This window comes from Equus caballus, chromosome 16, assembly GCF_041296265.1.
Source record: "Equus caballus isolate H_3958 breed thoroughbred chromosome 16, TB-T2T, whole genome shotgun sequence".
Classification (NCBI taxonomy): Eukaryota; Metazoa; Chordata; class Mammalia; order Perissodactyla; family Equidae; genus Equus; species Equus caballus.
The window spans coordinates 22,144,960-22,280,331 of NC_091699.1; the positions used below are offsets into that span (position 1 = coordinate 22,144,960).

The 135,372-nt window shown below is 41.9% G+C and overlaps 1 long non-coding RNA gene across 1 annotated transcript; it reads left to right on the forward strand.

The window, feature by feature from the left end:
* The first annotated feature begins 16,827 nt into the window (after positions 1 to 16,827).
* LOC138918198 (uncharacterized) lies at positions 16,828 to 67,929 on the forward strand. The gene is made up of 5 exons (XR_011427219.1): positions 16,828 to 17,159; positions 21,287 to 21,420; positions 25,248 to 25,321; positions 49,414 to 49,512; positions 67,711 to 67,929. It is a non-coding gene; the product is annotated as an uncharacterized lncRNA (long non-coding RNA).
* The last annotated feature ends 67,443 nt before the right edge of the window (positions 67,930 to 135,372 follow it).

A 135,372-nucleotide genomic window follows, 5' to 3' on the forward strand; every position in this document is an offset into this window, starting at 1 on the left:
GAAGCCTAAGGAGACATGACAACTAAATGCAATGTGGTACCCTGGGTGGGATCCTGGGACAGACAAAAGACATCAGGTAAAAACTAAACAAATATTTTAAAAAGTGTGTACTTTAGTTAATAATACTTAACAAAAATGTTTCATTAATTGTGACTAATACTAAGAGGTTAAAACAGGGGAAACTGATGTGGGAGGTATGGGAACTCTGTATTTCCTGCATGATTTTTCTGTACATATAAAATTAAGTTTATTTTTTAAAAAATAATTAAGAGGACAAAAAATAGCACCTACCTTTCTACATTTCAGCTCATAGGAGGATCTGATCTGGAAGACATTTCTTTTCCCTGTGTGGTTTACATACTGTAATTATTTCTAATTTTGTCTGGAAGATGCAAAACTCAGATTTTAAAATCATTCCCACATAAATAATTCAGGCTGTGATTAGTGCCAAAACAGAATAAATTAAACCTGGTGTAGATTACCAAGTAACTCTGAGCAAAATTCTGAAGGGTGATAAGAAAAACAACACTTTTGGGATGCAGGAAACCTTGCTTCATGACATCCTAGAAGATACAACTCAGGCTGCAACAGAGTACACAACTCTGCCTTCTTCGCTTGGGTTTTGGATGAACACAAATAGCGCTAGTGTATCCATTGTTCTTTGAAAATTGATCCTCCTTCTCAGAGAGGAAAACTCTCCAGGAAAGAATACATTCAAACCTACAGACCTTACTGTCTTCTCACTGCTAGAGTGTCTACAGATTTCTCTACAGGTCGCTGGCAAGAGGCATATGACAAACTCTGTTAAGAAAATATGTGACCAGCTCCCCTCTCTCCCAGCCACAATGAATTTCTCTCCATTGATTGAATGGGTTAAATTCCCATAACATACTCTTCTCATCTTTTTATATCACTTAACAAAATTGTAACAAAACGTTTGCCTGTCATTATTCATTGAATGCCCATCTCCCACATTCAACTGAAAGCCTATGAGAACCATGTCTACCTTGCTCACTGCTGTGTTCCTAGAATTCTGTGTACCCAAGTCCTGGCAGATATTAAGTGCTCAATAAATATCTGCCGAATAAATGAAGGGACTTATCTATCACTGGTTACCAGGGTACAGCTCAAGTCTACAGATAACCCCAAATAATTTCAAATCCATGTGCTTCCCCCTGCAGTTCGTTTAATGTGTCTGCTGTGAGGAACATCAAAATCCTGTCTTTGGCTCGTTAGCTAAAGTCAGTGCTAAGTCAGTGTTATAGGTTCAAACAACCCGGTAACGGAAGATAGAAGTGATTAGCATTATCTTCATGTTCAGAGTGTCAGAGAGAAAACATAGAAAGCAAAGCGTTGTACGTGAGCTTCCAACTGCATTACTGATTTCCATTAACAATCTTCCTTGTCCAGAGGCAAATTTCTCCTGGGCCTGGGCTAATTTTTTCAGCCTATGTTACTGCAAGACTATGCTAATTTACATAGCTGTTTAAACCATGATCTTATGTTTTAAATATCTATCTCCCAAATAACACTGTGGCCAGCCTAGAAATGTTTATAAATTATAGAAAACTCAGATTAAGTATGGTGTCATGGAAAAGGTAAGGCTCAGAAGAGCTAATTGGCCTTACCTCTAGCCATTCATCAGCAAACTTTTACTGAATACCTTTAACAGACACTATTCCAGGCACATAGTGCAGTTATAGTCAAATCATTTAAGCAATCTAAACCTCATCGCTAAATTTACATGAAGATGTTAGGTCAGATGTAGAATAAACATATGCGTCCTCTGTCCTGCCTACTCAAAATTCCAGAAAATAACATAAAAGTTACTGGAAAACAAAATAAATCTGTAGCATAGTTTGTTGTTTGGGTACTATTTGCTGGATAAGAAGTTCTGCATTTCAGAAATTCCAGGACTCCTTGAATATAGGATCACATCTAAAGAGATCCAAACCCAGAGAAAAACCACAGATGACAATGTGATGTGCAAGAAGACCGACCAGGAAGTGTATGTGGTTCAGAGGAGGTCTAAATCCAGAGGGAATTAATATAAGGAGGTGCTCACAGAAGACGTTTAAGGCAGAAAGGAATCAGAGGGGTAAATAGATGCTCTCTTATTTTACTCTATCTACTTAGGTATTTCTTAAGTTGATTACAAGGAGAATATGTTTGAGTTATTTTTGTAAATAATACTGAAATGAGCATATTAATAGAACTAAAGGATGACTCATCTCCGCTCTAACTTTCTCTTCTTCTAAAGGTAGAATCACAAGAAAAGTAGAAGTCAATTTCCCAGCACTATTCACCCATCACCCAGAAAAGAGGCAGCAGAGAAAGGGACAATATTCAGGAAGGTTATAAAATACCACCTTTTATAATCAGAATAAGAGACCCTCAGTCCCCCAGTTCAACACACTCCTCTGTTGTTGCTTCTTTACAATTAAAGATCCCCTTTACAATCTGGGCAGGAGAATGTGCAGACTTGCCTCTCTTGCTCCGAGTTTAATTAACCTAAGGAGGGGTCATGGGAATTTTCCCAGGAGAGAGCTGGTTCAGGGCAAAGCATGAAAACATTTCCTGGTCCTCTTCCCATTTCAGAGCACTGCTTTCCAAAGCCTGGCTACACTCAGCCCAGGCAAGCCTCATTTCAATTAACCTCTTTCTCCGATTACAGGTCATCCCCCTCTGTGCATCGCAGATAGCACAGCAGAGGCACACAAGCAAAAGAAAGCTGCTATATGGTAGGAAAATAGAAACTACAGAGAAGGCAGGTGGCAGAGTTATTACCCAAAGTATGAATTTATCCATGGAATATCAAAAGGTCACTTTTCCTAATCTCAGTTCACCAGAGCGTTATAGAACTCCCATCCACTACTGAACCGTTTCAAGTTCACACCCTAAAATAGGCTGGAAGAAGGCTGAGCATAACTGTCTCCAGAATGTCTTTGGTTTTCTGTTAAAGGGCAAGACAATCAAGAATTAAGGCTGGGACAGTTGGTACCTTGTCCCTTTTACCTTCGCATCGTGACTGCAGCTATATTTCAACAACATGGCACAGCTCCTGGGAAATCAAAAATAAAAGGCAGGATTATGAATATAAAACAGGTCTCTACTTTACAATGATAGACCAGGGAGACAGGTGGGGAATGAGGTCGAAGTATTGGTGCCTGAGAGACAGGAAAGTGGAAGTTGAAAGTGCAGGAAAGGCAAAGAAAAGAGACTGAAAAGGCCAAAGAGTGAGATGAGTTTATTGTGTCTTCACTAGCTTGCTCTTGGGGTGAGGGGGGGGCTCAAAGCCCCCAAATAAAACCCTCCTTTGAAGGTGCTGCACACTCAGTCCACATAGGTAATACAAAGATGAGGTCTTTGACTCCTCCCTCCTGAGACACTCTCCTTCCCAGTAAGACTTAGGAACCAGTTATACCCTGCATTCAGTGACCATATAGAAGTATCTCCTGTGTACTCACTTCCTCCAAATAAATGCAAATTCTGAGCCCGGGGATCATATCTCCCTACACAGCACCTACCAAAGAGCTTGGCTCACAGTGTCCATGCAGATGTATATGCATATGTGCATATATATGTATATGCAACAAAATAATGATTGTTGGGTCCCTGTTCTATTCCTCTCTCTGAGTAGGTCCATCTTTCACAGAGAAAGGTAAGGATGAAGGAAAAACACTAAGGAACAGTCTTCTGAAATTGCCCTGAACCCTGCTAACCCATGCCCCCATGCACCAGAAGAACACCCTTTAACCTTTTCTCATTCCATGTCTCCTTAATAGCAACAATGTCAATAAGCAGAACAGGAAGATACAGACACCTACCTGCGCCGACTTAAGTGGAGTCAGTAGGTCAAGGAAGAAGCTACCAGTATCCAGGGGTTTAAAACAACAGTCTTGACACAACCCTTTTGTTTATAACTCAAACGATTTCCTGCAAGAGCTCATTCTTGGTTTTGCATTATTTACTCTACCCCAGACCTTTCCCACAAGGTAGGGCTAATTAAACCATGCTTAGCTCCTCTTGCAAGTTTGATTTTCTCATTTGGGTGTCATCTTTCTCAATATAATGTCATTATCATTTGGTGGGGTTCTTGCTGACAGGGCAGCCAACAGAGCAACACTGTGCCCAGTGCAGCCTGGACGGAAATCTTTAACTCTGCTTGGTCACATTCCTACTACATCCTTGTCCCTCCCTCTCTCTGCTCTTGTGGTTGGTTCTGTTCTACATCTTTCTCTCCTTGCCTCGTCCTTGCTTCTGTACTCTATGTGGCTGACCAATACAGTGGCTCTTGAATTTACTAATTTTGTTTGTGCTAATTTTTATTTCTACCATCTCACTTTGATTCTTCCCCTCCCACACAAAAGATCCCCCTCTAAGCAATATTTTCCAAAATGATAATAAGTATTACAATTAGCATATTGTTAGAACAACTACAGTTTATTGAGTACTTCCTTTGTATCTGGCACCATACTAGATGGTTTATTTGCCTTCCTTATACTATTTAATCTTCAAAACAGCCACATGAGGAGAGCCTTATTATTGTCTCCATTGGAAAGAAGAGAAAAGTGGAGTTCAGAAAGATCACTTTCCCATCATCTGTCTGACTCCAAGACCAGAGTTCTTAACCAATACTACACTGCCCATAGCAACCATAGGTCCAGCATTTTGTATATTTTTCTTCCTTTTCAACAAAAGCATTTCATCAAATGTATATATTATGGACTGCATGTTTGTGTTCCTCCAAAATTCACATGTTGAAACCCTAAACCCCAGTTGGATGGTATTTGGAGATGGAGCTATGGGAGGTAATTAAGTCATGAGGGTGGGGCCCTCATTATGGGATTAGTGCCCTTCTAAGAAGAGATAAGAGAGAGCTTGCATCCTCTCTTTGCTCTTCACCTTGTGAGGGCACAGCAAGAAGACAGCCATTTGCTAACCAAGAAGAGGGCTCTCACCAGGAACCTAATCAGTTGGCATCTTGATCTCAGACTTCCTACCTCCAGAACTGTGAAAATAAATGCTTGCTGTTTAAGCCACTCAGTCTATGGTATTTTTGTTATAGCATCACATACTGACTAAGACAGTATATGTAGAAGAAAATGTAGAAGAAATTTAACTTTAAAACCTTTGGAAGACTGTTTATATAAACATACAAAAATATGAGAATGATTTTTTAACATATCTTGACCTATGGTTTTAAAAATGTAGTTACCATAGGCTAGGATGGGCAGAAAAATTGCAGTATATAGGAGGACTTCAAGAATTATTTGTTTGTTCATTTATGCATGGCTTCAACCTAGAGTAGCTCATGTTCCATAGTTTCTGAGATTCATAGTAATTGTTTTTTTAAGATTGGCACCTCAGCTAACATCTGTTGACAACCATCTTTTATTCTTTTGCTTTTTCTTCTTCTTCTCCCTAAAGCCCCCCAGTACAGTTGTATATCCTAGTTGTAGGTCCTTCTGGTTGTGCTATGTGGGGCACCACCTCAGCATGGCTTGATGAACAGTACCATGTCTGCATCCAGGATCTGAACTAGTGAAACCCCGGGCCACCAAAGCTGAGCACATCAGCTTAACCACTCAGCCACAGGGCTGGCCCCCATACTAATTTTTTCCTACCAACAGGATTAGCTTTATTTATGGACACATATCACCTAGCAGTATTCACAGAATGGGGACAGGAAGGCTTCCAATACACAAATACCAAAATTCCTCCCCATTTTAACACCTAAGATTCCACCATTTGGGGTTAATTCTTTTGGGCTAAGTTGTGTTCTCTTGCTAGATCCTCTTTTAAAATAAGTTTATTCACTGGGGAAAATAACATTAAGTCACTAATAGCTTAAAGTGAATAAATATTCCAAATGCTTCCTGACAAAATGATCTAGAACAAAAGAAATGAGCAGTGTTAATTCCTTGGGAAGAGAGGGAGAGCCTTGAAATGGAGGAGGTCACCCAAAGAGGATGGCAGATCAGTCGAGACAAATATTTCCTCATTGTCTCAGCCTGGATCAGTCCTGCTTTCTAGTGTGAAACAGCTCAGCTGTGCTTTGTAGGAGGGGGTTTCATATACTGAAAGAAAACTGGTCACGATCCTAGCCATTGAGGCCTACTTGGCCCTGTTGTAATAAATCAAAGAAATAAAATGGAAAGATTGTACAGAAAAATGGTATGTTTGATCAATTCCAGCTGGCCAAGTGAGAGCCACAACTGTAATAAACTTGATTTAAAGGCAGAAGCATCCAAGTATCATTTTTGTTGAGTCAAAATGATGAGCTGCTTTTGTCTTAATTGAAATTATACATGCTTTTTTATTCATAAAACTCCAGTAACAATTCTAATGGCCAAAGTCTTTAATCATGAAATTATTTGCCTTTCAGAATTGACAATTAGACCGTTATATTAAAAATGCCACCTCTTTTCTCCATCAGAGTTGAGTGCTGCTATTTAACCTCAATCTTTTACAAAATATACCGAGTATTTTGTAAGTTTGAAAGGAGGGAGAAAACTTTGAGAAGTCTTTTTTTTCTCCTTAGCTTCTTAAAATCAGTTTATTTTTTAAAGACACCTCAAGACCGTATTTCACTAAATTATTTCTGAGCGTAATGTTCAAAAATATTAGATACCCAAAGGGCTCAGAAAATCAAATGTGTTCTTTCCTGTTCTAGAGCTAACATCCATCAACTAAAGTTATCACTATTGTTTGAACTAAAGTCATTGAAACTGAAAATTAAAGTTAAATATCAACAAATTCCATTAGTCAGGACCGTTCAATCTTTAGTAGCTCAACAATTTAAATTCCTCCCTAAACATAAACAATACTTCTGGACAAGGCATTACACCTTAACGAAAATCAGAATCCTGCTTTTTAAAAATGTCTTGATTATCTGCCATGCGCACTTCTTACATCTTTGGGAGAGGAAGTTAATTGAAGTGACATATGAAAAAACTACTTTGAAAATGCTACCCAAACATATGGTAATGCTACTTTTTATAAAATTCACCATAAATTCTTTTACTTCTACTTTTTAAAATATCCAATTACAGTGTCTGAAATGCCTTGATATTATTGAATAGTAGACTGCTACACATTCTACAATCACATAGTGGCGTCAACATATCTTCACTGATCCCTGAAAAACGTTTCTAGGAATTAATGTATTTCCTGACCCTGTATTGAAATCTATTATAGTTTTTGACGTAATTATCTTTCTTCATTAAAATCTTAACTGTCAGGAAACAGAGCTGAAAAGTGTAAGGAGAGGCCAGAAAGTTTTTTTAAAAAATTCATAGAAGACAGGAAACGGCTAATATTATTAAGTGATCATTATGTTCTGAGCCCTTTACACATTAAGACCCACAAATTAAAGATAAGGAAACTGAGGCATAACGAGGATAAGTAACTTCCACAAGTTCATACAGCTAGTAAATGGACACAGGCATGTTATTAACAGGTGATATAGGACAATTAAGTAATATTAACTATATTTGCAATTAACAAAGACAACCATATTTCCCCCTTGATTCCTCTGGCAATAGACAATATACTTATTCACAGTAAGTCATAGAATGGCATTAATTCTGTTGAAACTGGCAGAGAGGATATAACTTTGTGAGATCCTCGATGAGATAAACATTTCTGAGCTGAACAAAGGAGAAACAAATGTTTCCCCCAAAACACAAAGTTCCACGGAATCTCTAAACTAAAGTCTCAGGACATAATGTTGAAACATCATCCTCAATGATCAAGGATGACAACTGACACAGCTTGGATATTCTGAAAGAAATTAATTACACATTACATGAGTTATTTTGTTTTATTCTGAGGTGGCCAAGATGGAGCAATAAAGACCAGGTCTAACTTCCCACCTAAAACAACTAGAAAACTGGACAAAATATATAAAACAACAGTTTTCAGACAGTGGATAATAGGAATGCAGAACTGTGATCCCTGAGAGAAGGGAAACAAATGAGGTGGTCTTATGATTGCCCTCGCTTTCTGACAAGAGGCAGATTACTGTCCACAGTAACTGAGCAGTTACAGGGGATCCCAATGAGACACAGAGGTCTCACTGAATTGATGAAACAAAGGTTGTAGTTCAGGGTATTTGAAGGGGCTGTAGGTTGCCGGGACGAGTTCTAGAGAAGAGTGTTACACAGAAAAATAGAGCTTCAGGAGTGTGCATAGAGATAACCTGGAATCTCTACAGATCATGCATATATGTAGAGTAAAACTCCATGAGATAAGGTCATGAGCAATGAGAGGTCTATGAGCCAATTTTTTTCCAGGTTCACACAGATCTGGGAACCATTCAAATTCCCAACAACCAGTGTGGAGAATTCTCATTGATCACTTGGAGCATTCAGAAGGGGCCCCAAAAAGGGCCACAGTAGTGGAACTAAAAGTAGTGGAACTAACCACAAGAAATAGTAGAAGTAAATTATCACTAAGTAAAGACTTCACTACTCCAACCTAACAAATCTTTGAAATAAGACTTGGAAAGATCAAACTGATCCACAGGCAACTTAACTCTCTCTCAGAATAAAGCCCAACACTTAAATGAAGACAACAAAATCCAGACTCTCAACAACTCAAACATGCAATGTCTGGCAGTCAATGAAAATTACTAGACAGTCAAGAAGTAGGCAAATGTGACTCATAAATTAATCAATCGAAACAGACACAGAAATTATAAACATTATAATATTAGAAGACAAGGATGTGAAAACAGGAATTATATCTGTGTTCAAGTATTTAAGGGAAAACATGAACATAGCGAGAAGAGAAATGAGAGACATTTTTTAAATCCAGAAAACTAACTTCTAGAGTGGAAAATATGTTAGCGAAAGAAAAATTCACTGGGTAACATGAACAGCAGATAAGACACTGCTAAAGCAATGCTTGGTGAGATTGAAAACAAAGCAAAACAAACCAGCCACAAATGAAGCACAGAGGGAAAAAAAAAGACTGAAAATAATGAATAGAGCATCAGTGACCTGTGGGACAGTATCAAGCAGCCTTATATATGTGTAACTGGAGTCTCAGACTGGGGACGGAGCAGATGTAATATTTAAAACAATAATGACCCAAAATTTCCAAATTTGAATATTATAAATTCAGAGAGCCAAGAAACTCAAACTCCATATGGATAAATATAAAGAAAAACACACCAAGACCCATCATCACCAAATAGCTGAAAACCAGTGATAGAGAGGAAACCTTAAAATTAGTCAGAGGGAAAAAATACAGAACATACAGAAGAACAAAGATACGAATAAGCAAGACTCTTCATCAGAAAATGCATCCGCTAGAAGAAAACAGACCAACATCTTTGAAGTGCTGAGAGAAACTGTCAACTTGGAGTTCTATACTCAATTAAAATATCTTTCAAAAATGAAGGGGAAATATAGTCCTTTTAAGACAAACCAAAGCTGAGAGAATTCATTATTAGCCAACCTACTCTCCAAAAAATATTGAAGTTCTTTGAGTGGATATAAAATCATACCAGATAGAAACTTGGATCTACACAATGAAATGAAGAGTTCCAGACATGGTAAATACATTAATAAGTGTAAAAGGCTGAATATGTTTGTCATAAATATGTGAAAATAAAGAGTGAGAGCAAGAGTCTTGCTCTGTTTTTGTGCGGAGAGGCCCAATAGACAGAAGCTTCTTTCTTAAATGAAAAGCACTCCTTGAAAAGATTGAAGTGAGTTATTTACATGCCAGAGGGAATTATTTACTAAGTCATCTTAATATCAAACTTTTACAATCTACTGAGAAAGCTACAGTTTTATTTGGATTACTGAAAGAGGAAACAGTAAGGCTTTCTGTCGAGAAGAGCAAATGGCGGGTGAGTTTGTAGGCATGCGCACATATGTATGTACAAGGCTCAGGGAAGGGTCTTAAATAATCACAGGTCAGTAGGAAGGCTTTGGGTTAGAGTAATTGAGTGACAGGAACAAGAGGGACCCAGGAAAGTAATGAGAAAAGATGACAAATGCAGTTACTTTATAATTTAGTCATGGCCACTGGTGATAGCTGAACTAACCCAGTCAGACACAGATGAATTATATAGTGTGTGGGAACTCTGCACTCTATAACCAAGAAGTGTGAAAGGAAAGCCCAAGAGGGTCAAAACGACACGGATTTTATCAGAATGTTTTACAAAGCCTACTCAGAGTTAGTCAAACTGTGAGGTTTGAGGGCCCAGTCCTCCAGACTGCCAAGTAAGCCTAAGATTTCCGACACGAACCACAGAGAGTTAGGGTTCAATTACAAAGTTAGAGGGAAGAGTCCACACAAGACCCTTACTTCCGACACTAACTGTACATTCAAGGGGTTCGTGAAAATCACCCTGAGGTTCAATAATTGGGTAGGACTCACAGAACCCACTGAAAGCTATTATACTCATGGCTATGTATTTATTATAGGGAAAGGATACAAATTAAAACGAGCGAAAGGGAAAGGCTCATAGGGTGGAGTCTGGGAAGGTACCAAATATGACGCTTCCACTATCCTCGGGATGTGTTGCCCTCTAGGCATCAGTAGGTGACAATATGCATGAAGTGTTGCCAAACTAGGGAAGCTCACCTGGATCTTAGTATTCAAAGTTTTATTGGGGCTTGTATAGATTCCTAGGGCTGCCCTAACAAAATACCACAAATATTGTTGTATTGTAAGCCATTTTAGGTGGCTCAAAATGACAGAAACTTATTCTCTCACTGTTCTGGAGGCTGGAAGTCTGACATCAAGGTGTTAACAGGGCCAGGCTCCCTCTGAGTCCTGTAGGGATAATCCTTCCTTGCCTCTTCTAGCTGCTGGCATTTTCAGGCATTCCTTGGCTTATGGATAGATGCATCATTCCGGTCTCTGTCATCACACAGCTATCACCCCTTTGTGTCTCCCTCTTGTTCATATAATGATACCAGTCACGTCACACACTAAATGACCTCATCTTAACTGATTACATTGGCCATGACCTTATTTCCAAATAAGGCCACATTCTGTGGTACTAGGGGATAGAACTTCAACATCTCTTTTTTGGAGGCACACAGTTCAATCCATAACAGGGCTCCACTATACAGGCCTGAATGATTGATTGATTGCCCATGTGGTTAATCTCCGCTTCCAGGTTGACAGTGACCCAAAGCCCTCATCCTAAATCCCATGGTTAGCCTTTCTGGTGTGGTGAGTCCTTACCTCATGACTATTGGGTGTGGTCATCCTCTGCTCTAAACAAAGACGCTCCTACCATGCATGACATAGATTACCTCCCAGAAGGATGAAAGCCAGAGGTCTCTTTGGGCAAAGGCCAAATTCTTTACTACATAAAACCTTAAAGATTTGCCAGTGATCTGTGTTAAATCACTAAATAAAGAGATAAGAGATCTAGTTTTATGGAATACCAGAAGTCGAGAAGAACACAATAGATATGTACAGATAATTAAGATACAATATTACTTAGAGTAGACCTGGCAACACAGAAATGATACACCAGCTTACTCAGTCAAGTAAGCTTAAAAATCAGTGAATCTGTAACCAAAATTTGTAATGGTTAATTAGAATTATTTTGAGAAATGCATGCTAGAAATAATTTCGTTGTTTAAAAAGTACCAAGAAGATAGCAGCAAAGTCAGAGTGAAAAAAAATTATTCCTGCATATTCTGTTTGAGGAAAACTTTTCTAGTTATTTTTCTAGCAATTACTGTGACATTCATACAACAAAATAAATATTTTTTACAAACATCTTACATTCACATTTCACAATCATCAGTATCACAAATTGGTTTGGGACCCTAAGAAGCCATCCTGAACTCAACATCTCTGAAAAACAAAACTACTCTGAATTTGGGGTACAATCTCCTGATTCAAAGAGAGGGGGCAGGTGTTGATAGTATTGGCACTTATGACTGTGTCCCAAATATAATCAGGAAATTGTTCAAGTATTTTAAAGGAAAGAAAAAAGCAGAATAGTACCTTCAGAATTTGGGATCCAAAACAAATAGTTGTCTATTTGAAGGAATCTGTACAGAATTTTCCTTGAGAATGAAGAATACATTGTTAAATTTACATGAGGTCAACCATATTCCAGCAGAATCCACAGAAATTCAATTAAATAGGTGAGGTGATGAGTTATGTCTTTAACTTTGGCAATGCAAATTTGACCAGGAAAATCACTGTCCAGAAATTAGGTTTGAGATTTCCTTCAGAAAGGCAAATGGATCTAGAAATACTCCAAATCTCTATTCTGCCCTATTCCCACATCCTGAATCTTACTGAGTTCTCTGAATACTATTAAACCTGCCCACTCATCCCTTAATAACAAGCAATTCTGTACTGCCCAGTTACATGAGAAGAAACACACATCTAACATTAAATGAATATGACCTATTTCCAGTTCAGCAAATTTGGGGATCTCAAGCCACAAGCAAGCTGAATCCTTTAAGAATAGAGTAAAAAAATCAGAAAAATTAAGAGCTTTTGTCTGTCTTTAACTTGCCTACTCTTACTAGATGTCTAAATGCCCTTTGCCCGGCAACTTCCTTTTCATCTCTTAGGTCACAACCAAGAAGTCACTCCCTCCAGGTACCTTCTCTGATTCATGTGTCAAACCTCACTCCTCACAGCATCCTGTGCTCCCCTCCTCCCCACAGCACTCCTTCCATAGGGCTGCCTATCTGCATTGTAATTGCCTGTGTTCTTATCTCCCCATTGGACACGAAGCTGGGTAAGGCAGAGGATAGGCTAAGCTGATCCCCATGCGTCTTCAGTACCTAACACTTGCCTTAGTTCATTGGGGCTGGTTTAGAAGAATATAGACTGAGGGCTTATAAACAACAGAAATTTACTTCTCACAGTCCTGGAGGCTGGGAAGTGCAAAATCAAGGCACAAGCAGAGTCAGTGTCTGGTGAGAGCCCGCTTCCTGGTTCATAGACAGTTGTCTTCTCACTGTGTCCCCCATGACTGAAGGGTTGAGGGAACTCTCTGAGGTCTCTTTTGTAAGGACATTAATCCTATTTATGAGGTCTCTACCTTTATGACAATTACATCTCAAAAGCCCTCCCTCCTAATACCATCACGTTGGGGGTTAGGATTTCAACGTATGAATTTGGGCGAGACATAAACATTCAGTCCATCTCAGTACTCAAGATTTGTTTGTAGAATTAGATAGAAGAGTATGAAAGAAGTGGAATGGAATGGCATAGCAAGGCATGGCAAGTCGTGGAGTAGAATGGGATGACTATAGTCCCACAGGTACTCCTCTTAGCAATTTTACTCCCCAGAACTGAACACCTTAACCTATGAAGAGTGACTTGGGCAAAGAAGTGGTTGCATCAGAACCAGCTAACAATAGGTAAGATGTCTGATTACATCAGATGTGAAGTAATGATGTCATCAACCACGCAACATGGAAAACAAACAAGTTCAAGAACGATATTGCTCCTGCCAGACATGGTTGACTGGGAGCAGGACTCAGATAAACAATTCCTTTGGTTTACTCAGGTAATCGGGCATTCGTTTCCTTTACATCAAAAGCATGTCTCAGACCCTCTTACTGTCTACCTACTTCCCAAGATTATACGGTTTAGCACCTTCATGCATTTTTACCTTCCCCGAAGTACATCAGCTCGTCACACAACCTAGACAGAGAATCACTCATCCAGTCTACAATTACTGAATTTGTACAGTGTGAGAGGTCCCTTCCTATTGTGAGATATAATTTCACTACTCAGAGCACAGACTCTTGAGTTTGAAGGAAATGGGTTTGAATGCTTTTTCCAGCACTGACTAGCTCAGTATCCCTAAAGCAATTACTGCAACTCTCTGCACCTCAGTTTTCTCATCTATAACATGGGACTAAAAACACCTCATGGACAGGGCAACAATGCATTTTTGGGCATATTGCGCAAAGCTGTCATAGAGGAATGGGGAAGAACAAATGAAATGCCAAGTGCCTGATGTCAAGTTAGCACTCTCAAGTGTTGCTGATATGATCATGCCAAGATGAGTCAGAAATGGATCCCGCCCTCCAGGAGCTTCCTGTCTAGAATGGGAAATGATGCACGTGTAGATAGAAAGTAAAGCACAGAAGACAATTGTTCAGGGCAGACAAAGGATAACTGAACTGGGGAAGAAGATGACTGCTCCAGCTAGGAAGAGCGCATGGCAACTTCTCATTCGCCACGTGAAACATTCTGAAACATGTCGTATTAAAAGAAGGTAAGTGTCAGCTTGATTTAAAATCAAAGGTCAAAATCTAAGAAGCCAAAATTAATCATTGTGAATCTCCACATTCAGCACAAAGTTCTTCATAATGCAGATGCGTGAGTACTGTAAGTCACGTTCTGATGTCCATGAAACAGCTACATATGCAGCAAAAGCGGTTCAGAACTGTATTCAGATACGGTTTGGTTAAAACTTAATTCATTCTTTTCAAGGCCCATCATGTGCCTGACTTGCTGTGTAAACTCTTCACCGATCAGAACTGGTAATCTCATAATCAACTTTTCCCCAGTAGAGGATTGTGAGGACACAAGAAGTCAGGATGGTCAGCTTAGAAATGTCACTGCGTAATCCAGCTTTGGAACAACATTCTCAACTCCCCTCAGAGAAGAATTCTGATTAATAACAGCAGGGCACACTGTGAACCCAAGGACAAAGTGTGGCTTTAAGCTCTAGCCCAAGGAGTAAGGCTCCTTAGGGTTTTTATACATGGGTTTAAGACTTATTTCAGCAGAAGATGGAAGGATATTGCTCTATTTTCATTCTCCTCAGCATGTAGCTTCTTATGCATTACTAAAATATATGTAACAGTTCTAATTCCATGACAAAAATATTCCATACAGCAACTGCTCTTAATAATACGCTTATGGTTGACTGTTTCTTTACCTGATAATTACCAGATCATTAGAGCAAATAATATATCCTTGTGGGATAAACTTATGGCAGTAATTTCAGAGAAAAGAATAGGAATGTGCTCTTAAAGTCACCAGTAGGCAATATGTAGAATTAGCGATCGAAGGAAATGAATATAAATGTACTTTTAAAAAGCAAACAGCAGTACAATAACATATCTAGCTAATTCTGGATCATGAAATCAGAAGGGAAATGGCTAGAAAGAACTGGTCCAACCCCATTCTTTCACAGGTGCAGACGAGGAGGCCAGCAGATTCAAAGGCGCACAACAGGCCGACAGAACTAACGTAAGCAGCGTCAGCACTAGAAGCGGTTTCTCCCCCCTCATGGCAAAGCTTTTCCTTTTTATCACAGAAACCTCTAAATGCAACACAGATTTGATTTGTAATATATTGATTAACTGAAATATTTAGGAAATTCAGAGAGCTAGTTAATTAGGTTTTCTATTAAGCTGGGTTTGGACCAAAAACTAATCTTTCTGACTCACAATATTACAGTGGCTAGAGAGTCCGGATCTAGCACACCAAGTCTCTCTTACCCTGGTTCCAGGCAGTGACCTCAGCCACCACTCCACCTGGTTCATTCCTCCTCATCCTTCAGATGGCAATTTAAACACCCTTCCTCGGCCAGGCCTTTCCTGCATTCCAGGGTAGGCAAGCTCTCCCAACTGTGTGGGAGCTCTCCTAGAGCTCTCTCTACCTGCCATGGTGAAATCGCATCACATTTATAATTATTCATTTAATACTTGGTTTTCCCCTCTAGATCAGTTCTCAAACCTGAGCATGCATCAGAATACCCTGGAGGGCTTGTTAAAATACAGATTGCTGGGCCCCACCTCTAGAGTTTCTGATTCCAGTGTGGGACGTGTCCTGAGAATTTGCATTTCTTTTATTTTCTTTTTTTTTGAGGAAGGTTAGCCCTGAGCTAACATCTGCTGCCAATCCTCCTCTTTTTTTGCTGAGGAAGACTGGCCCTCAGCTAACATCCCTGCCCACCTTCCTCTACTTTTATATGTAGGAGGCGTACCAAAGTATGGCTTGCCAAGTGGTGCCATGTCCGCACCCGGGATCCCACCTGGTGAACTCCAGGCCACTGAAGCAGAACGTGCGAACTTAACCGCTGCGCCACCAGGCCCACCCAGAGAATTTGCATTTCTAACAAGTTCCCGCATGATACTGATGGTACAGAGACCACACTTTAAGCTAGACTATAAGATCCATGGAGGCAGGAGCTGGGTTTGTCTTATTCATTGTTCTATTCCCAGTGCTAGCACAGTGCCTGGCACAGTAGGAAAAAAGATTTGGGAAGTGAACAATTTTCTTCTCTAGGGCAAAAAGTTATCACTTCAAAAATCGAGGGTGTAACATCAGGGGAAGCCTGATGAAGGTAGACAGGAACTCTCTGGAGCATTGTTGCAATTTTTCTGTAAGTCTAAAATTATTTCTAAATAAAACTTTATATATATATATATGTATTCTAAATAAAACTTTATATATATATATGTATACACACACACACATATTCATACACACACGCACGTCAATGAGCAACAACAATAACCACCTTAGGGTGAATCAGGCATGACCTTGTCTGGTGAGGGCCTGGATGTTTCCTTTTTCATTCAGTTTCCATTAGAAATTGATAGCTTTTCTTAGGCTTCTCCTCTCGCTGGAGAAAGCAGCCCACAGTCAAGGGCTGGATAATGAAGCATTTAGGGTTGGCTGGCTTCTGGTAAACAGCTGCATCAGTCCTTTACCTGTAACTGTGGCAGATCCCTCTGACTTCAACTCCCCTGGACCAAATGAAGAGCAGATGTGCACCTGGATGATGCTTTCCATTATTCAATGGAAGTGTCATAATCACCAGCAAATGACTTCCCAAGTGCCCTTTCTGAGCATGCAGGACCTATCCTTATGCAAAAGCTGAGACAGCAACCACCTGTTGGATGATTTACAGGCTCTAAGAAGGCCCCTCAGCCCTCAAATATTCCCACCCCAACCTGCCACTGGGCTGGGATTTCCACCAAGAGAGAAATAACCCTCAGCTTTCAAGCCTTGCCTCTCCACAAGACCTCTGTGAAAATGTCAACATGGCAGCACGTTCAAACATTATCCATCATTTTGGCTCCAGATGGAATTAATTTATCAGACTACTTTCTACTATGACAGCCAGCCTCAGGAGCCATGAAGAAGCTGTGTTTGGAAAAGGGGACTGCAAGAAGCAGATTGGGGTATGAACCTCAGGGCAGGGGATGCATGGGGACTGAGTTCCTGAGGGAGAAGCCTGCAAAGTTCCTAAAAGGGAGGAAACAGCTAAATGATGGACACGTGGTTGATGGCCAGCCTGGGACTCACCACTATTTTCGGTGGATCTCATACAAAAAACAAATATGATCCTTGCTATCTCAGTCCATTTGGGTTGCTCTAACAAAATACCACAGACTGGGTGGCTTGCACACAACATAAATTTATTTCTTACAGTTCTAAAGGCTGGAAGTCTGAGATCAGGCTTCCAGCATGGTCGGGTTCCTTGTCCCATACACCACCTTCTGTTCTTTGCTACTCTACCCAGAATGAAATGGGTCAGTATTGACAATGCTAAAAGCGCGATCTGTCCAAACCTAATTGTCTCCCCGTGGCTGTAGGTCCTTTGGAGAGTCACTAACCCTTGCTAAGCCTTGGTTTCCTTGCCTAGAAAGTGGGGCTCCTGCTCCACAGTAAACACCACTGCAGCATTAGCTGTTGTTAACATTATTATTTTCTTTTCATGCCTAAAATTACTTCCTTTCAAAATCTTACTAATGGCAACAAATAGTAGGACCTTGAGGGCATTAAGCTAAGAGGAATAAGTCAAACAGAGAAAGAGAAATACTATATGATCTCACTAATATGTGGAATCTAAAAAGGCCAAACTCATGGAAATAGAGAGAATGATGGTACCAGGACTGGAGGGTGGAGGAAATGGAGAGACGTTGGTCAAAGGGTATAAACTTTCAGTCAGAAGATGTGTAAGCTCTGGGGATCTAATGTCCAGCATGGTGCTCATAGCTAATAATACTGTGTTATATACTGGCAAGTTGCTGAGAGTAGATCTGAAACATTCTCGCCACAAAAAAAAAAAAAAAAAAGGTAATTATGTGCCATGATGGAATGTTAGCTCACCTATGGTGATCATCATTCTGCAACATATAAATGTATCAAATCAACATGCTGTATACCATAAGCTTACACAATGTTGTATATCAATTACATCTCAATAAAGCCGGAAAAACACATTACTTCCTTTCAGCTTCATTCATTCCTTAGTTTCATTCAAAAACTTATTACTGTTCTGGAAATGAAGGATAGAGTGATAAATAAGGAAGAAAAGACCTGTGACCTCAGGGATAGTGGGGCAAACAGTGAACAAACAAGTAAAAATCAGTAAAACATGGTCCTTACAGGTGGTGATGCACGCTAGGAAGAAAATAAACAGAATACATGATGAACATTAACCCTGAAGGAGGGCACTTTAAGAAAGGCGGTTAGGGAAGCCTCTCTAAGGAGCTGACCTTTGTGCTGAAATGTGATTGTCAAGCGACCGGTCATATAAAGAGTCTAGGAAAGGGCATGTCAGGCGGAGGGATATGATAGTACAGAAGTCAAGAGGGGCAAATGAGCTTGGCTCGTTGAGGAATAGAAGGAAGACCAACTTGACTGGGCTTGGTGAGAAAGTAGGAAATTGATGCGAGGGCAGGTTGAAAGGTAGAAGGAAGCCAGAGGATGTAAGTTTTTGGTTCTGGTTAAAAGTTTGAGCACCATTCAAAGTACAAAGATAAGATACTGAAAAAATTTAAGTAGGGAAGTGACGTAATCCGATTTTTTTGAAATCACTTTGGCTGTTTGTAGAAAATGAAGAGTAGGCAAGAATAAAAGTTCAGAGATCAGTTAAAATGTTTTACAATAGCCAGATGAGATATGAGGATGACACTTACTAGAGAAACAAGAGGGAAGGTTGTAAGTGGAAAAACTTACAATGCATTCAGGAGATTAAACCCAAATGACTTGGATTCAATGAGGTATGAGAGAAAGAGAAAAACTCAGTTAGGTCCTGGAACCTACCATGTTGGTTTGAGAAACTAGGTAAAGAAGACACAGAGAAAAGCAGATTTATAAAGAAAAAAAATTACAGCTCTGTTTCACACATAGAACTTTGAGATCCCTATGAAACGTTCAAGTTGAGATGCCTTGTAGAACATTAGATATAAAAATCTAGAGCTAAGAGCAGACTGGGTCAAAGACAAACACATGTGAACCATCAGAATTCAGATGTTTTTAAAGCCAGCAGACTAGATGAGGACCTCCAGAGACTGTGCAGAGAGAGAGAAAAAGGACTCAGGACCAAATCCTGAGGAGGAGAAGTCAGCAAAGGTGAATAGGGAGATATGGCCCCAGGACGTGGAACAGCAGAGGCCAAGACAGGAATGATTCAGGAAGGAGGGAGATCAAAGATGTGGAGCAGTCACCAAGATGAAAACAGAAAAGGGCCCACTAGACTTGGCCACATGGGCTTTGTTGAAGACAAGCCTGGTTTTGGTGGCTTGATGAACACAGAAGCCCAGTTGGAGAAGGTTGAAGGGAGAATGGGAAGTAAGGAACAGAAAACAGCAAGCGTGGACGACTCTCAAAATGTTTGTAGTGAAGGGAGGAAGACAGATCGGGAGGTGGCTGGAGGAGGTTGTGGCATCCAAGGAGAGCTGTTTATTTTTAAGATGAGTCAAAGCCAGAGTTCATTCCTATGGTGTAGTCAAGAAAGCAGTAAAGAGAGAATATGACGCAGCAGAAGAGAAGTGAAGGAGTGAAGACCTTGCAAGGGTGGAAGAGGCTGGACCCTAAAGCATTCAGGGAGAGGTCAGCCTTTGATAGCAGGGGGACACCTGTTCCAAGGGAGCACAGTAAGACAAAGTAGGTTTGGGGATGGGGAAATGAACAGGACAATAAGGGTCTCCAATGGTCTTTTTAAAGTACTCTTAGTTTCGGCATTCCGAGATGCGATAATTATCTAAACTAGGATCACAAAACGGAAAAATAATTATTTTTCTCATCCATAAGAGACCTCAAAGGTCAAATAATCCAAAACCCTCATTTCACAGAAAAGGTCCAAAGGAGTTAATTCACTCAGGGCACAAAGTTTCTCAGGAACAATGATGAGGCTAGAAACCAGTTTATCAGGATCTTAATCTTTTCATAAAACAAGCAGCTGCTCCATGCTCTGCCTTGTACTTTCGTAGACTGAAAAGTTCTCTCAGAATATTTCAAACAGCTAACATACCAACTTAAATTCCTTAATTTTTTTCCACTTTTCTGCTATAGATCAAGTCAAAGGGAATTAACCTTTACACATAAATGCACCAAACTACACAGCTGTAATGGGGGTAGGTGGAAAAACAAAAGCAGCCTACCTGTGGAAGGTCTCAATTAAGGCTCCCAGGCCATCACTACAATAAAGGGTAATTGAGTGTTGGTGGAGCTGTCTAAATTAAAATATTGCCACCATGAATTTTTCTCCATAAGACAACCTCTCCACAGACTCCTCAATAACAATGCGGAGAATGCTTGGCCTGAGGAAGAAAATGGGCTGGAAACATAAGCCAACATAAAAAGAGAGAAAGTTTGCCACCAGAAAAATGGTCTTTTGATTTTTTTTTTAATTTGGAGACATTTTCCCCACAGTAACAAAGCAAACTAGCAATTGACTAACTCAAGTTAAACTGAGAGGTTTGACATCTTTGTACCCACAGTTTCTAACGTGGCACCAGAGCTCAACAGAAGAGCTCAAAAACTCTTCGCCATTAATGCTGAGTGGAAAAAGCCAATCTCAAAAGGTTATACACAGTATGATTCCATTTTAGTAACATTCTGAAAGTGACAGAACTGTAGAGATGGAGAACAGACTAGCAACACCCAGGGCTCAGGGATGAGGGATAGGATGCAATATGAAAGAGTCACCAAAGGGAGTTCCTCTGTGGTGAGGGAAGATTCTGTATCTTGATGGTGGTGGTCATACAAATCTAAATATATGATAAAATAGCATAAAACTACACACACACGACTGCATGAAAAACTGGTAAAATCTGAATAAATTCTATAGATTACACCAATGTCACTTCCTTGGTTTTGATGCTGTACTGCAGCTGTGTAAGATGTTACCGCTGAGAGAAATGGGGTGAAGATATGCAGTTCTTGCTGGACTATTTTTTCCACTCCCTATGAGTCTATAACTATTTAATGATAAAGAGTCTTAAATAACTGAGTTTCATTCTCTACATATGTTTCCTGAATTCTTTTAACTAGAATCCTCATAAAAATTCTGTGACAGGTTTTTCTGAGCCTGCTATTGAACACGTGAGGAACCTGGGTCTCAAGCATTTCATCGTGGCTAACAGAAGAATCTCTGAAGCCACAGTACCTGGACTCCAGCTCCAGGGCCACTTACCGGCCATTTGACTTTGGGTAAGTGACTTACTCTTTCTGTGCCTCAGTTTCCTTGTCTATAAAATGGAGATATCACATATTCAGCTCAAGGCACAAGACCTAGGACATTGTAACTCATCAGTAAATGCTTTGGCAGCCCAGGGTTTCACCAGTTCAGATCCTGGGCGCGGACCTAGCACCACTCATCAAGCCATGCTGAGGCCACATCCCACATAGCAGAACCAGAAGGACCTACAACTAGAATATACAACTATGTACTGGGGGGCTTTAGGGAGAAGAAGAAAAAGAATATTGGCAACAGATGTTAGCTCAGGGCCAATCTTTGAAAAAAAAATAGTCACCTACTATAGAAGCGGCAGAGCTGAAATTCGAATGTACATTTGTCTGATTCCTAAGCCTTGCTCTTAATTACCATATGGTACTACCTCCTGTTTGAATGGCAAAAGAAGAAACGAACGAATACTCTTATCCAATGTTTCAAGCCCTCTCCTCCAGAGGCACACACCTCCTTGCCCTTTGTGAGTCAGAAATACCTCTTAGTTTTCTAGCATTGCTATAACAAAACACCACAAACTGGGCTGCTTAAAACAACAGAAATTCATTCTCCCCCAGTTCTGGGGGCTAGAAGTCTGAAGTCAAGATGCTGGCAGGGCCATTCTCCCTCCAAGACCCAGAGGAGAGAATCCTTCCTTGCCTCGTCTAGCTTCTGGTGGTGGCTGTCAGTGTGTGGCCTTCCCAGGCTTGTAGATGCATCAGTACAATTTCTCCCTCTGTTACCTTCACATGGCCAACTTCCCTCTGTGTCTCTTCTTTTTTTATAAGGACACCAGTCATATTGGATTAAGGGTCCACCTTACTCCAGTATGAGCTCATCTTAACTTACATCTTAATTATATCTCTACAGACCCTATTTCCAAATACGGTCATTTCACAGGTACCAGGAGTTAGGATTTCAATACAGTGGACACAATCGAACCCACAAGAGCCTCCCAGATGGTTTCCAATGCCATCTCAGACTCCAACTGCCCTCTTTTCCACCCAGCATAGAAAGCTTCTGAGCTCCTTCCTCTCCATTCAAGACAAACTTTCCGCAGTCCACAGTTTATTAAAACATGGGGTGAGTTCATGGAAGTTTTTGGCACAGTTTGGCCATCTCTCCAAGAGCAAATTCAGCTTTCTAGCACAAAAGCCACAAGCACAGGGGGTACTGTTCCTCGTTTTCATTTCAAGCTGCTTAAGTGATCATTTATGGCAGGACATAAAAATTATCACTGTTTTGAAACATACACTAAGCTGGTATTCTAAGTAATGATACCTCCGGGCCAAGTCATTATTTTCCAGGAGCTTTAATTATCAGGATGAGTACAGTGTTGTTTATTAAATTCTTTGCAGTCCATAGACAGTGTCTGAATAAGATGAATACCATCTTCTTTCCCAGCAACGCTCAGTTTAACCAATTCTTCATACTTTCCCTCTACGCTGATCAGTTGATGAAATCAAGAGCAGGATCTGGGACGACATGCACACACACAGGACAGTGTGTCCTGGCGCCCAGGGCCAAGAAGGCAGGCCTCAGACTCAGAGAATCTAGTTCCATTCCTGGCTCCACCACTTTCAGCTGTGAGACTTGGGGCATGGTGCCCCTACTCCTCCTGAGCTTCTGGCTCCTCATCTGTCCCATGGAGATGACAAGATTTCCTGGGGTTTGTCTATAGATGAGGTGGTATAAGGACCGATGTTAATATTTTATTCCTCAAGTTCAAAGACATGTAAAGGGACAAATGAGACGTGGCTTCAGAGAGTTGGCTCATTTTCCCCTTCCAAGACCTATAGACAAGCCATCCCAACCCACTTCTACTCTGCAGTTGGGAAACAAAACTAAACCCCTCACCTCAAAGCAGCAGGGGGCTGCTGCTCCAGAGAAAAATAACAATAATATTTCCATAACCCCCTGCAACTTACCAAGCACTTTCTTGTCTTTGCAGGGTGACAACAACCTGGGGGGCAGACATTATTCTTAGCTCCTCCATGCACTTATCAGAGTTCGCAATGAAGTGTTTATGTGAGGGTGGCAGTGTGGTATAACAATTGCAAGGCCAGAGTCTGGCACTAGATTGTTGGGGTTCAAATCTCAGCCTCATCTCATGTTGATTTAACCTCCTGGTGACTTGGCTTCCTTGTCTGTAAAATGGGAATACTACTACCAACTCCATCTTGTAAAATGGAGATAGTACCAACCTCATGGAGTTATCATGAGGACAATATATGTATATTGATTTGATCATCACCTGGCTCACAGTAACTGCTATTTAAGTGTTTGTTGAATAAATAAATGAACAAGTACATGGTAGGCACTCAATGAATTCTAGCTATTAATGTCTATATATACTGATTATCTAAATGGTCAGCACACTATCACCCACAGGACAAACCTGGCCCTCTGTTTGTGTAAATAAAGTTTTATTGGAACACATCCATGTCCATTCATTTACATATTATCTAGGGCTAGCTTCCTGCTACAGGTGCAGAGTTGGGTGGGTGCAACAGTTACCCTATGGCCCACAAAGGCTGAAATATGACCAGAAACCATCTGGCCCTTTAAGAAAAGGTTGCTGATCCCTGGTCTATCTCCTTAACCAGACTCTGAGCTCCTTCAGGACAAGGATTGGGCTTTGTTTATATTCCCAGCAGTTAGCACAGTGCCTAGCACCCAGTAGATGTTCTATAGCTACTTGTTGAAACAGGGAAGAAATAACTGAAGCCTTATTTTACATGTTCAGGCCATAAATAACAATAGCTACCATTATTAAGCACTTGCCACATGTCAGACACCAAATACCAAATGCTTTGTCTTGTTAAATCATCTAATCCTCACATCAAATCTCAGACCCAGGTACTATTATCATCCTAATTTTGGACAGCAGGAAATTGAAGTTGAGAAGTTAGAAGACAGCTCAAAGTGACACAACTGACATGTAATAATGCTGAATCTCAAATCCCGGTTTCCTTACTCCAAATCCTATATTCACACTTTACTCCCTATCCAGGAGTTTGACAACTTGGAAACACATCAACAATTCGTAAATTTCCCTATGGCTGTATCCTTCAAACTACATTTTGCATTCCTTTTACTCCTATATTCCCTGATAAAAGACCCTAGGATCAGCAATCCTATAAAAATCTGTCCAATTTACCTCAAAACTTCAGGTTTTAACTGGGCCCACCCTCTGCCAACTTGCCGGTTGCAAAGTAAAAACTACGGTCTCACCACCATTTGTCTTTTCAGACTACGAGATGCCCATAGACAAATGACTGACTTTTTCTGCAGTGGGTCAGGTACAAGTTATCAAATGATTAACCAGCTGCACTAGTTGGCCTATTGTTCTTGTATAGACTACTATAGTAGTTACTGAATTGGGGAAACCCAAGAGTGTCAATGTCTGACATTTTAGAAGTCAAATTGGGCATTTATTCTGATAAGTAATTTGAGGTCTTTTCTACTTTTTGCACATCTTTAACACAAAGCTTGCCGCAGATAGATTGGCCCCCTGTACGGGACCTATTTTATGCTTCTCCTGGGATTTGCTCATCTCTCTGTACCCCTCAGATCTCAGCCCCTCACACAATGGAGAATGCTCCTGCCTTCACCTCATTTCCTAACACTACCAGTTGTCTCAGCCTCCCTCAGATGGAAAAAAAACAAATTCTGTAGTCGCTTTCACCAGAAAGTCACCAAGGAGATGATCCATGTAATTAGCATTAACCTGTGATTTGGTTAACTTGTTATTGCAGCATAACTTAGCATTAGCCTGACTAAATCCATGATCGCTCTGCTTTCCACTCAGCCAAAAGTTAGAGAAAGAGAATCTCTCTGACCTCAACTATCCCCATGAGGCAAACTGGAATATGCTGTGTCATGGTGAGTAACTGTCCTCTGAGATATTCGTGTGGTAGGTGGGAAGAGCTATGTCATGTCCTAGTAATAAGTAACCTGTCTTGTTTAGCGGCAATCTCACCCCTTAAATCAAGTTGAGTCTCCCCAGAAACAGACTGAGGCAAGGATTCAAATGAATTAGTTCATTTGGGAAACATTGACAATGGAATGAAGAAATGAGATGGGGATAGAGAAAGTCAATTAAACGTGCATTCTGGAGCGAGTTACTGCTCTAGGCAACTGGAGGTCAGGTTCACCGGAGAGTTCTGGGAGACAGTGTGGAAGCTGCCTCAGATTTATCCAAATCAAGAAGCAGGGAAGCTGGAGCACTTATTCACCAACTCTCTAAATGTCATTAGTTGAAGACTGATTCTGGGGCTTTGCTCCAGCACTTCCAGCTTACCCACACACACATGGGCTAAGCAGACACTCAACAACAACAAAAACCCCTCAGGTAGAGAGCCACAGGTGTGCACAGGTTGTCACAGGTGTTCTGTGAGTAGAAGTTTTAGCACCAAGAGTATAGGTATGAGGCACAGACCATGTCAGCTACACCCTCTATATCCAAATTATGCTACTGCTCAACTCAAACCCATGCTAACAGCCTATGGAGTCTCTTTCACCACTAGTGATTTTTTTTCAGGCAGGATGTGTTGCATACCTCTATTTACAATGACCTCAATAACTTGAATTCCATATCAAAAATATAGAAAGTTGCTGGGAAGGTAATAAATCCCCATCTAGCATCTATACGTCAATTTAGTACAGCTCACCTCACTTCTCAGCCTGAAGCATTCTTGGTGGGTTGAAAACCCCAGTGTCCTGGCTATTCATGAAACGCCTCATAACTAAATCCTTTGAGTCCAGATTTCTTGGCATAACGTGGCCTTCGGCAGAGCTGAGGCATCCTGAGGAGATGCTATTCCTTCGAAGCAGCGTGTTCATAATCAATAGCACTCCATTTTCTGTTTGGAGAGTTCTCTCTCAACAACTCTTCATTTTTATAATGAGCTGCCTAATCCTGGACATTTTCCCCACAGAGAAGTGATTAAGGCTGTCAGTGTATCGTTGTAGGGGGTGTCTCCTCCCCATTAAAATGACCTAGTTGCTTCTGGTCTCTCACAGGCCACTGGAATTATTTGCTGAGTCTTTGTGGGTTGAAAAGGCGATAACTTTACCTCTCTTTACCTCGCTTTTCTTTACTCTTTTGAGTAAATTTAGGAAGTTTCTGGAGAAGTATAGGAGTCTAGTCGTGGGTCTCTTTTGAGCTCAGCAATGATATGTTGGATCGGCTGAGGGATGGGGTGAGAGTTGTATTGGAATATCAGCACCAACTTTAGTTTTAATGAGGTAACTGTTCGAATTCCAGTAACTCCACAAGCTCAGCAAACCAGCTACAGATGGCACCGAGGTGTCATTTTTTTTTACAGTGTAGACATTCAAGGTGACATGGAGATGGCTTCTGAATTTTTTAACTAGATAATTAAAACAAAACAATGGTTATTTGCAAGTGTAAGGGCATGTCTGATTAAGTACCAGTGCTGAGAACTACCGTCGATTCACTGATGCCGGGCCAGCCCATATTGGAGAGCCATATGGATGACATTACTAAAACAGGCACTAATATACAGTTTCATTTCAGATAAAATTGTCTCCTTGTTTCAAAAAAATGGAGGGGGATTGTTTAATGATCTAATTATCTGGAAATAGGTCAGTTAATTTAATTGCGCTGCACACAGAAAGGAGGGTTCAGTGGGGAAAAAGGAAAATGTGATGAATAAGCCCAGACCAGGCAGAGAAGGCAGCCAAGTGTGCAGCCTCACGAGCTATGCCTCCTTGACAGCTTTGGATTATTAAGAAAACAATTGCCAAGACATAAACTAATATTCAGAAGCAGTTGCCGGATAATATGTTGTCTTCCCAATGGTTAGAGCATCCCATGAAAAGCACTCTTGACAGAGCCACTCTCTTCTGGTGCTGATTTACAGAGCATCGTGCCCAGCGAAAAGCAGTTAAGTTTAATTTATAGTAACCCAGGGCTAACCAAGGAAGTGGAGTCAGCAGATAGCTGGCATGAGCGTGAAAGATGAGCTCAGTGATTCACGTAAATCTTTCTCCATTTTATTAACTACTAGACATCAAAGACGACCAGCTTCCCAGCTACTTATTAGTACTTTGCCCCTCTATCAAAATGACATTAGCCTGCCAAGTCCTAAATGATCGAACGTCTCCTGTCCTTGCTGAAAGGGACTTGAAACATCATCTAGCCCAGCTCTTTGGGTTTATAAGTGGGAAAAGCGATGCTCAAACTCATGAAGTCAGCATCCAAAATCACCCAGCTAGTTTGCAGCTGACTAGTACTGGAACTCGGGAACCCTACCTTTAGCTTAGGGCTCTTTCCACCACTTCCGGTGGCAAAGAACTCCGAATTTTGTGAGGCTATTACCAACCACACGAGACAGGGTAGTCTATCACATATTGAGCCAGATCTCAAGCCACATCTTTTGGGTAAATTAGGTACATCCAGAAGCTTTGTTAACAATACTCAGCTCACCAGGGTGCTATTAGGTACACTGAAGAAGTAACTTACTAAGCAAAGTCACTGTGAAATAAACATCCATTGATCTTTTTCTCATCACAGTGATAATACACAAGGCTACAGAGGGAGACTCTGGCCGCCTTCCAGGAGAAAATAAGAGGTTCTGAATCTCACCTGTTTGAGAACAGAGACAGTGACCAAATGATCCCCAAACATCTCTCCTGGCTGTAAGATTCTATAAATTGAATTTATATATTTCAGGGTTGAACCATAGCAGCATTCCTGTGATATGACCTCATAAAAATTTTACCTTCTATCTGTCTAGCTCTTCACTGGGTACAAACCATGTTCACTTAGATAAACTCATTATCTTCTAATAACCCTTTGAGGTTAGAGAGGCAGGAATAATATGTTTTGAACATCCCTGGGAGGGAGAAAAGCATAAAGGTTAAGAATGGCAAGTCAGAGAGACCTGGGTTCCAGCCTCAGCTCTGCTCCTCACTGCCAGTGACCTGAACAACATCTCTGAGCCTAGGCTTCTTCTTTAGTCAAGTAGGTATCATTTTATTTTATTTTATTTTTTTAAAGATTGGCACCTGAGCTAACAACTGTTGCCAATATTTTTTTTTCCTGCTTTATCTCCCCAAATCCCCCCAGTACATAGTTGTATATCTTAGTTGCACGTCCTTCTAGTTAGTTGTGTCATGTTAAGTAGGTATCGTTTTAGCAAGACGTGATCCAAATCATTAACTAATGAAGCATTCTAGGTCCCCGGGTCCTATTCCAGAGTTCTTCCTATCCCACACCTACCTCTATACCGTCTTTCCCTCATCTACTCCCTGGTATTAACCACGTCTTCTATTTTCTGTATTTGGAAGCTTTGACATCTGGGGCATTGCTGACCCTGGAGGGACTGCCCCTCCCAAGGCTACCAACTCGTAGAGATAGTAAACTGCTCTCCCAGGTCTGTATTTTACAAAGGCGAAGCAGCCAATGCAGAGCCCATACTCTCAACCATCTCCTTTATGGGACACTCACACTCTAGGCCACTAGCCACGTGCTGTCATCACCCCAGGGTCAGGTACTGGAAAACAAGGGATGGCCCCTACGCCCCAGAGCCCACTGAAATTATTCTAATTAGCCCATCCTAAGCCTGCTTGAACTGACTTGCCCGTTCCTTCCTGTGGAAACCACAGTAAAGGCTTTTTACCACAATTCCCTCCTCTTCCTCTGCCCCTGACTGACCCTGGTGCTCCTATGAGCCCTCCCACGCGCTCCCACCCCTGAAGGCATGATGTGTCCCCTCCACTTGGGAACTATGAGTAACAAGCTATTTTTTCACTGTCAATCATCTCCCAGTCTGTTGGCCTCATTATACCTCAGATTTCCTATTAATATGCTGTATTTTAGAGCACCCCCACCATCTTTTACCCACACCAGCTCCAGCATAGCAGAGGTCACATAACAAATGCTCAGTAAGTGACTATCATAGTCAATTTTATGTGTCAACTTGCCTGGTCCACAGTGCCCCGATATTTGGTCAAACATTCTGGATGTTTCTGTGAAGGTGTTTCTGGATGAGACTAACATTTAAATAGATGGGCTTTTTGAGTTAAAGCAGATTGTCCTCCATAATGTGGGTGGGCCCCAACCAGTCAGTTGAAGGCCTTAAGAGAACCAAGGCTGACCTCTCCCAAGGAAGAAGGAATTCTGTCATGAGACCACCTTTGGACTCAAACTGCAACTCTTCCCAAGGACTCCAGCCTGCCATCCTACCCCATTCGATTTTGGACTTACCAGCCTCTGCAATCACATGAGATAATTCCTTAAAATAAATATGTACACATTCCTACACACACACACAACCCTCTGTTGATTTCTCTGGAGAATCCTGACTGATACAGTGATGGTGAGAACAAAAATGCTCATAGTAGCACCCTTCGTGATAGGCAAAAACAACCTAAATGGTTATTTACGATGGTTTGTACAAATAAATTATAGTATGTGCATTCATTGGAATGGCAGACAGAGAACAGAATGAATGAACTACAATTACATTCAACATGGACAACTCTTGCAAACGGATTATTGAGGGAGGCAAAACTAATCTGTGGGGCTAGAAGTCAGGAGATGATTACCCTGGGAAGAGGAACGGGAGGAGGGCGGACCCAACAGTACTCCTGGAGTGCTCCCGCAATGTTCTGCTTCTTCATCTGAGGGTTGGTTACACACGTGAACCAATTCGTGAAAAATTCACTTCAATGTCTATTGATGATCTGTGCCCTTTCCTGTATATATGTAACCTTCACTAAAGATTTTAAAGATAGAAAAATTAGTAAAAATGATATTTTTCAAAGTCATTCATCAGTTTAAACCACGGCCCATCTCTAAGATACAGTGGGTATTCGTATATTAGAAACTCAGCAGAGAAGAGAAATGTGAAGCTTGAAATTACCTTATGTAACTGAATGTGTTATGTTTCCTAAACTGAATCTTGGAAAACTGCTATAGCATCTGACTCACGTCTCAGAAACACTGAGAGGGTCTGGCGTCCTGGGCCTCGGAAGCACCCCCAGCAGGCACATCAAGTGCTCTCTCAGTTCCACAGGACAGAGTCCCACGGAGAACCTGGCAAAATAACCCTCGCAGCATCTGGGTTTTTTCAGAAAATGGAATTTCCCCCTGTAATTATCTCAAGTGTTTCTGGGCGAGTTGAATAAATGAGACCTGCAGCCTGCACTGCACACTTCTGGAACTGCAAGTCATTCCTGAATTGTTTTTTCAAAAAGAAGGGAAAAAAAGGCAAACAAAGCTAGAAGACCATTATTGCCCAGACAATGACAGAAAATCTATTTGGATTTGGGGCTTGGGGGTGGACGAGTAGTTTGTGTGTTGTCTTTTTTTAGTAGCTGTGTGTTGAGAAGTGGATTGACTCAGGGAATGTTGTCGGGGTTTTTTGGTTGGAGGTGTGCATTCAGATATTACTCAGGAAAGGGGACATGTAAGCCCAGGAGATCTGTGATGGTCTGTAGCTCTCTCTGAAGGCCCTGTTGTCTATAAGGCATGGGGTTTGCTTAACACATAGGCCAGCAAATGCTTGGCTGGCCAATGCCCTCGGGATGAAGTCTACACTGCTTCAGCTGCGCCCACCCAGCCCCAGCCAGATCCCTCCTTGCTCCTCCCCCACGCCTTGTGCCACAGCTGGTCTGCACATCTAGGAGTTATGAGAATGCACTGGGAGCCCTGACCTGCATGCCTTGGGACACCCTGGAAAACTAGAACAATGTGACAAACTCCTGCTCACCCCTGCAGACCCAGCTCTCCTTCCAAAGGCTTTCTCTAACCCTCCCACCCGCGCAGGTGCCTCTCCAGGGCACACCCTTCTCCTGGTACTGACCACGTTGCAGGGTGATCCATGGTTACCTGTCAGCCCACCCTGCTAGACTCTGAGCATCCTGGGGCAGAGGCTGCAGATGTCAATTCTGAATCCCCAGCACCTGACGTGAGCCTGGCCCATGACAGGGCATGGCATCTCCTGCTCCCCTTCCCGCTTCCTTCCCTACCCCTGGCCGCCCACTGGTGTAGTTTAGCAGCCATTTGCTCATGCCAAGCTAAAGGGGACGGACGACCTCTGTCTCCAACTCTCAGATTCCTCCTGGAGATGCAATCCAGGGGAGCAGGGAAGAGGAGGAAGGGGTCGGATGGGAAAGGAAGACTCTCCACAAAAGGAGAGTGCAAACTAAGCCAGAAACTCAATTTTACGTGAAGGACCTTTAGGTACCAACATCAAAACCCATTTATAAGCAAGATCCTGATAAAAACGAGGAGCCCCAGGGACAGAAGGCAAGAAGGGATTCTTGAATAGACTACAGGACTCCCATTGCAAAGAATGACCAGTGAATGCTGATGGATTCACTGGAGCAGATTTACCAAGGGACCCTTCACAGAGATGTGGGCAGGACAGGGAAACCAAACGTGATGTGGAAGCCCCAGCGACTGGAAACAGCAGGAAGCCACCAACACCCCGGACCTGAGAGAGGGAGCAAAGGAAACAGTCGTACCAGATCGGCTGAGAGCTCAGCCATGGCCCAGGGGCTGGTCCTACCTGGCTGTGGCAGCAGTGGACACAACCACCGCCATTATGATGGTCCTGCGGGGAGGGAAGGAAATTCCCCAAGTCTCTCCTCCTGCCCTCCAGTCTCCTGCCACTGCCTCCCATGGACACACCAACCAGAGGTCCGAGGCAAAGCAGTCTGGTAAGAGGTCCATAGAAGTCTGCCTCCCCAGGCTGGAGCAGGGCAGAGAACTGGAGAAGGCGTGGCAGTGGAGGGTCACTAAGACTGGTCACGGCCTCGGGCAGGGCAGGTGCTAGTAACAGAAGTTCAAATGAAACTATCGTAAATACGCACAGATATTGTAAGGCTACTGAGGAGCTCTCAAAATAGAAGGAAGAGCTGAGGGAACCAGAGAAGTATTTTAGGAAATTTAATGGCACTAATATTTATTCTCCATTCATATTTTTATTCTCCCTCCCCTTCCCTTGTGTCCCTCCCATCCCCATCCCCTCCTTACATCTTCCCCTCCCCCTCTTTCTCCCCACCCCTTCCCTTCTCTCTCCCTCTGTGTCCTTCTGTGTGTGTGTCCCTCTCTGTCTCTCTCTCTCTCCCCCCTCCCATCTGTTTTTCCCTCTCTATCCCCCACCCAGTCTGTCTCTCTCTCCCCCCCCCAGTCTGTCTGTCAGTCTCTCTTCCGTCTGTCTGTCTCTCTCTCCTCATTTGTCTCTCTCTCTCCATCCCCAAATCTGTCTGTCTGTCTCTCTCTCCCTCCTCAGTCTGTCTTTCTCCCCCATGTCCTGTCTCTCTCTCCCGCCGTCTGTCTCTCTCTCTCACCTCCTGTATGTCTCAATCTTGCCCTCTCTGCCTCTCTGTCTCTCTCTCCCTGTCTCTGTTTCTAGTCTCTGTCCCCTTCTATCCCCCGTCTCCCCTCTCTCCATCCCCTCCCCGTCCTCCCTCTGTTTCCCCCCACATCCTTCCTCTCCCCATCCCTACCCCCACCCCAACATCCCCCCTCTCTCTGTCTCTCCATCAGCTTTGGTCTCTCAGAATTCATTCTTCCCATAGCACAGGACACAGCTCTGGAGTCATTCTTACAGCTCCATTACCAGAAAGGAAAGAGTCTCCTCTCTCTTGACTTCAGTAGGAAAAATCCTAGGGAAGAATTCTGATTGGTCGAGGCTGGGCCTTAGTCCTTTGCTTTAGACCAATTACTGTGGCTGGGGAAGCAAGATCCACACCAGAGTCGGGGGTCTGTTACCAGGAGGGAGGGTGATGACTCAATGGTATAAACACTACCAAGATGTTAAGATTTTTAAATATTTTAAATTTTAATTTTAAAATGTTCAGATTAAATACAAATAATGTTAAGATTACTTGGTATTCTTATTAAATTTCAAGGCTATTCTATAAAGGACAAGCTCCAGATGGAGCTTATTTTCCCATATCTGTGTGTCTTGCACACAACTAAGTATTGTTCACAAACCATAAATCTACTGGACTGCAAGGCCTGTAAGACAGGGCTGTGTCTGTCTGATTCACACCTATGACCCCAGCACACAGCACAGTGCCTAGCACATAGAGGTACTTATTAAATATGAGTGAATAAATAATTGGATAGATGGATGGTTAACAATAATTTCTTAAGACAACTTGAGAATTTTTCTTCACTAAAAACAGATCTCTTTCTCACACACACACACACACACACACACACACAGATCCTTACAGCTAATCCAGCCAAAAGTAAGTGGAACTCAGTGGTTCATCATTTTTCAATCAACCACCAGTCCTAGACACAATGCCTTCCTGCAGCCTCCCATGGCATGCTAAGCTACTGGGGACCTCCCGCCTTACCTGCAGCCCTTTCTTCTGACTCTTTCCTGGGCTGGTTTCCATAAGAAATCCCGAGTGTCTGACCTAGGAGGCCCCTGAATGAAGGAAGCAGCTGTGGATCCCACCTGCCAATCCTGGCCAAACTAAGAAGGGATGAAGCTCGAAACAGGGAAAGAATCTCCCCTCTGATATCTTCCTAAATGCACGTCTGACCCAGGCTCAGGAACCAGATGAAAGTGAGGACGGTATCGTTAGGAACCCAAATCAGTACAAATGAGGATGCTAACAGCAGATTAAAAAAGCAACACTGCGCCCTTTTTCTGGGTTTTGCGTCATTTCTCACACAGCGCCTTTGGAAACAGCCTCTAATGATAGAGAAGGCATCAGAAGGACCACATGAAACCGAATAAAACATCAGCGCTGGGCAAATATGGTTCATCACGCATTTTAAAACCCCAGTGTGCAGAGAAGACATGCGCACAGCTTTTTTTAGCTGGATGAAACCTTCATCTTTCAAGTCACCCCAGGGCTTTCATATTCGAAAACCAGGCAGGAAAATGCAACGAAAACTGCAACATTTGCTCCAACCCCAGTTCCTTCTGCTGCATCTGCTCAACATCTGACAGTTCTGATCCTGGATGTGTCAGAGTCACTGCCGCCCCTTACCTCAGTTTCTACATTTATACCCCTGGGACAGTATGCTCACCGTAGGTCTCAGGAATCATGGGGCAAATTCAGAGAACAATTCAGTCAAGCACTTTGGGCTTCTCAGGTGAAACACAATCAGTGGATTCATGGGCTTGGGCAAATCATCAAAATTTGTTAAGCCTCACTCTTCATGTCTAGAAAATGGGAATAGTACCTCCTACTTCTCATGGTGGTACTGAAGATTCAATTTTAAAAATGAGTGAACTGCTTCACCCAGGGCAGTTCTTGGTCCTTAGTAGGTATTTCAAACATATTAGTTCCCTGTGTATCGAAATCAAAATAGACCTGAAACTTCCCATTTCATTGTTGCATTTCAACACAAATGCACACACTTAATGCCCTAAGAGGCAGCACTCCACAAGTTGGAAAACTGGACCTTCGATACAGATCCTGCATATGAGATTCCACCCCACAGACCAACCATACAATTCCTAAAACCAAACCACAGAAATCAGGAACCCCGTTAGTCAAAGAGAAGTCATGGAAGACATTGAGCGGGGGGCTAGGGCAGAGCAAAGAAGTAACAGAAAACGCAACCAAGACAACTGAAGGGTGATGTTATTAAAAAAAAAAAAAAGCAAAACAGGCAAAGAAAAAAGGAGGAAAGAAGAAGGGATGGGGGACATAATTCTCCATGTGTCAGTCCAGGTTATCTAAAAAGTAGACACTGAGATTGGATTCAACATGTAAGGATTTTATTAGAAGACAGGCCGCGTGGGAGAAAATAGGGAGAGGGCTGGAGAAGACTGAGGAGCTGTCGGACTGCAACGCAGTTCTGACCCCAGCGAAGGAGAGGGAAGGAAGTTTGGGTGGCTGGGTCCCAGTCTGCCATGCAGTCTAAGGGAGGTTCAGCAAGGTCGAGGGTCAGCTGTACGAGAAGTAGGGACAGGTCTGCCAGGCACATTCTCATCGCCGCCACTTCCACTAGTCAGCATTTTCTACCAATATGGCAGACCACTAAACTTCTCTCTCCAGTTTGGTGGTGCGCTGCCTGTCTTTACAGCACAGACCAAGCTATGAACAAATGACGTACAATAGAATACACCACACTAGGGCTTGCAAAGCTTACTAGTGAGGGTAGAAAACCCATGATGCTTGTTCCAAACAGAAGGCTCAGGGGAGGTTCAGTGATGTGAGAAAGGGTTGGAGAAAGAAGCAAGGGAACAGGATGTGCTCCTGTCTTGATTTGGGTCCTCCAGAAGCTGAGGCTAAAACAAGGATTTGGTGGCAGGTAGTTTATTTGGAAGATGAAGCAAGAAAGCTGGGGTGAGGGCATGAGGAGAGGGAGACAGGAAAGAAGATGCTAATGTGAGGGTGCAGTACTGAGGTCACTAGAGGCAATGGGACCTCAACTCCCCTAGGACCAGAGAAACATGGAGCGCCTTCCAGAAATGCCCCTGCAGGACCAGAGTCTGAAGCGTTTCTGCACTGGCTCTCCTCCCACTGATGGAGAGCTGTCCCTTGGGGAATTCCTCCCCTAATCTTCGGGCTGGGATGGTCCCTGTGCTGAAGAAAGCCCCAGACAGAAAGCCAGCTCTGAGGGGAAGACACTGCCAGGGTAAGCAGGTCTGAGCGTGCATGAAGACACCATCACAACTGCTCCAAATACCAAAGCGGGGCCTGGAGATGAAACACGGGGGCAGCACAGCCCTTCGCAACAGCTCCAGAAGCAAATTGTCGATTAAGTGACTTGAACCTTGCGCCTTGTCTCCGTTCTCATGTTACACACTCCCATCGCCTTCAGTCCCTCCAGTATCAATCCCCGCTGTGATGTGGCATGTTACACTTCAGTTAGCTGTGACCTCCCACCTTGACACCCAAAGCATTTATCCAGTAAAGGAAGAGTCTTAGAGTCCACCCTGGGGCCCATCAGACTAGACCTCTGAGTGGGAGTAAAGGAAATAGGGCAAAGCCAGGCCACTCCATCTCCAAATTCCTCTCCCTCCCAATAATTCCTCCCCAGAGCACAAGCCTACCTCGCCCAAGGATGGACTCAGAAGACTCGGCACTTCAAGTGGGACAAGACTATAGTCCTGGCTCATACCACAGTGCCCTCTTAGCTGCTGCAGGCAGGGCAGGCTGCTGTTGACACCAAGGGGCTCAGAGCAATGGCAGACGAACCTATGTCGCAGCCCCAGCTTTGTGCCTGCCACACTGCAGGGAGATTTCAGACTGGTGAGAAGAGTCCACCTTCACCTGCTGCAAATAGCTAATCATTTCAGCCAGTGGTCTGAAGACTGCAGTGTGTCAGAGCTACTTGGAGCGCTGAGAAAGCGCACAGAGACCTCTGCTTATTGAAGCCGGAAAGAGCCTGAGAGTTTGACCAGTTCCCCAGGAGGGTCTCATACCCACCAAAGTTTAAGAACCACTGATTTAAGCCTGGGCCAGAGGGTCTCAAATTTTACTGTGCAAATGCCTCATCTGGGGTTCTTGTTCAGCTTGAGACTGATTCAGCAGACCTGCCGTACAAGCTGAGAGTCTGCATTTCTCATGGGCTCCCAGGTGATGCCAATACAGCTGGTCCATAGGCCAAGTTTGGGGATCCAGGGCCTACAATGCAGAACCTACTGGCCTCAGGATGGCTTCACAGGAAATCTACAGGAGCCGCTTCTCCGGGTCTGCTTTTCCCTGGTCTCTTCATTCCCCATGGTGCATGTGGCTACCAGGGACTTTTTGGGTGCAGGTGGAGAAGAAAAAAATCTTGCTATGTGGCTGCCTTTTTTGGAAGTTTCAGAACATACTTTATTTAACCCAATAAATATTATCATTTTGACATGTAATCAATACAAAAGTTATTACGATATTTTGCTTTTTTTTTAATTTTTGGTACTAAGTCTTAGAAATCCAGTGTGCACTTTACGCCTATGGCAGATCCCACTACAAATAATAGCCCCGTGTGGCTAGTGGCCACTGTATTCGCTAAGGCACTGCCCTCTTACATCACGATCTGGAAGTTCCTATTTCATCAACCCAGGTGCTTCGTTTCAAGCACTGTGCACTCCTAGTTTTTGAGCCAAACCTGGCATTAGAAAGCAGCACCCTGGGGCTGGCCTGGTGGTGCAGTGCTTAAGTGCGCATGCTGCCCTTCGGCGGCCCAGGGTTCACCGGTTCAGATCCAATGTGTGGACATGGCACCACTTGGCACACCATGCTGTGGTAGGTGTCCCACGTATAAAGTAGAGGAAGATGGGCACGGATGTTAGCTCAGGGCCAGTCTTCCTCAGCAAAAAAAAAAGAGGAGGATTGGCAGCAGATGTTAGCTCAGGGCTAATCTTCCTCAAAAAATAAAAAATAAATAAAAAAAGAAAGCAGCACCCTCACCAAAGAGAGAAAAACTGCCCAAGTATCCCTGAATAACTTTTTTTTTTCCTCTAGCTTCTCAGTGGCCTCCCGAGAAGTCTGAGGTGACCAACTGTCCCAGTTTGCTCAGGGCTGTCCCAATTTTAGCACTGAAAGGCCCCCATCCCAGGAAACACCTCAGTCCCTGGCAAACCAGGAGAGTTGGTCACCCTTGAAAGTCTGTTCCTACACAGATCACTCATTGACACTAATGAGGACCCTTTGCCACGGGTGGGAGAGCTCCCAGGTTTGGCTCATGGAGGAAAATGTGTTCAAGTCCCCTGTCAAGACCGAATCATCTACACGCAGGATTTGCAATGTGGTCAGGCTCCAGGGCCCCTCCAGGCCTCTGAGGCCCCAGCAATTAGTACTGCCTCTCTCCACTCTCCTCTGCCCAGGCTCTGTTATTGACTCTGAGCCTCAGTTCATCTCACTGGGTTTTGTGGGCATTATAAGAATGTGGAAGCATTTTGAAAACTGTGAGGCGTGAAGTAAACATGTCTACTATTAATACTTATGGAGCAAGTATTACATGCCACGTCCTGGGATAAGAGTTTTATACTCATTATAGGATTTAATCCTTACAACAAATACAAATAATAGTACCTACGAGACAGGTACTATTATTGTCCCCATTTTACAGATGAGGAAACTAAAGTTCAGAGAGGTTAAGTAACTTGCTTATGGTCACACAGCTTACTAAGTCTCAGAGGAGTGACTTGAACCTAGAGCTCTGACTCCAAAGCCCATGAAAACAACAAAACAGAAGAGAAAGAACAGAGAGTGGGAAGATACATAAATGGCAAGACTAACCTCCACACTGCGAGAAAAATGCTCTAAACGTGAGGCCTTGACAAAAAACAGCAGACGAAGTTTTCAGAAGCATTTGAAATAAGAGTATCTATTATTATCTTCTAACAGATTTAAAGAAAGGATTAGTGGAGGCTTATGAGTCCTATTCATGCCTCCACCCCCAGCTCTTTGTAGCAGTACTGCTGTCCCCTCTGCCTGGGACATGCTGATCTGCAGGTGGATGGAGCTCTCTAACCATCCAGGTCCCGGCTCAAAAGCAACTTCCTCCTCCAGGGCCCCCCTTACTAACTCATCTGAACTTCCGCCCCTCAACTCACTCACATGACACCCTATTCTGCTCCCTGCTTTATTGTGGTTGTAATACTCATCAGAGATCTGCTATTACCTCATTGTGTAGGTATTGGGTTGTGTGTTAATTTCCCCCTCCCCATATAAGCTCATGGAGCAGGACCCTTGTCAATCGTGTTCATCCCACATCCCGGAGCCCTAGAGCAGTGTCCAGCACATGACAGGCCCTCAAACTTTTGTTGATTGTTGAACAAACACAATACCTGAAAAACTGTGGAATATATTGTCAATAGAGGGGAAAGAAATTTCCATGAGATTTTTTTTTTAAGTGGCCTGCAATCAACACACAAAATCAGACTTGGTGAAAGAGTTCCTTTTCTTAGTATTGATGCTTCCCCATTTGCAGAGTCACCAAACCGCAGGAGCTATATTGAAATCTTCCCTCGCTGGGAGGAGTTCTCACTGTCTGCTTACAGACTGGAGTCTACAGATTTCAGTTACCCAAAGTGTCACCACAAGTGACAGTCACTCAAATTCTCTAGTTCTGCAGAAGTCAAAACTCAAGTCAGCCAAGCCAGAAACACCTTCCCTGATCTGGTTGTGTTTTGAATCATTTCCAGACAAACTGTAAAAATTCCCAGGAGAGACTTCCAGCAATTATCTTAAGGTCTGATTAGCATTTTAAATGTCACTTGTATAAATTAAAACTGTTTACAGCTCACAACGTCACTATTTTGTGATTCCTGATCTTGCCGCAGCTAGCCAAAACTCACTTTTTGGAAAACCCCATTCTCAATGTTCCCTGCTGAATTAGGCCTGGCAAAATCTCCCTCTTGGTTGAAATATCTGGCTTCTCTTTTCATTGTTCACATGGTAATCTCATCTTCCTTCCTTGGAACATTTTGAGTATTGGGGGTGTCACACTTGGCAGGGAGACTATTTGAAAACGGTTCTTTTGGTTGTGTGAGTTACTCAATACAATCCATGCTGCTTAAAGAAAACAAATGAAGATTTCTGCACATCGTTCTATATCAGTCAAATACCACTCATCATCACCTATCTTGTCAGTGTACGCACTATCTTCCCAGAGACTGGAGGATGGGATAATGACTTTTGGAGGTCACCTCTACTCCTAGTCATTTTTTACCAAAAAACAATATTTTAAAACAGCTCCCTTTCATGCATACTTTCTCTATGCCACCAGCATTTCACTGATTTGCTTTGTTTTGCTCCAGAATGATAAAGGACAGAGGCATTTCATGCTTCTCTGGTCAAAGGCAGCTGAGGGGTCAGAGAAACACTGGGCTGTGAAGTCACTTGGAGGGATTCCAAGCCTTGCTCCACTACGTAGAGCTCTAGGACCTTAAACAAGTCCTCAGCCTCTGGTTGCCTCAGCTTTGTCATGCCCAGCCATGCACAGGGAACAGGGTGGAATCCCTGCACTCAGTCTAGCTGAACACTCAGACCCACATGGGAAAAGCTGGAGGATCAGCCGCAGATGCCCCACCTGGTGCCACAGTGCTCTTTCTAAAGTTCCACTTCCCTGCTTTCAACCCTCTAAAGCAAAAATCACCAAACTTTTTCTGGAAAGTGCCGTATAGTAAATGGAAACAAATGGGCATGGCCGTGTTCCTGTAAGACTGCTCACCTCTCCAGCCCCAGCTCCTACCAATCTGCTTTTCCTTCATCATGCTTCAGCCACACTGGCCCCTCCTTTCAGTTTCTGGAAGTTTCCAAGCTTGTTCCCTCTTGCCTTGGGGACTTTGCACTAGCTGTTCCCTTTTATGGGCAATTCTACTCCCAGATCAGCATATGCCTGGTTTCCTCTTGACATCTATCTCTCAGTTTATCATCATCAACACAGAGAGGTGTTCATGACCACTAACTGGTCAGCCACTGTCTAACAGATACCCCTGTTTCATTTTATCATGGTGCTCGGGACTCTCTGATAAGTGGTACAAAGGAGTCAGTCACAATATAGTCCTGGATGCAGACTATTGATATTTTCTCAATCTGATCTGTAAAGTTTAGCAGACTTGTTATCTCATCCATTTTTGTTTTTTTAATTATGGTAAAATTCACAGAACATAAAATTTACCATCTTGGAGTGACATCAGCATCATGGTGGAGTGAACTGGCTTGGGACTCTCTCCCCTCCAACATACAACAAAAAGGGACATCCATACTCCAACAGAAGACATCCTAACAAAACAAAAACCTCGGAGAGACACACAGCCACACAACAGAGGACAGAGAGGCTGGAGCCCCCCTCAGAGAAGCTGGAATGGGATAGGAGAGAACTTCATTCCCTCCCCTAAAGACAGCAGTTGCTGCCATGGGGAGGATCTGTGAGGGAAGGAGTAGGGGAGGGGTTGCTCATTCACAGGATCACCCAGGACTCCCTAGAGCCCTTGAAGCCTAGAGGGAAGCCCTCTAACAGTGTATAAGCCTTCATGTGGGGTGACCTCATCAAGCCAAGACCCCAGGAGACCAGATAGTGAGAGCTGATTGAGAAATCCCAGAGTGCATGCAGGAGAAAGCATCCCTGCCCCTACCCACCCTGCACCATCTTGGCTGAAGGCAGAGGGCTCACAATATGTGGCTCTCCACTTCCACCCAGGGGCGATAGGCAGCAACTGCAACCAAATAATATCAGAATGAGAAAGAGCTGACCTTCCAACATCAGACACTACATCAAATCTCCAGACAAGAGAGAAAACGACAAGCACCCAGAACTCAGTCCTGAGGACACAGAAATATGTAAGCTAAATGATGAGGAACTCAAAATAGCTATCATCAAAAAACTCAACGAGGTAAAAGAAAATGTAGAGAAACAATTCAATGAGTTCAGGAGCTACTTCACAAAAGAGATTGAAACTATTAGGAAGGATCCATCAGAAATATTAGAGATGAAAGACACAATGGAAGAGATAAAACAAAATATGCATTCCCTGAATGCTCAAGTGGACATCATAGAGGAGCGTATCAACATAATTGAAGATAGGCATGTTGAAATGCTCTAGACAGAGGAAGAGAGAGAATTAAGACTAAAAAGAAATGAAGAAAGCCTCTGAGAAATATCAACTCAATGAGGAAATGCAACATAAGAATTATAGGTATTCAAGAAGGTGAAGAGAAGGAGAATGGAGCAGAAAGTGTGTTCAAAGAAATAATAGCAGAGAACTTCCCAAATCTAGGGAAATATGTATGGAAGAAGCTTCCAGATCTCCTAGATTTGTCAATGTAAAAAGACCTACTGCAAGGCATATAGTAGTAAAACTGGCAAAAGTGAATGAAAAAGAAAGAATATTCAGGGCAGCAAGGCAGAAAAAAATAACCTACAAAGGAACCCCTATCAGACTTTGAGCAGATTTCTCTGCAGAAACCTTAGAAGCTAGGAGGGAAGGGAATAACATATTCAAAACTTTAAAAGATGAGAATCTTCAGCCAAGAATACTCTATCCAGCAAAAATATCCTTCAGATATGAGGGACAAATTAAATCTTTCTCAAACAAAAGCTAAGGGACTTCATAGCCATGAAACTCCCCCTACAAGAAATCCTCAAAAAGGCCCTTATACCTCAAAAAAGGGAGAAAGGGGTCACAAAACACAGAGTAAGGAGATAAATAGGTAGACAAAATCAGAATAGGATAGCAAATATTCAACTATAGCATTAGGCTAAAGGGAAGGAAAACACCAAAAACAAAGACTATCTTGTCAATTTAACCACAAACTCACAACACAAGTTGGAATAAGATATGAGAAAAACAGCTTAGGAGGGGACAAGGGAAGGGACTGAATCAGTTTAGACTAAAGAAATAAGAGGCCATCAGAAATGAACTATCTTATACACGAGATTCTGAATACAAACCTCAAGGTAGCCACCAAACAAAAAAGCAGAACAGAGACACAAAGAATAAATAAGGAAAAAACAAAGAAACACGTCACAAAAAACTACATAATTCAATGTGTAGACCAAAACACACAAGACGAGAATCAAAGGAAATGCTGGAAAACGAGTGATATAATGACAGAATTAAGCCCTCATACATCAATAATCACCCTCAATGTAAAGGGATTGAATTCTCCAATAAAAAGACACAGAGTGGCGAGATGGATTAAAGAACAAGACCCAACAATTTGCTGCCTCCAGGAAACACATCTCAGCTCCAATGACAAACAGAGGCTCAAAGTGAAGGGGTGAAAGATGATACTCCAAGCTAATGGCAAACAAAAGAAAGCAGGTGTCATAACACTTATATCAGACAAAGTAAACTTCAAGATAAGGCAGGTAAAGAGAGACAAAGAATGTCAGTATAGAATGATCAAAGGGACACTTCATCAAGATGAAATAACACTTATAAATATCTATGCACCAAACACAGGAGCACCAAAGTTCATAAAGCAACTATTAACAAACCTAAAAGAAGATATTAAAATAACACAATAATATTAGGGGACCTCAACACTCCACTCACACCAATGGATAGATCATCCGGACAGAAAATCAACAAGGAAAGAGTGGAATTAAATGAAAAGCTAAACCATTTTGACTTAATAGACATATATAGAACACTCCATCCAAAAACAGCAGAATACACATTCTTCTCAAGTGCACATGGAACATTCTCAAGGATAGACTGTATGTCGGGAAACAAGGCAAGCCTCAATAAATTTTTAAAAACTGAGATAAGAACAATCATCCCTTCGAATTATAATGCTACAAAGCTAGAAATTAATTACAAGAAAAAAGCTAAGAAAGGGACAAAGATGTGGAGACTAAACAACATGCTATTGAACAAGCAATGGATCATTGAAGAAATTAAAAGGAGAAATCAAAAAATATCTGGAGACAAATGAAAATTATAACATACCATACCAACTCATATGGGATGCAGCAAAAGCTATATGAAGAGGGAAATTCATTGCAATACAGGCACACCTTAACAAACAAGAAAACTCCCAAATAAGCAATCTCAAATTATACCTAACTGAATTAGAAAAAGAAGAACAAACAAAGCCCAAAATCAGCAGAAGGAGAGAATAAAAATCAGAGCAGAAATAAATGCTATTGAAATAAAAAAGGCAGTAGAAAGGATGGATGAAACAAAGAGCTGGTTCTTTGAGAAGATGAATAAAATTGACAAAACCCTAGCCAGACTTACAAAGAAAAAAAGAAAGAAAGCTCAGATAAACAAAATCAGAAATGAAAGAGGATAAATAACAACCGACTCCACAGAAATACAATGGATTATAAGAGAATACTATGAAAAACTATATGCCAACAAAATGGATGACCTAGAGGAAATGGATAAATTCTTAGACTCTTACAACCTCCCAAAGCTGAGTCAGGAAGAAACACACAATCTGAATAGACAAATCACAAGGAAAGAGATTGAAACAGTAATCAAAAGCATCCCAAAGAATAAAACCCCAGGACCAGATGGCTTTCCTGGGAAATTTTACCAAACTTTCAGAGAGGATTTAATACCTGTCCTTCTCAAGCTATTCCAAAAAATTAGGGAAGATGGAACACTTCCTAACACATTCTACAAGGCCAACATCACTCTGATACCAAAGCCTGGCAAGGACAGCACAAAAAAAGGAGAACTACAGGCCAATTATCACTGATGAACATAGATGCAAAAATTCTCAACAAAATTTTGGCAACTTGAATTCAGCAATACATCAAAAGTATCATACATCATGATCAAGTGGGATTCATCCCAGGGACATAGGGATGGTTCAACATCCACAAATCAATCAACGTGATACACCACATCAACAAATTCATGAATAAAAACCACATGATCATCTCAATAGATGCAGAGAGAAAGCATTTGACAAGATCCAACAGCCATTTATGATAAAAACTCTTAACAAAATGGGGATAGAAGGAAATTACCTCAACATAATAAAGGCCTTATATGACAAACCCACAGCCAACATCATACTCAATGGGCAAAAACTGAGCACCATCCCCCTGAGAACAGGAACAAGACAAGGATGCCCACTTTCACCACTCTTATTCAACATAGTACTGGAGGTTTTGGCGAGAGCAATTAGGCAAGAGAAAGGAATAAAAGGAATCCAAATAGGGAGTGAAGAAGTGAAACTCTTGCTGTTGGCAGATGACATGATCTTATATATAGAAAACCCAAAAAACATCCATTGGAAAACTAATAGAAATAATTAACCACTACAGTAAAGTTGCAGGGTACAGAATCAACTTACAAAAATCAGTTGTTTTTCTATACCCCAATAACAAACTTACAGAAAGAGAACTCAAGAATACAATTCCATTTGCAATCAGAACTAAAAGAATAAAGTACCTAGGAATAAATTTAACCAAGGAGGTGAAGGACTTACACAATGAAAACTATAAGACATTACTGAAAGAAATTGATAATAATAAAGACATGGAAAGAGATTCCTTGCTCATGGATTGGAAGAATAAACATAGTTAAAATGTCCATACTACCCAAAGCAATTTACAGATTCAATGCAATCCCTATCAGAATCCCAATGACATTCTTCACGGAAATAGAGCAAAGTATACTAAAATTCATGTGGGGTAACAAAAGACCCCAAATAGTGAAACCAATCCTGAGAAAAAAGAATGAAGCTGGAGGCATCACAATCCCTGACTTCAAAATGTACTACAAAGCCATAGTGACCAAAACGGCATGGTACTGGTACAAAAACAGGCACACAGATCAATGGAACAGAACTGAAGGCCAGAAATTAAACTACACATCTACAAACAGCTAATCTTCAACAAAGGTGCTAAGAACACACAATGAAGGAAAGATAGTCTCTTCAATAAATTGTGTTGGTAAAACTGGACAGCCACATGCAGAAGAATGAAAGTAGAACACTGTCTCATGCCATACACAAAAATAAACTCAAAATGGATCAAACACTTCAAGATACGTGCTGAAACTATAAAACTCCTGGAATGTAATATTGATAGTACACTCTTTGACATCAAACTAACAAGGATCTTTTCAAATACCATGTCCTCTCAGACAAGGGAAACAAAAGAAAAAATAAACAAGCGGGAATTAATCAGACTAAAGAGCTCCTGCAATGCAAAAGAAACTAGGATCAAAACAAAGAGACAACCAACCAACTGGGAGAAAATATTTGCAAATCATATATCTGACAAGGAGTTAATCTCCATAGTATATAAGGAACTCACACAAATGAACAATAAAAAAACAAACAACTTGATCAAAAAATGGGCAGAGAAGATGAACAGACATTTTTCCAAAGAAGATATACAGATGGCCAATAAACACATGAAAAGATGTTCAACATCACTAATTATCAGGGAAATGCAAATCAAAACTACACTAAGATACCACCTTACGCCTGTTAAAATGGCTATAATCACTAAGAGTAAAAATAACAAATGTTGGAGAGGGTGTGGAGAGAAGGGAAACCTCATACTCTGCTGGTGGGAATGCAAACTGGTGCAGCCACTATGACAAACAGTATGGAGATTCCTCAAAAAACTAAAAATAGAAATACAATGTGACCCAGCTATCCCACCACCGATATCACCCAAACAATTTGAAATCAACAATCCAGAGTAACATAAACGCCCCTATGTTCACTGCAGCACTATTCACAATAGCCAAGACATGGAAGCAACCCAAGTGCCCATCAACTGACGACTGGATAAAGAAGATGTGGTATATATATATAGACAATGGAATACTACTCAGCCAGACGAAAGACAAATTCATCCCATTTGCAATAACATGGAAGGACCTAGAGGTAATTATGCTGAGAGAAATAAGCCAGTCTGAGAAAGACAAACAGCAGATGATTTCACTCATATGTGGAATATAAACAAATACATGGACAAAGAAAACAGTTCCATGGTTACCAGGGGAAGGGGGTGGGGAGGGCACAGGGGGTGAAGGGGAGCACTTATGTGGTGACAGTCAAGAAATAATGTACAACTGAAATCTCACATTGATGTAAACTATTATGAACTCAATAAAAAAAATTTACCATCTTAAACCACTTTTAAGTGTACAGTTCAGTGGCACGAAGTACATTCACATCTTCAGGCAACGCTCACACCATCCATCTCCAGAACGCTTTTCATCTTGCAAACCTGAAACTCTGTACCCATTAAACAACTCCCCATTTCTCCCTCCCCCAGGTCCTGACAACATCTTATCAATTTTTTAACATTAAACCTTACCAGGCAAAATCAGATTAAGAAGTGTCCATGTCTTCTAAACAATTTTACTACCAATTTCCACCCCTGAGCCCCTTCTATGTGGAGATTCTGAAACCGCCATTGAGACCTATTTTCTTATCTACTTTTTATTTGTTCTTTTTTCTCTCCCCTACTACACTGTAAGCTTTATGAGAACAGGAACTTCGACTTTTTCCTCACTGGATGGCAGACACCCAGCACAGGCTAACACAGAGCAGGGGCTCAGCAAATGTTCATTAAATGAAAGAACAAGGACATGAATGACAGCCTTTGTGGTTGGGTTAGACCGTAAGCTGGGCTCTCCAAAGGCTTTGGATCTGTAAAGAAGAGAAGGAATTTCAGCTCAGGGTAACAGCAGAAAACATAAACTCTGGAGGCCTGGGTGTGTCAGCAGGGACAGGCACTAGCAGGTAAAGGAGGAAAGAAAGGAGGGAGGAAAAGGAAGAGGCAGGAAGGTAGGAACGCAGGTACAAAGGAGGAGAATGCACTGGAATTTCCGCAGAGTATACATTTGAGAGTCCTGGAAAGAAAGGGCTGAGGAAGTAGTGAGTTAGATTGTTAAAGACCTAGAAAGCGTGGTCACGTGACCCACCTGGTTCTTGACCAGGGAATGTCATGATGCCCGCTGGTGTATAAGGAAAACGTTGCTTGCAGCCTTGTAACTTCTCATCTCAGCTCTGGCCTCCAGGCCCTGTGTCCCTATGACCCTGGGCTGTGAGTAGCTAGATGAGATGCTGATCAACAGCGTGTAGGTTGAGGGGCTGTATGTTTCCCGGCTTGGGAGTGATTATTCACAAAGGATGTGACTCACCAACCAGCTCTGATCATGATTTATGCCTCAGGCCTCCAGGAACCCTGACTCATTCACAAGCCATGAGGAGATTGTTTTAAAGTGGTTGAAATCTTACAGCAAATTGATACAAACAGAAGCGGGTTAGGCGTGGGATTTACTGATGTAAATTGGACTTACTCATTGATTCAAATAGTGTCCTTTCATAATTGGTCCCATGTGTAATATCTACCTGGAGAGATTGTTCCTGCCGGAGTTAATAAGGCTTGGTTGAAAACTCACTATGTGTAGCTGATCCTATTAGGCAGTTGAGTTTGATAACTATACATCTAAGCTCCAAGTTCTGGAGGAATTCACAGTCCAGTGAGGAAGTTAGCTCAATTCAGCTGGCATTTATTAGAAGCATGGTCTTGGAAGGGAATTCAGAAACTGACTAGTCCTACCTACTCGCTTTGCACATCAGTAAGCTGATTGGCTGGGGTTAGATTAAGGAAACTGACACAGAGAGAGATTATCAGACTCACAGGGCTGATTGTCACTGAGCTGTGTACTATAGAAGGAGGGGTTGATACAAGAATGCTTTCACTGAGCTTAAAGAACTTTCGAAGAGTTGGACTGACAAAAATGTTAACACAGAAATGAGGAATGAGGGTGAGAAGTGGAAAGTTCGGAGAAGAGGGCACCAGGAATGCGCAGGAATAGCCAGGGAGGACCTCTTGAAGCGGATGATGCTTGCTCTGGGCTTTGATGGAAGGAGCGGATTTGAGAGGAATGAATGAAGTGCGACAGCAGAAAGATGGCAGAGAGAGCAGCAGGCGTGAAGTCTGAACCAGGCAGGGCAAGGACACACAGCCAGCCTGGAGCACGCCCACCTGCAGCAGAGCATGATCGGCTAAGGCCACCGAAAGTCTCAGCTCTGGGCAATCCTGGGCTGCTTGGTGTGCTGGTAAATGCTTGACAGCCAGTTCTTGAGGAGGGAGGCGCCCTGATTTGTAGCCTCCGCCGGTTTTGTCGTGGTGTAAATGCTCTTCCCACAGCTGATTTCAAAGCTGGCTGAGTTGAACAACAGGCTCACAAATCTTCCAAAAATTTAACTGTCGGCTCCTGTGAGCAGCTGCAGCACACCACTGCCTGAGACCGTCTTTGTTTACAAGGATTCTTCTCTGCTAGTATTTTTATAATAGCTGCCCCTTACTGAGAACTTATGGGTCAGGGTCTATGCTGACACCTGACATGCATTATCTCCTTAATAATTTACAAAAATCCTTATAAATTAACAAGTGAATTTTTAACACTTAATATTGCCATTTTTCAGAGGAGGAAAAGGGATATTTAGAGGTAGTAGAAACCTAAATGCTTGTCACTCCAAAACTCATACTTTTAACTTTTATACTGTACTCTGCCTTGTCCTCTGACCACTGCTAATATTTTTGTTCTCATTATTATTGCTTTTGTGTTGTTTCTTTTGATCCTCAGAACTCTTCTGACCCCTATGCTGGAAAAACAACCACAGAAATGACTTGCCAGTGGATCCATTGTCCACCTTCAAATATGAAATACATTAAGGGAGGCTGGGTACGTTTATATGTATGCATTTTATTGCTTAGATTTTCAAATCCTTATATTTTAATTAAAAGGTTAAGGGAAGTAAAACTATGCCTCATTGAGAAAACACCAACATTTGACAAGATGAAATGGAAAAGAAACTTTGACTTCTAACCTTTCATAAATTTCAGATTTCACAAAGTTTTCAGGGAGAAGGTAGTAGAAATACTTGACTGCCGAAGTTTTTTCCTCTTAACTCTCCAAGTTATTCTAAGACAAACTCTTTGATGGGGTTCTCTGGAAACAGAGCCTGAGACAAGGATTTTTGTGCAAGTCATTTTTTTTTTTTGGAGGAAGATTAGCCCTGAGCTAACATCTGCCACCAATCCTCCTCTTTTTGCTGAGGAAGACTGGCCCTGAGCTAACATCCATGCCCATCTTCCTCTACTTTATATGTGGGACGCCTGCCACAGCATGGCTTGCCAAATGGTATGTAGGTCTGCACGTGGGATCCGAACCGTCAAACCCTGGGCCGCCAAAACACTTGCGAACTTAACCACTGCACCACGGGGCCAGCCCCACAAATGGAAAAACCTGTAAGGAAATGAGGGTGGCAGGAGAAGACGCAGAGCAAAAATAGTTTTAGCTGCAGTTCTGGCCCCAGCCTGATCCCACAGGAAGTTCTGGAGTAGGAATGGAATCATAGAGCTGTCCCTCCTTAAGGCAAGAGGACAAGCTTTTATATCATATCATTAGCTATGGGACTATAACCCGTCAGGGGCTTCCCATTGAGGTCACTCCTGTTGGCCAAGGGAAGTACTTTAGAGAAGGACACAGTTATGAGCTGTTAGCAGCCCACACTCACAACAGGTAAGGGATAGATGCATCGGCCAGGTAAATGGGATCTGGGCAGGGCACCAACAATGTCTATTTCAGGCAGGTAACCAAACTAAACCTCTGTTGAAAAGAACTTCATATTGCCTAATCTACCAATCACAGTAATTAGCATGTTTAGATGCGTGGGAAACTTTCTAAGCCCAATTCCTGGGTTAAGATTTCATATCAGTCACAAACTCAAATGTTTTGCGTAAAACTGCTATGAATTCTTGTAGAGCCAGAATTTCTTACGAGGGATTGAAATTTACATTTCTCTTCATGATCTTCCAGGGAAAAGACTCTTCTTATTCATTGGTAAATATTCATCATTCATTTGTGTCCTTGGAGACTGACAATCCTTGGCACATAGTAGGTGCTTGAGAAATGTGTTGATGAATCAGACGCTTAAGAAGCCCTCAAGTAAGGTGACCAACTCATCCTAGTTTGCCCGAATCATCCACTTTTGAAACTAAAAGTCACTCATCTTGGGCACCGTCCTCAGTCCAGACAAAACAGGACAACTGGTCACCCTACCTTTGAGCCTTTCTCCCTGCTTCTGCATCACAGCTGCTTCAAATCAATCTATCTCTTCATCTTTCCTAAATGTCTTCCGAGAGGGAAACTTAAAACTCCGTGGGTCATATATTCATAGGAACTTCTTCAAATGTCTGATGTAAACGCCCCTGCTGCAATTTTGATCATTTTTACTTTGCTTGTCTCCAATAGAAACACCACCACAACCACCTCAAAAATTCTGACATAGGAAATGTTAGCCTGTAGTCCTTCCATTCTGCCTTCCTTCTCACCCACTAGGGTAGCCAGAGTCCTTGGTGAAACTCTGGATGCCCCCAAAACCCTGCTTCAAGCTTGACAAAAGGCCGACTACACCTACACCTCGAAAATTTTTCTTCTACATCCTCCATATTAAAATTTATCTGTCTTATCTCTGTATGACTCCACTCATATGAGGAAGTTAAACATGTAGACAAGGAAAACAGATTAGTGGCTACCAGGGGAAAGGTGGGGTGGGGGTGGGCACAAAGGGTGAAGGGGTGCACCTACGACACGACTGACAAACAATAATGTACAACTGAAATTTCACAAGGTTATAAACTATCATAAATCAATAAAAATTAAATTTAACAAAAGCACAAATTATTAAAAAAAAATTTACCTATCTTGTTTCAGACTTCCCTAGCTAGATAGTAATGATTTGGTCCTCAAAATAACATAATGATTTAACCCAGTTAGAACAGTAGAAATGTAAGCACTAGGACAGCTTTTTGTCCCCTGTTTAGCTCTCAGACTATGCTCTACTGGCGGGGACTGTTGGTGTGCCTAACAATACTAACAGTCCGAAACAGGTTAAGAAATAAATGAACTTAAATGAACGATGAGGTAGGGATTATCAGTCCACGTAATCCAAAAGGCAGGCCAGATTCACATCTCCCCAAATTCTGCTCTCCTCTGCGTTGCCATCTTTCAGTTCCAGAGAAACTCTCATCATGGAAGGGGAACTATGTCACCAGCAGGGTCAGGCAGTCCTCATCCTTGCTGCCCATGCTGCCAAAGGAATAAAGACCGCTCTCCTCCAGAATCCATACACCAAATATCTCACAGGGACTGGGATCGTCCCGGTTGGGGATGTGCCTGTCCTGAACCAGCCTTTCTGGCTGAAGACAGTGGGGCTCTCTGATTGGTCAAATTGGGGGTCACTTGCCTCCTATGTGACTGATAAAGGGGAAGGGAGAGGAAGAGGGGGAGGATTGGGTGCAGAGCTGACAAAAACTAAAGCTGTGAAAACCCCACCCACCTGGCTCCATACCTCACCTACCCATAGGTCTTTGCCTCATCTCCATCTTTAATCCATCATAAAATACTCTGGCTAAGGCCCTGGACGCTTATTTAGAATCCCTTGGGGGAAAAGGTAAAATGTGCTATTAGAAATAATAGCCACCTATGAAGAATTTAAAAAGTCACATAAATACAATAGGTTAGGCATCATGCCACAAACATGGGGGACATTTTCCCTAAAAGTGGGAGGTTTTGCTGGAGCAGCCCAGGAAAGTTTACAGGTGTTTTGGCAAAGCTTTCCCTGGTTGATGCCAGAAAGACCTGCCTCCCCCAGCTGCATTCTCCCTTTATTCAGAGCCCTCGGTAGCAACTTCACTCTCTAATTGCCCCTACTTAGTCATTACGTCTCAGCTGCAGGACTCGGGAATGCCAATGAAGCTAGCTCACACAGAGGCCTTTTGTGTTTTAAACGTTTGGACCAAAAAGACATTTCTGAAGGAAAGTTACCACTTCGATTTATGTAGGCCAAAGGGCTCTGGTTGGAAACATTTCCAGACAATGCAACTAAAATCCCTGGGGTTCTCAGAAAAAACTCAGAGTAGCAGAGTGCATGGAAATGAGATTTGACGCAATCCTTTGCACTTATTCTTGTGCATGGCACAGACTGCAAAGGGAGTTGGCCAAATCGGTTAGAGGAATTCAACTCAATTCCATGAACACTAATTGAGCTCTGTTTCAGTGAGGGTGCTTTCAGCTGCAAATAACAGCTGAAAGAGCCAATTAAAATTGGCTTTAAATAATAGGAATTAATTACTTCACATAACAAGAAGTTGGAGAGAGGCATGTCCAGAAGTTGGTTAATCTAGCAGTTAAACAACGCCAGAAATATTAGTTGGCTTTTTTGAGATTCTCATGGATTTCAAGATGACTATCACAGGTTCAAACATAACATCCTCACACATCACCCAAAGGTAGGAAGGAAGGTGGGCTTTCCCCATGAGTACCTCTTTCCCTTTGTCTAGAATGCAAAATCTTCTCCACAACTTCTCTCAATAGACTTTCTCTCACATCTTTTTGGGGAGAATTAGATCACTTGGCCATTCCTAAACCAATAAGCCAGGAAAGAGGAATATAAGGGCCATAAATGCTTTAGACCAATCATGACTGATTTCCTAGGTCTGGCCTACCTTTCTGGAGCGCCTTGCCTCCCAAACAAATTGAGGGATTTGCTGGTTAGGAAGAAAGGGTGAAGCAGTGGCTATTAAGTAGGCAGCAAACAGCATCTGTTCCCAAGCATCTACTTCCAAGCTCTGTCCTGGACATACAAAGATGGAGAAATCACAGCCCCTCTTCTCAAGGAGCCCACAGTGATACAAGCACCTACTCAACAATTGCTATCATTTATTGCCTTGCTTAATACTAAAATGGATTTGAAGTGGTAAAGAAAAGCCATGCCCTGTTTTATTTTTTAGAAATCCCTACAACAGAATCTGCCATCCCACCTGCTCTTGTTACAATGTGGCTTTAACTGTCCTTCTATCGAGAGGCAGAGTCTACACTCCCTCTCTTCGAATTAGGGGGGACTTGTGACTCTAGCTGAAGTGACACCACAGGACTTCTAAGACTAAGTCTTAAAAGTTATCACAACAGCCATTTGGTTCTCGTTGGATGCTCCTTCTTGGAACCCGGCCACCATGATGTGAGGAAGCCCAAACTTCCCAGTGGAGAAGCTCAGCACCAACTCACCAGCCATGAGAGTGAGCCATCTAGATCCTCCAGCCCCAGTGACCCACTGTAGCTGATAGCATGTGGAGGAGAGATGGGCTGTCCTCCTGACCCTTAGCCAAATCATAAATTTGTGAGCAATATAAATGATCATCATTTTCACAAGCCGCTAAGTTTTGGGTTGGTTAGACAGGAACAAATAACTGGATCCCAGCTCACTTTAGAACTAGAAAGAAAGAAGTTTTCAAGATGGTATAAATCACCTGCTACTGGAGCACAGAGCAAGGAAAAATACATGTTTACTGGGGAGAAGAGAGAAGGCAATTACAGAGGAATCAGACATAGAGGAAGGGTCTTTAGTGCTAAGTCTCGGAGGATGAGTATATTACAGAAGATAGACAATAGAAGTGTAAGCAAAATGAATGTACACTGATTTTGGAAAGCAGGGAGTATATGGTGTATATCTGTTGGGTTTGACTCCTGTGGTAGACCTTACTAGTGTTCACCAAGATTTCTGGTCCTCCTCTCCTTCCAGACACATGTCTTCTTGAACTTAGGTACAGCCATAAGACTTGCTCTGGACAGTTAATTGTCATAGGAAGTGTCATTACTCTCTTTTGGTAAAGCATTTAAGAGCCTGTACACAATTCTTTAATCTCTTAACTTCAGCCAATCCTGAGGCCTCATATTGAGATGGGGAGATTATAAGATGGAGTTTCTGTCAGCCTGAGCCCCTGGGTATAACATAGTTTTGGGTTTGTTTCTTTTTTTTAATGCTGTCTTGACCCAGTTTTGAGGCCCTAGTTTAAGGTGAGTCAGTTCCTCTTCTTGAACAGTTGATTAAGTCCACACCCCCAACCGCCTCCCTTATCAAGCTCTCACACACCAGACCACTACACACTCATTCTAATTCCCCCAGGGCCAAGTCCCAGACAATCAAGGACAGCCCCTATGCCCCAGAGCCCACTAAAATTATTCAAATTAGTCATTCCTGAGCCTGCTTTCCTTGTCTCACCCTTTCCTTCCCATGGAAACCACAGTAAAGGTGCTTGCCCACAGTTTCCTCTTCTCCCTCTGCCTCAAGACCAACCCCAGTGCTTCCCCACATGGCCCTGCATGGGCTGCTGTGTTCTCCCCCAGGGAGCTGTGACTCTAACAAAGCTGTAGAACTCTTTCCAGTTTCTCTCTCAATCTGCATCTAGCCTCACCATATCTCACCCAAGGTTAAACTCAAGTTAAAACACTGAGTTACTTAATAAAATGGGTATAGAAGGAAAGTACCCCAACATAGTAAAAGCCAAATATGACAAACCCACAGCCAACATCATACTCAATGGGGATAAATTGAAGGCCATCCCTCTGAGAACAGGAACAAGACAAGGGTGCCCATTCTCACCACTCTTATTCAACACAGTACTAGAGGTTTTGGCCAGAGCAATCAGGCAAGAAAAAGAAATAAAAGGAATCCAAATAGGCAATGAAGAAGTGAAACTCTCACTATTTGAAGACAACGTGATTTTATACATACAAAACCCTAAAGAACCCATCGGAAAACTATTAGAAGTAATCAACAACTACAGCAAAGTTGCAGGGTACAAAGTCAACTTACAAAAATCAGTTGCATTTATATACTCCAATAGTGAACTAACAGAACGAGAACTCAAGAATACAATACTATTTACAAGTGCAACAAAAAGAATAAAACATCTAGGAATAAATTTAACCAAGGAGGCGAAAGACCTATACAAGGAAAACTATAAGACACTACTGAAAGAAATCGATAATGACATGGAAAGATATTTCATGCACATGGATTGGAAGAATAAACATAGTTAAAATGTCCATACTACCTAAAGCTATTTACAGATTCAGTGCAATCCCAATCAGGATCCCAATGACATTCTTCACAGAAATAGAACAAAGAATCCTAAAATTCATATGGGGCAGCAAAAGACCCCAAATAACCAAAGCAATCCTGAGAAAGAAGAACAAAGCTGGTGGCATCGCAATCCCGGACTTCAAAACATACTCCAAAGCTCCAGTAATCAAAACAGCATGGTACTGGTACAAAAACAGGCACACAGATCAATGGAACAGAACTGAAAGCCCAGAAATAAAACTACACATCTACGGACAGCTAATCTTCGACAAAGGAGCCAAGAACATACAATGAAGAAAGGAAAGCCTCTTCAATAAATGGTGCTGGGAAAATTGGACAGCCACATGCAAAAGAGTGAAAGTAGACCATTATCTTTCACCATACACAAAAATTACCTCAAAATGGACCAAAGAATTGAAGGTAAGTCCTGAAACCATAAAACTTCTGGAGGATCTTTTCGAATACCATGTCTACTTAGACAAGGGAAACAAAAGAAAAAAATAAAACAAGTGGGACTTCATCAGACTAAAGAGCTTCTGGAAGGCAAAGGAAACCAGGATCAAAATGAAAAACAACCCACCAACTGGGAGAAAATATTTGCAAATCATATATCTGACAAAGGGCTAATCTCCACAATATATAAAGAACTCACACAACTGAACTACAAAAAAAAACAAACAACCCAATCAAAAAATGGGCAGAGGATATGAACAGATATTTTTCCAAAGGAGATATACAGATATACAATAGGCACATGAAAAGATGCTCAGCATCACTAATCATCAGGGAAATGCAAATCAAAACTACACTTACATATTACCTTATGCCTGTTAGGCTATAATGGCTATAATCATGAAGACAAAAAATAATAAATGTTGGAGAGGTTGCGGAGAAAATGGGAGCCTCATACACTTCTGCTGGGAATGCAAACTTATGCAGCCACTGTGGAAAACAGTATGGAGATTTCTCAAAAAATTAAAAGTAGAAATACCATATGACCCTGCTATCCCACTACTGAGTATTTATCCAAAGAACTTGAAATCAACAATACAAAGAGGCTTAGGCACCCCTACGTTCATTGCAGCATTATTCACTATAGCCAAAAAGTGGAAGCAACACAAGTGCCCATCAACTGATGATTGGATAAAGGAGAGGTGGTATATATATACAATGGAATACTACTCAGCCATAAAAAAAGACAAAATTGTCCCATTGGCAACCACATGGATAGACCTTGAGGGTATTATGTTAAGTGAAATAAGCCAGACAGAGAAAGACAAACACCGTATGATTTGATTTATTTTTGGAACATAAACAAACTTACGGACAAAAAGAACAGTTTAGTGGTTACCTGGGGGCTAGGGGGAGTGAGCACAAGGAGTGAATGGGGCACACGTGGTGTCTGACAAATAATAGAGTACAACTGAAATTTCACAATGTTACAAACTATTATGACCACAATAAAAAAATTAAAAATAAAACAAAACAAAACACACTGAGTTACCATAAAGAGCACAGCTCCCCTGCTGACCTGCACTGGACGTGTAGCTGGTGCAGTAAGTACACCTTTATTGCTTTAAGCCACTGAAGGTTGAAGTGATTATTTACTGTAGCATAATCTAGTCCATCTCGATGGAGAATTGCCCAATCTCTATCTCCCTTCCTCTTGTGAGGGCACCTCAAATTTTCATTGGGAAACCGTCTCTCTTTGACTCTCATGTTTTAAGACGTGTTGACTTCACTCTGGTGGCTCCAGGAGAAAACATGTCACCCAAGCCTAGACAGCCAGATAATTCATTTATCTTCAAAAAAATACCTAAAATCCGACCACTTCTTTTGATCTTCACCATCCTGGTCCATGCCAACATTGTTTCATCACTAGATGTCTGTATTTGCCTCTTCTCTGGTTTCCCTAGTCTCTTCTACAGTCTATTTTCAAGAGTAAAAAGAGGAGTCATTTTGAAGTATAATTCACATCATGTCACTACTCTGCTCAAAACCCTCCTAAGACCACCTATCTCACTCAGTAACAGCCAAAGTCCTTCCAATGGCCAGCAAGGTCCTATCCAATTTGCCCTCTCTTACCCCTCTGTCCTCTCTTCCTATTTCTTTCCCCCAGCTCACTTTCACTGGCCTCCTTGCACTTCCACAAATATGCCAAGCTTGCTCCTGCCTCAGGACCTTTGTACTAGCCATCCCCTCTGCCTGGAGCACTCTCCTCCCATATCTGTATGACTCACTCTTTCATCCCCTTCAAATCTTTGTTCAAGCGTCACCTTCTCAGTGAAGCCTTTTGTAACACTCAATCAAAATTCCCATCGGCTGCGCCCCAGTATTTCCTCTCCTCCGTCCTTACTTTATTATTGACCATAGCCCCATCTAAAATGCTATATATTTTAATTATTTATCTGGCTTTACTAGAATATAAACTCCATGAGAGCAGGGACTTTTCTCTGTTTTATTCACTACTATACTCCCAGAGTAGGGAACAGTGTTTGGCACATAATAGCTGTTGTAAATATTTGTTGAATGAATGACAGAATGAATAAATGAATTCCATCTCATTAATCGTAATTATTAAGTCAAGAATGGGCATATGACCCAAACCAGACCAAGACTTAATTTCAGAGACTTTGGTTGGGATTATTAGAAATTTGCAACAGAGACAGACAGCTGGCAATCAAAAACTCATGCCCTTCTAAAGATGAATTAATGTCAGTGCTTCTCAAACTCTTCCAAAAAATTGAAGAGGAGGGGTTACTTCCAAATTCACTTTATGAGTCCAGCATTTTTCTCATAGCAAAGCCAGATAAGGACACTACAAGAAAAGAAAATTACAGACCAATATCCCTAATGAACATAGATGCAAAAATTCTCAATAAAATACTAGCAAACCAAGTTCAAAAGCACATTAAAAGGATCATACACTATGATCAAGTGAGATTTATCCCTGGGATGCAAGGATGGTTCAACATATTCAAATCAATAAATGTGATACACTGCATTAACGGGATGAAAGATAAAAATCACAATGATCTCGATAGATGCAGGAAAAGTATTTGACACAATTCAATACTCTTTCATGATGAAAACTCTCAACAAATTAGGAATAGAATGAATGTATCTCAACATAATAAAGGCCATACCTGACAAGCCCACAGCTGACATCATACTCAAGGGTGGAGCTTAAAGCTCTTTCTCTAAGATCAGAAACAAAATGAAGCTGCCCACTCTCACTCCTTCAGTCAACATAGTATGGAAGTCCTAGCCAGGAAAATTAGGCAATAAAAAGAAATAAAAGGCATCCAAATCAGAAAGGAAGAAGCTAAATTGTCTTTGTTTGCAGATGACATGATCTTATATAGAAAACCCTAAAGACTCCGCCAAAAACCTTTTAGAAATAATAAACAAATTCAGTAAAGTTTCAGGATACAAAATCAATATACAAAACTCTATTACTTTTCTGTATACAATGAACTATAGGAAAAAGAAATTAAGAAAACTATCACATTTACAATCACATCAAAAAGAACAAAATACTTAGGAATAAATTTAACCAAGGGACTGAAAAATCTATACACTGAGAACTATGAAACATTAATGGAAGTAATTGAAGAAGGCACAAACGAATGAAAAGACATCCAGTATTCATGGTTTGGAAGAATTAATATTGTTAAAATGTCCATACAACCCAAAGCAATCTACAGATTCAATGCTATCCCTATCAAAATTCCAATGGCATGTTTCACAGAAATAGAAAAAAATCCCAAAATTTACGTGGAACCACAAAAGACCCCTAATATCCAAAGCAATCTTGAGCAAAAAGAATAAAATTGGAGGCATCACTTTCTGATTTCAAACTATATTTAAAAGCTATGGTATTCAAAATAGTACAGTACTGGCATAAAACACGTAGATCAGTGGAATAGAATAGAGAACCCAGAAATAAACCCACAGATATATGGTCAACTAATTGTTGAAAGGGAACCAAGAATACGCAATGGTAAAAGGGTAATCTCTTCAATAAATGGTGTTGAGAAAACTACATATCCACTTGCAAAGGAATGAAATTGGACCCTTATCTTACATCATACATAAAAAGTAACTCAAAATGGAGTAAAGACATAAATGTAAGACCTGAAACCATAAAATTCCTAGAAGAAAGCATAGGAAAAGAGCTCCTTGACATTAGTCTTCACAATGTCTTTTTCGATATGACACCAAAAGCACAGCCAACAAAAGCAAAAATAAATAAGTGGGACTACATCAAACTAAAAAGCTTCTGCACAGCAAAGGAAATAATCAACAAAATGAAAAGGCAACCTATGGAAAGGGAGAACATATTTGCAAACCATATATCTGATAAGGGGTTAATATCCAAAATATACAATTAATTCATACAACTCAATAGCAAAAAAACCCCAAATAACCCGATTAAAAAATGGGCAAAGGACTTGAATAGATATTTTTCCAAAGAAAGTATGCAAATGGACAAGAGGTGTATGAAAAGGTGCTCAACATCACTAAGCCTCAGGGAAATGCAAATCAAAATCACTCTGAGTTATCACCTCACAACTGTTAGGGTGTCTATTATCAAAAAGACAAGAGATAACTAGCGTTGGCAAGAGTGTGGGAAAAAGGGATCTGTGTGCACTCTTGGTGGGAATAAAAGTTGGTACAGCCACTATGGAAAACAGTATGGAAGCTCCCCAAAAAATTAAAAATAGAACTACCATACGATCCAGCAATCCCACTTCTGTGTGTATATCCAAAGGAAGTGAAATCAGCATCTCAAAGAGAGGTCTGCGCTCCCATGTCCATCGCAGCATTATTTACAATACCAAAAAAGAAAAAAACCTAAGTGTCTGTCAATGGATAAATGGGAAGAAGAAAAATGTAGTATAGGGATGAGGCTGGTGGCGTAGTGGTTAAGTTCACACACTCCAATTCTGTGGCCTGGGGTTCGCAGGTTCGGATCCCAGGTGCAGACGTACATACCACTCATCAAGCCATGCCGTGGCAGCATCCCACATACAAAAGAGAGGAACACTGGCACAGATGTTAGCTCAGGGATAATCTTCCTCAAGCAAAAAGAGGAAGACTGGCAACAAATGTTAGCTCAGAGCTAATCTTCCTCACACACACAAAAAAAGTGATATAGATATACAAAGGAATATTATTCCACAATAAAAAAGAAGGAAATCCTGCTGTTTGCAACAACATGAATGAACCTAAAGGACATTATGCTAAGTGAAATAATCCAGACACAGAAAGATAAAAACTGCATGATCTCACTTATAAGTGGAATCTAAAAAATTTGAACTCACAGAAGCAGAGATTAGAATATGTGAGGCGATGGATATGTTAATTAACTTGATAGTAGGAATTAATCATTTCACAATGTATCCATATGTTAAAGCATCATGCTGTACACCTTTCGAAGAAATCACACTGTACAACCAAAAAGCAAAAACATTTATGCCCTCCTCTCCATCATGTGGAATTGTTGCTAGGAAGCAGTTACTCAGTCAGGGACTGCATTTTCCATCCGTCCTTACATCCAGATATGGTCATGTGGCCAATTCTTGCTGAAGGAAGGTGAGAAAAGGTGCAGAGTAAATATTCTTTAAGAAATTGATGGGGGTGTAGCATAGTGGTTAAGTTCAGCATGCTCCACCATGGCAGCCTGGGTTCATAGGTTTGGATCCCAGGTGCAGACGTACACCACTAATCAGTCATGGTCTGGCAGTGACCCACATACAAAAAGTAGAGAAAGATTATCTCAGGGTGAATCTTCCTAAGCAAAAAAAAAAAAAAAAAATCGATGGGGATTCTCCATATTTTCTTTCCCTACTTGTTGGCTGGATGAAGCTGACTCTGAGCCCTAAGGGATGGTGGGGCCCTGAGTCTCTCTATGCAGAAAATCCACAGCATCTTATCACATCACCAGCAATAGATAGTGTTCTTTTCCAAAGGTGTGACCCACATCACAATTCTAAGTTCTTTCTTGCTACTAGAAGCAATTTGCTCTGCCTCCATGTACCTTTCTGGACCTATCCTGCAGTTCTACAGCAGTAGACCTCCAGAGTTTCTTCTATGATTGGGAATTTTTAACCTTTGAAGGACAGAAAGAAAACTGAGGATCAATTTGCTTTAAGCAGTAGGGATCTTGAGTATTTTTGACAGTGTCACTGGAAAGCAAATACTCTCCCATCAGCCACTAATGCTTCAGGTCCATTACCCTCCTGCCAGCTGCTATGGAACAGAGTATTCCAACCAGTGTGAGATCATGGTAAAGCTATTGAAAGCCATAGAATGTTAAAACAGAAGGATGCTTACTACTGTGTGACATTGGTTACATTTCTTAACCTCTCTGTGCTTCAATGTCCTCATTAATAAAATAAATACATTAAAAAGGCTGTTATAGGGGCTGGCCTGGTGGCAAAAGTGGTCAAGTTCACACGCTCCACTTCAGCAACCCAGGGTTCACAGGTTTGGATCCCAGGTGCAGACTTAGCACCACTCATCAAGCCACGCTGTGGTGGCATCTCACATAAAATAGAGGAATATTGGCACAGATGTTAACTCAGGGCCAATCTTCCTCACAAAAACAAAAGGTTGTTTTAAAGAGTATATTACATATTAGATGTAAAGCACTTAGAAATGTGCCTCTTACATAATAATCAATCAATAAATGTTAGCTATTTTTTTCCAACAAATATTCATTGAGTACACGCTAAATTCTAGGCCTTGGTTCTGCGTTCTATTCTGGGGACACAACAGTGAACGGATATGTTTCTTGCCTTCATGGAAGTTACAGTCTAACGAAGGAAAGGGGCAAGAAAATAATTACACAGATAACTCCTAAATTACAACAGGAATAAGCGTCACTATGGCGCCTGTAACAGAATGTAGCAGACGCTGTCCGTGGCCTGCTCGCCTGCCCTCGGCCCACCCGGAAGTGAGGCAGCTCTGCACGTGAGCCCCCATGTAGGGGAGGACCAGACTTGGTGGAATTTCTCCATAAGTGACATTCAGTGTTGTTGTTACTTTGGACCACATACAGCAGTCAGAGGAGCATAATCTTTTCAGAGCTTAAGAGCTCCAAAGGGTCCTACCGCAGCCGAGACGGATGGGAGAGAGTCCACTTTTAATAAGAGATAGTCCAGATTACTTGACTGTCATAAAAATTGTTTGAAATAACTGATTACTTCATGGACATTTAGAAATCTCAATAAACAAATACATCTTCATCTTTCTATTCTAGCGGTACATTAAAATGGAAGCTTGCTACATTCTTCAGCAGGCAGATAGATGCAAAAAAAAAAAAAAAATACAAGATTACACTGAGGAGCTCTGCAGAGGGCCTGCTCGTATCTTTAAGGCTCTAGACACAGGAGTGAGGGCTTATCCCTTGGGGAATCGTGGTGCACGTTAGTCAATGGGAAAGATGATGAAAGCTGAATAGATGAGGGGACTAAGGAAAGGCAGAAATTTTTCCCAAAAAGTTGCTTTACATTTTATAGCATGAGACTCAAGGAGAACCACACTCATTATATCTTCACCTCCTGTGGGACAATCCAATTCAACTAATTATCACTAAGGTTTAACTGGAAATTCAATACATTATGCAAATATCCCCATTTATGCACTGTCACGTCAAGCCAGTAGTTAAAAGGAGGAGATGATACTCTGGTTCTCTTCCAGAGACATTCCAGAAGCAACGAGGGGAGCTCCCAGCACAGGCATAAGAGAAGAAATCTCCCAGAGGGCTTGCTCTGGTGCTAAGGTGCTGCAGGAGAGGGACTCAGGCCCCTTCTTTCTAAAGAAATCGGGGTGCAATTACTGGTTGCTTCTAAAGAGTAGTATGACTTTTTGTGTCACTTGTCAGGAAAAAATATGCAAGGCAGAGGCCAGTCTCACTGCAGGATAGAGAGATGGGAGCCTGCGGGAGAGGGCAGGGCCAGGGGCCAGCTAGGGACTCTAGGAGATGAGCTGTGTTTTAGAAACAGAGGGAATGAGATGTGATGTCCACATTCCCCACTCTCCTCATGCCACCCCACATATCCTATACGACACTGACCCACTGTGGGTGCAGCAGGCCGGGCATTTTCTCCTGCCCTGCCCACTGCCTGGAATGCCCTTCCACGACCTCTTCTTGCAAACTCTAAACTACTGGCTGTGGGAACCTGGGCGAGTCATCTTACCTCTAATAAAAGTGATTATAGTAACTACTCAACTGGGTTAATGTGAGGATTAAATACATTATATTTAAGTATCTATCACATTGCCTAGAATATAATAAATGATCAGTAAATGTTTACATGAATAATAACAAGAGTAAATAAAACTTATAGAGTGCTTGCCATGTGCCAGGCACTATTCCAAGGGCTTTACATTATTACTTTATTTAATATCAAATCACTAATCATCAGGGAAATGCACATAAAAACCACGTCACACCCATTAGGGTGTCTATTATCAAAAAGGAATGGAAAAACATTCTAGGCAGAGGAAAATTATATGCAAATGGCCTGAGGTGGGACAAATAAGTTTGTCTATGAATGATTGTAAAAGGCCAGCAGGGCTGGAATACAGAGACAAGGAGGAGCATTGCAAAACAGGGTTTCGGAGAGATAAGTAGGGACCAGACACATAGGGCGTTTTGAGCCATGCTCAGGAGTTTTATCTGCTCTAACCATTCATGACCTCCATTCAGTCTTGTTTCCAGCGGCCGGTCATTCATATTTAGCCCATTGCATTTTTATTAGAAAATCCTTCTTCACAGTGGGTTGGAATCACTTTTCCTTCAGCTTCCAGCTCTAGGCTCAGTCCCCTGGAGCCCTATAGAGAAAACCTACTGCTTATTCTATTGTCTCTCCAGGTCACGTTCCCTCTAACTCTCCTGCTCTGAAGTTTAACCCATCCTCATAGGGCAAGGATGTAAGACCCTTTTCCATCACTGTGGCCTTCTTTGGAACACACTCTAGTTTGCCAGCATCCTTCCTCAAATGCGATGCTCAGGACCAAACACTTGAGGTTGAGCCTCAATAGAGAAGGACTTTCACCTCCCTTGTGTAGGACATTTAGCTTCCATTGACGTGACTTCAAAATGAAAGTTCTTTATTGAAAGCCATCTCACACTGCTGATTCATAATAATCTTGCAGTCAACTAAGCCCCTTAAATCCATTTCTTGTAAGCTGCTGTCAAACCAGGTGTTTCTCATCCAATATGTATGTAGGCCTTTAATTTTTAATTTATACCTTGTTTATTTCTAAAAACGACTGTCAGCCTAGAAACAGATCACAAGCATACACCTACACCATTAAAATCAGATCTAAGGGAGAGCAGAAACCTTACATTTCACAGTAGTTTTTCTGAGTTTAAGTGCAGATATCTATATATACCCTATTCAATTTCATCCTATTGGTTTAGGACTCTTGGTGCTGTTTTTCCAAACTTCTTTCTCTTCTGTGAGTAAGCCACTCTCAGCAACCTATCATTTGCCAGTTTCCTGTTGATCACCATTCTGACATGGTTCCTGATTCTTTAAGTGAGAGATCTCAGTTCCATCACTTACTAGCTGCGTGACCTTGGGCTGGTTAATTAACCTGTCTGTACCCCACTTTCCTCATTTGCATAATAGTGCCCACTTCATAGAGGTGTTGTGAGGATTAAATAAAGATGTTTGATGGGGTTTCTCCACACTTTCTCTCCCCACTTGCTGGTTAGATGAAGCTGACTCTGAGCCCCAAGGGATGGTGGTGCCCTGAATCTCTCCACGGAGAAAAGCCACCCACCAATCAGGAACAGCTGCCTCAGACCGCCCTGTGAGAGAAGAATAAGTTCTTATTGTGCTAAGACAATAAATCATAGGGGTTGCTTGCCTCTACTGTCCATTCTTGCCCAACTCTCAATGGCACTACCTGCCTTTTGACTTCAGAGGCAGAAGGTAGGGGGAGGTTCCATCCTGAGCCCGTTTGCCCCCAGGTGCCCCCCTCCCCATCCCTTGCTCTGTTCTCCATCACAGCGAAGCCTGCAGGCTCTGCTTTCCAGGCTCCCGCTTCAGCTTGCTTCTTGAGGCAGTGGCTGACGGGAGGCATGGGCAAGATCCTGAAACGCAGGAAGAGAGAGCAGCCAGGGCGTCTCTCCCGAGCCTCTCCCTCAGGGCCTGCATTTCCTTCCCGCCTCTGGTTCACTCCAGACAGGCCCACCTTGGTTCCAGCTGCCTCAGGGGGTCCGAGTCCCTGGGCTCCAATTGTACCCTCTTCTGCCTTTGTCCCTTTAGCCTGGTAGGGGCTTCCCACTCCTCTGGTCTCTGGTTGCTGCACTGCCCCCTGCCTGGCATCTCAGCCCTTCTATCACCTCTGTATCCAATTGTCTCCATGAAAGGCCTTCTGTATTAAACATTCAAGTGATTTCTGGTTCCTGGAGAAATCAGTACCTAGGAAAAGGCATCGTCATTCTTCACACCACGATTGATGAGACATTTACCAATAATGAGTTTTGCTAACATTATACTTCATCTCTGATTCAGGAAATAGAATATGCATCTCCTACACTGAACCCTCTTGGTCCCTGTGAGTTTCACTGGCGTGGGCGGGGGGTGGGGGGGGGGAGTGTGCTTTTGTTTTACTTTAGCCAGACACTAGGATGTACCATTTAAAAATCCCTTTGCCTCCCCTGATACGGACGTAATCTGGAGACCCTGTAAGAACCTCCTAACTTATCTCGCCGCTCCTTCTCTTGGCTTCTCAGTCATCGATTTTTGACAAGCAAATCTGATCGTGTCACTCCCCTGCTTAAGGCTTCCCATGCCCTTGGAATAAAATATAAACAGCTTACCATGGTCAGCAGGCCCAGTGTCACCTGCTGCTGGCCCGTCTCTCCATCCAGTGCCCCACCTCTGCCCTCCCCGCTCCGCCCATCCTGTTTTATTCTTGTTGCTTCTTCCTGTTCATCACATTCCCAGTTCATCTGTGCACATTTGTTCCCTCTGCCTCCAGAACTTGTCAAGTCTGTCTCCTCTCATCACTCAACTCCAAACTAAATTTGAACTAAATTCCCTACCCCTTGGTCATTTTCTAACTTTTCAACTTTTTTTCATAGCACTACTAGTTAACAAAATCAGCTGGTTCATTTACGTCTTTGCTTATGTGGGAGCATGACCTCAACTATCTTATTCCCCTGCCGTATCCCCAGCATTTGGGAAATTCAAGGTATTTGTTGAATAAATGATCAAATCTTCATTTCTCAGATGAGGAGACTGAAGCCCACTGACATTAAATGACATGTGTAGGATCTCCCAGCCCAAGATCTGACACCGTGCCTTCTTGGCCCCTCTACCACACTGGTCCAAACACAGCTAACTTCTATCCTATAGCTTCCAGTGCTGTATGGCTAAGAATTTATATAGATTGGACCAGAGATTACCCCATCCTTGGACTCTTCTGTAGCATTTTTGTTCAATAACACAGCTGCCTCTCATCATTCCACATCTCAATGAACATTGGCCTTGTGAAAACCAACTAAACAACCACTATTAATTCCACAATGAATTTTCTTTGTGAATGTACTCATTGTTAAAATGCAATTTTCCTGGTTATAGACCCTCATAGAAATGAATGCATATTTGTGTCTATACATAAATATTTAAATAACACCTCCTCCTCCCACTCTCTTTGCCTTGCCCTTGGCAATCGGCTCTCGAACTTTTACCTGGCTGAAAGGTCTGCCGCAGTGCTATGTTCTATTCAAAGATACTTCCCTTGAGGCCCTGGAGATTCTTGCTATAATTTGACATTAAATATAAACGACAAAGAATAACTCAGCCAACTCAGGGATCCCACCCACCTCAGTTGAGCTCCAAGCTCACACGAAGAATCAAAAAGGTCTGAAAGAGCTTCCAGCCTAATCTTTTGAGGGGAAACTAAAAGAGGTATACCATACACAGGCGGTGGCCAGACTACAGAGAGCAGTGCTGTCGCATTTCATCTGCCAAAGGCGGGGAGAAAGTGCTGGACGTGAACTTCACAATCAAGTGCTGCTCGTGGAACTGAATTCTGAAGACATTCCTTGGGGCAACTAGGAGAAAACGTCTAAGGTGATCACATTTTCCAAGGCTGAAAATTAGGACACGCGAGCATATAAAAGAAAATTTCTTTTTTTCTTGTTTTGGTGAGTCCGTGTGTGTGTGTGTGTATTGATTCTATATATAAAGAAGCCAGTAAAATTTAGAATTTTACTCAACATGTTAGATTTTCCAGGAACTGGGATGGATTGGTTTCAGGGTGATAACTGGAAAAAACATTTCAAAACAGGGTTATCTCAAAAACTGCTGTCTATACACTGTTGTGTCTACCTTTAGCTCAGTTCCTATAAGAGACAAATAGAAATGTTTCCATTTCTTGCAGAAAAAACTTTCCATGGTTCAACTTGCCTACAGATTACACTGGAAAATCCTTAGTCCAAAATTCAGGATTATCTCTCTCCTATGGATCTAACTTTACCCTCTTTTATAAACTGTGTTACTCACATAGGCTAGGCTTTTTCTGCAGTAACAAATATCTCCCACATCCCAGCCTCTTCCCTTGCTAAAGGGCTATTTCTCCCTTAAGCTACACATCCGTCAGAAATCTGCAGGGGGCTCTGCTCCACAAAGCTACTCAGGGACTCAGGCTGATGATGGCTCCGTGATCTCACAATAGTACACCTAGAACCCAAATCTGCCCTCTAGGTCACCACTGCAGCTGGGGAGAGGCTGGAGAATTATAGACAGGCCATTTAATGCCTGAGCCCAGAAATGATACACATCCCTTCTGCTCATGTTTCTTTGGCCTGAATTGGTCGTGTGGGCTCACCTAGCTGGGTGAAGGGCTGGGGAATGTGGAGGAGCAAATACAATATTGGGTGAGCATTATTGGCTCTGCCACACAAACCCACCAGTGCTCAAGAAGAATTAACCACTTGCTTAAGAGCCCCTTAGAGTCAGACAGAACTGCGTTCAGTTCCCAGTTCTTCTACTTAATTACTTGTGTGACTTGTGGCAATTTAACCTCCCTAAGCTGCAGTTTCCTCATTATATTCCTCTCTAAGCCTCAGTGTAACATAGGAATCATCATCATCATCATAACACATATGTCGTCAGTATTACGTCATCACTATTAGAATTAAGTGAGCAGGGGCCGGCCCGGTGGCGCAGCGGTTAAGTTTGCACGTTCTGCTTCTCGGTGGCCCAGGGTTCGCTGGTTCAGCTTCCGGGTGCGGACATGTCACCGCTTGTCAAGCCATGCTGTGGTAGGTGTCCCACATATAGAGCAGAGGAAGATAGGCACGGAGGTTAGCTCAGGGCCAGGCTTCCTCAGCAAAAAGAGGAAGACTGGCAGTAGTTAGCTCAGGGCTAATCTTCCTCAAAAAAAAAAAAAAAAAAAGAATTAAGTGAGGAGATTCGTGTAAAGTACTCAGAACAGTGTCTAATACAGAGTAAGTCCTCAATACAGGGTATTTATGATGTTGAGGAGGATGAGGATGATATTCAATTCCACAATTCACAAGGTGCATTTAAGAATCGATTGCCCCAGGTCTTTCTCATCTCCATTGCCCCTGCTAGTATACTGTCTGGCCTATAATGGATGGTCAAAAAGTCTAAATAAGTGTTGACTTAGCTGCCATCTCAATACTTCTTGATTATTCTCCCTGTAAGCCATAACCATTGCTCTTGCTGTTTCTTTAACCAGAATGCCCTGCGCATGTCCATCTGCCTCTTCAGTGCTACTGATCCTTTAAGCCCACCTCCACACAAAGCTCTGTCAGGTCACACTAGTCCTGAGGGCATCCATTTCTCTTTCCACAGAATTTCTACTCTCTTATTGTCAAGAATCACACCGATTATTTAGCTATTTGACATTCAACACCTTGATCTTCCAACAAGACTGTCCATCTCCTGTAGTAGGATTGTGTATTTTGTACTCCTAGCAGCAATTCATAATGACAGCAATGATAAAATATTATCATTTTGAGCATCTATAAACGAGTTACTGCACAACAGCATTTCTCAAACGTTAGCGTGCCTCAGGGTCACCTGGAGGACTTGTTAAAACACAGACAGGTGGGCTCCACCCTGAGTCTCTGGTTCAGTTGATCGTCAATAGGGCCTGAGAATTTGCATTTCTAACAGGTTACCAGGTGATGCCCATGCTGTTGGCCCAGGGACCACAGTTTTAGAGCCACTGTTACACAAGATGTTTTATACTTGTTACATTTAATCCTCATGACAGTCCTTTAAGGTAGACATGGCTTCCTCACATACAGTCGGTGACACTGAGGCTCGCGGAGCTGGAATAACTTGCCAAGTTGATCCCTGGTAAGCAGAGGATGCCAGACCGACTCGGCCTCAGCTAAACCTTCCACCTCTAGGATGATTGCAAATATTGATTATATCGTGACATCCAACAGTTCATTACTTATTGAAATAAAAGGTCCACTTTCCCTGACCTCAATAAAATAATTCAAAAAACATTTTTTGATCAAATTCTGAAACCCGGAATCCGGTTTTGTGTTCATCACTCTTCAGGAAGTTTGCTCCACCTCAAGATAAGGATGATCTTTCCTAATCACTGAAGCCCTAAATCAGAAGCATTATAATAGCAGTGGAAACAAGAACAACGAAGACAGGAGAGCCACAGCTGCCACCAGGGCGGCTGACACGAACCCCCTCTCCTCTTCAAGGCATGGCTGAGTCTTCCCTCTGGGACTCCCACCTCTCCTCAGTGTTTGCCTTTGTGCACCAGTTGACATTTTGACAGTTTCCTAAGGCATTTGGTGAAAAATAAGAATAAACTGAAAGAGTACAGCACTTGCTCCAAGCAGCATCTGGGCAGGCTTAGTGCCCAGAAAGTCCCGGGAAACCCGGCTTCCCGCATCTTTCCTGTGACCACATTGCCCTCTAGGGGCCACCGGTTTCCAGACAAAGGGATGGGACCGTTGCTTCTCTGCTGGGATAAATGCTTTTGAGGTCCAAAGACAGGGTGCCCAGGGGATCGTGGCAGCATGGCCTGTGGGATTCAGAGAGATTTATATGTTGAAAACACAGAAAGAGAGACTATCCCTCTTCCACGCTCCTCTTTCCACAAAAAGCCTAGAGTCCTAAAGTGTGTCTCTCCTCGTCTACTCTAATTATCAGGCCATCCCTAGAATTGTGTGCTCAAGTACAGATCAGACAAAAGAAGATATAAATGCATGGGACATGTGAAAAAAAAATGGTTGTGATGGTAAAAGAGACTCAAAACCATGGAGCATAATTAAGGGAATGATAGACAGGGCAAGACTTAGGACACTGCAAATCCTCTTTAGATGTGTCAGAGGTTGGCAGTGTTTCCAAAACTGTCCTGCAAGATTGTTAAGAGGTATTCACTGAAGAAGGGTTCTGAGGACAAATGCACCTGAGGAACTCAGGTGAAACAAAGTCCAACAGATTTTACTAATGCAGGACTTCTCAGGACCTTTAATATATTATAGGCCTTGTGAATCTCCACGGGGGTCATGGGTACAGCGTGTTTGCCAAATTTATTTGGTGAGAAACTCTTTTCCTCTAGGAATACCCTTCAACTTTTCACAGGATACTGTGTTTTCCTAAAACACACATTGGGATTCACAGACATGTACAGGATACTAGTTTTCCTGTGTCCAAATTTGGACAAACTTGAGAATAGTTGTGCTAGAGGGCAAAGTTTTATTCTGCACAGCCCCAAGGGGCAATAATAATAATAATATGAATTGCCATAGCAGTTTACAGTTTACAGATTACTCCCTTACACATTCTATCATTTAACCCTCACAGCAAGCCTGTGAGGTGTGCCAGCCAGCAATCCTGTTATTCAAAACTAACAGATCTGAGCCTCGAATTAAAGTCATCTCGGTCCCAGTTTACTGGCTTTTTCCTAAACCAAAGGAAGGACAAAGCCAGCAAATTCCCCATCCCTGCAAATATTTGAGCGCTGAAGTCTGCTCAGTAGCCATAACTGCTAGCTCTCATTAAGTTCTTAACTTCCTGTGCTAAGCTCATCTCGTTAATAGTCACAAAAATCCTATGAGGTGTAAACTATCATCGTATTCACTTTCCAGATGAGGAAATCGAAGCTTAGAAAGGTTAAGCGACCCACCCTGGGTCATATAGTCAGATTTACTTTAATCCAGACCCATGTGTCTAACTATATGACCCGTTTCAGAGAAGCTCTCAGTATTAAAGGGGGATTGGTGACATCTGGAGCTGTGATGCTCTCTGAGAGTCTATCTTCTATGTCAGGTTCACACTGCCTGTGCCCCTGCCCCACGCCCTACCCTTCTCCCTCCCTCTCACCTCCCCTGCTCCAGCCTTAAAAGCAGGCTCATCAGTTCCAGCAAAACACCTGCCAAAAATAAGCAATGCCCATGTCTCCAATTATCCACCCCAAGAAGGTTTGCAGAGTGTGGTCTCCCGTATATCTCTTTATACATATATACATATATAATTTATGATGAGCAAGTTAAAGTTACTTTGGGGGACTGATACAGAAGGAAGCACCTGTTTCTTCTAGGAAACTAGGGACAGCAGCAAAACCCTTAATATTTACAGGGTTTGTTAAAAGAGACATTCTGTCAACCCCTGCTAATAATAATCTGAGGTGCTAATTAGTTCTATAGTTTTGTTGTTACCTGTGCTTCTCACTTCTTCATCTGCTTTGCAAAAATTAAAATAAGGAGACCAGAAAATTTCCAAACATCTTAACAGCAAAAGGTTGGGAGCTGGGCAGGAGGAAGTGATTACAGATTCCAACCAATTTGGAATTTGGGCTACAAAACAGAACAAATTTTCACAATTTTTTAAAGGTAACCTTGAATCTGTACCTATCCAAGATAATTCGAATGATCAGGTCTTTATGCCTCATCTTTCATTTTATAGGTTTATCAAACATGTGATTTCAAACAGCAGTTAGAGCCACAAACTCAGAAACATCACACCCAGCTATGGATTTATTTAACCCCTGTATTAGTTTTCTAATGTATGGCTTTCCCCTGTATGACTTCATTTTACCTTAATTATCTTCTTGAAGGCCCAATCTCCAAATACAGCCACAGTCTGCAGTATTGGGCATTAGGACTTCAACATAGGGATTGTGGGAGGAGGGAACATAATTCAGCTCACAACTATCCCCAATATTTACTCAGTAACGACTATATGTGTGGGACTGGAGATACAATGCAGAGCAGAAGAGGCAAAGATCCTGCCCTCTTTGAGCCTATTGTTGGGTGGATAACGCAAAAAGAATACATGATACAGTACTTGGCAGCTGGTGGTGGTAGTAGTCATCGTTTCATAGTCATAAACAAAGTTGTAGTCACAGTCAAAGCCGTAGCTGAAGTCACGCTCATAGCCTTTTATTAACAGTATCCTTATTGGGAAGCCAATGCTCCAGTAGAGGGAGAGTTTCTCAGCTTTTCTTCCACCATCAACACTTAAAGCAAAGACTGAAGATTAACTCGTTGTCCAACCAACTGGGCACCTCTGAAAGCTCACCTTGACCACAAGGATGTTTCCTCTTTTGTGTCTTCTCTTAAGCAGATGTACGTGACACCCTGACCCAGGATTCCTGCTCTAAAGCTTGTTTTATATGGGTGGGCTAGTGAGACCATATAGACCAGGAAGACTAAAATAGCTATAAATTAGGAGTCACTGCTTCTGTGTTTGAATCCTACCTCTGTTACTAATTTCTTGACACTGTGCAAGTCACTTCACCTCAGGCCTCAATTTCCCTTTTTTTATAAATGGGAGGGTTAGATCATGTTAATTTTTCAAGCAGTGTTCCGAGGCAAGTGTGCAGGTCATCTACATGCAGCACCTGCACAACTGCACACAGCAGCCCTGCCCTGCAGGACCCCCAGGGGATCCTTAGAAATAACTTAGAGCCCATGGAGGTGGGGGAAACCAGTTAGCTACCTTGGCTTTCATCAGCAGTTCTGCCTTATCTGCCTCACATCTTGTACTTCTGCCTAAAATTTTGTGAAGTTTCTACAGCTAAAAGATTTTGAAGGCCACTAATGATTTAAAGGCTGATTCCATTGCTAACACCTCAGTTTGATGACTCTATGTCTTGAAATCAGAAGCCCTTGGGTTGGGCCATTACCAGCAGCCACACTGGGTTTAGGGTCAGAGACTGTGTTTCCAGCTCACTGGACTTCATTCTCTCAGAGATGGGTGACCTGACTGTATTCAGGAGGTAAGAAAGCACATGACATCACCCAGGAATTTGAGGGGTGAGAGAAGGGAATATTGCACTCCTGTCTAGAAAAATTACATTTCATTTGTTCACTTAGTCTTTTCAAGCAGTTCTAGAATCCCCCTCATTAAACCTTCTAAATTTATTCCTCTTCACCACTGAGAGCTGAGTGACAGTTGGCGCTGTCACAGCCTGCCTGAATTGAGGAATCCCATATTGCTATGTATTTTTAGCTTCCCTTGCTTACGTTTTCATTTCAGACTCAGCTGCAAGTTTCCTCTCCTGCATGGACCAAAATTGGCAAGAATATCTGAGTCTTTGGGCACAAGGTTTTCAGCCCGCCAGTCTCTTTGAGAGAGACCTTTGTGGTCGATCCATGGCAACCCCTACATGTGACTCAGTAAACATTCGTTAGTTACCTACTATTTACTCTGTGCAAGTCCCTGTTGTACTCTAGAGGTTTCAAGAATGAATCTGATATGGATCCTCCTTCAAAGAGCAAACATGGGGGAAAAGTGATGAGGGAACTCAATGGGCCTCATTCCAACAAAGATGGAAGCCTGCCCTCTACAGCCTGTAAGAATGTGCTTAGTGAGAGACAATCTTCCTGGAGGATAATCAGTGACATTACACAGAAAACCATGGCCCACTACTCCAGAAGGCACACACTCTGGGTCCACCATACCCAGAATGCCTAAGGTTCTCACCCCACCAAGAAGCATGATGCAGAAATAGTCTTGAGGCATTCTTTGCAGACACACAGAATAAGAATCCCCCACCTCTGCAAGACTCTCCCTAACATACGGGGGCCAGTCATTCCAGTTTTCAACAGAATTATGGCTTAGGTGACTGTGCAGAAGAGTTTAACATAGCAGGCCTGAGCCCACTACCCATAGAAAGACCTGCTCACAAAGTTGGCCCTTAGCTGGAGTGTAGGATGTGGATTTCAGGAGGGTTCCCACTGTCCCCTAACTGATGAGTATGGCTCACTATACTGAAATGGGTTGTACAAACAGCATAGTTTATGTCGACACTTGCTTTCCTTCTGAGAGCCTGGAATTTTGGCATGTTCCAGGCCATTCATGACGAGCCCCCAATAAAAACCCTGGGCACTGAGTCTCTAATGAGCTTCCCTGGTAGACAGCATCCACACCTGGGTCTCAATTCACTGCTGGAGGAATTAAGCATGTCCTGTGTGACTCCACTAGGAGAGGACTCTTGGAAGCTTGTGCCTGGTTTCCTCCAAACTCCATTCCATGTACTTTCTCCTTTTGCTGATTTTGCTTTGTATCTTTTCCCTGTACTAAATCTTAGCTGTAAATATGACTTTATCCTGAGTCCTGAGAGTCTTTCTAGCAAATCAACGAATCTTGACCCACAACAGAGTGACCCTCTCCAAAATCTCAAAATTCACCACTTTGAACATCCTACCTGAAATATTTCCTGGAACTGTGTCCCCTGCCCCATACACACGCCCATATTCTCTTTTGTAGCAGAGTCAGGATCTGTCTGGGTCCCTGCATCACAGCTCTTCCCATGGCTGTGGCCACTTGTCTATCACCAGAAGGCTCAGGGTACTCCCAAGATCTAAAGCCAGTGCTTTCCCTGACCAGGGGAATTATAAAATCTCCAGTCAACCCGTCACAACATTCAGCGTGAAGCCCTTCTCACTGCTAATCCTGCTTTGACTTTACATGCCAGCCTTATTCCAAAAACCAGGGCTCTACCTGTTGCCCCAATTTCATCACTGAACCTCTATCTTGATGATATTCCCACCCCTCCAGGGCCCTGCTTTGATTGTTCTCCTGGCCAGTACCACCAGTTCACCTAATCGTGCCTCTGACATCTCTACGTTTCATAAGCATTCCAACAGACTTGAAAGCAAAAAACAAAAACAACAAAACTAATAGAAATACAGCAAAGCAAACTAAGGAGTACATACAGGTACATCCATACTGGCCTTAAATTATTGATTTGGTTAGGTTATTACTCCCGCATTTTAGCTTGAATGCTTGTGATGCTGTTGCTAGCATTTGTAGAGCAGGAAATACATTTGGAATTAAAGCATCCTGTTCTACAGCGCTACAGTTTCTAAAATGACTACTTAGTGGTTTGCATGCAATAACCTGGTCCTATCGAATTGTTGGGATTTGAGACGCTGTGAAGATCATCGTCTTTGGTCTTCTCTACGCCTTTTATTCTGTATGACGTCAGAAATGTCAATTGCTCATGAACATAAAAACTGGCTTATTTATCCAGACTCTACCTCCAAAATAGTGAAAATTCTGTTTCTTTTATGCCCTGTGATAAGTGTGGTAGAGCATAAATGGGGAGGAGGAATACGCAAAGACAGAAAGATAGGTAAAGAGGTTGTGACATGGGCAAAATTGTGACCAGCACTGTATTGATGTGGATGGAGGATCTTTAGAATGACAACAGCATATTCTAATGCCATGAGAACAGAGGTCAATTCTTTTCCTTTATGGATCAGCACAACGTGAACTTCTATTTTCTCACTTTGATCGTTCACTATTAGTCATCAGCCTAGATTTTTTTTCCCCTTTGTAAGTAATCCTATAATTTAGATACTCTCTTACCAGGTAGTGGTAATCTGCCAGAGACAGACCTCAAAGCTCAATTCTTATTTGGGACATGGGATTACAATAACTCTTTGTCAAGTCCACCTGCTTTGACAATGAAATTAAAGATGTGTGTGTATGTGTATATATATGTATATATACATATATATATTCAAATATATATTCCGTGTATGTTCAATATATGTGCAAATATAATATCCCAATACGTATTTCATACATACATCAAATCTTGATGAAATACATATTAAATCACTATTTCTAAAGTTAGTAGACTCTAAAGTCGAAGTTAGTAACTTTGCTTTATGCACTTACTCTTTGACTGAAACATTCCTTTTAACTCACCCTGACTCCCAGACCAGAGTCATAACCCCAGACCTTACACATCACTAAGGGATAAAGGTAGGTTAGGTTCAAGAACTCCAGAGCGCCTTCTCTTTGCGACTGACTAACACCACCAAGTCCCATTTACAGGTGAACTCTTCACCTTTCTAAGCAGTTTGAGTTAATCAAAGGAAAATCCTTACTTTGTAGTTCTAGCACACGTCTGACCAGCAGCCAAAGAGGTTCTTCCCACTGCCTCCAGCTCTGTCCTGGAATATACTCTACCTAGTTTTTTCTCTTTGGAGCTGAAAGATAAACAAAACATCTCTGTTGTTAGTCAAGGGCCTCTTCATCCAAATCGGAAGGTAGTATTTCCCCCCATCTTATTATTTTTATTGGAGGTCACTCTCATCCCAATCCCAGTATCTTCCCCAACTCTCCTCTTCAAATAGTGATGAACTCCTAACATAACACTGAGGTGATGAGTTAGTTCAGGACCTTTTGTTTTACTTAAAACTCATTTTAAATACAAACTGTTCCAGTTAATAATGAAGAATTCCTTTTAAATGAATTGAATATTTTGGGGGCCGGCCCCGTGGCCGAGTGGTTAAATTTCCACACACTACACTTCACCAGCCCAGGGTTTGGGGGGTCGGATCCCAGCACAGACATACTCCACTCATCAGCCACGCTGTGGAGGCATCCTACATACAAAATAGAGGAAGATTGGCACACATGTTAGCTCAGGGATAATCTTCCTCAAGAGAAAAAAAACCAAGGGAGATTGGCAATAGATGTTAGCTCTGAACAGATACACAAGATGGCGCCGTGAGTAGTCCTCTTTGTCTCTCGCCCTTCGAGTCTACAATTATTTGGACACTTATCGCTTGACAAAGGATATCCAGACAGCATCTCAGGACGTCTGAGACACCCACGCGACTATACATCGGAAGGCGGACGGACTTTCCTCCGGGAGGATGTGGAAATAGGTGAAAACTCTCCAACCCCGACGGGCAGCCTAGTACCCGCAAGCGGCTTTCTTCCAACGGACGCCCCCAGAGGATCCACACACATCTAGGGCAGGAGCGAGAACACAACAGAGGAGCGACGGTGGAAACAGGTGACCAGAACCCTACTTAAACCCCCCGCAATTACTCCTAAACGCAGAGGGAAACTTTGGAGTTGCACACCTGAGCCCGCGGGGAGAGTCTCTCCCCGCCATTGGCGGGGAGACCCAGCCTGGTGCTCGGGGCGCCCAGAGGGTCCCAGAGAGAGACACGGAGGGCACGGAGGTCTCCCAGCTGCCGTTGCCCGCCCCGGGGGACTAGGGATTGCCGGAGATCTCGGAGAGGACCGGGGCGGGGGAACTTTCAAAGGCGGGTCCGGCGACCCGGTGGGGAAGCGCCGGAGCTCCGCCAGGCAGCAGACAAAACTCTCTGTCTGCCGGTAGCAGAGGGGCCACGCTGAGCACTCAGGGCTCCCGGCAGAGGCCCGGAGAGAAGCCCAGAGGGCGGGGCGACCCCCAGCTGCCGTTGCCCGCCCCGTGGGACTAGGGATTGCCGGAGATCTCGGAGAGGACCGGGGCGGGGGAACTTTCAAAGGCCGGTCCGGCGACCCGGAGGGGAAGTGCCGGAGCTCCACCAGGCAGCAGACAAAACCCTCTGTCTGCCGGTAGCAGAGGGGCCACGCTGAGCACTCAGGGCTCCCGGCAGAGGCCCGGACAGAAGCCCAGAGGGCGGGGCGACCCCCAGCTGCCGTTGCCCACCCGGTGAGGCTAGGGATTGCCGGAGATCTGGGAGAGGACTGGGGCTGGAGAGAGTTCCAGAGACCCAGCTTCGTAGCCTAGGGGGAAACCCTACAGGCTCACAGAAGCCTTAGGGAAAGCCTCTGCACAGCACCAGTAGAAGGCACCCAGCCGCCAGCCACAAGGCTGGAAGACCCCAGGGCAAAAGCAGCATAGCTAGGTGTACTAACCACAGACTGTAGAAGATGCCAATAGCTCTCCTGCGACCCATAGAGGACAAGTGAGATTTGGTGGGTGCCGACAGCAACGGAGTGACAAATATAAGTGATCCCACCCCTGGCCGCTGGAAAAGCCCATAACACCGTTGCAGACCCCAAGGAGAGAGCGCATCTAGGTGGGCAACAACAGTAGGCACCTGCAGCCTGAAGCCCCCCGTGACGGCCCCCACGGCAGAGGAGGGAATCCAAAGGGCCACTGTGGCTACGAAGAGGGGCCCAGGCCCAGTTAGCAACTACGGACAGGGTTCCTGGTTGGTGAAGTATAAACAGCTGCTCCCCCCACCGCAGCAGCTGAAACAAGTGAAAGGAGCAACTAAACTCTATCTCCATGCGGAGGCACAAATCAACATCATCAAGCAATATGAAAAAATACATTAAATCTCCAGAACAGAAAGAAAGTAACAAATACACAGAAAACAATCCCAAAGAAAATGAGATATATAACCTAAATGATGATGACTTCAAAACAGCCATCATTAAAATACTCACTGAGTTAAGAGAGAATTCTGACCGACAACTCAACGAGTTCAGGAGCTATGTCACAAAAGAGTTTGATACGATAAAGAAGAACCAAACAGAAATATTGGAAATGAAGAACACAATAGAGGAGATTAAGAAAAATCTAGATGCTCTGAACAGTAGGGCCGATAATATGGAGGAAAGAATTAGCAATTTGGAAGATGGCAATATAGAATTGTTGCAGGCAGAGGAGGAGAGAGAAGCAAGACTTAAAAGAAATGAAGAAACTCTCCGAGAATTATCAGACACAATTAGGAGATGCAACGTAAGGATTATAGGTATACCAGAGGGAGAAGAGAAGGAGAAAGGGGCAGAAAACCTATTCAAAGAAATAATGGCTGAGAACTTCCCAAATCTGGTGAGGGAGATGGATCTTCAGGTGACAGAAGCCAATAGATCTCCAAACTTTATCAATGCAAGAAGACCAACTCCACGGCATATAGTAGTGAAGCTAGCAAAAGTCAACAACAAGGAGAAAATATTAAGGACAGCCAGGCAAAAGAAACTAACCTACAAAGGAACCCCCATCAGGCTATCAGCAGATTTCTCAGCAGAAACTTTACAGGCTAGAAGAGAGTGGAATGATATATTCAAAAATCTGAAGGACAAAAACCTACAGCCGAGAATTCTCTACCCAGCGAAAATATCCTTCAAATACGATGGAGAAATAAAAACTTTCCCAGATAAACAAAAATTAAGGGAGTTCATTGCCACAAAACCTCCTCTTCAGGAAATCCTCAGGAAAACCCTCATTCCTGAAAAATCCAAAAAAGGAAAGGGGCTACAAAACCAAGAGCAGAGGAGATAAGTAGAAGGACAACAACAGAGAGTAGCAGCTCTACATCAGAACAGATTAAACCATGGGACGAGAAACAAAGGAAACTGAAGAAAACCGGAAAACAAGACACAAAATGGTAGTGGTAGGCCCCCACGTCTCAATAATCACTCTAAATGTAAATGGATTGAACTCCCCAATCAAAAGACACAGAGTGGCAGGATGGATCAAAGAACAAGATCCAACAATATGCTGCCTCCAGGAAACACACCTCAGCCCCAAAGACAAACACAGACTCAGAGTGAAGGGATGGAGAACAATACTCCAAGCTAATAATGAACAAAAGAAAGCAGGTGTCGCTATACTAATATCAGACAAGGTAGATTTCAAAGCAAAACAGATAAAGAAAGACAAAGAGGGACAGTATATAATGATAAAAGGGACTCTCCACCAAGAAGACATAACACTTATAAATATATACGCACCCAACACAGGAGCACCAAAATTTGTAAAGCAACTCTTAATAGAACTAAAAGAAGACATCAACAACAATACAATAATAGTAGGGGACCTCAACACACCATTAACACCAATGGACAGAACATCCAGACAGAAAATCAACAAGGAAATAATAGAATTAAATGAAAAATTAGACCAGATGGACTTAATAGATATATATAGAACACTTCATCCAAAAACAGCAGGTTACACATTCTTCTCAAGTGCACATGGAACATTCTCAAGGATTGACCATATTTTGGGAACCAAAGCAAACATCAATAAATACAAGAGAGTTGAAATAATATCAAGCATCTTTTCTGATCATAACGCTATTAAACTAGAAATCAACTACAAGAAAAAAGCAGAGAAAGGTGCAAAAATGTGGAGACTAAACAACACGCTTCTCAACAAACAATGGATCATTGAAGAAATTAAAGAAGAAATCAAATATTATCTGGAGACAAATGAAAATGAGAACATGACATACCAAATCATTTGGGATGCAGCAAAAGCAGTCCTAAGAGGGAAATTCATCGCAATACAGGCTCACCTCACTAAACAAGAAAAAGCTCACGTAAGCAACCTCAAACGACACCTAACAGAACTAGAAAAAGAAGAACAAACAAGGCCCAGAGTCAGTAGAAGGAGGGAAATAATAAAAATAAGAGCAGAAATAAACGATATTGAAACAAAAAAGACAATAGAAAGGATCAATGAAACAAAGAGTTGGTTCTTCGAAAGAATTAACAAAATTGACAAACCCCTAGCCAGACTCACCAAGAAAAGAAGAGAGAAATCGCAAATTAATAAAATCAGGAATGACAGAGGAGAAATCACAACAGATACCAATGAAATACAAGAGATCATAAGAGAATACTATGAAAAACTATATGCCAACAAATTGAACAACCTGGAAGAAATGGACAAATTCCTAGACTCCTACAATCTCCCCAAACTGAATCAGGAAGAAATGGAGAATCTGAATAGACCAATCACAAGTAAGGAAATAGAAACGGTAATCAAAAACCTCCCCAAAAATAAGAGTCCAGGACCAGACGGCTTCTCTGGAGAATTCTACCAAACATTCAAAGAAGACTTAATACCTATTCTCCTCAAACTGTTCCAGAAAATTGAGAAAGATGGAGAACTCCCTAACACATTCTATGAAGCCAACATCACTCTGATCCCCAAACCTGACAAGGACAACACAAAGAAGGAGAACTACAGGCCGATATCACTGATGAACATAGATGCAAAAATCCTCAACAAAATTTTGGCAAACCGATTACAGCAATACATCAAAAAGATTATACACCATGATCAAGTGGGATTTATACCAGGGACACAGGGATGGTTCAACATCCGCAAGTCAATCAACGTGATACACTACATCAACAAAATGAAAACCAAAAACCACATGATCATCTCAATAGATGCAGAGAAAGCATTCGACAAGATCCAACACCCATTTATGATAAAAACCCTCAGTAAAATGGGTATAGAAGGAAAGTACCTCAACATAATAAAGGCCATATATGATAGACCCACAGCCAACATCATACTCAATGGACAAAAGCTGAAAGCCATCCTTCTGAGGACAGGAACAAGACAAGGGTGCCCACTTTCACCACTCCTATTCAACATAGTTCTGGAGGTGCTGGCCAGAGCAATTCGGCAGGAAAAAGAAATAAAAGGAATCCAAATAGGTAACGAAGAAGTAAAACTCTCGTTGTTTGCAGACGACATGATCTTATACATAGAAAACCCCAAAGAATCCACAGAAAAACTATTAGAAATAATCAACAACTACAGCAAAGTAGCAGGGTATAAAATTAACGTGCATAAATCAGTAGCATTTCTATACACTAACAATAAACTAACAGAAAAAGAACTCAAGAACTCTATCCCATTCACAATCGCAACGAAAAGAATAAAATACCTTGGGATAAACTTAACCAAGGAAGTGAAGGATCTATACAATGAAAACTACAAGACTTTCTTGAAAGAAATAGGCGATGACATAAAGAGATGGAAAATCATTCCTTGTACATGGATTGGAAGAATAAACATAGTTAAAATGTCCATACTACCTAAAGCAATATACAGATTCAATGCTATCCCAATCAGAATCCCAAGAACATTCTTCACAGAAATTGAACAAACAATCCTAAAATTCATATGGGGCAACAAAAGACCGCGAATTGCTAAAGCAATCCTGAGCAAGAAAAACAAAGCCGGCGGAATCACAATCCCCGATTTCAAAACATACTACAAAGCTACAGTGATCAAAACAGCATGGTACTGGTACAAAAACAGGTCCACAGATCAATGGAACAGAATTGAAAGCCCAGAGATAAAACCACACATCTATGGACAGCTAATCTTCGACAAAGGAGCAGAGGGCCTACAATGGAGAAAAGAAAGTCTCTTCAACAAATGGTGCTGGGAAAACTGGACAGCCACATGCAAAAGATTGAAAATTGACCATTCTTTTTCACCACACACCAAAATAAACTCAAAATGGATCAAAGACCTAAAGATTAGGCCTGAGACAATAAGTCTTTTGGAAGAGAATATAGGCAGTACACTCTTTGACATCAGTTTCAAAAGAATCTTTTCGGACACTGTAACTCCTCAGTTGAGGGAAACAATAGAAAGAATAAACAAATGGGACTTCATCAGACTAAAGAGCTTCTTCAAGGCAAGGGAAAACAGGATTGAAACAAAAAAACAGCTCACTAATTGGGAAAAAATATTTACAAGCCACTTATCCGACAAAGGGTTAATCTCCATAATATACAAAGAACTCACACTGCTTAACAACAAAAAAACAAACAACCCGATCAAAAAATGGGCAGAGGACATGAACAGACATTTCTCAAAAGAAGATATGAATATGGCCAATAGACACATGAAAAGATGTTCATCATCGCTAATCATCAGGGAAATGCAAATCAAAACTACACTAAGATATCACCTTACCCCCGTTAGATTGGCAAAAACATCCAAAACCAAGAACGACAAATGTTGGAGAGGTTGTGGAGAAAGAGGAACCCTCATACACTGTTGGTGGGAATGCAAACTGGTACAGCCACTACGGAAAACAGTATGGAGATTTCTCAAAAAGTTAAAAATAGAAATACCCTATGACCCAGCCATCCCATTACTGGGTATCTATCCTAAGAACCTGATATCAGAAATCTCAAGAGTCCGTTGCACCCCTATGTTCATCGCAGCATTATTTACAATAGCCAAGACGTGGAACCAGCCTACATGCCCAGAAACTGATGATTGGATAAAGAAGATGTGGTATATATACACAATGGAATACTACTCAGCCATAAAAAAAGACGAAATTGGCCCATTCACAACAATGTGGATGGACCTCGAGGGCATTATGTTAAGCGAAATAAGTCAGTCAGAGAAAGACGAACTCTATATGACTCCACTCATAGGTGGAAATTAGCATATTGAGAAGGAGATCTGATCGGTGGTTACCAGGGAAAAGGGGGGGTGGGGGGAGGGTACGGAGGGGGAAGTGGTGTACCCACAACATGACTAACAAAAATGTACAACTGAAATCTCACAAGGTTGTAATCTATCATAACATTAATAAAATAAATAAATAAATAAATAAATAAATAAAATAAAATAAAATAACAGATACATGTAACTGACACATAAGAAAAAAGTTGATTAGAAAAAAAAAAAATAGATGTTAGCTCAGGGTGAATCTTCCTCACCAAAAAAAAAAAAAGAATTGGATATGTTTAATACAAATACTTTTAATGAATAAAATTGTGGCTGAACTTGCACTTTGGATTACACAGAGCTAGGCTTGAATATCAGATATTCCTTACTAGCTCTGTGACCTTAGTGACGAAATTAAATTCACCTCTCTCAGCCTTGGTCTCCTTCTGTAAAATAGGGAGGATAATATTGATCTTAAAGTGTTATGAGACCTAAATTGAGATGACATGAAACAAATGTTTAGTGCATGACTGAGCACATAGTAAGCACAGAAAAACTGGTAGCCGCAATTATCATAGTCCTACACTGTGTCTAATGAATCAGAATTTTAGATAAAAGGAAATGGCTTTGAGTAAGAACATCCTGGTTCCAGCCCTGCCCAATCAAATCACCAACCACAGAGCTTCAAATAAAGCTAGGGTAGTCACACATCACCACTGGAAGGGACAGCCTGGCTGGATACCTGCTGTCTGGGAGTAATTATTAATAGCACCACCTTTCACGCTCAAAAGGTCTAGTTTTGAAGAATCTACTATCCAGGTACTCTAGATAAACATAGTTGATTTGTTAATTAGGCAATTATGTTATGGCTTTGTGCTTCAATTTCCTGTAAAATTGAAGAAATATCTGTCCCCTATATCTCATTATTTATAAAGAAGAACCTAAAAGTGTTATTTTTGTCATAAGGGCTATCAAGGAAAATTCATATTTTATTATAAGGAATGAGGATTTGCACTGTCACGTAAAAGAATATAAGATCCCTATTTTCCAGTTCATTTCTTATAAATTTTTCCTCCTTCTAGCCATAGTCCTCACACATTTTGTCATGAACACAGCTAAAAGTCAACATCAGCGAAACCCTGGAGTCCTCTTGAAAACCAACTACGAAGAATGACAGGATTTTCACACTCTCTTAGCTCCTAGCACACTCCCTGCTGCCTCTTGTCTGTGCCCAAGGTAAACGCTGCTGATCAATCACCAAGATTTGACCGCAGAGCCCAAAGCTGAATGCAGACTTCTCTGGGCACTTTAAGCAACCACAATCAACAAACTAGGGTTGGTACCTAAGATAAACGTTTCCCCTTGTGATTTAGCTCAACACCATCAATTTGTGTCAAGGACACGGGAACACTCAGAGAGAAGTGATCCAGTTAGGAGTGAATCTGAGACTAGTACCCAGGCTGGTTATTTTCATTGCACCATGCTGACAGGTGACTGGCCTAAAATAGAGATTCTTGAAGATCAAATCAAAGCAGATAAAACTACATTTGGGGTCAGTAGTCTACTAAGAACTTGCTAAATATATCCCCCCCCCCAAAATATGGTCATAAAACAAATACGAGCCTTCTTTCCTTATTTATTCATCAGCGTCAAAACTGAAGTATTTACAGCAGCCTCCAGGGCTCCACATGATCTTCTCTGATGTCATCTCCTTCTGTTCCTTACTTCAGCCCCACTGGTCTCCTTAGGAGCTTCCTCAGACATATCCAGCACACTCCCACCTCAGGGCCTTTTCACTGGTTGTTCCCTCTGCCCAGAAAATTTGTCCACAGATATCTGCATGGCTTCTCTCTTACCTCATTCAAGTTATTGTTCAAATGGCTACTTGTCACTGAGGTCCCTCCTAAGCACCTTATGTAAAATGGCTCTCCTACTCCACTGGCACTTCCAATGCCCTTAGTCCGCCCTGTGTCTTCCCATGGCTCTGATTGCCTTCCAATATCCTATATCATTGAATTACTTATTATGTTCATTATTTATAGTATATTTCCTCCAAATAGAATGTAAACTCCAGGAAGGTGCATGCATGTGTGCATACACGTGCACTCATACACATACACATGCATGTGTGTTTGTGTGGGTACTTTCACTACTGTATTCTCAGCATCTAGACTGGTGCTGGGCACACTGCTGGCACACACTGAATTTCATAGTTACAAGGAAGCAAGATGCACCCATAGAGATGTGGAAGATACATATGTTTGTGACGGTTTCACCACGCAAACCAAATAATTTTCTAGCACGTTTGTCTGAGGAATATCTGGAATTCCACAATACTAGCTGTAAGTCGAGTCCTCCATCAGCAGAAAAGAAGTCTGAATGCGTTCATCTAAGAAATGAAGTCTCAGATCATTAGAAGCAGTTAAAGGTATTTACAAGTCTTTGTGGTCTCACAAAATCACAGTGAGACTGCTCGACAGGCAGAGGCCATGAATAACCCATCATTTGTGAACTGAAGATAGACAAGAAACCGACTGGTTGGCTGTTTTGTATGAAAGAATTTGTTTCTAGAATGTGGTTGTATCTACATTGGGTTTTTTAAAAGGTGCATTACAGTCACGTTAGAAAATATGATGTCTTCCTTAACTGTCTTTGATTCCTCTGCATGCCAAGAGGACTAATCGAGCTCTATCCACACAACCGAGCCCTTGATTTTAACCTTCTTGTTTTTATAGCTCTCAATCCACTTTTTATGTGTAGATCTTCACTCCCTAACTAAATGGTAAGAAGCCCAAGGATAGGCATTGCATCTGCTCTTTGCTTCATGACCTCCCAATGAGTCCTAGATGTACATTAGATGCTACCGAACCATCAGCCTTCATTGAAGGCTGTTTGCTGCTTGCTCATGGACCAAAGAATCACAAACATCTCTGAAGGACCTTCTTTCTCAGCAAGCATGGATAAAGGGGCTGCGCCAAGAAAGACACAAAAAGAAAGGAGAAGATCCCATCCTTGAGGAGCTCATGATGAAGGCAGAAATATAGATGTGGGAGCAAATAAATATTCTATTGCACAACAATAGAGAAATGCTCTAGAGGAACCTAGAATAGAGAGCAGCCTGGAGTTTCAGGAAGTGAGATGAAGGCACGGTGGGTGACAGAAGCAAGACTAAATTGGATAGCATCCTTACTGTTTCTGGATTATTTCTTGATGCTCACTTCTAATCTAACATATCTGTTTGGTCATTTCCAACTGGGTCAGAGGAAAAATGAAGAGATCTGATTTCACCACAAAAAAACAACTCCCTGCACTGGCTGACTGTCCTGCTCAGAAAAATGGTAATTTTCTGGGCTACCAAAGCACTCCCAGTATTTCTCAGCAGCCATAATAGAGAGGAATTGATAGATTCAAAAGAAAATGAAAAGAAGCCACCCAAGTTCTCCTCCTTTTTTCCCCTAAGTCTACAGTGGCCAATCATTTATTCATTTATTAAATTAACTTTTATTAAGCACCTACTATGTGCCAGCAGGAGAAATAGTGGCAAACAAGACCAACAGGAATCTTGACCTCATAGAGCTTTCATTCACCCCCTAAAATGACCAAGAGTTTACTAGGAATTTGTCTCTACAACCTGTAAAAAGACTTGTATTATTAAGAGATGGGAATGTGTGGCCTGAAAAATTCCATCCAGCTGGGTGGATGTATTTGAATCTCACCTCATGGTTCCCCTGGGTCCCCAGTGCCACAAACAGTAATGGAAAGTTCCACACTCCCATGATAGAAGGATATTCTACCTCACGCCTAATACAAAGCTACGTTGGTAAAGTCAAAACTCAGTCACTACTTCACCTTCTCAACTTAAACATGTTTCAAACAAAATAAGGACTGTTTTAGATGACCACTGAACAGAACCCCTCACTATACATGGTCCTAGGAAGAAAGTGCTAGAAAGGAATTTATAAATCATCCAGCCCCACTCCTTTTTACAGACGAGATCATAGAGAGACGGAGTGCGAAAGTAACAGGCTTGAGCTCAGGAACTTGGTAAGAAATAGCTTCGATTGGACCCCAGGTCTCCTGATTCCTAAGGTGACAGCTTTTCACTACTAGCACATCTTCCCTCAGGCTCCAAACCAACCTAAATACTTTTGAAAAAGTTGTATAACAACTTGGAGCTACCTTTGATATTCCTACTGAAGTCCCAGACAAAATAATTATTTCCAGCTTTGGTTGATGGTTTGCTACCCTCCCTGGCAGAGATAATTGCATTGTATCAGACAAACCTTCTACAGCATCCCCCACAAGTGAAGGTCAGCCACCTGCAGCCAGCCAGCACGCCCACAAGAAGTCCCTCAGCAAAGCATAAGACACACGCAATGCCCGTGGAGAGCCCCAAACTCAGAATTAAAATGGCAAGCTGAGTCACCTCCAAGAGCGATTAAACATCTGCACATTTCATCACCTTGTAACAGCTTCTCAGGTGGTTTTTACTCAGTGCCACTTGTTTCTGAATAAAAATTTTAATTTCAAGGTAGCACTGTAATTTATTGCGCCTGTTCCTTTCATAGTTTAAAAGCCGGTGTAATCTCTCTTCAGGCAAACGAGCTCGTATTGCCATAATCAGTTGTGCCCTCTGTGTCATGTTTATGCGCTCTATCTTAATCAGTTTATAATTAGAAGGCGAAGAGAATGGTGGTGTTTACAAATAGAATTTGAAATGGAGGATGAAGCAGCCACCCGTAGATCTGTCTGAAACTTTCAGCATTGGCCCCTTTCATCCATCAAACAAATAAAGGTACTAACATTATCCATGGCTGTGGCAGAGAAGGAAAGCTTCCATTTGGATCATGACTTGGGGAAGCTGGATACTAGATGCTGCCATGTATGTCACGTAGGATGCATGGGGATAATTAATCATAGGACTTGAAGGAGGTGGAGTGTCCTGCCAACAAAATCACTGTTTCAGGGGAGAAAGGTCACAGAGAGGTGATGATAGAGGTGGGTGAGTGCCATCAATTGTAAAGTTCTGTTCTAGCCTTGCTCCCCATCACATGAACTTCTAGATAAGCCAGAAGTTCCCTCATGCTCACAACACACACACAAGATTCTTTACTGGACATCTTTATACCTTTGGAACTGAGCTAGGGAAGGTGATATTAGAGGTGAAGAAGCCAGACGAGGTCCTTGCCCTCGTGAAGCTGACATTCTCATGAGGGAGACATCCAGTGAACAAGTAGATAAGTAAAAATAACAAGAGAATTACAGATTGTGATAAGGGCTACAAGGGAAAGAATTAGGATGCTGCTATACAGAATAACTGGGCAGGGGGTGAGTGGAATCTATCAACAGTTAGGGAAGACCTCTTGGAGGAGGTGACATTTGAGTGAGACCTGAAGGATGAGGTCGAGCCAGGTGAGATGAGCCATAAGCACCGTTCCTGTGAGTGTAAAGGGGTGCTGCTGTGTTTCCTATAAGTGCCTAGGATTATGCTCAGTTTTAGCTACTCCACGCTCCCCAAAAACTTCCCACCAGAGATTCTCTGAGTTCACACTTTCTCTCTTCTCACACTGAGACACACTGTTATAGGTACAGCTAAATGGCAATTCTATACCAGACGCAATTTCTAAACACTTCACATCTCACAATACTTCTAATCCTCACAATAACTCTATGAGGTAGGTCTAAGTCAGTAGGCCCACTTTATAGAAGAGGAAACTGAGGCACTAAGAGTCTGAATGATTATCCCGTCGCCAGACATCTAGTAAATGAGGAAGCTGGGACTCCATGGGTTCACTGCCAGAGTCTGAGTTCTTAATCCTGCACTACATGACCTCTCAAGGGCAGCTCTCAGCACAAAATAAAAAGGGCAAGACTAGGAGTTAGAGAGATGCCTCTTAAAAGCGAGCAATGTAATTTTAGACAAGTCAGCCCATCTCAATTTAGATTTCTCGATTTTGAAGTAACTGTAATAAAAACCAGTCCCAAGTACCTCAAACATGACCGTTAGCATGCAAGGTCCATGAGAGGCAGAGATCTCTTTTTAATTGTAAGGTGGGACCATGGCTGTGATTTTCAACCTGAAGACCAGCACAAGTCCTAAAACGCCACCAACAGGTTAATCAGAAGAACACTGCAATCCTCCCTAAGAACTGCTGCTACATTTGACATCTCTATTTCCTGACCCTCAGGAAGCCCATAGAAACAGATGGAATACCTACTGACTGCGTTTTCTCAACTAGCTTTTTAAAGTTTGGACATGGGGAAACCTCAAAATCTACCCATTTTTAGGCTTTTTCCACCTTATGGAACCAGGAATCCCAGATCTATTCATTTCTGATCCCACCCAGGCCTCTACATCCAAGTGGCCTCTTGAAAATAGCTGAACCATGGCCAACTATATGCAAAACAGTGAAAAGATGCCATTTTTTAGCATTTCTCCATCCTTCTGTTAATACCCATGTGTTTTCTCCTTTGTTTCCTGTCTGCTTCCACTCCTATGATTTCCCACATGCTGCCTGCCCCCATAGCAAAGACCAAGCATCTGTCTTCTCCCCATCAAAACTCATCTTCCCTGTGTCCAACGAGTCAAGCAAGGTCTGCTTGAGTGACTAATTTGTCTAATGAGCAGATCCCATCATCTTACATCCACACAGCCCTTTAAAGTCTGCAAAGTTCTATATATATATACGATCTTATTTAATAGCATGATGGCCCTCTGTACTAAGTATTGTCATCCCATTTCACAGTTGCAGAAATTGAAACTTGTAGATTTGAAGCCATTTGCTCAAAATCACTCACCTAGTTTGTGACAGAGCTAGAGCTTGAACCAGGTCTCGGGATTCCACGTACAGAGTGCTTTCCACTCTATCATATCGCCCCCCAATCACACTTGTAAATGATATTCCCCAGTGCAGGAGTTTTTAAGATAGCATCCACCAACACCTGAAAGCACAGCAAAATGTTAAGTGCATGATTTTTAATCAGACATTTGGGGAGGAAAAGGGTCCATGGCTCCAACACTCATCAGATTATTAAAGACACCAGAGACTGAACAGTTAAGAAGCAGTGTTAAGATAAGCGATGAGGTATTCGCCCCTCTTTTGCCAGCCCAGGAGGGTGATGAGTCTCATTAACATTCCAGAGAGGTCAATTTCCTCTATTCATCTTCAGCTGAATTTCATTGTACAATTCTATGCTTAGATTAAAATGGAAAATGGGAGTAAAATTGCTTTTACTCCTATTTAAAAAATACTTTCCATTTTTTAATCATCATTCTTTACTGTATTTTAAGGCTAGGAGAAGGCATGGATCAAATAGTACAGATCTAAGAGGGGTGGTACGGCCTCTTATACGTTCTCAGTGACTTTTCCTTCACTCTTTTTTCCCAATGTCCCCGCAAGGACTTAACCCGCAGTGGTTTTCAAACTCAGTTCTAAGGAATGTAAGGATGGTACCTCCTACTGGGGTGCAGTGGGGTGGGGAAGGGATAGACCGTGTAATAGTCAGGGTTCTCCAGAGAAATAGAACCAACAGGATGTGTTATGGAGGCTGCTGAGTTCAAAATCTGCAAGATGGGTCAGCAGGCTGAAGACCCGGAGAAGAGCTGATGCTGAGGTTCAAGTCTGAAGGCCGTCTGCTGCAGGATCCCTCCTCACTCAGGGGAAGTCAGTCTTCTTGTTCCATTTAGGTCTTCCACTGATTGGGTGTGGTCCACTCACATCCTGGAGGGCAATCTGCTTTACTCAAAGCCCACTGAATTAAAAGTTAATCCTGTTCAAAAACACCCTCACAGAAATACCCAGAATAATGGTTAACTAAATATCTAGGCAGTGTAGCCCAGCCAAACTGACATATAAAATTAATCACCAGAGATGGATTCTGTCTACCACCCTCCCATCCCCACCTGAGCTAGGGAAGTTTTGTTTTTGTTTGAAAGATGAGTTCTGCTACACAATAGTAATAAGACAGGCAGACCTTGGAGATATTGAGGGTTTGGTTCCACACCACTGCAATAAATAATATGGCCATAAAGCAAGTTACACAAATTTTTTGGTTTCCCAGTGCCTATAAAAGTTATGTTTACACTATCCTGTGGTCTATTAAGTGTGCAATAGCATTATGTCTAAAAAAACAATGTACATACCCTAGCTAAAAAATACTTTATTGCTAAAAAATGCTAACCATTATCTGAGCCTTCAGCGAGTTGTAATATTTTCGCTGGTAGAGGGTCTTGTAAAAAACACAATATCCATGAAGCACAATAAAGCAAAGTGCAATAAAATGAGGTATGCCTGTAGTAATTTTTTAAAGGTTTAATCTACAGTCTTAATACAAAGTAGCAACAGAGGCAGAAATCTGGCTCTGTACACATGCGTGATATTTGGGGTCCTGATCCCTTCGGGCATAAAGTAGCCATTGTAACTAGTTGGCCCATGCCCACTTTTGAATCTCTCCTATTGGATCTCAAGAGTACAAATGGGAAATCTTTTCTAAGCACAAATCTGATAATATCAACTCTCCATGATTTTCTCATTGATCTAAGGATAGCGTTTACAAATCCTTTCTCCAGCCAAAAAGGCACAGATGGTTTAGCATCTACCTTTTTCCGAAACCTCATCTCATGTTTCTTACCCCTCTACTCTTTTCATTCCAGACACATTGGGTTTCTTCCCATCCCTCGTCTGCCCCTAGCTCCCTCCCGCCATACGGACTTTGAACGTATTCCTTCTGCCATGAATAGTTTTCCCTTCCCCTCATCAACTACATGGCTTCTACTCAAATCTCAACTCAAGCATCACTTACTCAGAAAAGCCCTTCTTGCCCTCCACGACTAGATGAAATTCCCCTATTAGCAGCTTTCACTGTACCACGGAACTCTTATCTGTAGTACTTAGAATACTAGCAAATTCACATTTATTGATGTAATATGTTTACAATGCCAAACACACTCTCCACTCTATCCCCAGTGACCGCTGTAGTGTTTATACTCAGCAAATATTTGCTGAATAAATAAATGAAGCACATTGCTCTATGCTCAATACAATAGCAGGTAATGTTGCAGCAGGAGAAATGTATCCTCAAGAATTTCCCTTCCCAATTTGATTATTCTAAATCCAGATTTAGAATGCCAGCCCTGGTGGTCTAGTGGTTAAGATTCAGCGCTCTCATCGCCACAGCCCAGGTTTGTTTCTCAGTCAGGGAACCACACTACCCATCTGTCAGTTGTCATTCCGTGGTGGCCGCATGTTGTGATGCTGAAAGCTATGCCACTAGTATTTCAAATACCAGCAGAGTCACCCACAGTGGACGGGTTTCAGCGGAGCTTCCAGACTAAGATAGACCATGAAGAAGGACCTGGCCACCCACTTCTGAAAAAATTGACCATGAAAACCCTATGAATAGCAACGAACCATCATCTGATACAGGGCCAGAAGGTGAGAGGATGGAGCAAAACTACAGGGTTGGGTTCACCTCTGCTGTACAGAGTTGCTGGGAGTTGGAATCAATTTGACAGCACTAACAACAGCAAAAATCCAGATTGTCTCAAAGGAAAGACCTTCTTACGAAATCCCTCATCTCAGTTTTATCTGCTGCTTTGTTTAACCTGCCACTTACATGTCTCAGTAAGCAATGCCCCATTGTAAACAGTCTTCAAATGTCATGTCCCATTTTCCCAGAGTTACTTTCCTTTACTAACAATGGAGCAGATCCCACATTGTCACAGCCGCAAAATAAATCTTCTGTCCTCACTTTGGAAAATGATCTTAGTAATGAAATCTGTAGTATTGAATTATGCCAATCACCTGATTTCAATGTAACCACCGTACTGGGTCTTAGATTTAAATATTTCCTCTTGAACAATAATGTTTTTCTCTTTCCAAAATAGGAAGGTTTTGTCTCTAACAGTGGGAGCAGGTACTGACTCAACTAAAGCCTTTCTTTGTGAAAGTACAAGCTACCTAGGAAAAGGACTCACAGCACTGCTCCCCGCCACCATCACCTCACCAAATAAAAGCCAAACCACTGAGGCTGGCATTCAAGGCTCTAGGATTCGGCCCCAGTCTGCTTTGGCATCCTACCTTCTTCCGGTGAGCACCCAACACAGAGAAAATGGTCCCTTGCCATTCTCTCAACATACCCTGTGCTTTTCCCTATTTTATTAAATACTAAATTGATTTTAGAAATAATATTTGTAAAATGTATAAAGTTTTTTTAAAAGAGATGTTGACTAGTAGACTTCATCCTGCTTTCTCCAGCACTGTAATTACTACTGCCACTCAGGTCACGTGAGCACTCTGAGTCCCTAGACCACTTTATCCCTGCCCAGGATACAGGTCAAGACCTCCTGCCTTTGTCAAGCTGAGCACAAAGCTTACGACGATCCCTGGGTTCCCAAGTCTCATCAAGTGACAGGTTCCGGCCGCTGCCCATGTTAATTTCAGGGAGAAAATATTATGAACAGTATTAGGACTATTTGGGATCCTTGATAATTACTGTACTACATTATATCTATTTTCACATTTTAATACCTCCAAAATCGAGTGCATCTTTCGATCTCTATTGAGCAGGCAGCCATCATGATAGACTCCCCATTGCCAGAGCATCAAATCTTGCAGAAGGGGATGGAAACTTGGAAGAAACACCAGAAACAAGAGTTGAGAGCTTTTTAACCCTCCTCCCCAAAACAAGTATTTGGGAGGTGGGAAGCGAGAGGAGGTAAGTCAATGAATTTAGAAACTTCCTGAAACTGGCGTCCACAGTCGCCCAGTACTACATAATTGCAGATCTGGCTTACAAGTCCAGCACTAAACGCTTGGGTTTTGGGCTTTTTTTGGTTTTTTTTTTTCTTGGTTTCCTTCATGAATTGTATTATCATCATCACACTTGAAGGCACAAAGGACAATGTTGCGTAGAAAACCACAGACAACAATGACTCTGGGTCAAAAAGTAATTCTAAAGAGTCCAACTATGAATGAGAAGAATTTAAAAGAAAACCTCAAGTATTTTATTTCACTTTTCTTTTCCTTTCATATATGCACAAGATCAATGTATGATTTTTAAAAATCTATGTCTAATTATAAATGCACTCTTTGAATAAGTATAAAATAGAAACTCTGAAATTTTTTAAAAGCATCAAGTTCTAGTTTAATTAGCAGTGGTTTTTCTTTCTTAGCAGTACATGAAATAATGGCATATCTTACAATGGATGGTTTCTTAGATTTGACGAAATGCGATGTGGTCCTCGTTTCAAAGTACTGCAGTAGTTTTCTGGGTTAATTATCAGTCTTTACTGAGATTGGTTAGCACGTACAGGCCCCCTGACTCAATCCAGGTATGAAAAGAAAAGATGGTATAGAGTTTCAGGAAGTGCAAATCTGAGGGCCTACCCCTGGGATGTGATAAACCCACCGGAGGCCTCACACGCCACGGGAAACTCTCTCTAAATGAGACTCTTCTCACTTGACTCATGTCTAAGCTGTGACCCTGGACTCCTTGAAATTGAACCCTAATGTATATTCATTTATGTGTCTCTCAAAATGCCTAGCACAAAATGCCATACATGCATTAAACACTCAGTGAATGTGTGTTGAGTTGATGATGGCTTCTGTTGAAACTTCCTTTCCTCTTAGTCCGTTCATCCATTATCTCCCACTCCAAAGTATACATTAAGTCACTGAGATGCTAATCCTCCTTAAATGTTGCTCCTAAACTTTGGTTTGCTATGGTTTCCTATGAGCACTGCATGTCTGCTGTTGCTAGTCTCTTCATCTCACAGCTGAGAAAACCTATTCCGGTTCCACTGAGGGGGTGGAACTATCTTTCCTACACTCCACCAGGTCAATCATTGCTGGGTTCTATAAGGAGCCAGCATGGGTCTCCTTATGTGTGTCACCTCTCTTTGGTTGATAATAGCTCTCTGAAAAACCACAAGGATTCTGAAGCCACATCTGGCTTAGCAAGAAGGAGAGCTGTGATTGATTTTGTGTGTGTAATTGATTATTGATGTCTGCCATGGGACACCCAGGCGTCACCCACGCATTTGCCATGCTTAATCTATATAGCAGGATTCATGTTGCACCAGGAGGTCCCCTCAGAGTCTTCCACAATGAAAACATTAAAATGCTTTTGGTAAATACTTCTTTTGGCACTAACTTGTTTTTCAAGGTTGTCTATGGCTTTATCCTCTGTACAAAAGCATGTGTATGTGTTGATTTTCTTACATAATCAAATCTATAATTTTTTTCTTTATTGTTTATTTATTTTGAATATAAAAATTATCTTATTCCAATATTATGGAAACTTGCAACCACAATTTTAAGTAGTATTTTTCCGTCTATTGTTATATTTAAATTGTAGATCTACCTGGAATTGATTGTGGCGTAAGGAGTGAAACTGAGAACCAGCTTTATTTTTTTCCCATGTAAAAAATCAGTTTTGCATCAATTGCTGGATATTTTCCTCCGTTAATTTGAACTACCCTTTGGATCTAACACTATATTCTATCTTATTGTTTATTCTGCCCATTTCTACGGCATTAGCATAATAGTTCAATTACTGTAGCTTTAGAGTATATTTTAATGCCTGGTAGAACATGTTGTGCCCTCATTCCTCTCGTTTTTCAGCAATAAACTGGCTAATCTCACATGTTTATTCTTTCGTTGACTTTGGAATCATTTTGTCAAATTCTGAAAAAAAATTCCATAGTAACATTAGTGAATTTTGTATTTATATGTTCCGTTAAGGATAATTTAGATTTTTATAATATTAAGTGTTCCTACTCTCTCCCAAAATAATTATCTCTTAATTTATCAAGATGTCCTTTGTGATCACTCAGCAGAGTTTCATTATTTTCTTTATCAATATCCATTAGGAAAAGACTCTTTTATCCGATACATTCTTTAGCTGACTACTGTTGATGTTTAAAAGAAAACTATTTGTCGTACATTCTTTTGGTTGTTGTACACCTTACTATAGTTACTGTTTCTGAAGTTGTTTGTTGATTTTCATTGCTGTTGTTGTTTTGCGTTATAAGATCATATGATAATATAATTTTTCCTCTTTTTTTCCAAAGCCAACCTTTCTTACTTCTTTTCTGTAACCACATTAGCTAGCACTGTCAGAAAAATGTTCAAAAGCAGGGGTAAGAGCAGGCATCTGGTCTCATTTCTGAGATAAAGGAGATCCTAGTGTTTTAGCATTAGATGTGATTCTGCTTTTCACTATGGAATCCTGATAAGCCATCTTACTTTTAGCCATTTTAGTATGGCCAATTACTATAAGAAAATATATCAAGAATGCATGTTAAAGTTAAGCAAGGGTTTTATGAGCATCTTCTGAGATGAAGCTATGCCTTGCTTCCTTCGTCTTTTGTACTTGTTAATTATGGTTGTAATAATGCTGTGTAACAAACTAGTCCAAGGATCATTGGGTATGCTCCTGGTTTCAGCTCTGACACGTAAAGAGCTTGGAAGTTGCCACTTCTACCCTTATGACAAGAATAAAAGGCTGGAGAAATTGTAAATCAACAACTTTTCTTGAACACATCAACGAACAGAGGCTGCAAGAAATCTGGAAAGAAAAATGCATCCAGAAAGACAAAGCTCAGATCTTACTTGCAGCAGAAACCACTGAAGCCATATACTGCTAGAAACACTTAAATGATTAATTTAAATGAGTTTCTGGAGGCTAAAGGTGACCTAGAGTGAGAGTGATAAACTCCTGGGGCCCACAGTCCTGTGAGAACTGGTCCATATTTTTGTGGGCTTTAACTCCAGAAACACCACCAAGGGTTTTAAGCATCTCATGGTGAAGATGTAGGAAAAGGATTATACACTATTTGTTCCAAGTATGCAAGGGTGGTTCAACATGGGAAAATAATTGTAACTCATCATATTGTTGGGCTAAAGAAAAAAAAACTATTTGATTTTATCTATTGACACAGAAAACAGCATTTGACAAAATCTAACCTCCACCCAACCAAGTTAAAGACTCTCAGCAAACTAAGAATAGAGGGGAACTTCCTCCACTTGATAAAGAATTTCTACAAAAAGCCCACAATTAATATTATACCTAATGGTGGAAGATTGAATGCTTCCCACCCCCAAGATCGGGAACAAGGCAAGGATGTCCTATCTCACTAATCCTCTTCAATATCATACTGTATGTCCTAGCTAGTGCAATAAGACTAGAAAAGGAAATAAAATGTATACAGATTGAGAAGGAAGAAATACACTATCTTTGTGCATAGATGACATAATTATCTATGTAGAAAATCCCAAGGAGTCAACAAAATACTCCTGGGACTAATAAGCGAGTATAACAAGGTCACAGAATACAAGGTCAATATATAAGTCAATTGCTTTTCTATCTTCCAAAAATGAACAAGTGAAATTCAAATTTTTAAAATACATTTACAATAGGACTGGAAAAATGAAATTGTTAGGCATAAATCTAACAAAACAAGTACAGGATCTACAAACAGAAAATGAACTTTGATGAAAATATCAAAGAAGATCTAAGTAAATAGAGAGAGATTCCATGTTCGCAAAATGGAAGATGCAATACTGTTAAAATGTCAGTTCCTCCCAATTTGGCCTATAGAGTCAACACAGCAAATTCTAAAGTTATCAACAAACTGATTGTAAAGGGTACATGCAGAGACAAAAGATCTAGAATAGCCAACTCAAGACTGAAGTCAAAAAACAAAGTTGGAGGACTGATACTATGTGATCTCCAGACTTCCCATAAAACCAAACTAATCAAGGCAGTACGGTATTGAGAAAAGAATAGACACATAGACCAATTTCATACAACAGAGAGCCCATAAATAGACCCACACGTGTATAGTCAACCAATCTTTGGCAAAGGAGCAAATGCAATTCAGCGGAGAAAGAATAGTCTTTTCAACAAATGCTGCTAAAACAATTGGATGTCCATATGCAAAAATAAATGAACCTACACACAGACCATACACGTTTCACAAAAATTAACCAAAAATGAATCACAGGCACAAAACTATACAACTTCTAAAAGAAAACGTACAAAAAAATCTAGTTGATCTTATATTCAGTAGTCAATTTTGAGATACAACACAAAATCATGATACACAAAAGAAAAAATTAATAAGTTGGACTTTACAACATTAAAAACCTTCTCTACAAAAGACACTGTTGAGAGCATCAAAAGACAAGCCACAACCTGGGAAAACATATTGGCAAAGCACAAACATGATACAGGATTTGTAAACAAAATATAGAAAGCAATCTTAAAACTCAACAATTAGAAAACAAACAACTCAATTAAAAAATGGGCAAAAGATCTGAACAGACACCTCACTAAAGAATATGTACATATGACAAATAAGCTTATGAACATGTTCAACATCACTTAGTATTAGAGAATTACAAATTAAAATAATGAGATACCACTATACACATTAGAATGGTTACAATTCAAAACACTGACAATACCAATTATTGGCGAAGATGCTTAGCAACACGAATTCTCTTTCATTACTAGTTGGAAGGTAAAATGGTGTAGCCATTTTGGAAGACAGTTAGGCAGTTTGTTACAAAGCTAAACAGTCTTATTATACCACCTCGCAATCAAACTCCCAGTTATTTACTCAACTGATTTGAAAACTTACACCCACACAAGAGCCTTCACTTTAATGCTCATAGAATCTTTATTTATAACTGACAAAAACTGGAAGCAACCAAGATGTCCTTCAGTAGGTGAATGGATGACCAAACTGTGGTACATTCATACAATGGAATACTACTGAGTGCTAAAAAGAAATGAGCTATTGAGCCAAGAAAAGACATGGATTAATCTTACATGTATATTGCTAAATGAAAGTAGTCTTAAAAGACCACATACTACATGATTCCAATTATACAACATTATGGAAAAGGTAAAGCTATAGGGATGGGAAAAAGCTCAGTGGTAGCCAGGGACTCCAGGAAAGTCCCGGAGGGTGTAACAGGTGTAGCAGGGGGATGTTTCAGGGTGGTGAAGGTCGTCTGTGTGATACTGTAAAGGTGGATATGTGACACTGTGTGCTTGTCAAGACCCATGGAACTTTACAGCACAAAGAGTGAGCCTCACACTATGCAATTTTTCAAGAAATAATTTAGGAAGTCAAGGGATCCCAGGATGGAATGTAGAAGGTGACAAAAGAATCTAACTGTATTACAAACGTATGAAACAACCTCACCAAAAGGGGTGAGAAAAAAGGTGCTGACCTAAGTAACTTCAGAAATGAGTTAAGTTCATAAGATTAAAGGTGAAAGGAACTTGACAGAAGCACCAAATTCTAATTGATAAAGTTGTCTCCCATGGAGGTATGAGTTAACAGTTCTGATACTGCTATACACATCCTGGAGTTGAACAATTAAATCAATGAATGGCAAATGGTGGACACCAGGTTTTCACTCTTGGAGTGGGAGGTTACAGATAAGCAAGGGCAGGTGGTTAGCATGATCCATACGGTAACAGATTAGAGTTAGAGACATCAGTAGGGCCTCATATTTAGCTTAATATAGATGCAGATGGTTACTATAGAAATGTGTATAGACATGAGTATATACACCAGTTAGTGTAGACATATATTTCCTTGCTCTCTTAGCTGGGAAGTCCCAGAAGCAACAACACCCCCGTAGCAACGAGTACATCAAGCACCCAGATCTTGGTTTCTAGTCATTCTCCAGTAAAAGAAACCAGGGCTCTTTGGAGAAGAGCTGATTTGAGGACGGGGGAAGGAAATACACAAGATGAGCCTCAACCTTTTTGCAGTACCGGAAAGTAAAAAAGTGTTCCCCAAAACCCCACAGTGACAGAGATGCATCAAAGGCACACAGGAGCCAACGGATAGGGCTTCCAGGGGCCCAAGCTGGGACAATTTGAGCAAGAAAATAAGTAAAATACTAGTGGATCATAACCTAAAGTGTAAAATAAATATCAATGAGTCCATAGTGATACAAATAAGTAACTGAATAAATAAACTATTGAGGGAGAAGAGACAAAACTCCCATGCAAAAGAATTTCAAATAACTTGTATAGATACTCCACCCTCAAGGAGGTGGAGCATAAATCCCCACCCCTGAGGTCTGTGCTGTGCACAGTGACTTCCTTCTAGAAAGCGTATGGAAAGGTGCTGGGAGTGACTTTACGGACTGACTTTACAGTGGAGAAACCTGACAGACACTACCTCAGTCAGGTTACCAAGGTTGACATCAACATTGATAAGTCATACTATTGGCATGTGCCCTTGAGGTGATGTGATGAGAAGGGCACTTGACCTCTGTAGCCTTCCACCTAAAAACCCATAACTTCAGTCTAGTCATGAGAAAAGCACCAGACAAATCCCAGTTGAGAGGCATTCTACAAAATATACAACCAGCACTTCTCCAAACTGTCAAAGTCATCAAAAACAAGGAAAGTCTGAAAAACCGTCACAGCCTAAAGAGACACAATGACGAAATGTAATGTGGTGTCCTAGACAAGATCATGGACAGAAAAGGAACTTTAGGGAAAAACTAAGGAAATCTGAATAAAATATGGACTTCAGATAACAATCATGTATCAATATTGGTTCATTACTTGCGGCAAATGTACCATACTAAAGTAAGGTGTTAATAATAGAGGAAATGGGCTGTGAAGTGTAGGGGAACTCTCTCTACTGTTCCATAATTTTTCTGCAAATCTAAAACTATTCTAAAATTAAAAGTTTATGTTAAAAATCAGAAGATACAATAAAAAGCATTTGTTTTTCTTGCTCATAGGTCTGTAGGGTGGCTGAGGCAGCCCTGCCTCAGGCTGCAGGTTGGCTACGCTTGGCTCCAGAATTAGGGTTGAGTTCAGGCTTTCTCTGTATGTTTCCACATTGTCCTTGGACCAGAGCTGCTCAGGGCACGTTTCTGTCATGGAAAATGGCCATGCAAGAGGGCAAGCCACATAAGTACATTGAAAATCCCTGCCCACATCATGTCATCTACCATTGGATTTTGCAGAGCAAGTCACACGGCTAAGCCCAACTCAATGAGGTAGAATGTACATGCCACCTATTCTATGTGCCAAGGGGTGGGAGAGAGATCCGAAGAATTGAGAACAACTATCCAATCTCCAACAGTCTGCCTATATGGTATTGTATCAGTTAGGATGGTTTGGTTAAAGCAACAGAATCTATTTTGACTTTTTAAAGCAAAGTAAGAATTTACTGGAATTGTGCGGAATAGTTCACAGAACCAAAAGAAAATCTGAAGAATCAAGCTTCAGAGAGACAGGAACCAGAGAAACTACAGGGAACCAAGTAACAAAAACTAGTAATCTCATGGGAGCTCTGCCACCCAAAGAAGGGAGCACCTGTCACTTCTTACTCTTGCTTCACTACATTCTAAACTCCAATTCCCAGGAGAAAGAGCACAGTTAGTCCGGTTTAGTTCAATGTTCTCTCAAATACTGGGATACTAGTACCGGAATAAGCGAGGAGGAATGCATTCCTAGAATAAATTCTGCCTGATTGTGGTGTGTTATTATCTTCATATACTGCAAAACTCGATTAGCTAATATATTATCCAGAACTTTCTATATATAATACAAGGGAACTATCTGTAGATTTCTCTTTTATGTGTGCTATATTTTGTTTCTGGAAACGATGTTACGTATGTCTGCTTTTTCATTGGCTCTATCCTCTCGTAACCTTTTAACTGCTTTTTTGGTTGTTCTGCTTTTCTACTATTCATCTCTTCCCCATCCCTAATTTATGTATTTGTGTTTTCTCTCACTTTTCTCCCCTTGATTTTATAGCTTTCAATTATTTCTTCATTGATTTTTTAAAGAACCAATTTTTAGATGTATCAATTCTATCTTTTTTCTTTCTTCTAATTAATTACATTATAATTAATTAATAATACATAATTAATAGGTATAAAATCCATATTTAGGCTTTTGTTATATTTTTCTTAGACGCATTTTAACTTCTTGATGTGAATACTTAATTCTTTTCTTTTCTCATTTAACTAACACAGATATTTAAAGTTATAAATTTTCCACTCATTACAACTTTGGCTACTTCCCATTACTTTTTACATGTGGCTTTTTCAGTATATATATTTCCTAAATATTAAAAAAATGTGGTTTTGATTTTTTTCTTTAATCCAGGAATTATCCAGTAAAGATATTTATAATTTCCAATCAGTAAAGTTTCTGCTTATCTGTTTGTGTCTCTATTTATTAATTATTTCTAGGTTTATTTTTCAGAAAATATGGCTTGGCCTATTTCTACTTTGGAGACTTTATTGAGAGTCTCTGCGTGGCTGGATATGATGGTCAACATTTATATCTCTTTCTTAGAGTACTCAATTCAGAGAGAATCATAGATAACACAACTTCTAGTTCTGGGGTCACTCAAGGGGTTGTGCAGAAATTCATAAACTGCCTCCTCTTGCTATTTAATCAGCATTTCTTTAAATTTCTCTATTAAAAAAAATCTATATGACTCTTGAAGTAAACTTGTAAGTTAAATTCTTCCTAAGTAATAAGATGCCACAAGGCATGGGACTGGGTGTTATAAGACCTGGATCCAAAGTTCCAGCTCTACCACAAGCCAGTTGTGTGATCTTGGGCAAGCCTCTCAGACTTTCTGAACTCCAACTTCCTCGTCTCCTTGTAAAAGAGGTTGAAGCACTTATCTTTGCAAGCTCAGCTCTCTCTAAGCCTAGAGTCTTCAAAGGACTGTGGGGAGCAACTTCTCCAACCTCATTGTGTAAAATAAAGTGCTACAACTAGATAATCTATAAGGTCCCAACCAGTTTTAAAATTACACAATTGGAACAAATCAGTCACCCATGCTCCTTGCTTTTAACTGCCTGAACAACTGTGCTTGAATTAAAAGAACCCACGTTATATAAAAGAAAGAAGGAGGAATTAGGTTGAAGTCCTGGCTTTAGCATTAACTGGCTCTGTCATCATAGATATTAAGACCTATTAGACATCCAACTTCTCTGATCTTCACTTTTCTCATTTTTAAAATGGATGTAATATCACCAATCCCACAAAGCTTAAATAAGATAATAAATAGAAAGTGCTTTATACACTATGAAGTGCAGTAAAGCATCAGTTCCCATTATTAAATACCCATGCAGCATTGATGCCTCCAATGTTTTGTGTTTTATAAGGTGTTAAATTGAATGGAATTGTTAAACTTACTGCCTTTCATTAAACAAGCAGTCACAATTAGGTCTAAACAGTGAAAGCAAGGGAATAGGTATTTTGCCTGAATTACCTGGGTAATCCCAGTTAAATCACTATGATGAGTTAAGACAAGCAAGAACTGAGAGTATCTCAAGGCTGGGGAGGAACTTAATAACTTCACTACATCTCCTTCTGCCCCATTATTTCATAAAATTGAGACTGAGAGGGAACTGCATTACACTACATTCTGAAAAGAAAATGAAACCACAGACTCACACCAGACTAGCACATTCGCGCGGAACAAAGACATTACTGGTGACTAGCGTGTCAAATGAGTTTTCACGTAAGGTCCTAATCATTTATTTTTTTAAGGAGGAAAGCAATAAACCAACACTCTGTTGCTTTCTCCTAACTCTAAAGATGTATGAAGAGCCATTTTGTAATTCTCAGCCCACTGACATTGGTGGATACAAGGAGCCTGTGATCTGATTTCCCAGACACAGGCTGGAAACAAATGGATCTGAAAGATTTCTTTCCCCAACAAAGAACAATCTAGTGTTTGTCTGAGGAAGCCTGTATGCTTATTGTCCTTTTCAGCTCCTGCAAAAAACATTCATGATCAGCGATGATAATTATAAACTGACCAACTTGCCAACAATTGAGAAGTTCAAAGTCATGCTTCCTGGAGCTGGGCTCCTAAATCAAACATCAAACCAGCTTTCACGGAGAGACCAACTGGAGTGCGACTCAGTCACTCACATGTTTAGCCCAGCTGAATTGCTGTCATGGTATATTCTAAGGGGAAATTTACCACACATTTTTCTTTTAACAAAAGTCCTCCTTATAGTGTCCAATTTTCTCCACAGAGCAAAGGATGATGCTAAGAAAGCCAATGTCACTGATTCAGTCTATGTCCAAGCCATTCAGCCTTATCCTTGCCCTAAGGCATGATTTGTTTGCTCGTGCACCTATATTCTTGACTATGAAAAGCAGGCATCTATAAAATGGGAGTATTAATATGCTCACCGCCTACCTGTAGCAGGGTGAACGGTGGCCCCAAAAAAGAGATGTCTACATCCTAACCCCTAGAACCTGGGAATGCGACTTTGAGAAAAATAGTCTTTGCAGATGTACTTAAATTAAGGATCCCAAGATGAGATCATCTTGGATTACCTGGGTGGACCCTAAATCCAATGACAAATGTCCTTATAAGTCAGAAGAGGAGAAGACAGAGACATACAGAGAAGGCCATGTAGAGAAGGAGCAGAGAATGGAGATATGCAGCTACCAGGCAAGGAATGCCTAGAGCCAAAGCAGCTGAAAAGGCAAGGAAGAATTCTCCCCCAGAGACTTCCGAGGGAGCCTGGCTCTGCCAACACCTTGATTTGGGATGTCTGCCCTCCAGGACTGTAAGAGAACAAATTTTTATTGCTTTAAAGCACCAGGTTTGTGGTTATTTGTTATGGTGGCCACAGGAAACGAATACATTACCTTAATAGGATTGTTACTAATTGCAAGTAAAGGGCTTATATCAGCTCTGGACTGACCCAGGCCTGCCTGGGAAAATGAAGGTCAGAGTCTTATTTCCTTGGAATCTATTACACAGTTGAGATAAACGTGAAATGTTATGTTGGCCTTCTTTGCTATGAAAGCCTGGTCTTTAGATCTGTGAGTTCACATGCAGACTATGGGCTTATGTGGATAGAAGTGCGTAAAAGACTGGTGGTAAACTGAGGCCTCAGCTACTCTCTGTCAAAGTGACCCACACATACAAGGTCCTTGTTCTGCATAAGCCTTCATGCCCTTGTGGGTGGAGGGGCAAAGGAAGCTGTGTCCTTGGGTAGCTACTGGGCCTCTGGATAAGACAAAGATGCTGTGAAACCTGCATTTCCTGTTCCATATCTTTCTATACAGCTGAGTAAAGATAGCATTTGATTAAGGCCTATTGCATCTTGTGAACGTGATAGCCAATTCTAACCTGCACTCAACTGCTGTAGCAGCAAAATAAAATAATAGTTAATTTATACCGATGACTTATGTGCAAGGTGTTATGTGCATCTTATCAATTAACCCTCACATCGCTATGAAATGGGAATGACTATCCCCATTTTAGAGATGAGATGTAACACTTAAATAACCATCCAGTAGTAATTCCAAACTGGCTCTGTGGTTTTAATTATAAACCTCACATTATGCTTCTCCCCAGTGGCAGGATCAAATAAGTTTAGGGTATCTTGTAAAAAAGTCACAAACTGATATCCCTCAGGTTACATATGTTTCCCAGACATATTTTGTTTGTATTTATAAATTGCATTAGTTGTCAATGTCTAAAGTCGAAAAATTTCATTTTAAAATATGAATTTCTGGCTTATAGTGAATAATCACATCTCGCAACACAGAGCTCACCTTCTTACAATATGCTGGATCTGAGTAACGATGGCCCCTTTTAGATAGAAACTTCAAGTTCACCACAGTCTGCACCATTCCCTCTTGCTCCTCAAACACTAAGGCAAAGCGTCAATCACCATTCATCATTTTGTACCCAGCACAAGTAAAACACATGTATCCATTGATATTTCTTCCTGGTCACTGTAGATGTACAAATTTGTAAGCCTGATGTATTAGTTTGCTATCACAGCCATAACAGATTACCACAATTTTAGTGGCATAAAACAATCTATATTGAGCCAGCCCTGATGGCTTAGTGGTTAAAGTTTGGCACACTCCACTTAGTCATCCCGGGTGCAGAACCACGCCACTCATCTGTCAGTAGACATCCTGTGGCGGTGGCTCACACAGAATAACTATAAGGACCTACAACTAGAATATACGACTATGTACTGGGGCTTTGGGGAGGAAAAAAGAAAGAGAGAGGAAGATTGGCAACACATGTTAGTTCAGGGCCAATCTTTCCCTGCAAAAAAAAAAAAAAGACAGCACAAACTTACTATCTCATAGTTCTATAGGTGAGAAATCCGATACAGCTCTGCTGGTCTCTGCCTCAGGTTTCACATGGCCAACATCAACATATAGCCAAGCCACATGCCTTCTTGGAGACTCTGGAGATGCATCTGCTTTTGGGCTCATTCAGGTTGTTTGCAGATTGCAGTTCCATGTGGTTATAGGACTGAGCTTCTTATTTCCTTGCAGGCTGTCAGCCAGAGGTTGTTCTCAGCTTCTAAAGATGCTCACACTCCCTGGCTCGAGCCTTCTTCCCCGTCTACAAAACCAGCAATGGCAGGTTCAGTCCTTCTCACACTTCAGATCCCTCTGACCTCCCCTTCTACCTCATCTCTCCTCTGCCTTCCTCCTCCTCCATACCTTTTAACTTCCTTTTCTGCTTTTAAAGGCTCATGTGATAACAGTGGGTCCATCCAGATAATCCAGGATACCCTCCTTATCTTAAAGTCAACTGATTAGTAACTTCAATCTGCAAAGTCCTTTCACAGGAGTACCTAGGTTAGTATTGGATTTAGTAACCAGGGGACAGGAATCCTGGGGTAACATCTTTAGAATTCTGCCTATCATATCTGATCTAGTCCAACTCTTTCATTATAGATAAGGATGCTAAGACCCAGAGAGGTGAAGCCTCAGACTCGAGGTGGCACGGGTGTGCGTGGCAGAGCCAGAACTCCAATGCAGCACCTGATTCCCTAATCTAGATCCACTCATTCAGAGAGCTCATTTGAATTAGTAAAAATTTAAAAATCTGATAATATTAGTTTAGTTTGCTTACACAAAGAAAAAACAAATTATGTAGTGTTGCCAAGTACCTCTACTATGAGACCAGCTTTAATGAAAAGAAAAGAACAATTTATATTGGACACATTAATTGCTTACATGCAAATGATTCTTAGTAGAACGGCTTTAAGAAGTCAGGCCAAGTTTATAAATGCTCAGAAATGTGCCTATATTAGTAGAATGGAAATATTGCACACCTCGTATGGATACTGGAAGGATGACATGACCTATTGTAAAGTTCTTAGCACAGTGACTGTTACCTCATTCTCTGGGGAACAGAGATACCATTATACCCCATGAACCTTGCACCCTCCCGCCCCGTTCTGGATACAGTCTTGCAAAGATTGCCAGTCAAGATCCCCAGCCCATTCCCGAAAAATGAGTGGGCACATTACCTAAGCCAAGAATCAGAAATCTTCCATGGAATCTGACTCTTGAGTGGAGTAACTAAAAGATGACATCTGCTACCTGACATATTGCCACAACTGACACAAGTAGCAGCACATACACAAAAGAAATTTAACAAAAAATGTTCAAAATCTCTACCCTAAAAATCATAAAACATTACTGAGGGAAATTAAAGAAGAGCCAAATTAATGGAGAAACATACCCTACTTATGTATTAGAAAATGCAATATTTATGAGATGCTGATTTTCTGCAAACTCATCTAAAGATTCACTGACATCTTACAAAAATTCCAACAGGCCTTTGTATAAATTGACAAGCTAAGTCTAAAATGTATACAGAAGGACCTGGAATATCCAAAACAACTTTAAAAAAGAAGAAAAAGTGTTTGAGGACTTACATTTCCCACTTTCAAGGAAAACTCAATCTACAGTAATCAAAATCATATAATACTAGCTTAAAGATACTCTTTGACATCAGTTTTGGCAGTACCTTTGCGAATACAATTCTACTCAGGCAAAGGAAACAAAAGAAAAATTAGACGAATGGCACCACATCAGACTAAAAACCTTCCACATGGCAAAGGAAACCATCAACAAAATGAAAAGATACCCTACAAACTGGAAGAAAATATATGCAAATCATATATCCGACAAGGGGTTAATTTCCAAAATGTATAAAGAACTCACACAACTGAACAACAAAAAAATGAGCAACCTGACCAAAAAATAGGCAGAGGACATGAACAGACATTTTTCCAAAGAAGATACACAGATGGTGAAGAGGTACATGAAAAGATAATCAACATCACTAATTATTAGGGAAATGTAAATCAAAACAACAATGAGATATCACTTCACACCCATCAGAATGGCTATAATTAAGAAGGCAGGAAATAACAAGTGTTGGAGAGGATGTGGAGAAAAGGGAACCCTCAGACACTGCTGGTGGGAACACAAACTGGTGCAGCCACTATGGAAAACAGCATGGAGATTCCTCAAAAAATTTAAAACAGAAATACTATGTGATCCACCTATCCCTCTACTGGATATTTATCCAAAGAACATGAAATCAATAATTCCAAAAGATATATGCACCCCTAAGTTCATTGCAGGGTTTTTCACAATAGCCAAGATGTGGAAGCAACCCAAGTGCTCATCAACGGATGAATGGATAAAGAAGATGTGGTGTATATATATACAATGGAATACTACTCAGCCATAAAAAAGACAAAATCATGCCATTTGTGACAAAATAGATGGACCTTGAGGGTAATATGCTCAGTGAAATAAGTCAGACAGAGAAAGACAAATACCATAGGATTTCACTTATATGTGGAAGATAAACACATAGATAAGGAGAACAGATTGGTGGTTAGCAGAGAGGAAGGTGGTAAGGGGAGGCTGAAAGGGGTAAAGGGGCACATATGTATGGTGATAGATAAAAACTGGACAGTTGGTGGTGAACATGATGCAGTCTATACAGAAACTGAAACATAATAATGTACACCTGAAACTTACACAATGTTTTAAGCCAATATGACCTCAATAAAATAATTTTTTTAAAAAGATAACCAAATAGATTAGTGTAATTCATAAATAGAGTTACACTTACACAGTCAATTGATTTTCAACAAAGGCACCAGTGCAGTACAATAAGGAAAGGAAAGTCTTTTCAACAAATGGTGTTCAAATAACTGGGTATCTATATTGAAAAAACACATCTTGACCTCTATCACATACCATATACAAAATTTAATTAATCATAAGCCTAAAGATAAAAGTTAAAATTGTAAACCTTCTGGGAGAACACATAGGAGAATATTTTCATGACTTTGGTGTAGGCAAAGATCTGCTAGACAGGGCAAAGAGGGAGGCCATCAAAGGAAAAACTGGCAAAGTCGACTTCAAGATAGAAGACTTCTGCCCATAAAAATTCTGCCCATTTCTATTAAGAAAATGGAAAAGCTAGACACAGAATGGGAGAAAATATTAGCAATACACGTATCTGATAAAAGATTCATATTCAGAATACTTAAACTTCTGTAAATCAAGAATAAAAAGACAACCCAAAGAGGAGGGGTGAGGGAGAAGCTGAAGGAGAAGAAGGAGGAGGAGGAGGAGGAGGAAGGGAGGGGGGGAAGGGGGAGGGAGGGGGAAGAGAAGCGAACAGGCACATCACAAAGGAGTATATACAAATGGCCCATAAGCACACAAAAAAGTGGTCAACACCATTAGTCATCAGAAAAATGCAAATTAAAAACAACTGAGAGATATCAGCACACATCCACTTGAATAGCTAAAATTTAAAACTGATAATACCAAATGTTGTACAAGCACTTTGTGAAACTGTTGGGCTATCTCTTATGATGTTAAATATCTACTGACCCTATGGCCTAGCAATTTCACTCCTGGGTATATATCCACAAAATGATTTATACAAGAATATTCATAGCAACTTTATGCATAAAAGCCCAAAGCTGAGGGGGTGGGGGGAGGGCATGAATCTAAATGTCCATCAGTAAGAGAATAGATAAGGAAACTGTGGCATATTCATACAGCAGATTACTACTCAGCTAAAAAGAGAATTACTGATACAACAATAGGGATGAATCTCAAAAACATGTTGAATCCAGGAAGTCAGAATAAATAAAGTACATTCTGTAAGATTTCATTTATATGAAGTTCAAGAACAGGAAAAACTAATCTCTGGAGGTAACAATCAGAAAGTGGTTTCCTCGGGGTAGGGGCATTGTTGGGAAGGAGGCATGAGCAAATTTTGTGCAGTGCTGGAAATGTTCTCCATCTTGATTGGAGCCATGGTTACCCGGGTGCACCATTCTTCAAACTATATTCTTAGGGCCAGCCCTGGTGGCCTAGTGGTTAAGTTTGGCGTGCTCAGCTTCAGCACCCTAGGTTTGGTTCCTGGGCACAGACCCACACCACTCATCTGTCAGTGGCCAAGCTGTGGCAGTGGCTCACATACAAAAAAAAAAAAAAAACGGGAACATTGGCAGTGGATGTTAGCTCAGGGCAAATCTTCCTTAGCAAAAAAAAAAAAGTGCTGGCCTGGTGACATAGTGGTTAAGTTCACACACTGTTTCAGTGGCCTGGCTTTCACAGGTTCGAATCCTGGGTGTGGACCTACACACCAGTCTTCAAGCCACATGGTGGCAGTGTCCCACTTAGGGCCAATCTTCCTCAACAACAACAACAAAAGAACTATATACTTAAAATCTGTAAATTTTACTGTATGTAAATTAAATCCCAATAAAGAAATATATTTATTTATTTATTTATTTATTTATTTTATTTATTTTTTAGGAAGATTAGCCCTGAGCTAACTTCTGCCACCAATCCTCCTCTTTTTGCTGAAGAAGATTGTCCCTGAGCTAACATCCATGCCCATCTTCCTCTACTTTATATGTGGCACACCTGCCACAGCATGGCTTGCCAAGCGGTGTATAGGTCCTCACCCAGGGTATGAACCGGCGAACCCCTGGCCACCAAAGCGGACAGTGCAAACTTAACTGCCACGCCACCAGGCCAGCCCCAAAATATATATTTACTTTTAAAAGTATGCAGAAGAAGAAATAAATGCCTTTTAAAACTTGTAATTTCCATCCCCGTGCTACTTTATAGCAAACATTTTTCAACTTAAAGCTTTATTGACTCTTTTTGTAAATACCATTTTTAGCTTTACATTACTCCCACACTTCATTAATGCCAATTTGATTTTTTTCATTTTAGTGCTTAGCAATTCTCTGGCTAAGCATCTTCTTCCATGACATGCTTTATGCAGGCACTGCACTGAATGAGAGAAAGTGGATATTGCTACCCCTGGTTACAGAGTGTAAAAATAAAGGCCTTGTTATTGACTACGGAAACTATGGGAACAAATTAAACGTGGCTTAACAGTGCAGGGAAAAAGGTAGCAACCATTAGCTCTTAATAAGGTGATCCATGGGGTTCATTAGCATGGAGTAGAATTTATTAGAAGAGGTTTACAGTACCTAATTAATTAAACCCCCATCAAGTAGATGCATTCGATTAATATGATCCCATTCTAAGTTTAAACATCAACATTAATTAACCCAATAACTGATACATTTCCCAGCTATGTGAGGAACATTAGTCTCATTAATCAAAAAAGATCACAATATTAACAAAAATAAGTTGAGTAGCAAATGTAAACCAGATGATGTGACCCTCGGATCCACCCCATTTTCAATTCATTTTTGTAAATGGACATGAGAAAAAATGCTGAGCGACAGTACACCGCAGAGGAAAAATTTTTAACTTAGGAAATATGTGTTCTATTCTCAGTTTTGCCACTAACACAATGTATGACCTCAGCAAGTTACTTTAGCTCTCTGAGCTTCTGTTTCCACATCTCGAAAATAAGAGTTATACTTGAAAGATAAGCTCCAAATTCTCTTACACTTCTAAAATTCTAACTAAGTGCTACCCAGCTCATGTTTCACTTATATATATACATATGCATATGGGTTTTATATATCTTGTATATTTGTCCAGGAGTCAGCAAACGTTTTCTATGAAGAACCACACAGTAAATATTTGAGACTTTTCAGGTTATATAATATCTGTTGTAACTAGTCAACAGAGCCATTGTAGCATGAAAGCCGTCATAGACATATGTAAATGAATGAGCTTGGCTGTATTCAAATAAAATTTTATTTATGGACATGGAAATTTGAATTTTAGATAATTTTATGTGTCATGAAATATTGCTCTTTTGATTGTTTTTCAATCTTTGAAAAGTGTAAAAATAGATCTTAGTATGCAAACTCTACAAAATCACGTGGCAGGCCCAATTAAATCCATACTTTGCAGACCTCTTTATGCCAGTATGGTAAGTATATGCCAGCACCCACACCCAACCACCACTTCCCAACCAACCCAAGAACACACACATGCCTGCCTATTCAAATAAAGAGCTCTGTCTCAAATAATTCATGTAGTCAAAACAAGTTCACTTACAATGTGTAGATTGAATCACAAGGCCACTTCCACAAAAATAATACTGCCTCTTTGTGTTTTCACACTGTTTTAGATTGAATGTTGGACCCAATTCCTTACCTTCCATGAAGATTCAACTTTGCATACCTTTCCCTAAAGTTGGGTTGCATTCTTCTATCCTTTGACTTTCGGCTCAGCCATGTGTCTTTCTTTGGACAGTGGGATATTAGTAAATGTGATGCAAGCAGATATTTGAAATGCACATGTGTAGTTTGTGTACTTCAGTTTGTTCTCTTGTGTCTCTGCCATCACTGTGGAAGAAAATCCCCCAGCCAGCTCACATTTCCCAAAAAGGATAACGCATGAGCAGATCAAATCCACAGCCTTCACTGTGAAGCAGAGGCTTTTGACCCACCCAAGCATAGATCTGTGAAAACCGATTATTATGGTGGACAGACTCTAACGTGAGCCCCAATGATCCCGACCTCCTGGTGTTCACGCCTCTGTATAATCTCTTCCCCTTGAGTGTGGGTAGGCCTGTGACTTGCTTCTAACCAACAGAATGTGCCAAACATGATGGAGGGTCACTTCCATGGTTATGTTACATAAGATTGTAATTTCCATCTTGCCAGCAGACTCTCTCGGTTACCTTCTCCACTTACATGCTTTGGTGAAGCAGGCTGCATGTTGGGGCAAAGAAATGAGGGCAGCCTCTGGCCAACATCCAGTAGGAAAATGAGACCCTCAGTCCAAAAGGCCACAAGGAATGGAATCCTGCCAATAATCATGTGAGCCTGGAAATGGATCTTTCCCCAGTCAGTCTTTCAGATGAGACCCCAGCCCTGGCCAGCACTTTGATCGCAGGCTCCTAAGAAACCCTGAAACGTTATGAGGCTCAGTTTAGCTAATAATGTAGTTAGTATACACGTATAAAGGGGTGTTGCGCCTTAAGTGAAGGGTCGATAGTCTTCAGAAGTTCATCCTCCAGGGTCTGATGAGTTCGTAATGGCATCTGCCCAAGGTTGACTCTCCAAAGATATTCAGAATCCTGAAGTAAGATGCATCCACCTCCACGAGTCCATTCCAGCTTTATGAAATATACCATTTATCTCCATTAGTTAGTTTACTGGTATGTATTGACCTCCCACTGGGTATGAAACATTCTGCCATGTATCTGTGTCAATTTCAATCCTATTAGGTTTTACGAGCAAATTTGCACTTTTGTCCTTCAGGACTGTCTCACAAATCATTAAGAATATTGGGCCTTTTACTAAGTTTTGACTTTCCCTTTATTTATTTTTTTAAGACTACTCAACTGCTTTCACAATGACAGCACTGTCGTCCCTCCCCCACAGCCCGATTACGATGCCATAATAACCACCTTGGTATAGTAAACGTTTTCCCATGCAGACCAAGACTTCCTGAAGCTATTAATATGCTTTCTAAAAAATGAGGGTGATTAATAAAATTAAGCGACTCTTTCTGGTTGCCCGCTCCAAAATAAAACTCCTACTGATAATATATGAAAATCCATTCCAGCTTTATGAAATATACCATTTATCTCCATTAGTTAGTTTACTGGTATATATTGACCTCCCACTGGGTATGAAACATTCTGCCATGTATCTTAGCAGATGGAAAAATAAGAAAGAAAAGATCTCATCCACATCTCTAAGAAGCTTAAAATCTATTTAGAGAAATGAAAAGCACCTAGCACCCAGCACATTGCCTGGCCTACAGCAGGCATTCAATAATGAAAGTATGAGTGGAGGAACAAATAAACCAGTGAGTGGAGGAATGTCTTCTTAAAGCCAGAAGTTCAACTGACAAATATTTCTTACCCATCAGGTACTATGCTGGGCCCTGGGGACACAAAATAAATAAGATACCATCCCTACTCTTTACTCTCGAGGAGTTCCCCATACATCTGGAGAGCCTGACAGATAAGCCATAATTATAACACAAGAGAATATGAGCTATAACAGGAGTGCAACCATTTTCTATTGCCTAATTCATGCTACATAAAACAACCAACCATAAAAGCTCAGTGGCATGCAACAATTATTACTTATTAGTCATGCATCCAGGATGGTCAGCTAAGGGGCTTGCTGTTCTGGGCTGGACTTGATTGCATACCTGGGAGGAGACTAGACGTCAGATGTTCCAAGATGCCTTGGCTGGAATGACTGACTCACTTCCATGTCTCTCATCCTCTAGCAGACTGGCTAGAGGACAGACGTGTAATTGTTTTTTTACTACAAAATGTTTAAATTTTATTTTTCTTTTGATAAGGTAAAACCACTTTCCCAAGGAAATAATACAATTTTGCTCAAGATTTTAAGACCACAGGAACTTCATCTGTCTCGTTCCTTGGGTTTGTTTTACAACATATGAGCTGCCATCCCTTCCTCTTCACCTGGCAACACTTCTTGGTGATGCCCTTGGTTTGGAACTGCAGGACAGGCTACAGACAAGGCATGAGAGAACACAAACGAAGACACTCACTGTCGTGCTGGACTTCATGAGGCTGCACCAACTGGACCTGACCTTTGAAGGAATCTGAATAGGAATGTGGAGAATACTTGGAATTTCATTGTGGAATGACTCAGAACCAGCGGAAACATTCAATGGTTTTTTCAAGGCTTTCTTTGGATCATTCTGCTAACATCTCATTTGCCAAAGAAAGTCACGTGATGAATCTGGGACCAAGAGGCAAGCAAATAGAGCCCTTTCTTGATGAGAGGAGCTTCAAAGTCACTTGGCAAAGGATGTGGACAGAGGGAAGGAGGAAGAATTGGGCCATTTTTGTAATCCACCATAAGGAATATGAAAAAAATGCTATAGGCAGAAACTTAAAATCTAAACACAGGAAAGCGATTTTGGAAGCTTTTCCATGCCAGAATCCCAAGATCATTTTTTCTAAATACCACGTAACCCAGAAAGAACACTGCTATTCAAAGCCCTGAAAAAATAACAAATAAAACTTATTGAGCCCTTTCAATGTATCAGGCCCTGTGCTAAGCACTCTACACGCACTAACTCACCTGTCTTTCTCCTAGCAACTCTTAAATGTGTATGATTACTCCAGTTATCCAGTTATAGATGAAGAGACTAAGGTTCAGAGAAGTTTGATAACTTACTCAAGGCTGCACAGCCAGGATTCAAGCACTCTAGAGCCTTGGCTTTCCTCAGCCACACCAGAGAAATCAAAATTATGCCAGTCACCTTGTCTTTCTTTTCCTTACTGAGAGAAGTTATGCAATGGTTTTCACATATAGATCATTTTTAGCCAAACGGAGAGTCCCAAGAATTAAAATTTCAGTAAGTGAACCAGCAGGAGTAAATTACAGCACAGGTCAGCCATGAAATTGCAGTTATGTATTTTTAGGGCCGTTGTATACTAACAGACAAGGCCTATTTGTTTTCCTTTTCCTGCGATATTGAATTTTGAAATTGCTTCCTTGGTTCAAAAAGTTCTGATGCCATTTGTGTTGTGTCAGTTGCAAAACAAATTCAAGTAATCCTGAAGAATCTAATAAGCATGTGTCAACCAAAGATGAGGGCTGTGTTTTTTCATTCTGTGAATAATGCATTCTTAATGAAGCCATTTCACTTCTCAAGTTTGAAAACTATAGCCTACGTACTCCTTTATCACATTATTTTGTTCTGGGTGGTCATCTGCCTGCCTTTGCTGGCAACTTCAAGATACAGAAAAGGAAGGAGTCAAGTAGATAGATGTGAGCATTCAGGGTCACTTGGTGTTGATCTGCCATCAGAGAAAATGTTCTCATGCTAACGGACCAGCTTCTCACTCGGTGCAACCCATTTACTTTCTCTCCTGAAATACACAATTTTCCATCTGTTCCAGGAGTTGGCTCCCATCAATGTCTGGCATGGGGTAAAGTGCTCAAAAAAATCAAATGAAGCCTTGCCTCAGCCATGCTGTCAGAATTCCCAAGTAGAACTTCTAAAATGGCCCACTTTTCAAAGTGACATAACAAGTAATGAGCCATTTAGTGATTCAGCTGAAAATAAAAATCCCAGATTGTTTATCCTTAATCATTTCCGTAAGGTAAAAAAAAAAAAAAAAAACAGAAAGGAGAGAAGAGAAAGATCACTTTTTCTTATGATCTACATCAGGGATGGCAAAAGGCTTTATCTCAGTCAAGTGGTAGCTCTCCCCAGAGTGCTGTGTTAAGAACTTTGAAGTCATGTCCGGACATGATGGGAAACATGCAGCAATCAATTAGTAATGTCTGCTTAGTGTTAAAATTAGGAGTGGCAGCCTGCGTGCCATCCTGGCTTCATTCTTCCAAAAGTCACAGTTGTTTAAAAGTGCATTCATCTAGACTTGTCCAGTGTGTTTTATTACATATGGACAATTAAAAAGTATCATTTAATGCTCAGCATAACTGATGGCATTAAAGAAATTACAGTAGATACCAGCGTCTTTCCACAATGGGCCACTACTCAGAAAAGTCATCTAGGGTTTTTCCCTAGACAACTGTATCAGAAAACTATAACCTGCTTACACACTTATTATTCATCTCCAAGCTCCATAAAATCCCAACTGGATTTCTCTTTAAAAATAAATAATTGTTCTTTCTTATTCTCTCACCGTAGTTTAGAAACTGAGTACCCTAAAATGACTATGGAACCCTGTCTTTGTGCAGCTCCAGGAGCAAATCAATGGCTTTTTGCTAGACACTCAGTCAGGCAATATTGACAACCTTATTCAACAATAGCAACGCAACCCCGTAGCATGACTCAAAAGACGACATCAGATCATTAGGTAGAAGTTAACTGCCTTTCTTCACTGGCACCTCATTAAAGTTCAAAAACAATTGTTGTTCCTACTAGTTAGCCCTTATTGTGCATCTCCCCTTATCACCTTGTAGTGCCTTGGTAAGAGGAGACCACCTATTGATTGATGTCAGCACAGATCCGGGACCAAGTGGTGTTTTGTTCATTAAACGAAGGTTGGAGCACAGGATGAGGTGCCTGCCCTTGGAACCCAACGGCTCTGGGCTTAACTGACATCTAAGCGGGAAGGGATGAGAAGCCTCCACTTTCTTTCTCCATCCTTTTTCCTTCTGTCTTTCTTTTCCTTCATTTCTTGTTGTGTGTTCTACCCTTTCCTTTTTACTTTTCTCAGCTTTCCTCACTCTTTGTTTTCTTTCCATCTCTTTTTCTTCTTTTTTTCTTCCTTCCTTCTCTTTTCTTTACCTTTTCGCTTTGATTCTTTCCTTCCTCTTCTCCTTTTTCTCTTTTCTCTTTCTATGCCAAGTACCTGCAGTCATGTATTGCTTAACGACAGGGACACATTCTGAGAAATGTGTCATTAGGCCGTTTTGTTGTGCGAACGTCACAGAGTGTACTTACACAAACCTACACCTTGTATAGCCTGCTGTACTCCTAGGCTATCCGGTACTCATTTTATGCGACCACCATCTATAAGCAACTTGTTGTTGACTGAAACGTCATTATGCGGTGCCTGACTGTATTTCCAACCATTGAGACAGTGAGTTCAACATATATGGAGTGTTTTTTCACATGGTCACGTCTGACAAACAATCCTGCCATCAGACCCTTTTCAGAGAAGGCGCTTTGTTGCTGGCTGGGGGAGGCTAAGGAGTAAAGGAGATGAGTGGACCCTCCAGCCCGCTTCTGAGTGCGTGGTGCCAACGTTGCCGAAACAGCGGAAAAGAAAATTCTGGTTCCCACAGTCCTAAGGCTTCATCCATGTTTAAGTACCAATCTGTGACACAAAAAAGATTTAGAAGGAAAGTAATTTTCACTCATATTCTACAGCTTTTTTAAATTTTAATCGAATTTGGGGGGAAGTGTTCTGCCCTTCCTTGACTGCAGCCAGTTGAGGCCTGACTCTCAGCTTGTGCAGCACCACGGGCTGCCAACCTCAGAAACAGGCAGTGGAGCAAGGGCTCAGGGGGCCCCTTCGGCCTGGGGTTTAACTCAGTGCTTGGTCATGGCTCAGAGCCTCCAAATTCACTGAGAGCAGAGAATTCACTGGAGCCCACGTGGTACAGCAGCGCCTCTCTCTGACGGACCCCCTCCCCCTTTCTTGTTTTCCTGCCGAGTCCTCCATCCCTATAAGCCACATCTGACGTCCCTGAAAGACTCAGGATAAAACCCACATCTGGACTGAAGTCATCATTAAAAGACCACCTTTATCAAGGACTTAGAGATTCTAAGATTTTTGCACAAATTAATCCCTTTTAATTTTTACAACAACCTTCTGAGGTGAGAACTGTTGTTTCCATTTAACAGATATGGAAACTGAGGCCTACATATGTGAATTTATTTGCCCAATGTCACACAACCAACGAGCGCTGGAGCCTTAGAGCAAAGCAGCTGGCTCCAAAGCCCTCGTTCTTGGTCTCTGTGCCTCACTGCCTCCCTTTAAAAGCGTCTGTACAATGACAAACTCAAGTCCACGAAACCCCATAGACTGGATAGCCATCCTCCTAGGCCAGCTAAAGTTGCATTTTCTCTGTGAAGCCTTTTCTAAAGCCCCAGCCTGCATGGGTCTCTCCCCACAGAGAACTGGTTAGCATATATTTCCATTTTGTACTGAAATTGCACTTCCTTTTCACCATTTTCTCTGTCTCTCCACTAGACTATGAGCGCCTTGAGGATCCAAACATTTCCTTCCACTTCACATTTTTCTCGAAAAAGGATAGAGACCCTCCAACCAGGCTCTGCACGTCAGAGTCACCCAGGGAACCGGTCAAATGGCCGACTCCTGGCCTACTAAACGGGCCTCTCCAGGAAGGGCCCTGGTGTCTGTATTTCAAGCCGTCTCACTAAGTTCTTCTGAGGCACAGCCGGGCATGTAAAGAACTCATCTACAATGTCTACATCAGGTTTAAGCAATTCTCTTCTTAAAATGGCGATGGGGTCTAGTCATAGATATTTTTCATGACCAAACTCCCTATCTTCCTCTACCTGCCAGAGCGCCTGCTAAAAGGATATGGCGGGGGGCGGGGCGGGGGGGGGAAGGTGTCCCTTTGGGCCTCAAGCAACTCAGACCCAGGACTGTACTAGGCCCCTCCAGTTAAGAGGTAGAGCCTGGCCCAAGGGTGTTAGAATTTCCCAGTGGAGGTAGAAGGCCAGACCCAGGCACACATCGTAGGGAAAGTGAAACTGTGCCAGATGCTGTAACAGCTGTGTGCAAAATGCTCTCTGAGACCTGAGTGGGAATTTGGGAGGGCTTCTCCAGGAAGGTTACACCGACTGCAAGATGAATAGGTGTGGTAGGCTGTGGGACTGGGGAGGGGTGGGGATCTATTTAGGAGGAAAGAGAGACTTGAGAACATGCATGAAGGCAAGGAATGGATAATCTGTTCTTTTTTAAATAAACCCTAAATTGCCATTAATAGAGAACTGGCTATAAATGACAACACAGCTTTATAGTGGAATAGTATACAGATGCAAAAAATGAATGCAGTAGAACTGTATGTGCTAATGTGGAATAATCTCCAAGAAACATTGTTTAAAAAGAGAAAAAGCAAGATATAGAGCCGTATGAATTGTATGCTCCCATTTGTGCTAAAAAAACAAAAAATGGGTGTGGGGAAGACTGTGTACACGCACACATTCACATACACATTTGTCTAAAGGGAAGAATACTTCTGGAAATGCACGTGAAATAAGTTGGGAAGAGTGTCTGGGGATGAGTACCAGAAGAAAGACTTAAAGTTTCATGATATGCCCTTTTGTACTGATAGGTTAATGTGCATATATTAATTCTTTGCTTAAAAAATAAGTTAAGGGGTCCGGCCCAGTGGCGTAGGGGTTAAGAGCACTCACTTCACTTTTGTGGCCCAGGGTTCACAGGTTTAGATCCCAGGCACAGACTTAGCACTGCTCATCAAGCTGTGCTGTGGTGGCATCCCACATAAAATAGAGGAAGATTGGCATAGATGTTAGCTCAGGGCCAATCTTCCTCACCCAAAAAAAGAGTTAAGTATTTTAAACATATGTTGTTGACGATCATATAAAAAGAAAACAAATGCCATTCTACAGAATTCCTCCTTCCGCAGGTAAAAAGTGCCCCATCACCAGGGTGTGCAAACAGACCCTGGTCAACTGCCAGCCCAGATGATGCAGCTGGAGAGAGAAGCATTCAAGCACTACAGTTAGTTGGATGAAATGACCTTCGGGGTACCAAGCCATCAGGAAACACTCAGACTCTACAGGCAAACATCTGCAGGCAGCGCTCGTATCAACAAATTGCATGAAACAAGCCCATCGCAATAAAGTCACTGAGTCCAAAATCTTACTAAAATGTCTACATTTTGAAGGCCTGCTAATATATAATACAGCCACGTTAATTCGAGATTTAAGTGAAGTTAAATCTGTGTTAACAAATACACTAAAGGTCAAAATCATTACTCTCCACCCAGGCAGCTAGCATTTACTGCAAATATTTTTCTCGCATAGTCTACTCCTTGGTTTCTGTTGAAACTGGCTTGCCCATTGCGCCTCGTTAGCTCCCTCCAGCCCAGGGAGCAGTAATCCCCTCGTTCCTGCTCAACTCCAGGGTGGCCTTGCCTTCGAGATATGATCAGGTAGCTCTCTCAGGAAATTTCCTTTGAACTCCTTATTGCTAGAAAAGAAATTTCCTCTGCTGCCTGAAACCCACTGGTGGGTGTAATTTGTGGCATTGTGCCTCGCCACCAGGAGGGTGAATGAAGGCAAGAACGTTAATCAAATTTGGAAATAACGAAGAAACAGTGGGCTCCGAGTGGATCAGCGTGCGATTAGCAGCCCACAGTATCAGATTTTAGAATGGGAGAACCTGGGAGCCTTGTGGCTGAGCAGAATGCTTCTGAGATTAAAGTGCCAGTCTGCTGGCCACCCCAAGGGCTTTGGGAGCAAGTGTTACCTCCAAATGCATAATGGCAACGTCATTAATTTACCAGTTGCTTGTATTTCCTACCTCTGTATCATGAACTGCGATTTTTCAGAAAACCATAAATGTATCAATTTGGTACAGTCCTTAGCATGGCACCAAGGGCATGAGGGTTTAATGAGAGCTTCTAGTCAATGAAATGTTTGTTGAGCACCTACTGTATACACACACACCCTCAGGGAGACATAGTTGCACATTTCTTCAAAATACGTAATTATTCTGGCTGACATTTTTTCACCTCTGGGCTTCTCGTACATTTTACCCTGACAGAAATGCTCTCTATCTTTCAAGATTCTACTCCTCCTTCAACATTGTTCCTAATCCCCTGATATCTTTCTCTTTTGAGATCCCAGAGTACTTTGAATGTTCTGAGAGTACTCTTCACGAATGTCATCATGTAAGAGCTACCTGCATATATTCCTGTCTCCTAGAGGAAGGATCCTGTTTGCTTGATCAGTTTCTTTCCCCATACAGTGCTCAGCACAGAGCCTTATAAACAGTGTGTTCTCAATATTTTTCAAATAAAGGAATAGCAATTACCATATGGTATTGTAGTGGATTGAATGGTGGTCCCCCAAAAATATATCCACCCTGAACCCATGAATCTGCTTATTTGGAAAAAGCATCTTTGCAGGTGTGATTAAGTTCAGGATCTTGCGGTGAGATCATCCTCGATTAACTAGGCGGGTCCCAACCCAATGACACATATAAGAGACAGAAGAGAAAATAGAGAGAGAAGAAGAGAAGGCCTCGAGAAGACAGAGGCTGAGACTGGAGTGATGCTGCTTCAAGCCAAAGGATGCCTGGAACCACCAAAAGCTGGAAGAGGCCAGGAAGAATCCTCCCCTAAACTTTCAGAGAGAATGTGGCCCTGCCAACACCGCAATTTTGAATTTCTGTCCTCCAAAACTGTGAGAGAATAAATTTCTGTTGCTTTAAGACACCAAGATTGTGGTCCTTTGTTCAGCAGCGACAGGAAACAAATACAAGCACAGTCCCTGGCTTTAAAGAAATGAGGTGGAGAGACAACACACGCAGATTTTGTAGGAGATTCACACAGAAAAAGACAACAGTAGAGTCACGTGTTCTCAGGTGCTGCGTGAGTTGCACAGATTTCGGATGCCAGGTATTCATTCATCCGTAAACACTGACGGATCACCGCTTACGCTCCGAGATCTGAGAACGCAGCAACAAAAAAGGCAGGTGTATTTCTAACCTCGGAGCTTACAGACTGGGCAGAAACTGCAAAACTCAAACCCTCACCGGGGCCAGGCAGAGGATGGGAAGCAACAAGGTAGGGGGGTGGATCCATCATTCTCTTTCCCACTTTGAATAAAACAGGGACACAGAGAAATAGTTCTTTACTTTAAAAAAATATCGGCACAAATACTTTATGATTTCACTCCTATGTGGAAAATAAACAAATAAACACATAGATACAGAGACCAGATTGGTGGGTATCAGAGGGGAAGTGGGGAGCGGGGCACAGGGGGTAAAGGGGGACACTTGTACAGTGACGGATGGCAACTAGACTTCTGGTGGTGAACACAATGTAGTCTCAATGTATGGTGAACACACTGTATCAACGAGTACAGAAGTTAGAATATAACGATGTACAGCTGAAATTTATATAATGTTATAAATGTTACAAACATATATATATATATGTCAGCACGAGTATGATGATAAATAGCAGTCAACAACTAGACTTCATCTGGAGAGAAACAGTAGGGAGAGGTGGAGACTATGGCAAACTGGAGACACGCCACAGCCAAAGGGGAGGCTTCCACTCGAGCCTTGACTGCTACCATGTGGAAATGAGAGAAGTGTTGCCAGAGTTTCTGTTTTTAAGAGAGGTGAGAATTCCAGGCTTTCAACTGCAATCTCCTTGAAATGAAGACTCAAATGCTTAAAATTGGCTGTGACCAGAAAATAGACCACTGCACCCAATCCAGCCCTCGTGCCTCCAGGCTCTCTGATTCAGATATTAAATTAGCCCCAAAGAGGAAGATGTCCCTAGGAACTGTGCCAATCGCAGAATGCCACGGAACCTGCAAGACCTGAGCTGGGCCTTAAAAAGTGAGGACTATTCTTGGCAAGGAGAGGGAGAATATTCCAGTCTAGAAGAGTCTCTCATTGAACACGAAACCACAATCAAACATCTTCAAGGCCTTTCCAACGCTAAACAGGGGCATAAAGACGGAAATGCATAAGGTCCGTATCCAGCAAAGAAGAGACAAATGTGTAAAATGTAAGAAAGACTGATCAACAGCCATCACAGAGCCTTCATCTGTAAACTCTGAGCTTATTTAGAGCCAGTGGAAAAGCAGAGCTTCCTGATTCCTTCGGTCACTCATGCTTGTATTCAGAGAGGAAAAAAGCACTTATATTGATTCTTTTATGGGAATTCTAAAATTCAGAGACATCTTACTGGAAAAGAGAAGGAAGAGGGGGAGAGGGGTTGAGAAAGATAAAGATTCATTTATGCATACATTTATTTAGACATGTAGAGCATTTGCTAAGTGCCAGGAGTTATTTTAGGAACTGAAGATGCAGCTCTGAAAAAAGCAGGCAAAGCTTCCATCACCAGAAAGCCTCTATTCCAGTGAGGGAAGAGAGATAACAAACAAATAAACGTGTAAATACATATATCAGTTGTGCAAGCCATGTGACTATCTATGGAGGACAGAAGGAACAGCAAGTGCAAAGGTCCTGAGGTGAGACGGATTGCAACACGTTTCAAGAATAGTGTGGGAGGCAGAATTCGAAGAGGGGCCCCATGATCTTCCCCTCTCCCTTGTGTTATTTCTAGGATTACATTTAACAACCTAAAGGATTCTTTTAACAAAAGGAATTTTGCACTGTAATTAAGATTACTAATCAGTTGACCTTTAGTTAGGAAGATTATCCAGGTCAGCCTAACCTAATCATATGAGTCCTTTAAAAGCAGAGGATTTTCTCTGGCTGCCTGCAGAAGGGAAAGTCAGAGGGTGAAAGCATCAGGAGGATCCAATGCACCCTTGCTGGCTTGAATATAGAGGGGACCATGTGCAAGGAAAATGAGTGGCCTCCAGGTGCTGAGAGTGGCCCTCAGCTGACAGTCAGCAAAGAAACAGGGGTCTCAGTCCTACAACCTCAAGGGACTGAATTCTGCCAATAACGTGAATGAATCTGGGAGTAAACTTTTCCCCAGAGCCCAGGCCAGCTGAGAAGCTGATTTTGGCCCAAGCAGAAAACATGGGGCCAGCCTGGCAGCGCAGCTGCTAAGTTCGCACATTCTGCTTTGGTGGCCCAGAGTTTGCTGGTTTGGATCCCAGGTGTGGGCCTACACACCACTTGGCAAGCCATGCTGTGGCAGGTATCCCACATATAAAGTAGAGGAAGATGGGCACAGATGTGAGCTCAGAGCCAATCTTCCTCAGCAAAAAGAGGAGGATTTGCAGCAGATGTTAGCTCAGGGATAATCTTCCTCAAAAAACAAAAAAAGAAAAGAAAACGTAGCCGAGCCTGCCCCTACTTCTGACCTACAAATTGGTGAGATGATAATAAATAGGGGCTGTTTTGAGCTGCTACACCTGAAGTACTTTATTATGCAGCAACAGAAAACTCATAGAAATAGCAAGGAGGCCAGTATGGCAGGAGTGGAGTGAGCAAAGGTAGTTGAGAAGATGAAATCGAAGAGATAGTCAGAAGCCAGAAAACGCCAGGCTTTCTGAGCCTTGTCAGCCCACGGGATTTCTGCCGAATGAGACAGGATGCCCCTGGAGGGTTTGAGCAAATGAAACACGGCCTCGACTTGCTCCTGGGAGCTCAGCACTGTCTGAGGAACTGATACCCAGAGAAAGCAACTCCACTGACAGAGTTCCAGGTGACCTCCAGGGGCACTGGTAAACGCTTGACTATAAAATATTCAGAAGAAGCTGGCAAAACAAATGGAGAACAGCCAGAAAGGCTGAGAGACGAAGCCTATCAAATACAACATGAAAGATACGCCAGCAGCTTCGAAGAGCAAATCCGTCCAGAGAGAGCACCCCAGACAGCCTGAAACGCAGCTACGCTTCCCCTTTCTTCAGCTCCCACGTGCAACAGGAACAATGCTCTCAGAAACCGTGCTTCTCTAACCAACATATCTGTGCGGTACAGACTCAGCCTCAGGACTATCTGAAGCTTGCCCCCACACCACCCTGGCAAACGATTAACATATGATTAAACCTGATGATTAATCATGGCCAGGAATTTGATTGCTAATAATCAGAGACTCGGGGGGCAACTTTTATTGGTGGTTGAGAGCTTTGCCAGAAACTGCCTCCCAGAGGGAGCTGGGGGATTGGAGGATGACTAAGGAGTCCCATGGTGGGAAAAATGAAACTGCAGACCCACAAGATAATAACAGCAATAGAGAGAGAGGCGGGGCCTCCCACACACACGCCAAGTCAGAAATACCTCAGGTATAATTAAACCCCACTCCAGAACTCAGCACCTTTTTGCAATAAGAATCTTTACTTGCAGTCCTCAGCATTCTGTTGCCTTGGCAAAAAACCTCTCTTTTGACATTTGAGATGTTTCTGTCCTGTTTTCAAAGAACAGTCCTGGTGGAGATGCCTTTAAAAATGTGTTTTGTATCTGCGATGCCTTTCCTGCGGAATTCCCTGGACCCTCCCAACCCCGGGCAGGGTAACCTGCTCTCTGCCATATTAGAAATGGTTCTAATCAGAATCTGTTCATATCCTCTACCTGTCTTCTCCATAACAGGCATCCCCCAACCCCATTTTCACTGGCAAACCTTGGGTTAGACATGCCGTGGGGCCCCAGTTGTAAGAGGGTGCCCAAGCAGGAAGCAACAGAGATTTCCGTGTCACATGGTGCCTTTGAGTGTCCACTGTCTGAACTGGTGACCTTCTGCTTGTCTTTGACCCTGGTCCCTGGGAACGGTGGGCTCCTGAAGCAGGTTGAGCTTCTGGGACTTGGGATTGGCAGCTTATGTTTTCCTGACCGGTTTCTGATCACTTTTATCCTGACTGCCAGTTTATGGGGACTTGTCTCTTCCATTTCCATTTCTGCCCCTGTTTGCTTTCTCCTGGCTTCCTGCTCTCCAAGATCCATGGTCAGAGCCTAATGCTGTTAGGAATGAACCATAACTAGGAATTCTGTAAACTAGGAATACGCGTGAGTCGATCACAAAGGGGGCTTGTGATGATCTGGAAGATAACACATAGAAAGCGTTGTGCGGGTGGACGGTACATAAGTGTTGACCAAAGGTTAGCCATTTTTAGCAGGAAAGCCGGTGGAGGATGGGAAAAGATCAGAATGAAAGTCAGAGAGAGTGCTGGCAGGAGAAGACACTTGGGCTGTGGGAATAGAATTTCAGAGTCCTATTTCCAGGCAAAAGGCACTGGGCAGTGGACCCCCACTTCATGAGCATCACTTCAGCCCTACAGCCACAGAAACACAGAAAGTGATACTTGGGAGTTTGCTTAAAGCCAAGTAAGGCTGAGTTTGCTGTCTGAAAATTCTAGTGATGGAAAATTCACTTTAGTCCTGTTTTAGCCTTCTCTGTCATAGTGATGACAATTATGATGTCTTCATTCAATAAGTACAGTAGTTCCCCCTTATCTATGGGGAACACATTCCAAGACCCCCCCCCCCATGGTTGCCTGAAACTGCAGATAGTACTGAACCCTACACACTATTTCCCATCCATACATATTTGAGGTGTGACAGCAGAACTAGCATGAATGTCTTTTTCCTTCTTCACAATTTCACGGATGGAAGATTCGTTATTGTAGTTCTTAGCAACCTAAAGATACAACGTTTTTCTTTCCTTTCAAGTCAAGAACTTTGACCTCTTCACTTAAAGCAAGGACTTTATGGTTTCTCTTTGCCATATCCATCCACACTGCCAGCATCACTACTCTTACACTTTGGGGCCAGAATAAGGGTGACTTGAACCCAAACACTGTGATACTGCCACAGTCAATCTGATAGCCAAGATCGTTACTAAGAGACTAATAGGAGAGTACATAGGGTGGCTATGCTGGACAAAAGGATGATTCGGAGTGGGATCGAGTGGGATCGAGTGGGATGGTGCAAGATTTCATCACTCTACTCAGGACACTGCACAACTCAAAATTTATGAATTGTTTATTTCTGTTAATTCTTTCCCATTTAATATTTTTGGACCGCAGTTGACCAGGAGTAACTAAACCCCAGAAAGCAAAACCGGGGATAAGGAGGGGACTACTGTATACCGAGTGTGCGTATGTGCTAGGTACACCGCAGAAAGCTAAGCAAAGGCCCTGCCCTCATGCATCTTAACCGTCTGGTGGGGAAGATAGATAATAAATATGAACACGACGTAAATAAGTCATTGTAGTCAAAATGGTGGTATGAATAACAGGAGGAATCTCTTTCAGATAGGGTCATCAAAGAAGGCCTCCTTGAGAAGGTGACATTTAAACTGAGGCTTGAGGCAAATTAGAATAAACAAAGCAAGCAAACAACGGGAGTAAGGCAGAAGGACCTAAGGTGGGGAAAATGATAGGAACCGCCTACCAAGTGTTGAGATGCTATATGCCAACCCCTGTGCAGGTCATCTCATTTGACCCCTACAAATCTTCAAGGAAGGGGCAATTTTTCCAGGAGATAACTGAGGCTACGGAGCTCAAATAAATCACCCAAAGCAAGGGACAACACTGACTAACACTGAGTGGCATCAGCGTCTAGCTGTTGTGCACAGCCTTGTTTTGGAAACCCAAGGTCAGAGCAAGGCAATGGACCAGAACCAGTGAGAACAAAACGGACAAGGCTCCTGGGCCAGGGGGAAGGCCAGTAGCCACCATGATTGATTTCAAATGACTCTTAAAGAGAATTGTAATAACAGCCCCCATGTTCTGAGCGATGGGCTTGTGCCAGGCTCTGTGCTAAACCCTCCACAGCATCATGCATGGCCTCTCCCAACACCCCATAAGGTAAGAAGCGCTACACTCCCAGCTTTGTAGATGAAGAAAGGGACGTAACACCCCTTCCTCGCACCCCTTTCTCCCCCACCACCGGGTCACACACAGACTCAAGCAGAAGCCAAGATTTCAATCTGGAATGTTGACTGCAAAGGCAAGTGATGAGGGAGATTGTAAGACTTTCAACCGTGTCATAGGAGCATTGGTTAAAACAAAGTGAACCTGGAGAAGAGGAGAGTGCAACAGAGAGCCGGGCTAAGGCTCTGTCTGCAAGCATCTGGAAGGTTATCCCTTTTGGAAGCTGGACTAGATTTGCTGACCGCAGAAGACAGAACTCAAGTCAGTGGGTGGAGTGGAGGCCGTCAGTGCCCCACCCAGATCCCTTTACCAGGCCTGTCCTCTCAAATCCAAGTTGCTGGCAGTGCTGGCCCCGAGTTCTCACAGGGCACCCTTTTCTGGAGACTCGGCCATTGGGCTGGACCACAGAGCAGCTGAAGGTTTGCTCTGTCCCAGCCACTCCATTCAACCTGAATTTTGACATGAATAATGACTGTCTGAAAACCCAGCCCCCTCCTTGTACAGCTCACTTTAATAAAGAGCAAAAAGACCATGGTTTGGAGACAAAATAAATTCCATAGTGTCCCACTTCTCCCCAGCAAGCACACAAAACAAACCAAAAGAGGACACACCGAATATGGCACCCGGAAAATACGGTTTTGGAGTTTTTCCCTGCTGATATTTTATTTAATCCCTGGGGCTTTCCCTCGCTTGGCTAATTTACAGGTCAATGATGTCTATTCTCTTTGCACACCTAATGTTTGCCTCCTCGCTTTCATCAAGGAAAGATGGAGGCAAAAAGCAAGGATGTCTGGCTGTAGCAAAAAGCAGTTGTGAAAAGCGTTAAGCCAAGATCAAATATTTACGCTGCGTCAAGCTGGCTAACTGACTGTAATATCAAAGGACAATAAATCACTTGAAAAAAGGGAGAAAAAGCAATCAATGTGAATAGTATAATTTGCCTTTCATCAGGTGCTGTTGAGATCTTGATTTTTTTGGTTGTTATCTAACAATGATCGTTTCTGACTTTCTTTTTTCTCATTTAAAAATACATTTCATTTCCGTCCCTGAAGCCACTCAGATGTGCAGCGTGATTAGATGAGGTTTTGTGAAGGTGGCATCGAATTCTATACTTTGTACTCTGTGAAAGGAAACAGTGTAGCTCTCTGTAGTCCACGGCCGCTTTTCAACGGCTCCCACTGTTGTTACATGATTAAGAAATTGATTGAACTCTGAGAGACCGGAGCATTTCAAAGAACAGCCCTGTTCAAATTATAGATTTTGGTAAATGAGACTTATGAAAAATTAACAGCAGCCAACTGGCCAATATTTCACATCCCTAGCCACCCCCCTCCCACCCCCAAGCCCAAATGGGCAGCAGGTAATAAATTAAATGTAGATAACAAAAGAAAAATGATAATGAACAACTTGACGTCTCTTCACCATTAATTTTTTTTAAAACTCTACCATTTTACTATTTTAAACAGTAATTTTCATCTTGTTGCATTTTTAAAAATTTTGTTACATACTTCAATTACAAAACCCTCCCAGGAAAGTCTGCAACAAGGTCGTACTTAGAAGATAAATTGACCTAAGATTTACCATCAGACTGTTAATTTCCAGTGAAAATGACCTGATTCTTACAGAAGGCTGAATGCTTACGGAATTTGGTCCTCCTGCTTTTTTAATTTATTTATACCAGCTTTATTGAGACGTAATTCACATACCTACAATTCATCCACTTTAAGTATGCAATTCAGTGGTTTTTCCTATATTCACAGAGTTGCTTTCCTTTCGAATAACCATAATTCTGTTGTTTTGAATTGGTCTTTTTAGAGGGAAAGCTTTAAAGAAAAATCTAAAAGAACTTTTAACCTCATGAACTTTGAACTCAAAGCATCAACTCCTGCTTTTCTCCCACCTCCTGGCTTCTTTCTTTGTGGATTTATAGTTTTTCTTTTGGAAGACTTCATTTCACCAGTTGAGGCCCTCTGTGCCTAACATCGCCACAGAAGCAGAGACGTTAGGGTAAAGCTGCATCTTCACTGTGGAAGCATCGCCGGGGCTCTGCTGCTGGCAAATAAAACCTTCGTTTCCCTTGTGTTTCCTCGCAGACATTTTCGCACCGCTCATTGCAGACTGATCTTGGCAACTTCGCACTTGCTCAAGGCCAGGGATTTATTAGCAGTGGCATCAATATAAATTCACAGAGGAAAAATCTTGATCAAGTTTCAACAAGCCAGATTCACCTTTCACACTTTGTGCTGCGTGGGCTGGAGGGGTGGGGGGGGGGGGGGTGCCTGTGCGTGATTTGCATGCACACACATACACATTCAGTCATTCGTAGCATGGGTCAGTCTGATTCTGTTATTTGTGTTTTCCTTTTATAAGAGGAGGTAATTAAACACGACCACTTACTGTCCCTCCAATTCCTGTCCATCACTCCCTCTCACCCCAGGCTTCCTGAACCTCTGGAGGAGTAGGGCCCAGGAACTTGTACTTTAAGCAGACTTTCCAGGTGACTCTGATGGCCCAACACTGGGGCACCAAGGCTGCTCTGTCACATACTGAAGACCAGGTATTCCACGCAAGCAGTGGAGGCCCTCACAGCTGATACTCAGAAAGACCGATGCACTGGAATCAAATCCCTAACTGCTGCGGTCCGAACGTTTGTATCCTCCCAAAACTCATATTGTGAAATGCTAACCCTTAAGTGATGGTATTAGGAGGTGAGGCCTTTGGTGTTTACTAGGACTTGAGGGTGGGGCGCTAATGAATGGGATCAGTGCTCTGCTAGCAGAGCCCGCAGAGCTCCCTCGCTCTTTCTGCCCTGTGAGGACACAGCAAGAAGGTACCAGCAGGGAACCGGGAAGAAGCTCTCACAGCATGCGACAGTGCTGGCACCTTGATCCTGGACTTCTGGCCTGCAGAACTGTGACGAATAAGTTTCTCTTGTTTATAAGCCCTCCAGTCTGTCGTATTTTGCTACTGCAGCCCCAACGGGCTAAGACACTAACTGTCCTGAAGTCTGAGGGCACCCAGACCCACAGACGCTACCACAAGCCTACTCTACACCACACGCCAGGACTACAAGATAAACCAGACTCAGCTCCTCACTCTCTGTCTGGTGGGGTCTGGACGTGGAAACCAGTAAAGTGCAATAAAGTGTTAAAAGTACAAAAGCAAAAATCTATGTTACAAGGCTAATTTGGGGAAAGCTTTTTAAAACACCTTCAGGTTTCCTATATGTCGTCTTTCTTTCTTCTGACCAACCCTCCCATCCCCCCACCTAAACATGTACCCCTCCACACAGTATACATCCCCTCAGCCCCCCACCCCTGCTCATCCCCCACATACTTCCCACTCACACATCACACAGACAGGGGTGCCAGATTTAGCAAATAAAATACAAGATGCCATTTAAATTGGAATTTCAGACAAACATATTTGGGACATAGTTATACTAAAAAGAAATTCATTATTTATCTGAAATTCTAATTTAACCGAGGGCCCTATATTTTACTTGGCAACTCTTCACACCGTTCTCTCTCTCTGACACACACAGGCACGCCTGTACTCTACTTTCACATTGTTCTACTGTATTGCTGCAAAGTCTCACAAGGACAGTTCTGAGTCACTATCCTTTTTACCGTTCTACATTGTTTGCTTGAATTTTTATAACACATATGTATACATTTGAAATGGAAATTTAAAAGCAGTTCAAAAATATTTTAAAAGCATATTTCTTCCCATTAAGCCATCGGCATTCCTGAGACTGTGTCCCCTCCTCACCAAGTTGGTGAGCTGCTGCAGAGAGCAGCGAGTTTCTGGGGAAATGTGGGAACTCTAGAAAGGGCAAGAACATAAGTCCAACAGAAAGGGCAGCTAGGAATGGACACAGGAGAAGGCAACCAGGAGGGCCCTAGGCACGGGGACTGATAAAGGCTTTTTTTTTTAATGATAAAATCGATTACATAATAATATTTACCAGGACTGCTACATTTGGTTGTGCAGTATGTGCACTGCAAAAGGGGCTCATCCAAGGGGGGAGGGGCTGTACTCTGCCTGCCCCTCCCCACGTCCATAGGGCATCTTTTTCTAACTTACATAAAGGCCCCATAGAGGCTCACAACTGCCTCAAATGAGGTCGCATTTAGGAATATTAGTTACATGCTAGCTAGTTTGCTAATTGGCTTAAGATTCACGACTCACTGTGAAGACCTCCCTGTTACAGCAGGAACAACACCCTGGAAATCTGGAGCGCTAGCAGGTAGCATGAGCACCAGTCCCATTCATACATTGGAAGCTGTCACCCTTCTTTAGCCTGGCCTCCCTCACACGGGACTCCAGAGAGACGTGGAAGACTGTATTTGCCAAAGATGGCTGCAATATGCTCTCCTACAGTGTGACTCTCCAACCTGGAAACCAGGCAGGGTTGCAACTGCTTCAACCACAGTGTAGAGCAGAGTTGATACAGATGGCTTGGGAGGCTGGGTCATAACAGGTGACGTAGCTCCCGCCCTGCGTCTGACCACCCTGAGGCCGCCATGCGATGAGGAAGCCATGTTGCATGGCGAGGCCAGGTATGGACCTCACAGTTCTCCTAGTCCAGGCACCACATGTGTGCAGGAATGAACCTTCAGATTCCTGCCCCCTGCAGCTACATCACTACCCACCTTTGAGTCTTCCTAACTGAGACCCTAACATCCCGGCACACTGACATGCCATTCCCGTTATGCCTTGTCTGACTTCCTGACCCACGGAATCCATGGGCGTAAGTCACTAAATGTTATGGTAACTTGTTACACAGCCATAGTACCTGGAACAAAAGAGCAGAATGCCAACTGACCCAGGAACCTGGTGAGAGCCAACAAGTTTTATCAAAGCCTGAAGAACAGAGTGATATAAGTAAGGCCAGCTGCATTGTCCTGAAATCCGCCAAACCTGGGCTGCTTCCCTCTCTGGCCTAAACAGCACTTTGAGCCCATTTGATCACACCAAGGCAGAAATTGCAGGACATGAAAAATCAGCAACCGGCAAAAATGGCTTTACTCTCTTATTACTGCCTATCAGAAGCAATGCTAAGCTCACTCTACTCCTATCCTCTGGGACAATTTGGTTCATCAATAGTCTGAACATCCCTGCGCCCCAGAGCTCGCAGAGCCCACTCAGCAATGGGGGCAGGACAGCAAATCCCACAGGTACAATTGGACTCCTATTACCCAAGGAGAGGGATAGTCTGATGCCTTCTCATACTTTCCCCGGGAAAGAAATTATGAGGTCATGGTGCTATCCTATCACAACTCTCTTGGGCCTTTTTGGGGACATAAACTACAAGCTTCTCCCTAATATGTGTAAGAACATGCCTAAGAATAAACGTAACAAGCAAGCATGATTTTTAAATGAAGGAGGGAGTGTTCGGCAGAGGGTTTGCAAACATTAAGAATTCTCTTACTTTGTACAAACACATATGCAGCCCATCTCTGGGAAAAGACAGAAAGTTTAGGTGACCCCACAAAAAGTTTGTTAGAAATTAGCTACAATCCATTAATTCCATTGCTCACCCATGAAATGGAAAAGTCATTGTGTACTGTTGTCCAGGGTCTCAAGGCTTACGTAAGGGATTTTTCTGAGGGCCTCCCATGACATTTGCATATAGTTTAAATAACCTGCGATGGTTTAATAAGGTCCAAGAGGATGCCCCAAATCACCTCTGTACCTTCATGGAACTCACAATTTAAGACACTCATTGTTGCCAAGAAGTAGAAAAGCCAACATCCATAAAAAGTTTTGGATCATTTGAAGAGGCTGTGCATTGCTATTTAGAAACAAAAATAATGGCACTCATTTTTCATAGTGACATCAGCAAGCTTATATTACACACT